A 107,504-nucleotide genomic window follows, 5' to 3' on the forward strand; every position below is an offset into this window, starting at 1 on the left:
CGGACTTACACTACAATCTCTGGCCGTTGGGTGCCATTTCAACCTCTTGAAAGCAAATAAGAATGGCGGTGAAGTGCTAATCTTTGAAAATGTTCGGAAAGCAAATGAAAAACTTTATGTTTAAGAGTTTTTTATAACGCGTTAATAAGAAGTTTTTATTTCAAAGCTTTCTAATTAAGCGATCCAAATGGGTTGCTAAATGCCAAAACTAATGAAGTGTAGTGTACTCATTCTTAAATCAATAGTTTTTTTTATAAGCGCCAATTATATTAATTTTAATGAGACACATTTGTCTTTTTTCATTTTTTTTTATAGAAATTTAATTTAGTTGAAGCATATTAATTGAAAAATAATATATGGCCTCTCTTCCCAAAATTGACTTTAATCGCTATTTATCAACCTTCCACTTTTCCTGAGCCGCGAGAAAATTCTCAGAAACTTGAAAGTTGTCACAATGCACGGGCGAGAATAAGGCAAGGTGCGACATCTAGCTAATAATCTTAGAACTAAGGCGAGTGGCGCGCCGTCACAACGGAAATAACTTCGGCGTCTCTCGCCAGGATGTGTACGGAACCGCGTTTTATTAACTTTGTGCAAAGTGGAAATAAAGCGGTGGCGTCATATTGTAAGCCGCTTCAGGCTACCACCAAACTTATTTGGGTTTCCGTATTATATTGTAGCAGGTTGCATAATTTATTGCCCCATTTTTTTGGCTTTATTTTTTTTGTGACCACACGTCATGTACGATCCGTATGACGGAATTTTGACTTGACTGTACTTTTAGTGAATGACAAACCAAAATAAAGACTGCATTTATGGTAAAGTTATTTTAATTACCTAAATAAAATGTACTCAAATTCTTCAATGTGTTATTGTAACCTTTAATCTTGAAACCAAGTCCTTAGAGGTGCTAACAGAATTATACACTTTGACAAAAAAACTTCACGCGGATTAAATACGAGTGCGAAAGAAAAAATTATAAAATAACATTATAAGCGAGAGTGCCGTGTCTTTAGCTTTATCTTAGCCAATGTTTTCATTAGATAATACGTTACAATAACATTGAAATTACCGAGAGCAGATAACTCCGGATCCTGACCTCTAGCTGAGGTACAATGAAAAAGATAATACCATTAATTCATTTCTTTGGAATTCACTTTATGTTAATTCGAATTAGCTGCTTCAAAGGACCGTTATGTTTTTAAAGGACCTTTTGTGTAACTTCTGTTCTAAAATTAACTTAGGCCTTCAAAAATTATGTCAATGGATCGTATCATAGCCACCGCAAAGTCAAAGTTCAATGGGCACATTAAAAAAACAATTGATGCAATGCGGCTACAACTTTATTTTATAAAAATGTTGGGTGCCATATCGTAATTTTTTTCTCTTTTCATGACAAAAGGATAGCCTTTGATCCCGCGCACAATAAAAGTCACAACAATACACGCCAACTTCATTCAAATATTTAGCAACCTTTCAATATTTTCTCACTCGACCGCGTGTCATGAACCTTTACAAAATAATAATAATTAATTGTTGTTCAAACAAACTATTAGCTATGTAAAGTCTTTTATCACATTAATTAATGCTGTTGGTTACACTATAATTTACATTACTGCATATATTTGGCCTGAGTCACACGTGTGCAGCCGAATAATTATTTGTTGAACTCACGCCACCCACCCTCACCGCGGGTACGCTCACGGCAAAAAGTGCACGCTTTAAATTAAATAAAAATTGCAAATAATAATCGTCAGCACGCAATCTTTTTGATATTGGCAGTACGCTGTTAGCACGGCGCATGCGCTAGACAGTTCAGTGGCGACCAGTTTTAAATTTAGATTCGTGTCGCCGGAATTTCGCTGGCCTATTTAGACATCGCGAACGGCAGATTTTAAGTGAATTCAAAGGTACAATTGTTATTGATGTTCAGTTAAACTGTTCGAGTCAGTGATTTATCTGTGATGGACGCCAGTGATGTGAAGTGAAGTGATCGGTGTCTGGTTCTGTGCAGTGCGCGCGGGGTTATGTGGACAGACTGCTGAGCACACTACACCAAAATGTTTGGGAGGACGATGCTAGTGTTGTTGTTGTTGTGGACACAAGGTATTGTAGTTCAGTGCACATTATTATACTATACTTTAGTTGACATCCCGGTGTGTACTCTTGGCCACTATTAGCGTACACATTCACGACTGTTAGACACATAGGTGTGCATAGTAGAGTTCTACTTCTGTAACTGTGAGTGAGTCATAGGCAATAATACTCTATGACAGAACTCAGTTAACGTGAAGTCTTCTTGGATAAAAGCAAGTGGATAAACTTAGTTATTTACAATAAGAAATAACTTCGTTTAAGTATACTAGTCTGAGTATTGTCCTGTTCAGGCAATCTTCCGTGAGGGTAGCTCAATGAAAAGCGCAGGATATTAATTGAGAATAATGAAAGATGAGCCTGCTTTATTTTTCGAATACTATTTAATATAACAGAACGAAAATAATACCACAGTCACGTGTAACGATAAATTTGGACATGATAAAATATTAATACTAGCCTTTACCTTTATCAGTTTATTTTGTTTTGCAATATTTTATAATTGAATCTCTCTGTGTGCAAACAAATTATATCATGCTACCAACTAATTAAATATAAATTATATTAATATAGTGGTTATTTCTGTCAGACCGTATAATAGGCTAGACAATGTTAACCAGAGGAGACTCGATGTCTACAAAGTTGATGCCGCGATATCGTTGGCCGAAATAACTAATGCCATTAGGCAATTGAGGATTTGTCTATTACCTACCTATAATCACCGTTTGTATGGCTTCGGATGTGCAGTAGTAAGAAATCTCCAAAAGTGATGTTGAACTCAATCGATTCATTGGCACATCAAGATCATTTCATGCCTTACAGAGATCATAGAGCTGCCAGAACAGTAATGACTATGCTGTCATATTACGCTAATGTCCCTTTATCTTACCTTATGGAGATGAAACACAAATAGACAGCTAACCTGCTTCAATTCTAAGCAAAAATCGATCGGGAGAAAGCAAGTAGTTACTAAAAATTTAGAAGTAGGCTTGTTTGACATCTTGTCACGATAAAAACTGGTAAAATGATTTTGATGAAGTTTTGTATGATTGTCTGGATCTAGGAGAAAGATATTGATAAGACAATTGTGCACTTCGCCCTTTTGTGCCCCATTAAGATTATCAAGATTTCATTTTTACGTTCCAGATGCAGTGAGAAGCTTACGTCTGGTGGAGCTCCGAGTGCCGACACACGAGCCAGAAGGAGGGATGGCCCTCCTCGGCTGTCAGTACGATATGGAAGGAGACACCCTGTATTCCGTCAAGTGGTACAAAGATGGCCGCGAGTTCTACCGCTTCGTGCCTAAGAATGACCCCCCTGTATATTACTTTCCAACTCCTGGAGTTAGTGTTGAGGTGAGATATGTAAAATATTATGTTAAAAGATTATGTACCGACCTTTCCTTTGCAATTAGTCTTTGCAAACAAAGCCACCGATTGTTCCAAAATGTTCGTACATTTATAGCATTATTTACATCTTTTTAGTTGCTTGCGTAGGAGTGTATTATGTCTAGCTGTCAGGGCTCCTTTGATGTGCATTGAGAGGTTTATGGTGAACACACAATCAGAGCCAAAAAACGAAGAGAATTTTAGAATTATTTTCATGAATTCTTATGAAACCTCGCATACTCGCCCGCGTCTAATCGATCGAATCGTCAGAATCTGGAATAATCTCAGAAATGACAGACGATTTCGGACGATTTCTTCGGCGTGTTCGATGCGTTCGACTCGGATGATGGTGATGGTAAAATGATGTGGTCAGATTGATAATGTCGCTGATAACTCATAACTATTTTAACTTTCAATATAAGGTCCTGTGTAAGATCGGACGTTTGTTTGACACTGGAGAACATTTGTATTTTTTTTTATTTAATCAACTTTTAACTGCATATTCAAACTAGGTACCTATTGTGTAAACTAAATCATGAATACTAATGCTGAAGGCGATATAATATATAAGTAGTGTAAGCGACATAATGGTTAATTTATTTACCCTTATTGTTGTAGGTATGTAATGTCACCATGATAATGTCTATGTTAACATTTAACAATGCAACTGTCTGTGCAGACACTAGGCGATCACATCAAAATGTCAACACTGTGTACTAATAAATCATATGATTAATTATTATTCATGAATTCTATATTGCGACGATTCACTGTAACATTCAAATGGGTAACCTTTTACTTATTACATTTAAATCTGACGACGCTTTGTGAAAGCTCCGACAGCCTAGTGGTAAACCAAAACATCTTAAGCGTGATTGTGGGTTCGATACCTGTAGGATAGGATATTGTTTGTCTAGGTACAAAAGTATTTAATTACACAGAAAACCCACAATTGATTGAAGAACCTCTATCTTTTTTGAAGCCATTTTCCAACAATTAAGAGACACGTGCGTTTATCATTTGACGTCGCGTCTCGCATCAATTAAAAATTCTAAAAATGTATAACCTATATCTATTCGAATTCATACAATATGCGTGATATAAATATGCCCAATGTCAGCTGTTTACGTAAGTAGAAATGATTTTTATAGAAACAATATCACATGGTAACGATTTAGTACAATGACGTCATTGACTGTAGGTAAGTAGATATACCAGATTACAGAAAATTTTCATCACAATATACAATTTCGGAGACTAAAATTAATTTATTGAAATTAGGCTATTAGACACGCCAGACAATAAGACGCTAGTGTTTCGTACGAACAACAAACGTTGTTGCTACACACATTCAGATCGTCTCATGAGGATAAATATATTCAACACTGATTCGTTAATATCAAAGAATTATTTTCAAGTATTTAATCTCTACAAATAGTTACAAAACTATCTCTCGTCTCAGTCATTTCATCGAACACATTCTGTCGATGAAACTTCGGAATCGGCGGCAAGGAAAAAGCTATCTGTAAGTCTGTGAGTAACTATTCAAAATATCAGCAATACTTGAAAACAACTTTCAACTCGCTAAGTACTTATTTGCTCTTTTCGCGCAATATAGGTACACTTTCTTCAGCGACAGACGCTTCAAATATCTGTTTTGTATGAATATTTTTATATTAGCCATACGTTAATCTAAATGTGATCGTGGAAACTTCAAATGATCTCTTTTAACTTGGTTAATCTTTGAGAAAACGTTTCGTAGTTTTTGTTTTCTATAATTATATCTACAACATTTAGCTTTCAGTTAAACGGTTCACAGGACAAAATGCTTCAAATCACGGAATTATTTTAATTTTATGAGATTCCCGCCAGTTTGAACACCTGTCAAATCACTCATTTCTTTTTCCGTTTTTATGGCATCGCAAGAATGTAACAAACGTTTGTTCTGGCCATTTTGTATCATTAGTCAAAGCGATTACATTACGTCGGCCGGTAATATGATGTTATAAGCGTGCTCTGGGACTCCAGTGTATGGGAAATAGTGGCTTTGTTATACTGTCACACAGAGTGTAAAACTAAACACACTTTTAAAATAGTTGTAGGAACGATGTATTGGAGTGGTGAACAATAAATTAGAAACGAACGCAGCTGTTTTATCCACTATTTTGCCGTAAATAAAATAAAAAAAATAATCTTATCTGACTATAATCTGCTGATGTTCTCGTACATGTTAGATATATTACCATAACATAAAACTATTGACGTTTCTTATTCTTTTTTTTTTTAATCAGGCATCAAATTCTTTGCAGATATCACGTTCTTCAAACACGGTGGTAGCTCTAGTGAACCTGACACAGGAGTCCGCGGGACACTACCGCTGTGAGGTCTCCGGAGAAGCGCCTAAATTCACAACTGTCTTTAGACAGAAATATATCAATATACATTGTAAGTACCTACCTATTTTATGGTGATTAAGGTAATGACTGATGCGAAACCAATCATACATTGCAATCGTTGTTTTCTGGGCGAGGAATCTCGCTGTTTCAAGATGAACAGTTTTTCTTGGTCTATTTATTAGTTATTTCAAGTTTGGCAAAACTTTTCAGTTTCTAATTGATTGTAACCTGAATCTCACTGCAAAATATTTTTGTTACCTATTTATTTTCCTCAGGTTTTTTTGGGTTCAATTATTATTTTTGGAAACATCCCAGAGAAGTGATCACATTTAGGCATTTACGTATTCTTTGCATTAAAAATTTTTGACGGATATTCTTGCTTCATGCTTCATTACGTTTTTTTCAGTACTGCCTAAAGGCCGTCCCCGCGTAACAGGCCTTAAAGAGCAATACAACTTCGATGACATGGTAGTAGCGAACTGCTCGCTTCCTCCTTCGCGACCTAAGGCCCATCTCAAGTGGCTCGTGAACGATAAGCCGGCACCCTCCTCGTATATCCTGGGGCCCTGGTACCGAGTGTCCGCAGAAAGGCCTGATGCAGCTGAAACTATACTGCAGCTAAGCTTCTATGCTACTACTTCTGATTTTATTAATGGTGCCATAAAGTTAAAAGTAAGTTTATAAATTGATATTGGCCTTGCAGTTTAATTTCAAGAACTGTATATTAATGCATTTGTATTGGTTTTAGTGCCAAGCTACGATAGCACCGCTCTACCAGAGAGAAACGGAGTCAACCCATTACATTGCATTACCTTATTCAATTGGCACGGATGCACCCGAGGCAAAAGAAATGAAAGGTAACAATTAAATTAAAATAAATTCGGGAAAATCTAACATATAAAACAATTTACAAACCCCATATCAAGTTTACGTATATACTCGGCCTTGTTTCATGGGCCAAATAGTCTGTTATCGCAAATGGTAATCATGTTGTTGAACAAACAATATTTTTTGTAACTCTTTTACTCCATAGCATAGCACATGAAAGAACATAAAGCGGTAACGAGTATTTCCAAAATTGTTTTACAAGAACAATGTCCTGTTAATATTAGACCTCCAAAACTTAACTGGAAATTAAACTTAGTCAGGCAAAATTGATAATGTCAAACTTTTATTTCAGATGACGCTACAGTGGTGGACGACTCATTAGCATCTTTGCTCATACCAATTATTTTCTTAATATTATTGTAACACCGTGATATTGCAGCCAGCATAGAAGGCCAGAAATGTTCACATTCAAACTTTTATTTTATTTGTTTGACAAATATTTCACGGTTCAAATTTCAAGTGTTTTGTAGCAAAACGTGGCGAATGCACTGTAGACCATTTTAGATACGGTTAATCAATTCTTTGAAAGTTCACAAAACTTGAACATCAGGAAACGTTCGTGTAGGTTAACTGTACATATACTTGTAACTAACTAGAGAACTTGGTCCTACGAAGCAAAGCGTTCGCAATCTTGAATAGTGTCGTTTCGGAACGTAACAATTATACCTACTACCTTCGTGAACTGTGCTGTGCAGGCAATCGTTCTGCTTATGCTTATTACCTAAGCACTTGAAATGTTACATCGTTACAGACAAGTTGTATCGTTAAACCAATTGCAATGTTAAACTAATTTATTGAGCAGCTAAAAGTTTATTGATCTGTACCTAAAGATTAAATAGCCTTTTTAATTAACAATTAACATGCATATTAAGACCTAAATTCAGTACCCAAACCATTAAACGAACAAAACAACACACAGGAAGAATAACACATACTTAAAAATAGCCACATAAGCTTTTTCTCAGTTGATGTATGAAGTGCGGGTGTGTCCTGAGAGACAAATTGCGGGCCCGCAGTTTTTTTATTTCTTTTACTGTAAAGCAAAATGTTTTCGTCCTCTTCGCAACGAAGTATTTTTGTGCTATCTAATACTGGCAACTATTAAAATGTTTCTGATTTCAACTCTGCAGTCGCAAGCAAATTGTATTTCAGGGAAATATATTGTGTGGCCTAAATTAGTTATGTGATTGTCAATTATTTAGTTTTTACTATAGCTGTTTAAAAGCAGTTTATTCTTTAGGTATACCTACTTAATTGAACTGTCGCTAGAAAAATAGTAATCAAAAGATGTAGTAGCTTCGATAGAAAGGAGTGCTGGCTGGTTCAATAGACTTTCATGATGTTATATTTTCATTTTTTTGGTACAATATAAATATTTTTTGGAAGTATCCCAGGTACATTGCTCCCGAGTTTATTTATAACTTTTAATATCTTGATGGTTTAACTGTGCACATTTTTGGCCACCTTTCAAAACGAATGTAACAAATAAAGACGTAAGTTATTTTTCGATGTAGATTTTAATAATGTACTTACGTTTTAAGTACATGTATGTATAAAATATTCGTACTACCTTTACTTAAGCATAATAATTATTATAGGCTTTAACTTGTAATCATGAGAAATCAAGCTAAGCTTGACTGTGTATAGATTAATAACGATTAAGAAATAATTACAACGACCAAAATGTGTAGGTAATATTTTCGTATCCTGCGGGATTAGGGTGAGATTTGATATACTTATATCTAGATGTAGGGCTGTGCTAAATATTTTCTCAAGCACTTTAATATACAATATTATTATGAAGCACTTTAAGCAGGCGACTTAGTGAGTATTGCGTATCAAGTATCCGACATGCGTGTAGATCTCATCCTTTTCTATTGCGGCTTAGTAAACCTTGTTATTTTATTTATGTTTTTTTCGTGATACTCTGATGCATTCGAATGTAATAATTATTATATTGTTTTCTATGCATTTACACTATTATTTTCTTGAATCATTTTTTGTTATTATATTTTGTGAACGCGATACCATACTAATTAGAAGGGTTGTGATAGCGATATGACTGCTTTGCATGAATACCGATTGTACTTTATAAATAAAGGAAATATAGTGAGTTACAAAAACGGAGTCTTTTTTTACATAATTTATTTACAAAGCTATATAAATTCATTTAAGTTCGTAAGTGTGAAACTCACGGAAGCGTTTTGTTTTTACCCGACTGCCAAAGAAGGAGGGTAATGTTTTTTATCATTAAGGTTCGTCGTGCTGCTTTCGTTGTTTTGTCATCAGTACCCAGAGCCTCGAGGGCCACTGGGTCCACCGCTTGGGTAGCCTTCTTCGCCATTGCTACCACCATTCTGAGATCCGGGGCGTCCTCTTCCTCGACTCTGTCCTCCGGGGCCGCCTCTTCCCCCTCCATTCGGTCCGCCACTTGGGTAACCACCGCCGTTACCTCCGTTACTACCAGGGAAACCTCCATTATTGCCTCCAGGGCCACCGCTAGGGTACCCGCCATTACCTCCTGCGGAACCACCGCTGGGGTAACCACCGTTACCTTGCGGTCCTCCACTAGGATAACCATTACCACCGCCGTTCAAATCTTCAATTCCCGAACTGCCTTGCGAGCCTTGGTTTGGCCCACGGGATCCCTGACCGTTTCTGCCATTACCTCCAGGGCGTCCACTTGGATAGCCCATAAAGCCTTGACTACCAGTATCACCCTGTCCGAAGCCACCGGCGTCTTGATAGCGTCCTGAGCCGGGCTGGTCTTGACCAGATCCCGGGAAACCGCCATCGCCGCCTGGGAAGTTCCCACCAGGACCGCCTTGAGGGTAGCCCTGACTACCACCTGGTCCACCGCTGCCGCCTGTTAAATAATATGTCAACTTAAGTATATCAAATTATAATTAAGGTTAATATTGGGAAAATTTTATTTATGATGCTTGAGCAGTGATTTATGATATCGAGAATTCAGATTACTTTGACTTTTAAGAGCACTTTCAAACCATAAAAGGGTTAATTACCTCGCCCAAAACCGTTTCCAGAGCCACCGTTGCCGCCTCCTGATTGAAAAGAAATAAATATCCATTAAACAAACTGAAAACTAATTTAATACAAATTTGAACCAGCAAGTAAATTCCAATTACCAACAGCTTTGTTTAGGTAATGCGGAGATTAGTTCACATTAATTTTACAATGAAATTAGCTAATTTGAAACAACAACAATTTTCCTAATAAATTGGACGGGTTTATTAGAATTGAAGAGTACTTTAGGGTAAAATAGTTTCAGTTGTTCCTGAATGTTTCAAGTAAGTTATTCGTTTTGGCTGATTGGTTTCAGAAATGCAGTTTGGCACAAAGCTATTCACAGGTGTCGCGTCGCCAACCAAGATAATGAACCAACCCTCGTATCGGATCTGAGGCATGTATCCCTGCAGGCCGGCCTCGTACTCGACTACCTGTCGCCTGCCATCAGGCAGCACTACGTTATACTCCCCAGTGGCCAGGTCGCCATCGCGCTGCTCAGAATGACCAAATTTAGTACCTGTCTGAGCGTCGTCCACGTCATAGCTAAACTCGTATTTAGCCGGCTCCTGAAAGACAACATTGAAAAGTCAATAACGTTATTACTAGGAGCGTTATTTGTTTCTCTCTTCCTTACTACACGTGTCAGCTAGTCTCAAATAGCCAGGACCAAAATAAACAAAGTTCGAATTTGAATTATTAGGTAATTACTTTTAAATAAACATTGTGGTTAATGATTTACTTGTTTAAATGAAAAATAGAGTTCTGCAAAACGTACATTAGATTGTCCATCATCGTAGCTCGAACCACGGCCATTGCCCCTCCCACCCGGACCACTGCCAGGACCACCACCAAAGCCAGGTGCACCATACGACGATGATGGCTGGCCACCAGGACCGCCGTTGAATCCAGCTCCAGCTTGAGACTGTGCTTGAGAACCACCGCCAGGAGACAAATAACTCGAATCTGGTGCCGATTGACCATTTCCTGAAGGCTGGAATCCTCCTGTGGGAGGAGGACCATACGAGCTGTCAGGTCGTTGCCCGAAACCTGGACCTCCACCATTTCCTGATCCTGTACCTCCTTGTTGATTGGGAGGACCGTATGACGACTGTGGACGGCCTCTGCCACCTGGACCTCCGGGACCTCCGGGGCCTCCAGGCCCTCCAGGTCCACCAGGACCTCCACGACCTCTTCCGTTACCTCGTCCTGGTGGACCGTATTGTGAATCAGGTGCACTGAAACTGCCTTGTCCTTGAGAGCCAAACCCTTGAGATCCTTGTCCGTTACCTCTTCCCGATGGTGGACCATATTGCGTATCTACAGATGGTCCTGTTTGTCCGTTGGAATAAGAATCCTGAGATCCAGAGGGACCTAATCCACCACCTGGTTGAGATCCCCCTCCGGAGCCTCCGTTACTGCCAGGTGGGCCATATTGAGATGATGGTCGACCACCAGAGCCAGAGGGAGGTAGGTAGCTGTTTACAGGAGGCTCACATTTGCTAGCCGGCCACGCAAGTGCGCTTAGCAAGAAAAATAGGAACTGAAAAATATTGAATCATTGTTAGAGAAGTTAGAGTAGAAGTTAAAGAAGCATTTAATAATCGACAAATGGATTCTACCAGAGAAAACAACATTTTTCATTCTATTGTTAAAAGTATATATAACTTTTAGCAGATTTTTATGCTTTTTCAACTATTTTCCTCATTCTCGGAAAAAAATGAGTAGAAAAAAACTCGATTAAAAAAAAATTTCGCAACAAATCGCACTGAATATACAAGTGAAGGGCACAGAAAATAATGGTGATCCATCCCTTTTAAATCCTTTATAAACAAACACTTACTAAAATCATCACTGGGGTGCTTTCATGAAACCTTAAAGTTAACTGAGCTTGGAAGATGTGTTACTTTACAAAGTTTTAGCTTTTGAATACATTAAATTTGAATAGTCGCTGTTTATATAGGAAAGTTGGCACTGGTGAGCGTGATACCAATACGATGCAACAGCTCACGCGTGAGTCTACGTCTAGCTTCGTGCATCTGCCGAACGGCCGTCACCGACGCGTCATCCGTGGGACTCCCGGATCGGCGCGAGCGCATGCAACGACAAATAATGACTCCGTTACGTGACGAATACATACAATTAATATCAGCAAAACGCTCCCATTTATTTTGAATAAATGTTTGTCTGTCAGTAGCTCTGTCAAAGCAGAATTGATATCTAGAAACTTAATAGGTTTGCATTATTGCAAATATCAACCGCTCATGGAAATAATTTGTCAAGTTCCAAGATAAGTAAGTAGATACCAATCTTTTTAGCTGCAATAAAGCTTGAGAACCAGAAAAATACTTTTTGAGCTCTCGTTTTATACAACATTTTTCGTATATTATATTAGACGGACGAGTGCGTGTGGTCAAGTTAATAAAAACGTCGTATCAGAAAAATCTCACATAATTATAGGTTCAGTAAGACCAACTAGCCCCCACAACAACTGCACGCAAATGAATCTTTCAATGAATGCATGATATTATTTATTATTCATTGTTATACTACGAACAAACTACATACCATCAAGTTTGTTACTTGATGGTATGTAGTACATACTCAGTAAAAATATAATGTTAACATGAAAGTGCATCGTAAATCTTACGTATTTGGCAATAATCGAAATCATGACTATAAATAATTGTAGATCCAGTCACCTAGAGAGGCCTTAGCAATACCCACATTTTTAACATACGAAGGCCATGTGAATGACATCGGGACATCGTCAGACAACTAGGCCTCGTCCCATGTATGTGCAACGAATAATGCAGTTGCACACATGATGAATTAGATAGGTATAAACAACATTTTTCAGTTCTGTCAATCTGCATAGATGATTTACTGTTTTCGATGTCATCCTCTTGACAGAATGATAACAATTAATTAACTACTGCAATTGTTTACTTATTTGTCAATTTCTTCCTGTTCAGTTTGAATGAAGATTCGATTTAGTATCGAAAGTATTATATTTTTAAGTATTGTAAAGGTATATCGTGAGGTACCAAATTGGCAGGTAATTTGCAATGAGTGCGTGAAAGTCGCCTGAATTTCAAAGAAAAACTTTATGTCAACATCCTTATCCTCCGAACCTTTTCTCAACTATGTTGGGGTCGGCTTCCAGTATAACCGGATGTAGCTGAGTACCAGTGTTTTATGGAACGATTGCCCTATCTGACCTCCTCAACTTTATGATTTTGTCAAAAAGAAGTTTATTGATCCAGGCAAAGCCAGGTGTCCTTATGTTTATTACTAATATATGCGGTTGTTTATAAATGGAACATTGTATCCGTGATGTCGGGCCGTGCAGTGATCTGTGTCATCCTCGCTAGTTAGCGAGTCGTGAGTGCGCGCGTTGCGACAGAGGCAAGCCGCCCCTTACCTGCGCCCGCGACGCCGCGACGCGTTGATAACGTGCTGCGAAACTTTACACTTATAATGAGGCTTATGACTTCACGATTTTTGAACTCGTTATTATTGTGTCTCGGATCTCATAACATCATATTTATGATCATTACATATGACTCACGCCTATTGGAAATATATAAAGCTTTTCGTAACTTTGCATTGACTTCAGTGAAGGCTTGGTGTTGGTTGCAGTCTGGTTCAGTTTGACGTTTAAATGATTGTTCATACTGATTTAAATTTTTGATTTCATTGGTTTATCTAGCTCTTTACCTTTGAATAAAGTTCGTTTACTTTCTTAAGATGCAAATAAATCATTATAATGATGTATCTCCTCAATGGCACTTCCTATCCTTTCCATATCACGTGTGTAAGTATGCATCTGTGAATGTGCGTGCAAATAACGAGATTTGAGAGGTTTTGCATAACCCTAATGAGGAAGTTTCTTCTTAAGGGGTTTTCTCCAACTGTCACGTTATTTTACAATTCTACCTCGGCAATTACATATTTTCCATTTGTTTACCGTTTACTAATTGGCACTGTTTTTTCATTACCGTAGACGGTAGTCCAAATCTACAGTTCACCAATATTATAAATGATGTACACAGAATAAGCAACATCCTTTAATAAGCCATCAAAGCGCGATGAACAAATATGGGCATTACCAGCTTGTGGGAACAAGCAAATCACGCTAGATCCGATACAATATTTGCTATCGACCCAAATGTATTAAATTTTATACCAAATATTGCAACATATTACATGGATAACTGTCATATTTTATTATAATGTATTTAGGTTCATTCCGAATTTAATGATGCCATTCCACTATGAAAGGTACAATAGAATTCCCGTGGAACCGTGCACTATAGATTTAATTAGTTTCACGAAATCACAAGAGGCGCTTGGGTTCGTAAGCATTGCCCAATAAACAGCCTAATACGATTCGTGAGTTACACACGGACTTACCGAGAATCGATGATCCTCATTGTTCATGATTATCAGCTATTCCTAATGCATAAATCCTACATCGTTATGGTCGAGGCTGGTACAATTGTGTTGCACTCTGTGTCAATACACGAAAGTGGGTCAGCGAGACAGATTGATGACGTATGCTGGCACATCGCTCCAACCCGACGACCCTTTGTTGTATATGCGTCCCAGCTGTATGTTCACTTAAATAGATTGAATCGTCCTGCCTCTTTAGAATATCTGCTGCAGCGGCAGCAAGTTTGATTTGCTATTAATCTTCTCATTTGTTGATGTCAAAAAGTTAACTGGATCTGTGTATTAATTCCAAAACAAGCAACTTTTTCATCGTTGTGTTTTCAAAATCCAGATTTAGTTCTACTGAAAAATATAAGCGACAGTAAATACGTTCGCTCTTTTCTATTGTTGTTAATCCCTTTTTTCTGTGAAATATTCCACCTCAAAGTTCTTAGCACTTTTATTTATGACCTAAATGTAAAACGTTCTAAGAAGGAACTCTAGTATTTAATTTAGTAAAGTGTCATTGAAACCTAGTCGCCGACTGTGACGGACACTTTTTTCTACGGAATATATTACGGTAGAGTTACTCGTAAATACTGGAAGCTAGGACTTACAATCAATCTCAGTCTAAAAGTTTTGACTTTAGGTCTCAATGTAAACATAGGTAAAGGATTGAAAAATAAACGAATATTTTATTGTTTTTATTCTTGTTTTATTTATGTCAACTTTTACACAAAATATTCGTAGAAATGTTTGTAACAGAATTGTGCGGTATTACTATATCTATTTAATACTGTTTTACCCAGAAGTATGACATCAGCAATTTCATTTTAATGTATTAATATTTTCATAGAATTCTCCCTAACAGTGCACAAAAAAACATTTTTAGATATTTTCATTTGGTTAGAAATCATCATCGCCCGAGCTTTTTCCCAACTTTGTTAAGGTCGGCTTTCAGTCTAACCGGATACACTATCTGAGTACAAGTGTTTTCATTCAGTTTTAAAATAGACATAATAACATGAAAAATAAAACAAAATAATTACTAATACTACCTATAACGTCTTACGGTATTAATATTCATCCTACTGTTACCTCCATCTATCACAGTTAAAAAGGTACTATCTACAACTACAATACTTGCTAAAGTTAACGCCAGGATTTCGTTACTTCATAATTTCACAAATAAATCGGAAAAAACATTTTGTGAAAATTGTTATAAGTAACAGAAAGATCTTTGCAAGACAGAAAAATACGAACTCCTGATGTTAACTGTACCTATAAATTATTTATTTACCATTCTATTTACATTGTGTCAAAATATACATATTATAGTTTTAAATTCTCATAATAATCTACATTACCGTCCAGTTGTAGACAGTTTGGACCACAAATATAAGAAAAGGTCAATAGGTTCCTTTCATTTAATTTTTTATTATTTTTAACCACGCATTTGTGATACTTTATTTTCAGAACATCTATTGAATTTGAAAAATACTTAATAGCATTATGATTTAGCTCGTGTCTTGTAATTTAATGAGTTCTTAGCAAGAGGCAGCAATGCAGATTGCCAATGTTTTTACAGAAGGCACGAGTCAAGAGTACATTTTTCTTTCTTTTTGACAGCTTTTGTTTTTATAAACAGAGCTCAACTTTATCAACAAACAAATATTGATACTCTTTACCAATTAATACTGTCTCCTTAACATTAATAACAATAGGAAGATGAGGATTATATTAAGCTACTTACATATAAAATTACTATTATATTCGTTGGAACCTCTAATCTTATAATACAACAAGATTTGTCTATCTCTTTCTAATCTTACTAATAATCACAAGTGGCACTTATATGGTTTTTAGATCTAGCCAATTTATTTTATCCAGTTAAGAACGCATGACAATATTTTCCATCCCAGCTTGTATATTTTCGATGCCGTCTGAAATTTTTATTTAGGCATTTTTGCCCACTCTAAAAATGATTTTACTTTCATATTGCATAAAACTGTTTTTTTTTACATAATTGTTTTATTAAGTCGCAAGTTTTATATCAGATTTCTTGTCAACCTTTGATCATACCGATCACACATTCTTAACTGCAATAACAACAAATATGTTTATAATCTTAAAACTACAATACTGTTTGCATGTTAACCTTCTCTGGCTTATCCTTGCCTCCTCTGCGGAAGTGTTGCTCGATCTCCGCTAGAGACTTACCTTTAGTTTCAGGCACCATGAACAATACGAAGAAAAACGCCACTGCGCAGAAACAGGAATACAGCCAAAATGTACCCGCTGATCCCAGTACCGCCTGCGGAAGGAAGTTATAAGGTTTTTATAATTTTCAATCTCAAAGTCATATATTTTAATTTCAAATAGGCCTACAAGAGCTCTTTCGAAACTTCAAGCTAGTTACATGGTTCAAAAGAATGAGGCCATAAACACTTAAAAAAAACAATAGTGTTTATAACAGTTTTCTTACCGTGAATACAAGTTATCCCTGAGAAAGTTAAACAGTCTAAGTGCAAAAAAAATGTGCACGTACATTTACAGACACTAGTATACCTCATCCGCTTTCGTGAGACAAAATATCTCTCTCTATATCGGGTGTGTCGTGAACAATCACATTAAATCATACCGTATATACTTTATGATATTCTATGGCGAATTGTAAAAAAAATAACCTAATCCATTCAGTGGTTTAACCACAGGAGTCATTTTTCGTTTTTATAATTTACAACATCATGTGTAAAGCAGAGATAAAGTTAGGAGTATCGTATGTTTTGATCAGTTGACAGCTGTCAGTTTTCAAGGGAGAATTTCAGTTGTTTGTAATGACTGACTTTTATATGGTGTTCTAATTTTTGCACACTTTTATTCCATTTACTTTGTTTGAAAAAAATATTTTTTTATTTTTACGTATTTTTCTTTTATCTTTGTGTTAATCGACATATATTAACCAGTATATTAACGCATTTCATTTAATGTGATTATGAACGACACACCCGATATATAAATGAGATTTGTATGGCATGTGCTGTGTGTTGGAGACTGTATAGTTGCATGCCCGATTGAGCGCTTCTAATTGGTTCCAGATTGTGAATCTTAACCGCACAGAGTTGTAAATCTCAGCTGCTCTTGTTGTGAGGTTGTATGGACACAAATACAACCTAAACAAATATATACGCGATTAAAGATAATGTGTGACAAATTAACATGTATTTAATATCATGCCCAGAACGGATTTATTTGAATGACTATGCTACTTGGTACCTAATAATGCTCGTGGAAATCTAAGGATTGCTTAAATTTTCCCTATCGCAACAGCGTTTATGAAAACTCCAAAAACGATTCTTATATTTATTGAAATGAAAGCGAAAATGTTTAGATACATTTGGCTAACGTATACTGGGTATGATATATAATTTTAATGTCTACTAAACAATGTACTGCCTAAAATTATATTCCCGATGCTATTTCGAATCAGAACTTTAAATACCCAGAAAATTTAATTTCCAATTAATAAACGTAGTACGCATTATTAATACCAAACAACAAGCCGTGTGCATATAATAGTTGAAATATCCGTATTGTATCGAAACTATACATTATATTATGAGCAGCAATTACGATACAATTATTATTACAAACAGATCCTGCTTTCAGTAAGTAATTATATTCACGCTGATAACGAATGCATACAGAATGCTAATTACAGTTACAATGTTATATGTTTCAGGTAATTAAAATTAAAAAATAACGTTTGAAATATGTTCAGCATTTCAATGAACTAACTGTATGTATTTGGTACTTTAAGAATTGAAGAAAATTTTATTACAGCCCCGTAAAACGACTAATAGTTTTCTACGGGACAAGTTACAGATTAAGGTATGCCTTTCAAAAAGACCATTCAAATGAAACCAAATACAGAATTATCTTTAAACAAGTGACAGCCTGTTAGGCTATAAATAGGTACTTTATACCATTGCAGAATTTTTTTCAACGTCACCAGAATATTGAGGATTCGACCAAAGGGGTTGGTCGAATTCTAGTTCACTAAATCCTACTTACATTAAGACTACTATATACTCACATCAAGGGCATGGTACGACTTGATTACGGAGAACATAGACAGCAAGTTGACAGCACTGGCCATGGCCGACAGCTGCGAGCGGTAATGTGCCGGGAATAGTTCTCCTAGTAGCAGGAACGGGAGACCGCCGAACCCGAGGGAGAAACCCAGCATGAATACCACCAGACTGGCTATGGGAAGATACCTGTAAAGAAAAGGCTTTATGAGAATTACGGAGTTTCACTGATTACCGATAAAGTTATTTATCTGATAGTTAATGCTTTCCGCCAGATAAAGGATGCTTATAATTTCTGCACAATATTGCTATCCGAGACCTATGAAACCAAAAGTTTCAGTTAATCTGCTAGTATCAACTATCAGATAACTAACGGTAAACAGTAAAACCGGGCCACAATGTCTTGGGTTTCCGCAAAGTAACGCCCGATTCCACAATTTACCTATATGACGTTCTAAAAAATGACTCGTAAAGAAATATTTGTTCATTATATCCTAAGTAAGTAATTACTCAATTATACTTAGCTATTAATTGGCTATTCGAATGCTACGAAGAAAAGTAGGAACGGTATATTTGAGCCATTTTCCTCAAAATCTGAGATCTCACGTGCGGCCACGGGTGACGCAATAACAAGTGAAATGAGAGTCGCGGTGTCGGCGGGACGCTCGACGCTAATGAATTGACAAACGTGTCCAGTGACCTATCGCGACACTTTCCTTGTAAATGCCTGATAAATTGGACCGTTTGAGTTCCTTTATATCGTTATAGTGGTCATCGGCCTTCTATCACCCTTGAAATGTATGAAAGGAAGTCTTTATCCAGTTTAGCACGTGCATCTTTTTCCACCTTGATCATATAGTCGTTAACATCACGTATTACTTTTACGTAGACTGATAGTTTTATGCAGTTAATTTAAAAAAAAACTCGCTTGCTCAAAAATGTCGATGTTTTTTACAGTGTTCAAATATGACCACAGAAAAAAACTTTTCCAAAAAAATATTCACCATGAACTTTCCTTATGCTCATTCAGTCTCTAAAACATTCTTTAAAAAATATGTTAACTATATGTATATGTATCAGATTTACAGAGAGATAACATTCAGATAAGAAAATATGGAAAGAGACATATTACGCCGACTCCAAATAATTTTGAATAACGCCAAGCCTTTTGAAAAAACTCAAACTTACCCAAGCCACGGAGATTCCTTCAAGTGGAAATAGAAAGCCGCTCCCATGGAAGCCATAGAAGCGCACATGACAGCTGCAGAGATCAGCAGCAGTGGTCTGCGTCCAGTTCGGTCTACCAGTAGTGTACTGACTCCGTTGCTTAGCAGTTGTACCAATCCTATTATAATGGTGGCCGTCATCGCGTCTAATGTGCTGCCTGAAATCGAGGAAGTTTTCTTTAGGTGGTCTGATTTAGAATGATATACGTATATCAGAGACCGAAGTGTGTTTTACAGCAAGGAGGTCTTAGGACTCATTATCATCAGATTCATTTCTTACTTCAAAGACTCTCTTTAAAGTTGGAAAATTGTTAATTTTCTCACACAACATTAAACACAATTTTATCAGTAACCTTCTTCCCCGCGAAAAAGATAACATTGCCCACCAGATCAGGTTAAAACTATAAAACTGTCCAAGCCTTCTCTTACAAAACCACAGCTAAAACTACATCAGTTCAAAAAACTCACCAGCATTCCTGAAGATCTCTACAGTGAAGAATATAACGGCGTCTATGCCGCTGAACTGCTGGAACAGTAGCAAGGCGAACCCAATGATCATGGGCTTCAGGACCACGGGTGAAAACATCACCTTACGCGTGAACAGGCTTGGTGGCCCTGTTGGGGCTTCGGCTTTCCTGTAAAGAATTCAATGAATGTTAGGAATAAGGATATATTAATCAGCTCACCTATTTAGTATCTCGAAATTCTGGTCGAACATTGAACTCTCAATAAATTAGAAAGTTAAACTCTCTGAAATACTGATGTATCGGAGACGGTCAATAGTAACGACACTAAACGAGACGCAAGCGCGCCATCTGGTGGCGTTTCCGGTGAAACAACATTTTGGCGCGCTTGGCAGAGTCGTGGTGGTCGGCGTGGCGTCCGCGGAGCTCAGTCTTCGTTCAGTCGTCGTGTGGCACAACGGGCACACATCTCGAAACTGCCCTACGTCACGTCTAGTGTACCTAGTGTTATTGCCTAGCGTTGTAGAACCGTTTTAGATCCACATTGTAAAGTGTCTTTTGAAATTAAAGTGGTTATTGTAACGTCTATCGTATGGTATGGTTATTCTCTAACCTAACAGACAGACATGTGTTTGCGAGTTTGTTCTGCCACTTCTTCTCCCCAGCCAAAACACATAGGAAGTGGTGAAGGGCGGGCGTTTTGGGGGCTGTCTTTTGTTCTGACTAAGTCATTTGAATAAACGTTTGAGTTTTTTTGAGTTATCTCTTTGTCCGATTACCCTAGCTGATGTCGGGCGATAGTGCCATCCTGATGTCTCTCCGACATCAATAATATTTGCAAGTCCTTCAAAATACATAATAACCACGGAAGACACACGACAAAATACCTTAATCAATATTTTAAACGCATCTGTTTGTCTATAAAACTCATATAAAAATATGCAATAATCACTTATAATACCACAAGAGCTTCAAAATTATCGGGTATTTTCCGATAGGTTCGTTGCAAACAAATGAAGGAGTCAAGTTTTTCAGGTTAAAAAATAACGAGCGCGAAGCGCGAGTGATTTTTCCTGAAAAACTTGACGACTTTATTTGTTTGCAGGGAACCTTGAGGGAAATGCCAGATAATTATGAAGCTCGTGTGGTATTCGGGAGATTATTTTTCCGTCCCAAATGTCGGCCACAACCTGTCAGTTTGACGTAGCAACGACCAGAGAAAATATTCAAAAAATTTTCAGTATAATACCATGTAGGTTGTACCACGTGACGTCGAATGGTGCAATTCTATTGGTCGATATTTGGGTCGGAAAAATAATCATTAGAAATCATGTTTATTAATAAAGACAATCTGATCACGAGCTATAATTAATTAGTAATCAACAATTATTTAAATATAGTATTGTGGTTACCAAGCGATATAAACAGAGATTTCAAAACGGTGCTAGATAAAATTGCAAGGTTTTTCATCAAAAGTCCAGCTGGAGCGAAACCGACTACAAATTCCGATCGTGGCAATCAAAGTCGATTTTTGAAAGCTCTTACATATGCAATCGAAGGGTGGAAAATTGTCGAAACACGATAAATCATTGATGCAATCAAAGTGAATTGCTTATGTACCTAAACCCTGTATGCAGGCATATCATAAAAGCGGCGAAGACTAACAGCCAGTTTCTTCTTCAAACATAAAAGTCAAAGTAATGTCTAAAGTAAAAGTAACGGTCGTTTTTTCAAGGCTAAAGTGACGGCAAAACTAATAGAAAAAGCGAATTTGACCGTTACTTTTACTTTAGACATTACTTTGATTTTTACTTTGGCTTTTACTTTTGTTGAAGAAATTGGCTGTAAGAGGGGGAAAATGGACTTAAGGCTATTTTTAGTGGGGTTTGAATTCTAATCACCATAATACATTTTTTTTAAAGCCCCTCATCGTGACCGATGGTAGTGTGTGATCTGCCTCACAACAAACAATCATTAGGTACCTCTGTATTCTGTTCATACATCGAAGTTATACATATATCGATATGCGTGTTGTCCTAGAGATCACGCCATCGCTAATTATTTTGGAAGTTGTCGCATCATCCTCATCGATAACTATTATGTTATTGGGATTGACCTCATTATGTAGTAGGCCACGTGACCGGTAGCAATTACTAGATGCCCTGCTAACCTCAAGCAAGGTGAAACGGTACGTCTTTTTATGGAGTCTTGAAGTAGCACTTGCTTACTAATTGACTTGTGAAGAAAATTGCCGTCTAAAATCGATGGGTGAATTTGTTTGGATACAGATAGTACCTAGTATGCATATAACAAAGATAAGAATTAAACGATATGAATTACAGTCGTAAAAACAATCTCCTGAACTTATTCTTTCGTAGAACCATTTCGATATCCTTTCCTCACGATCAAGTAAAAAATACTGATACAATAAATGCGAAACGGTAAATAGAGTAGCAATAGAAGCAATACCATATCGTAATGATGGTAAAGAACATAGTAATTAAATACTGCAGCATGCAACATGATGAAGTAAAAAGGAAATCGATACACAAAGTTCACAATAGCACTAGATATAAGGAAACACAACATTTTAATTGCAGCAGTCTAGAGACCTAGAAGAAGTCACATGTCGTTATTTCGTAGACTAAGAGCCAGAAATTAACTTAGTTACTTCCAAAAGTCTCTCTGAACTTTGTCTGAATGCTGTGACATCACTATTCAGTAATGTGTGGGAGTGTTCAAAGTTTCATAATTTGTGTACTTATTCAAAAGTTTTTAGGTGTCTGGTGGTGTTTTGCAATTTGATTTTGGTTTAGAATTGCGGGAAAAGTTTCAATGGGGTATTGGGTTTCCCGGGTAACTGGGTTGGGGTCAGATAGTCAATTGCTCCATGTAATACCCTGGTACTCAGCTACAACAGTTAGACTGGAAGCTGACCCCAACATAGTTGGGAAAAGGCTAGCTTAATAATGATAGTGGGAAAAGTTTCTTACCTAATCTATTGATATCTGACACTTACGCGAATATTAGACATTTAAATAAAACTACTTTTACGGATTTTATCGCGGTTACACCTTAGTCTGCCCGTGACCATGGATGCTGTAAAGGATCCGAAACGTCGGGATTAAATAATATAATATAACCGCGATAAAATCCGTAAAAGTAGTTTTATTTAAATGTCTTACCTAATCTATTGAAAACTATGATAAGTTAGACTATTGATATACCCTATAATAGGTAAGTTTTTAGCAGTATACGACAAATAAGCCCATCTACTACTTACTCTTGATTATCTTCTTTAACAGTGGCAGTAGCTCTTGCCGACAGATGCAACCACTTGATTGATTCCGAAGCATCCAGACCCTTGGACTGCAGCCAGACGGGAGACTCTGGTAGAGGTAGGAGAACCACGAACAATGCCACTGCGGATGAAAATAATTTTTAGAGATAGTAGAATGATTTTAGTCAAGTAATGATATGATGATATTTCGGTGAACTAAGCAACAGAAGTATATTTATGCCGACACCGATGCATACATTTTTGCTCATTCATGTACCCATTATTAGTGAAATAACTAAACTGTTGAATACTCGAGTGTTAGGATGAATAATGATTTGATGTTTTTTTTTCTATATTTTTTTTCTCGACTTTATCACATAATATAACTTCAGTATAAAAAGATAAATTACCACAAAACACAGCAGACAGGAAGGCCAGGTATCTCCAGTACAGCCAGTTGCCGGCCACGTATGATATCAGGATCCCCAAAGACATGGACAGGGTCGGCAGTGATCCTAGCCGACCGCGAATCTCAGGGTCGCAGCATTCACTCACCTTTAATGTAAATGTAACTTATTACAAGACATACTAGAACATCTTTTTATATGATCTATACATATAATAAAATGATAGGAAAGTCAAAACTGTACAATGAATATTTTTTTAAAAGAATACTTGGGGGGTGATCCATAATCGATTTTGAACCCAAATATGTAGTTTTTAGAATTTTTGTCTGTATGTCTGTTTGTCTGTATGTTTGTCCCGGATAAACTCAAAAAGTACTGCATGGATTTAAATCAAATTTTGCATGACTATTACCTGGGGGCCGGTTCAACACATAGGCTATATATTATCACGCTATCACCTACGGGGGATGAGCAATGAACGATTAAAATAGTAATGATATAATATTTGGAAATCTCATAAGTATGTACACAGTACAGCTGCTGGCGTAAAAAATGTTAATTTACGATATTCATCGAAATGTAAGCAAAATATGAAAACCGTTGCAAAACGTGTTTACAAAGAATTTAATAGAATTCAATGAAACATCACAGAGTTACCATGATAATGAATAAAAACTACAAAAACAACAAAGCGAAAATGCAGTTATTTTCACCCTTTCAAGAAAATTAATTAACAAGCAAGAGTATATGAAAATATTTACAAAATATCCAACACACTCCTCAGAGCCAAAGAGCATTCTCTTTTTCATTAATTAATCCATTTGTAGTTTTTGGATACATTGCAACCAAAAAGTCTGAAAGAATGATCATAAAAAAATCAATAATCAGTATTCATGAATTATTTATTTTATGCGACATCTATAAATTATTTGTAAGCGTGACATGAGATAACTTTGAGACACATAATGAATGATCGTCTATATTAAGAAGTCGGTTAAACAGAGTAACATATTGTTTTCCGATGCAACGTGGTGAACCCTACACAACAATGATCCAAACACGAGAGGAGGTCAGATCGAGTCATATGACTGTGGATTAAACACGCACTTATTATATTTGCGCAAATTATATCGTCTAATGAGTTTAATGCGCCGTGAATACAACATTTCCGCTTGTTTTATGGGCTGGTGAATTCGCGTCAATACTTTATTTGTATTCATGTTTATGTTCAATTGATTATTATATCGCTACAGTTTTGACTTACAAATATTTAGTATGAATCTATGTGTGTTTGTCATTCAAGAATTGATTAAATTATATGCATAAGCAAATAGTTTTCATATTTATAAAATAGTGCGTAATTCTATCGAAACGTGGGCATAGATATTAAAGTTATACGAAATAAAAACCACATTACTAAGTAATAGATAGGTACTTACATAAACTTGCGCTGTAGCCAATACGAAGCCAACTCCGACTCCTGTGATAATTCTGCCCACCAGCAGCAGTGGATAATACTTGGCAAAACCCAGGATCAGCCACGCAGCTACCCAGATAGGAGATGTGAGCTGCAGCGTGCGCTTGCGACCCAAACGTTGCATTAAAGTTCCGGATATCATGCTGCCTAGGAAAGCGCCCAGTGGTGGGATGGCTCCTAGAGAATTGAAGGGAAAAAAATGTAATTATACTTTTGTAAAAGCAATAATGATATAGTTTTCATACAACCTTGCATGCACAAAGGAATATAAATAACTATAAATAACCTTTACACAATAACATAAAATGTTTTATCTGCTATTATTGATGATAAGATGACAACCTTTTCATGGAACAAATATTAATTTTCTTTAAACGAGGTGATAATGAATGTTACAATGGTAAAATCCCGGAATCATTCGACATATGTAATCGCCCATAAAGGTTACCATTTCTAGGATTCACCTCTAAAAAAAATAATAATAATAATTGCGATGAAATGAGGAAGTATGTCTACCATGCAAATAGCAAGTCTGCCCACACATCCAGTCCTTGTGCTCAGCTCAAACAACCGCCGCCTACTCACTGTTTAACTTCCGTAACTAACCAAATTGTCTTAGCAGCAAAATGAAATACACGCAAAGGATTTATTTATTGGGCAGACTTGGCATTTTGCTGATGGATGAATTTTCTTCAGCGGTAATGTTATCTAAAATTGTCATATGGTATTGTCATACTCTGGATTCTTGAAGAATTGCATTTTAACATACCTACATTACTTTCCTAGGAATGTTTTCTTTTATCCGGTTATTTTCAAGATATAAAATTCAAGACTTTAACACATTCTAATCTATAAACACTCATCGTGATTTCTAGTCCTTTAATGAAATTGATCACAGAACATCTTACACATTTAATTGGTTTTTGGCGAGCTCCTTAGTCCTTACCTATCCATGATTTCTGTTCACTGGTTTGTATGATATCCGGATCGGTGGCCTCGATGGACGGGATCGCGGAGGCGGAGTAACCCCTCACCAATCCTATGATTAGGAATGACAGCGATGCGCCAAACGTCAGCCATAACTGTAACAAGGATGAATATGAATGTCTCCACTTAGACCTAGGTCGGTCTAAGTTCCTGAATTTTGTATCTAGATATTTCTGTTCCTAACTGACTGTCTCTAAGGAGTAATGTATTCTTATTCATTTTTATCAACTGTCTGGATTTGTCTACATTTTGTGGTTCATGTTGGCTTTCGGCACTAGATGAATTACTGTGTAAGTATTATTACAATAATTTGCCTAGACTTTCATAAGCAATGGTACAAATGAAGTGTTCATTTAGCAAATAATTTATATAGTGAATATAAGTTACCCATCGTAAAAAAATATTTATTTATTTTATGATACAAAATCAAATCCTGCAGGAACAATATAACTGTCCAGTTTTTTTTTGGAATTCGGTTTCTCTGCATGTTAACCGGATGAGCGGTTCGGGCTATAGCCAATGTTCGAGTTGAAATACAAAGGTGCTTCGGATTTTATTACAGTATATATCTATCTGTGATAACCCATTTCTACTACATATTTAAAGAACAGAATGTAAAAAAATATAGCTTAAAAACTTTAACTGGTTCTAAAACTAAGGGGATTAACGTTTTCCCTTTACGTACCTTTGTAAGTATATTTTTTTATTTTTTACTGTGATACAAAAAGCTTTTAAAACCCCCCTACAGGCTTTAGTGCTAGAAACCGTATAAAATACTCCATATAGATAGTGGAATTCCTGAAACGTCAAATTCATGATAATCCTCGAATTCCAGGTACAGTGTTTGGCCTACAAAAAAAAATATTCCTAATCAGATCTCGATCAAATAGATAAATTCCCAAAACTCTCTAGGACTCCACCAATAGAGAATCTTTTCGCTCTTGATCAAACACGAGATATCTAGTACCTCTAGTATTTTTCCTAAATCACACCCAGCATGATCCAACAATTTAGTCTCGGAAGTCCTCTACCTCCATAACGTTCGTGGGAACAAAAACGTAGGTATATTGCATTGGATAGGTACTGTAAGTAATTCTTATGCATCCTCATGAGCCTACGCGATCAGAAACCCAATCATTCCTGAAAGAGGTAACTTAAACACTTCCATAGCGAGGTGTTTTAATTAATTAAAATGAAGTTAGACCCATATCTTGGGCTGGGACTTTTTATTCAATCACACATAGAGTAAACTAACGGAAAACTTATACCTAATTCTCCTTGAGTTGTATATTTTACCAGAAATTGTATTGCTGCCGATTAGCAAGACAAGGAACGATAATAAAATTACGATCTACTGCAGATTGTGTAATGTTTCAACGGTTCATCCCCGCGACGGTCACCAGTCAAAATAATGACCGGCAAATTACATAACTTGTTTAATAAATTGATCCATTTGCCATTCATGTCGCTATTTCAGTATTATATACAATTGGGTGCATCTGTCCGTGGCGTGACCGACGGAAGAGGGATATCACGCCACGTGATCGCGTTTAAAACGATTCACGTGTACTAGCAGCTGTATCATTCGCGTGACAACCTTTCCACATAGATTTAAACTTTATTTTAAATGAACAAGAACCTTTTTTTCGTCTTGTTAATTATTGGCAAAGGATTTTCACAGTTTGATTAGCCTTTGGTTACTGCTGTTTATTTGATAATTCGTCCGTCTTCTCTCTAGCTCATCTATACCAGTTGAACATGACTAATCAAATTTCAAACAAGTTTATAATATTATGAACAATCTCTCGAAATATTTTGATGCGCATTTTGATTAGGTATAATAAGCATGTCCTTAATATTTCCAAGGTTCAACCTTCAATAACAAAAACCGAATCGAAGGAAGCCAATGCGTTTCCAAAATTACGATGTATTAAAATATATCAATCTAATCTTAAATTATTTCTTCAAACACTGAAACCCAAGATCACCGACAACATAAACGATAGTTTTCCGTAAACAACTGTTCACTATGATTTTTCATGTTCAATTTTCAAAAGAAAAAGATTTTTAAGAAAAACGGACAAACAGATGCTTTACGTTTTCGGTGAACTTGATTTCACGACGAGATTATGGCACTCTACTCACAACGGCTTTTACAAGAATAGATAATATATGTATAGAATATAGTAAACCTATAGCTAAACCTTCAAAAGCCATAACAATCGTGAACATTGATTCAAGCACGTAGCAACGCTAGGTTCAAAAGGTGCATCTTAAACTACACAGTGTATTTAGTAATACCATGAGATTTGCAAATACGCCATCATGTAAAATTGAAAATTATGCGTGGGTAATAATAGCTAGTTCGTAACCCCATTGCAATACGCAGGTTATTTAGCCTATTGTGGTCAGTCATAACTTAGGTGCAGCCTTATCGAATGAAACTGAATGCAATATTTTAAATGTAAGTGAATCAATATAAATATCAATTATGAAATTCACATAAATACACACCTCCTTTAGTTATTTATTATCATCCATCCTTAAAACACTTAAGGTGTTTTAGTTAAGATTTTTATTCGATATGATCTGTTTTATTAATTTTAACTTTATTACGCTACACCACTCGTCTATTGCACCCACGTACACAGGGATAATGTAGCCTTCTTATTGAAAGAACTTGTGTAATTTGTCCAGCGGTTCAAGTGTACCCATTACATACAAACTTTACCACTTTGTGATATTAGTGTACTCGTAACTGTTCCTTACGAGGTTAGCTAAATGTTTTACTCACTAAACTCTCATTATTATAATTGGTAATAAAAGACGGGGTTTTTCACAGTCTTAACATTTTATAAATGTCATTGTATTTACATAGGTACTTCAAATAACACACGTTAGTTCATGCATCTATCCAAATACTTCCTAGACAATTTGTTATAGAAAAAACTACAATGAGTGATTACATCATTAAGTTGCGGATGTCAGCGTGATAGACAAGTACATTGAAATAACTAGATGCTCGCGGTTTCACTCACGCACGTCCCAGACTGCCTGCAATTGGGTAAAAGTGGTCTAAGTCCTTTTAGAGGTTCTGGACTAATGCTGTACCCATTTACATCAGTTCGGTAGATTACTTATTATGCAAATTTTATATTATTAGTGTTAAAAGATGTTACTGTTAAAAGATTCGAATGTGCAAAATATCGGATTGCATACATTTGTAAGTTTGGTCGCTCATGTAGGTATGTACATGATTTCTGGAACTTCATGAATAAACTTTCGTATAATGGCTATTACTTGTATGATTAGGTGACCGTGGCATTAAGAGCAGTAAGAAAAAACAAAGATTTGTTTGCCAAATATTTCAAAACCGGTTTTTGCTCGCGAGATGTTCTCTGTTTGCCATTAGAGATCGCGGCACTCAATAAACTAATTAGATTCATACAATACAATACTATGCCGAAAATCGTGATAAAAACAACCGCACCGAAAAAAATGATTGACAGAGTCCATTCAATTAAATCGTTTTTTTTTACCGTTTGAAGCGACTGAATAAAAGTAGGAAATAGGGAATACTTCTTGGCTTCTTGCTTTTGCATTTCAAAAATCTGAATTTATGAAATAATGTCCTCAAATAAGTTTAGTCCCCTTAGTATATTGTAGAGGTAAATATGCCTTAAAGAAACTTAAATGGTTTTATTTTATTCTCAGACACATGAGGATAAATATAAAAATAAGGAAAAAGTGTTACTCAAAAGACCTTTTTGTTCTCATTTTCATCATCATTACGTAAAAAACCTGTTGTTGCACTAAATCATTTGGGATCAATGTCAATGCCACCTTTTGGGCATTTAATTTCTATATAGCTCAGGTTCTTTGCATGAAGAAGTTTATAAACAGCAACAAAACTTTTTAATTCCTTTCAAAACTAAGGAGTAAAAAACGTAAATGTTAGAATCTTTCTTTCTGCCTTGATCACACAACCACTTCGAAACCCTTGTACACGTATACTTCTCGGTCTCGTAAATGCCATGTACCGCAAATGCTCCAAGCTACATAATACAAACAAACATTCACTTAATTCCATACCAGGCAAAACCGCGACACGCAAAAAAGCCACAATCGTACCATTATCAAGCCTCAAACAGTAAAGATCAAGGAATAAATTGTTCTTCCTTTCTAAATAAAACATAGGTATGCCTCTTTTGAATGATGTCGGGTAAAAAGATTTTATTATTTTTTGTTTTTAGGTGAGGATGTGCCTGATTATATAATAGTCGTATTCCAAATGCTGCACATTCATACTCCTAAACAATCATATCATTGCAGTCTTACTAATATTTATCTATCATCTATCGATATTTTTCGTAAGACATAATCTATACTTGCGATCAATACCTGTATTTATAACACCTGATCAAAGTTAGGTACTAGACTACCCGTGATTTGATTTCGATAACAATGTATATTTGACAGTTAGGTAATCGGCAAATCTTTGACTTCCGTTATCGTAGCTATTTTCTTTTATCAATCTCAGATCTTGAGGAAATCACATCAACAAATGTTTTTCTGTAGTAAGGTGTTATTTCCTTGCATTTGCATCAGTTCTGACTTACATAATGCATTTATAAGTGAGAATTAAAATAACTTATCTAAGTTTTCAATTCATCAAATGATTTCATTTGATGTTATCAAATTACGAATTAGTTACTTAGTACCTAACAATTTTTGGCTAGAACTAATATTATTAAGTTCTTGCTTTAATTTTTAAGATTAATAATATTAGTTCTTGCCAAAAATAGTTAGGTACTAAGTAACTAATTCGTAATTTGATAACATCAAATGACACATAATATTTAACTGACCAATTAAATACCTACGAGTAGCCAATGTATTGCTATAAGGGCCAGCTTATTTTACCCACCATGGCAAAGAGGTACATATTTTTTAGTCTATCTATGGTACTACATACTAACACCCCGTTAGTAAAGTTACGGCAACGATGACTTGAAAAATTTGAGTTCGGTGATAAGTTATAAGATAACCAGTCTAGCTATTTAACCCGTAAAAAAATAACCGGTCCAAGAGTTCTTTTTTAAATTTAATAGGTTAAATATGCGATTGGATGTTTTATTTATGTATTTTTTAAGAACAAACGCGTCCATAAAGTAAGTTCAAGGCTTATATTGCGCAATATGCAGCATTTTTTATCCAATAAATACAATCATTTATTGCAGTGTTGTGCAACAGGTTTGAATACCCTGTACTTCGTGGCTATTTTATTAATTAGGATTTTTAAATTTACAAATTAAACGCTGCAGAATAAACTATTTCTTTTTTTACCAATAATAAAGTGCAATAGTGTTGATGAATTTCCAGGTGTTCATCTAAACTTTAGATCCTATGGAACATAGATACTATATAACTATAGATCAGGGTATCTTGGTATCAGGGTTATCTTCCAGTCTTACTAAATGGAACGCTTGCCTTTTCAACATCCACAGCCCAGTTACCACGTAACATGAGACCTACTTATAAGATACTCTTACCAAGGTAAGACTGGTTGTCGAAACAACATCAACTTGATTTGTTGCATTCGAATTGTAGACTGTGTTTATATGTTTCAAAAGGATCACCAATTAAGAGAGGCAACAAAAGCCTACGGGAAGTTGCGAGCATAAATTCTTATTTTAAAATAAAAACTGAAACGAGAATTCGACCTAAACGCGTCACGATAACGAAACCTGTTATTTTTCGAAAAACATCGAAGGTGCATTCTTTATCAAAGTGTCAGGGACTAAAAACTGATGTTTCTACCACACATACCTACAAGTTTTTTATCGGCAGGGATCCAATTCAAATACCTTATAGAATCACGAGAAATTACTTTATAAATATGTATAAACAAATTAAATAATCTCAATAACGATACTTGATTTAAGACAGCAACAAAAAATGTGACGTCAATCTATAAAGGTTCTATTAACATACACACAGACATCCAATTCAAATTCGCACACATCACAGTTAACTGTGAGCCTAATAATTTGTAAGTAGGTACTGATTATTATAGCAAAGACATAATACATAATATACTCCTAAACTAAATTCCTATCCTATATGTAAATATCTCAATCGAAGAAGATACCTATGCCAGACCAATTCATCAAAATCATCGTCGTTGTTTTTCCTTGTACTTTTTTTAAGAAATCCCGCTACTGTATACTGCCTTCGATTGCTGCAAGCTTTGCTCGATACTGCTAACTCACGCAAATCGTAGATAATATTAAGTAACGCAGATAATTTTCAGGTGACCGATAACGTAAGATTCGCGATATTTACAAGTGTGTGAGATTAATCTTAAAATCAGTATTTTGCAATAAACAAGTGAGTATCATCATCAACATCACAGCCTTTTTTATCGTCCCACAGCTTGGCAGGCCACCTCTCATACGGGGAAGGATAGAGCGTTACCACCACGCTTGCTCAATGCGGATTGGTAATTACAGGCTTTATTTCATTGGTAGCAGATTTCATTGATGTCCAGGATATACTTAGAAAGCACATACAAACATAAAAAAAATTGCATTCGTATTTGCCTGACCTGCAATGTAACCCACACACTCATACATGAGAGGTTGGTTACCCACTAAGCCACCACGAATTCGAAACAAGTGAATACTACAGTAACATTGGTGCAGATATTAGCATACGTGAAAGTAGCTATTGCAAATATCCTTTTGTTATCGGTCATACACTTTACGTAATATATGTTGAGCTGTCCACTATGGTTACTCAAACTAGTATGACCGGGTTAGCCGGACCTGTTACAGTCTTTCTTTTTGCATGGGCCATTTGTATGCATTGATTGTTATATTACAATATATTATTGTGACTTCTATAAGCGAATTGACATGAGGTCAGATCTTCTATAGGGATAAGCTTTGTTGTTGATGCCGTGTAGCGACGGCTTAAGAATACATGTGTCGCTACCCCCTTCTTCCAGTGGGTGTCGTAGAAGTCGACTAATGGAGTCAAAAATGCACCGAACACCGTGCGAGAGAAGGAAAACTCGAAAAAAACCCTCTATCAACCCGTCTGGCCAGCGTGATAGCAGTAGGCTAAATTCCTCAATGTGCAGAACGAAAAAGCCACGGCCCCTAGTTCCCGGCAGTCCCGCTATTCCCGGTCACGGTGGCGACCGTGGTTACGGCGGGACAGGGGGTGCGAAGAATCTCCGGGTTACGGGAGGCCACCAAACACAACTTACTCTTGCGACGTACAACGGCCGCACGCTGCGGCTTGACTCGCATCTGGCGCAACTCGAGGTGGAACTTGGGAAGATTAGGTGGCATATATTAGGGTTATGTGAAGTTCGAAGAGAGGGGGAGGACACCATAACCCTCGAATCAGGTCACCTAATGTACTTCCGAGAGGGAGACCAACAATCCCAAGGTGGCGTTGGGTTTCTGGTAAATAAGTCCCTAGCTGATAACGTTGTGGAGGTGTCTAGTGTGTCGAACAGGGTAGCGTACCTTATCATAAAGCTCACCGACAGGTATAGCCTCAAGGTAGTGCAAGTGTACGCACCGACCTCGACACATTCAGACGATGAAGTGGAGGATATGTTTGATGATATATCAAGGGCCCTCCACTTCACTACAAAGACCCATTACACCGTTGTCATGGGGGACTTTAACGCTAAAGTGGGAGTACAGATTTGCGGCGAATCGGCAGTAGGATCCCATGGATTTGGAAGCAGGAATCATAGGGGGCAAATGCTCGTCAACTTCCTCGAACGCGAGGGGCTCTTTTTGATGAACTCCTTTTTCAAAAAGCAGCCCCAAAGGAAGTGGACGTGGCAAAGCCCCGACACTATGACTAAAAATGAGATTGACTTCATCATGACGAACAAGAAGCACATATTCAGAGACGTCTCCGTGATCAATAGGTTTAATACCGGGAGCGATCACCGACTTGTCCGAGGCTCTCTGAATATCAACTTCAAGGCCGAACGTTTCCGTCTGGTGAAGGCCAGGCTCCGACCAACACTGCTCCAAACCATGACAGGATCTGAAACGTTCCAGTCAAATCTGGAGAACCGATTTGCCGCCGTGGAAACCACAACAGACGTTAACCAGAACCATGAATATGTGGTTCGGATCCTCAGGGAGGAAGGTTCGCGATTCTGTAACATGCAGCGTAAGGGCAAGAAATCAAAGCTTTCGGAAGAGACATTAGGGCTTATGAAGAAACGACGTGAAAACCCGCCTGTCACTTCGTCAGCTAAGCGGGCTCTAAACCAAGAGATCAACAAGCACGTACGACGCGACCTCCGGTGCTCCAATACTCTTGCCATTGAAAGAGCAATTGAGCTGAATCGGGGGTCAAAGGTGTTCGTACAATCTCTTGGAAGAAGCCACTTGACGAAGCTGACCACAACAAGTGGAGAAGTCGTTTCTTCGGTGCCGGCAGTCCTTTCGGAAGTGGAAAATTTCTATGGCCGGTTATACGCATCGCATGCATCTCGACCTGATCCCGGAAATGAGGATTCTAGAGCCACATTAACACGCCATTTCACCGAAGACCTGCCAGAAGTCAGCAGTGGCGAAATCGAGATCGCTCTGAGACGGCTCAAAAATGGAAAAGCCCCTGGCGAGGATGGCATTACAACAGAGCTTTTAAAAGCAGGAGGTAAGCCCGTACTGGGGGAGCTCCAGAAGCTTTTTAATGCCGTCCTGTTTGAAGGGAGAACTCCAGAGGCGTGGAGTAGGAGTGTTGTCGTCCTGTTCTTCAAAAAGGGAGACAAAACCCAGCTGAAGAACTATCGACCCATTTCCCTCCTAAGCCACGTATATAAGCTGTTCTCAAGAGTGATCACGAACCGACTTGCGCGAAGACTCGACGAATTCCAACCACCGGAGCAGGCTGGGTTTCGGAGCGGATATGGCACCATAGACCACATCCACACAGTGCGGCAGATTATACAGAAGACCGAAGAGTATAATCAGCCCCTGTGTCTAGCATTTGTGGACTATGAGAAGGCCTTTGACTCGGTTGAAATCTGGTCTGTTCTGGAGTCCCTGCAGCGTTGTCAAGTAGATTGGCGATACATCCAAGTGATGAGATGTCTTTACGAAGCCGCTACAATGTCCGTCCAAGTACAGAATCAGCAAACAAGGCCCATACCGTTGCATCGAGGAGTGAGACAAGGGGATGTTATTTCCCCGAAACTGTTCACTAATGCAATGGAGGATATGTTCAAGACGCTGAACTGGAAAGGACGCGGCATCAACATCAATGGAGAACACATCTCTCACTTGAGATTTGCTGACGATATCGTCATCATGGCGGAAACGCTGCAGGACCTACAACAGATGCTGAACGACCTGGCTGAATCTTCTCTACGCATCGGCCTACGGATGAACTTGGACAAAACCAAGGTCATGTTCAATGAACATGTTCTACCGGAACCGATTGCGATACACGGCGCCGTTCTCGAAGTTGTTCGGAAATATGTATACCTCGGGCAGACATTGCAGTTAGGTAGAAACAACTTTGAGGACGAGGTGAATAGGAGAATTCAGTTGGGTTGGGCTGCATTTGGGAAGCTACGTCGAGTCCTAACATCGTCGATCCCACAGTGCCTAAAGACAAAAGTCTTCAATCAGTGCGTCCTACCTGTCATGACTTACGGAGCCGAAACGTGGACACTGACGGTACGGCTGGTCCACAAGTTCAAAGTCGCTCAGCGGGCTATGGAAAGAGCTATGCTCGGCGTTTCTCTGAGGGATCGCATCAGAAATGAGGTAATCCGTCAGAGAACCAAGGTCATCGACATAGCCTACCGAATCAGCAAGCTGAAGTGGCAGTGGGCTGGCCATATTAGCCGAAGAACCGATAACCGTTGGGGTAAACGAGTTCTAGAGTGGAGACCACGCCTCGGCAAACGTAGTGTAGGACGTCCTCAGGCACGGTGGAGTGATGACTTGCGCAAGACGGCTGGCAGGAGCTGGATGCGAGAAGCCGAAAATAGATCTCAGTGGCGTGCACTTGGAGAGGCCTATGTCCAGCAGTGGACTGCGATAGGCTGATGATGATGATGATTGTTGTTAAATCCCACGTATTTAAATGACAACATATGTGAACGTGCTTTTCATACACCTATGTTTGATTAACCTACCGTGGAAACCCAACGTTATGTTATTATTTGGTTTTTATGGCAAGATTCCACCAAAGATAAAAAAAATATTTCAGATCGAGCCCTCAGTTAGCAGGTGCTCGCGCACAAAAGTTACAAATTCGCGAAATAAAAATGCGCACGGTTTGTTAGTATCTGCTAGATTTAATAGACCAGAAGAAACTTGTGTGAGTCACTGTACCGCACAATCAAGCATACCGGTAGAATCCTGCCTTTACAACTCATTGTTATTTTGTCAATACTAATACAATGCCAGCAAAGGGAAATGAAATGTAATCCTACACCGCGTAACGATCGACTCTGCTTCCAATTAGTTTTACAGTTTCACGGTTCACTGATTAATCGCTAAAAACATTTAAGTAACATTTTTATTCAATTATAATATACAAATAGGTAAAAGTTTTAAGGAACCGTGCAAAATTTACGGCATTTTTAACTCAATCTACTCAGGCTTGATTACTTAAAATTGGGGGGTTTTTAATTCAAATGTTCTAGATTTCAACAACAATATTTTTCTCTGAACATACTTAGCTACCGATATCCTATTGATTCGGAAAACTGAAAGCAAACCATCTAGTTTCATTACTAAACCTGTTTTGACCTTGTGAATGAAAGAAGGAATCGATCTGGCTTGAATTTGTCCTACTTTCCAAAGAAAGTTGCACTTAGCAGCAATGCAAATAAACCAAACCGCTTTTTAAGCAAGTGAACTTTGTTGTGAATAATAAATTATCAAATTAGTTATTTTATTTACTGATGAAAATAAAGTTTGTAAAAAATACTCTTTACTAAACTTACTCAATTTTTCAGGGATTAACAATGCCAATATACACTTTTTTAAAATTAAACTATTCACTAGGTAAGTAACACTTGGTATATAAAATAGACAACAAATCAATCACTCATAATATTCGCTCAACCGTTATGTTTAAATCACAATGCTGTCGAAATGTTTCCGATCTACACACGAGCGGCAATACTAATTGATTTCGTTATCTCAACGCTCATTCAAAAATAAACGACAATTCATAACACTGCACTAAAACTGCACACGGAAATCGACTTACCTGTTTCAATAATGCTGGCGATATTTTAGTCATGCTGAGCCGATACAGCAGCTGCTTAAAAAACTGCTGATTATAACAATACACCTACTATCAAATTATTAGCACTGTTATTGTAAGGGCTCATAAGAACGTATTGTAAATCGTACATGTAGTTCGTAACAACCGACGACCGACTCCTCTTGCCCGTCAAGAATGACTGTACAGATACCAGTCTCCTACCACCTGTTTTGATTACAATCTGCGTAAACGCCTGATCATGTGAGATGATCCTCCATCAGCGGCCTGATAGACTTGGTGCAACAACCTCGACAATTGATTCTAACTAAAAAGAACCGGTTCAAAAAAATGTGACATTATGTATATCAATACAATAAACATAAACAATTGGTAACGCATCATCATCATCATCATCATCAGCCTATCGCAGTCCACTGCTGGACATAGGCCTCTCCAAGTGCACGCGAATTAGTAACGCGAATTAGTTTAATTCCTTACGCGATATTTAAGCTAAAATAATTAATATACCTAGCTAACATATATAAAATAAATATCATCTTCGCAGTGACTCATCAATAAATTATATTTACATTTTTTTACAATAATTTTATTGCATAACTTTCAGAACAAGATATAAATACGGAAATTAGTTAATAATTATGCAAATATTCACCAGCAAGAACAATTGTCACTATTTTATTCACTACGTGGGCTTCCAAACACTACGTGCCTTTGGTCTGGTGAACGCAAGCGCATCTGTTGAGCATGCGAGTTGTGGGCTTCCAAACACTACGTGCCTTTGGTCTGGTGAACGCAAGCGCATCTGTTGAGCATGCGAGTTGTGGGCTTCCAAACACTACGTGCCTTTGCTCTGGTGAACGCAAGCGCATCTGTTGAGCATGCGAGTTTGGATTCAATTACTGATTTTATTAGGCAGTTTGTGGCAACATATTTCTCTCATAGGAAACGGGAGATAATTTTCTGAACATTGTTATTTAATAACCATACATTCTATAATAACAATGCGTTGAAATTGCTCAACAATTGATAACGAGTGGCGCAACGAGGGAGACGCCTATGTCCAGTATTGCAATGCGATAAGCTGTATTGATATTTGATAGCATTCTATCTTTACTTCTAAGAAATATATGAGGCTCTCAAGAATTTTTGCGCTGATTAAAACAAAATTAGCAATAAAAATATCTTTTTGCTCCCCCAACATTTGAAAGTCTAGACGAGATATCATTATTATCCTGCGGGTTGTTCGAAAGAGATACCGCGGCCCTGGTACATAAAAGGCCTATGACGGAACACGACGGTTTTTAGTCAGTAACCGTCTTACCACAAAAACTTTTAAACGTCAGTTTATGCCTTGTCTAAAAAAATTTCAAATTATGACGTTGACATATGGTTCATTTTGGAGCCACATTTTTTTTACACAAGTGTAAAACAGTGGTTAAAGTTTTTGTAGTAAGGCCATAAGAGTCTGACACTCCCTCACCGCTGCTAACCCACAGCGTGAGGGGTCATTTGATGATTTTTGACGTCGTTTAAAAAAAAAAGATATTATTATTATCGTTATGCCCACTACGTTATTGACATTTTTAACCCCCGACGCAAAAACGACGGGGTGTTATAAGTTTGACATGTCTGTGTGTGTGTGTGTGTGTGTGTGTGTGGCATCGTAGCTCCCAAACGGATGATCCGATTGTAATGCGGTTTTTTTTGTTTAAAAGGTATGTCAGTCGGGAGTGTTCTTAGCTATGTTTGGTGGAAATCGGTTCAGGTCTTCAAGATCATCAGCTCGTTTGCTAGATGTGATAGGAATGTTACACGATCAGTTTACTTGCAAGTATATGTGGGATCTGAAATTTGAAACACTAATGTCTTTTGGAACCACTGAGCTGGTCTGCTGTTAGGGCACGAAGGTAGGAGACGTAACCCTGAACTGCCTTTTAGTAAACCCATCGAGTTTGGGCTCGTTGAATTTGTCTTGACAAGTTCTCTTCATGTTTCTGATTGACGAGAACCTGATGCTGGAAATGGGATGTGGCGGATGAAACCCTGAAATGCCGGAATGAAACGGATAAACCGATTTATATTTTTGCTGAAAATCTAGAATGTCCAAATGTTTCTCAATCTGTGCAATTCTCCCAGAGCCAGTTTGTCATGAGGATTGTTAAACAGCTTCCTTTGGCCGAGATCGCATATAGCGACCCCATCTTAAGATAAAATAAATTAAATGAAAGAAGGAAAAATTAAGGAGCTCCTTTAAAAAGCATGAAATAAAATTAAATTACAAATTTAAAAAAACCCCCGACCCAAAAAAGTACGCAATAATTATGACAAAAGGTTAAAAACGCTAAACCCTATAAAAAGCAAAAAATAACTTTTAACACTACGTAAACTAAATTTTGACGTGTCGGGGGACCGCTTTTTACCTTCATAAATACTTACATAAATCAAATGATACCTACCTAATTACAACATTCGTTAAAAAAAAAAAACACGTATCTAAAGTAATGAATTAGAGCGGTCCCCCGACACGAAAAAAATTAGTTTACGTAGTGTTAAAAGTTATTTTTTGCTTTTTATAGGGTTTAGCGTTTTTAACCTTTTGTCATAATTATTGCGTACTTTTTTGGGTCGGGGGTTTTTTTAAATTTATAATTTAATTTTTAAAATAACATTATGATGGTGTACATATTACATGCGTTTAAAATAAAGCTGATTGATAACAAATATTATATGAAAAGCTCGTCAGTCACGTGAGGTGACCTCAGTTTTATTTACATTACTCTTGTGTAATCCGAAGTTACCACAAAATGCGGCAGTGGTGGTCACAAGCGATGAAGCCGGTATTAAAGTAAATACACGTAAAGCTATTATACATAATATAATTCTTAAATCATTTCCTGAGTAACAGCCAGTTTCTTCATCAAAAGTTAAAGCCAAAGTAAAAGTCAAAGTAATGTCTAAAGCAAAAGTAACGGTCAAATTCAATTTTTCTATTAGTTTTTCTGTCACTTTAGCCTTGAAAAAACGAATTTGACCGTTACTTTTACTTTAGACATTACTTTAACTTTTACTTTTGATGAAGAAACTGGCCGTAAGACAACAAAATTAAGATGTTTGAATATGAGTATGTTTATCCAAAATGGAATCAAAACATCAAAAATATGTATCTAGTTATGACGGACAGAAAAAAATGATACAAAATATACCTCATTTAATCGTAAGTATTGTGGTTTCTGTCTAAATAATTATATCTCCGAAAGCGCCTACATTTTGCATATTTATTCTAATGAGTCATTTCAGGCGCCTTGCTTAACATCTGGGCAGAAATATAACAGACTCGAGCGCCATAAGCTGTGTAAATAATGTGTTTAATTTAGGAGAATATATACTCAAATCACGCGTATATTCGATAACCTATAAGATATAGTATTGATCCTTTAATCTCGATCTTAATGGGGAAATACCTCACTTGGCCACTCCGAGCACGTGGTTTTTAGTACGCGGAAAGAAGACTTATCGGTCTTAATTTTTTACACAGTTAACATAGATACCTACTAATAACAAGTTTCTTAGTATGTATAAAGTTTATTACTAGACACCAGATCACAAGACATAATATATTTTTATAGAATCCGAGATTATTGAAAGACGAACGTGTGAAATAATCGCAGTAGGTCTGTGTTTCGACAAAAATAATTAATTGTATTTTATTTTTGTGACAGTGTAGGTTTCCTCACGATGTTTGCCTTCACCGTTAGTCGGTGGCATCTGAGATTAACTTACAAAGACTTTTATAGGTCACCTTACTGTACCCGGCAGAATGATGTTGAAATAGCACACTCGTGCTTAAGAAGAAGGCGTGATCTCCTCATAGTATATTCCTCACTATCTGATAATTTCAAATACAATAGCCCATTTTAGACTTCTTATAAATGCATTTAAAAGGTACTTAGGTTCTATCTATCTATGTGCTCAATATTCTTCCTTCTTGCCACAATAAAGTTGGTTGAGCTGGCATTTAAAAAATTAAAATACCTATATTCATTATTTACCATAACAAGCTCGTGTCACTATCGTCATGGAAACTCCATGTGATCTCCGAACATTGGCCCAAGTCACTATATTTAGGTAAGTAGTTGAACTGCCATTGATCGCAGAGTATTGTAGCGGACACTTCGGCAATTTAATCTTACAAAGAACATCCAGGTCACTAACATAATTCAGTTCAATATACCTGTATTATGCATGTCACATGACAAGAGGTATTACTAACCGATTAGCTACTAATTTTCTTAAAGACTTTATAGTTAATCTTTCAATTCTAGGAATGTGCATTTTCTTCTATCTTCCTAGAACTGTTCGTTAGGTTTTAGGTCTGACAAAGTATAATAGGGATTGCCCATGGGATTTGTCAGTAACAGGTTGTCCGAATTTGTCTCTTCATACGAGCTAAAGGTGACTACCGAGAAAACTAGATCTACTTAAATGTTACAGCGAATATCTCACTTTCTTTGTAACACGTCCTAAGCGAACATTTTCAGCAGTTACTCATATTATTATGCAAGTGTGATTAATTAAATGAAATTATGTGAAAGAGAACTTTTAGGATAAAGCTAAAATAACACCGCTGTTTGATCAAAATAATAGAACACCTCAGCATATCGGTGTGATAATTTGACGTCGGTAAACCACGTCTTACATTGAATGACAGACAATAGGTATCAAGTTTTCATCCCGGGACTGTTTTAATCAAACCCTTTCACGATTGATATCTGACGTCATGACCTCAGACAAAACATCAATTCAAAATGTAGGTAACGTCCAAATCTAAACATCTGTTTGTGTTTTCTTCTAGTAAAATACTGGACTTATTTATTTAAACAGAATAAGGCAAGTCTTCAAATTCTGTGTAAATAGATGAGCATTGTTCTAAAAATACAAATCACGCTTCTTATGGGTAATCTTCATATATTATCTCAGTCATATGGTTTAGAAGATTATTCTCAAGTATCCACTTGCGTTTTGACTGATTATGACATCGATAAAGTTGCTGCAATCGTCTAACATTATGTGAATGAGATGTATGTAAAAATATATTTTAACGCTTAATACACGCACCACATAAAGTTATAGGGATGACTTATAAATATTATAAGGGACAAAATTGAAAATGTACTTTAGAAAGTGCCCAATAGATTATTATTTAGGTACCTAATTATAAAAGCCAAATAATGATTTCGTTGTTTACCGAGCATATTAACATTAGCACTAGGTACAATCGGAATTATTTTTATCTTTTTAAACAATGCATAAATTAGTATTCTTACACCGAATATGCCTAGGATAGATAAGCTGTATCACTAATTGATAAAATATTGGTCCACTTTCAGTACTGTATTTACTTGGTTATCAGAATGTGGTTTTACACTATTTTTATTCTAATCTTTTCAAGCCAATATGTTGTCGGTGAGTTTGAGTTTTTATATTTAATTTCAGGATAATTTTAAAAACTAAAGATTGGGTAAAGCTCGTGTTTAATTAAGAGAAGAGTCTATCTTTAAAATTACTTTGATATTAATCTTTAAAACGAAGACAACACACTACAAGATTTTCGATCCAAATGTCTTATAAGTATGTACTGAAAATCTTGAAAGCACGGCATTGCCACAAAATGGTTTGATCACAGGATCTTGGCACCGGGAGTTTTCCTAAATAATGTAATAAAAACATCAAATACCTCTATTATCTGATAATCATTGTTGTAGGTCAATTTGGATCGTTCAAACAAGACTTTGGATATGTGACTGTGAGAGAAGGTGCTCATATGTTTTACTGGTTGTTTTACACCACTGCTGATGTACCAAATTACACCGATAGGCCCCTAGTCGTATGGCTACAGGGGGGCCCAGGCGGGTCTTCTACGGGCATAGGCAATTTCGAAATATTAGGTCCACTGGACCTATCGTTGCAGGAAAGAAATTATACTTGGGTAAGTGCCGTCATGGGAAAGAGCCCCTTTCACACAATTTAGCAAGTAGGTATATGAAATGAATTATATCCTTCATATTACTTTTGCAGGTCAAAAACTTCAATGTTCTCTTTGTTGACAATCCTGTAGGCACTGGTTTTAGTTATGTCGATGACCTTCAACATCTAACTACTACTAACGATGAAATAGGTAAGTATATAAAATATTTTTTGCTGTTACGTTTTTTATTGTTGTTTATAAAACTAATTAATTGGGAATTTATTTCTACAGCTCTAGACTTTGTGAACCTTATGCGTGGATTCTACAACGATCATCCGGAATTCCGAGGAGTACCACTTTATATTTACGGCCAATCGTACGGAGGAAAAATGGCGATTGATATGGGCATACGTATGCATGAGGTAAGCTTGCCCAACATCCATGTTTGTAAACTATATTCCGTCTCTTACGGAACTCATGTGACATGGGATATCAGTGTTAATTTAGAAGTCACTTGACCAGAAGCATATGATATATTGTGTAAAACAAAAATAAGGTGACAGTGCTAAAAACACAAATTAGGCTTTATGTACCACATTAGGTAACTGTTGTATATTTTAGGCGGAGCAAGCTGGTACGATTGGTTCTAACTTGAGGGGAGTTGCGATGGGCAATGCGTGGATATCCCCAGTAGACGCTACTCTCACATGGGGCCCTCTGCTTCTAGCAGCTGGTCTTGTCGACCAAGACGGGCATGATGAAATTCAGAGTCACGCCAGGGAGGCTGAGCGTCTGTTCAATGAAGGATTATACGAACAATCTACTATGCAATGGGCAGCAACACAACAAGCAGTATTTAGGGGAACCACCAGAGTAGATTTTTATAACATACTCACAAAAATGCCTGTTCCTAATTCTATACCAGATACAAGTGATGGAGCTTATGGTAAGTTCAAATAACGAGCCATTTAAAGGCTTAGATTCAGTTTTCAATACGCTTATCCTAAATGTTTTCAGAATTCTCAAAGAATATGATGATCCGAAATGGTATTTCGGAACTTTCCTCGGAGACAAGACAAGAAGAATACAATCTCAGTGTTTTAATGAACACTTTAGTTAAAGAAGCATTAAATATCCCACAGCATGTGATATGGGGCAGCCAATCTGGTGCAGTCTTCGATTATTTAAGAGGAGACTTTATGAAACCTGTTACCGCTGGCAGTCAGTATTAACAAACAATTAATTTTATTATTATTAGATAACATACTTGGAGCCCTTAGTTCCTTAGTTTATATTAAATATTTATAATGAAAACTCATTGAAATATTTGTTTTATTAAAAAGTTTTAAATAACATTTCAGTTGAGAAGTTGCTGACCGAAACGGATATTATTTTGACGAAATATAATGGAAATCTTGACTTGATTTGCGATACTCCAGGTAAAACATTTTATTACTTCAATACCTACCTAAAAGTTATCCTTCAGGTTTCTTTATTTATATTAAAGAAATTCCTTATTTTATTCAGAGGAATTGGAAAATAAATTGTAGGTAATAATTATTTTTTAAATAATGATATAGTTGTACCTAATACATTTCAGGGCAAATACTTTGGGTAGATCGTCTTCAATGGCCTGGGGCTGAGGGCTACAAGAAAGCACCACGTCTGCCTATTTGGGAAAACGATAAGCTGGAAGGTTACTACAAGTCTTACGGAAACTTTAGATTCTTCTGGATAAATGTCGCTGGTCACAGTGTAGGTTTTAGGAACAAGAGATTTCCCGATCATGTTAGTAGCATAGTCGCTTTGTAGAATTCAAATAATTTGGCAATTATTATTTTTACAGGTACCGAGAGATAATCCAGCTGGAACCAACGCGTTCCTTCGCGACATGACTTCGTTTGGATAAGGAGTAGACAATGTAAATAAATGAATTTCTAACTAAGTTTGTAAAAAATAATATACCTATATACCTATTCTAATAATAAATATCTCCTTTTCTTCCCTCTTTCCAGTAATTAATAAAAATCATGCCTGTATGCAATATAAACGTTGACGTTTATAAGAATTCTTTATAAGGAGGATTACGTAGGTATGTGAAGAACAATAAAGATAATGCTCATTTTAAAATGCTTTTCAATAAAATGAATTTATTACCTACAACTTTAAGACAAGTTAATTCTCATGTAAAGTAATTCTAAAGTAAGTACTAATTTGGTACCTAAATCCCACTGCATACGCTTATCTAAAAAGAGTAAGTTAGTGTTTGTAATTACATCCTGAAATCACAAAAGAAATGTATGCAAATCAGGTGCAGCTTGTCATTTTTATATCTTATCTGAGTAATGCGTCAATGCTTGGACTAAATAGCTCTTTCAAAAGATGAGGAAATAATCAGAAATAATTGATTGAATCTTCTTGATGATGTTAATTTTCAGAGTGGGTATAGGCCATAGGCATGCAAAAATGGCACAATGACACTTTTTAAATAGGTAAATATAATAAGCACTATTTAAAAACTTATATTGTAAAAAGTTTGTATAACTAATGAATTCGGGGTTACGAATAAAACCTCAGATATTTTAATTGATCTTATATATAAAAAATAATTGCTGTTCGTTATTCTTACTAAAACTCGAGAATGGCTGGACTGATTTGACTTTTTTTGATTTTAAAATATTTGTAAAGATTTACGATTTTACATTCCGTTGCAAAACCTCAAAACTTTGTCTTTCTTTATGGACGCAATTTAGATATCTAATATCATCAAATCGTTTGCACAATCGAAATAGATTAATAGGTAAATACGAGTAGGTATGTTGTAAATCGATATTATCTTAGCAAAGCCGGTTTTCCTTATCAACTGATAGGCTTTATTGATTGAAGACCACATTAAAATTCATTTACATATTTAATTTAAGCCTTAAGCAGCTAGACGGATGTTTAAAAATGGTAAAAAAAAGTGTGATAATAGGCTTAAGTGTGGCTGCTACTGTAGTGGTTCTTACAGGAGTAGGAGTCCTTACGTGGTGGTTGGTTACGCGAGATAATGAGGTTGAGGCGGAGCCAGATGTAGACACGACGACCACAACAACGACAACTACGACAACGACAACCACAACTACCACTGAGGCAACCCCAGAACCTGACTTCATTGTTGATCGTGAGTATTTTTTAAAACCTACGTACCCAATACTGACCTCAACTACTTTTTCAAGTTAACGTTACAATATATAAGAGCTGCACCTATATTAAAATTTATTTTTGGTTGGTTGGTTAATAGGTATTTAAAAAAAAAATGAACATTTTGTTACGTGCATAACGAAATGTTATTCGGAAATACTGGTGCGAAACAGCTATATTTTATTTAACCCCTCTGCTCGACAAGGTTTTGACATATGACTTTACCGTTGATTCGGCGGGATATTTGAATCGCGACATGGAACTCAAAAATTTGTACTAACTTTCAACACATAAATTCTAAGTCCGTAATGCCTGATCAGAAGTATTTTAACTATAACTTTAGAGCTCACTTATTTGACAACAACGTGCGAAGGTCAAATGGGGTCAGTTAATTCAGAAATAGATAATAATTACGGTGTTTCTAAGTCTATCGAAAAGTTAGGCATTTCAAATTTGGTGAAAACTTACCAATAAATAATCGCATCACTTTCTCAAACACAACACAAACGTCATATTTATAACATTTTCAATCCGTTGCAATACATTTCGTGCACTTATTTATGATTCATAACTAAAAAATCAGCACATAAAATACACAATAAAAATGAACAATTTACAAGATCAAAGTCAAGTAGAGTTTGGAACAGAGTACATTTTTTTTTTTCAATCAGCGATGTGCATTCGATACCTAAATCGGATGTTTATTATAAATAATCGAATACCAATTTTATATATATTTTTTAATAGAAACTTATTTCAATTTTATTTCTTAATTTTAAATTATAGGTTCAATTTGTTTTTGTTGTGAAGAAAAAATATTAAAGTTTTATGAAAGTTTTTAGCATAGGTAAAATTTTTATACTGGGTGTCCCATAAGTCCTTTGAATTTTAAATTTCGAATAAAATTCAGATGGCGCGCCGGAATGGCGCGCGGGGTGCGGGGATAGCATCAACGGTCTTTCAGGAAAGTTTTATCGGAGCAGACCGTGGTTTTTGTGTGCGTGAGTCACAACAATGATTCGGCCACCATTGCGCGGCGTAAAGGACATTGGGCGAGATGTTTGAATGTTGGTCTACTCCCCCTCTAGTAATGAGTCATACATCATTTGAAAGGTCTTTTTAAGCGTTACATTTTGTACTTACATACTACTTACCAATTCTTAGTACTTTAGATGTTAGAACATGTTTAAGGTTTTTTATCGATAGTTAGTTTCAAGTCCTTAGATTCCTTCTCTAGTAATTAATTATATATCACTGGAAAGGCCTTTTTAAATCGAACATTTCGTACTTAAATACCTCTAACAAATTGTCAGTACCTAAGAAGCTACAGTAGATTTTAGACATAGTTATTATTTCACTAAACATGGTCCAACTCCCTAAATACTAACAAATGACAATCGCCGCCGTACAAGAAAATACTTTATATAACATAAGCTTTCTATTGATGTATTACTTAATGCTAGAGGAGAGGTAGATCAAAACGCTCATTGTCCTTTGGTGGCGAAAAAAAATTCCTTCATTCCTCTAGGCATCGACTTAATATTTTTTATCCTTATGATCCCGCAGGACTTCTGAGGATCTGAGGCGGATGACGGGGAGTAGCGACCCCGCGCTTCTTTATAGCTTGTCGGTCAAAAATAATCTTTCTTGTTCTACTATAGTTCGGCCATTCAGAGAATGCGTTCCTGACACGTCGCGATTGAACTGACGACGTAACTACATTCATTGATTATTGATATAATAATGTTGTTTTAATGCTCCTCAATTGTTAAAACGGTAAACAACCAGCAAAAATATTTTTATCGTAACTGCAACGCCATTGCAAAGTTACGTCGTCAGTTCAATCGCGACGTGTCAGGAACGCATTCTCTGAATGGCCGAACTATAGTCAATGCAATTTATTTGATACCCGTATTGACAGATTTGTGAAAAGAAAAATAAGTCAGCGGCGGCCATCTTTCTTCCATCTTGGACCAGCTTTCGATGAACAGCGAGTAGCAGTTCCGACTACCTATTTGCCCTTTCAAACAATAAAATCGTCATAAAATTTTGCGATAACTACACCTAACTACAGCTCTCGTCAAATAGCTTTGCCGCTCAGTTAAAAAGTCGGAAGTAACGAACCGCCATTAAGTTTGGCAGGACTACAGGAATTCTGTACATAAAACACCCGAAAAAATAAATAAGTCTTCAAAATTTGCGGTCTTCAGAAATCCTAAAAACCGAAAAAAAAATATTCCGGCTACAACGTATTTTCTACCACTGATTTTCTAGCATTTTTTCAATATAAATAAAGTCATTTTACTTTTCCTAATTTATTTTCAGATTATAGTATACAAAAGTGCAATTTAGTAATATTATAATATCAAATAATATAAAATTATTAAATCGATTCTTTATTTTAACGAATCGGATCATTCGATGCAAAACTTCTATCACCGTCGCCATCTTGTCCATGCGTCTTCAAATTTAAAAAAACAACAAATGTAAACAAACATGGCGAGTTCGATCAGAATTCCCGGTAATTACGATTGGATTTTCAAAAGGTATATTACTAAAGGGATGCTAAATATGAAAGGTTTGAATGCGTCAAAATAGTTTAAATTTATTTAGTTATTTTATTTAGTACTCACAAATACGGTTTGATTGGAAAGAAAATAAATATGAGCGTAAATAATTAGGAAAGTGTATGACTCATTCGCAGACCCCGATTGGGGTCTAAACCGAGCTTACGGTAACATTGATGTTCAGACCCCAATCGGGGTCCGCTACGGATTTGACGGTTAAGTTAGGTACTTGTAAACAGTATTATAATACCAATTAGGTATCCAACTCAATACAAAAACTAAATACCTATGTACCTTCGTCGCGAAATAACACCATAATAAAGCCTAGGTGGGTGTAAAAAGTTATAATTCCCTGTCCCATTGTTATGTTTACAATTATATTGTTCCAATGTTGATTACCGTCATCCGCATCATTATCATCAGATATCAAATTATCCAGCTATTTATTTTCTACACACATCTTTATTTTAATCACTTAGGTACGTCTAATGGGTGCCGTTTTTATTTCGAATTGTATAATAAGAAATAACATTTTATTTTTTTCAGAATTGGAAGGTGACGGGGGCTTTGGTGATGCTCAATACACCGCAGCTTTTACTAAGATACGGGATGTAGGAAACATATTCTGGTGGTTCTATCCAACTACTGCAGCCGGAGTTGGCACCGAGAAGCCCTTAATCCTATGGCTGGACGGTGTGACAGGCATCCCTCCAAGCTTACTGGCCAATTTAGGAATGATTGGCCCTTATGACATCAATTCTAATAAAAGAGAAAACTCTTGGGTAATAAATGTTCCTTACAAATAATTTACGATATCAGTAGTAAACAAAGCAAGTCATCATTTAGAAATAAAGTCTTGATCACCACCAGGTGAATCGACTTGCATAACTTATTTATCACGACCGTTTTCCCCGAGGATCATGCAGTAAAATAAAGATTTTGTAATTTGTAGACCTCCTAACACATTTAAGGCTTAGGCCTAAGGCTCTACTCTATTTATCAATAACCTTAATACATTCCACAAAATACTACTAAAAATTAACTATCTACTTAATTCGAACCAATTTTTTTTTTCAAATCACATTTTACTTTACCAAACGTTGTTAATTATTTCAGGTCGATCGATATAATTTGCTATTCATTGATGCACCTTTGGGTACGGGTTTCAGTATTCCTTTAAACAATGATCAAATACCGAACAACGTTGATGAAAACGGTAAGAATCAAAGCACTACCGCTGTCTCATGATAGTAAGTTAAATAGGTACTTTAACTAACGAAGGAAAAAAAAAAATATATATTTTATCCTTTCATTTTCAGCTGAACACTTAGCAATAACTTTAGAATCTTTCTATACCGTGCATGAGGCCTACAGAAATGCTCCCTTGTACATTCTCGGTCAAGCACATGGAGCACAATTAGCTTTGGCACTTGCAATTAAACTACATCAAGTAAGTTTTCTTTCTGCAATTCAATTTTTATCTTTGAAATGTTAAAGTCCGAGTTCACCGACAACATTAAACAACACTAACTTCAGCTTTCTTAAAACTGTTGACTTTAATTTTTTACCTTCAATTTTGAAAATAAACAGTTGTTTTAAGAAAACCTATCGTTTTTGTTGTCTGTGACAATTGTGTCATGCCTTTCAGTCATCAATGCCTTTGAGTGTTGCAGAGTGAAGCTGCTTCAAACCTTCGTGGTGTAGTATTAGGCAATGGTATAATTTCGCCAGCCCTAGCTATGACGAAACTTGGCTTTTACCTCGAAGAACTCGGTTACATTGATGGCAATGGCCGCGCGGCTATAGAAAGTTTATCTCAAGAGACGACGGCAGCGGTGAACCTTGGAAATTTGGGAAATGCATTTGATAACTTCATTTCTTTGGGCCAATTTGTTAACGATAATGCTGGTGCCATAGCTGTTAACCTTGGTCACATCGTTGAGAAGTTAACTAGACAGTCTTCAGTTACGGGTAATTTAGTTAAGATATTATTGAGTTTTAAATTATGTCCACATTACAGGGCTATGCTTCGTTAACTTTAATAAACGCTCCGGTTATATATGTATTAAATTATTACCTTGATTTAAAACTAAGGTCACTAAAATATGATGAAAATCTCTTCATAAAAAACTAATCGATAAATCATAATTCTTTCCAGATTACTTCGGCCAGCGTCAATACTTGAGAAGCGTATTAAAAAACATAGACTTTGATATAATGGATAACGTGGTAGGTCCCGCTTTGGGTATTCCTGCTACAGTAAAATACGACTCAGGACGGGAATACGTGATTGATGCGTTTAGGAGCACTTTCATGACCCCAGCTACGGACAAAGGTATTTTGCAGTTTTATTTAGGTTGTAGTTGTAGGCAATAACTGTTCCCTGTAACTCATATACGAATGATAGATTTTTAGAACGGAATAACAGAGCTGAAAAAAGTCGTAATCAAGTTTATCCGCGATACATGTGTTTTACCCATCAGGAACCATGTTTCTTTGATGTGCTATCTACGACATTTCTTTAAAGAGTAAAAAAACTACAAAAGTAAGAAGACAGGAACTACACGTCCTCATTTTGCGCAATTTAAATCGAAATTTATTTTATATGCGAAAGCTTATATAAGTATGTATGGATGCAGCGTATGAGTGTACGTGTGTATGAATCTTGATGAAATTAAACTTGGCAGTAGGTACCTACCCAATATAGCTAGGTAATATCAGAGTATGGATATAATATCACTGGACTGTTTTTTATCGATAAACGAGAAGTAGAAACCGTAAACCGGGGCGTAAGCTAGTAGATAGAGATACGAACATAATAAATAATTCTTATTAACTTTTACTCACCTTCAACGTAGACTTATTTCCTTATCCAGAAATTATCTTGTGTTATTGCAGTTGAATACATTCTTCAAAACACGGAACTCACCGTTTCTATCTACAATGGCAATTTGGACGCTGTATCGAACACACCAGGTATATAACTATTACGTCTATTATCAAACTTTAATTACATAATAACAAACTAGTACTTGACTAGGAAATGAACAAATTAGAAATGAATTAGTTTTTTTTATTGCCGCTATTTTTCAAAAAGGGAATGTGGTTGGCATTGATCATAGATTAAGATTTGTTTTAGTAAGAGCTTTTTCGACCAGCTTTATTTAATTAAAAAAGCGGTTGAATGTTTTAATTAATTTGATGGAGAATTCTTTTAGGCTGCAGTATTACCTACTTCCAATCTAACAGCCCTTTCACACGGCAATCCAGTTTTGCGGGACCGGCATTTTACTGTATCCTGCAAAACTGAACTACGTGTGAACACAGCGTCCGTTTTTGCAGGATAAATGCTGGTCCCGCAAAACTGGACGAACGATCCAGTTTCAAGTGACAAAACCGAATTGCACAAATCGACGGGAACAGCATTTTGCAGGATCCTGCATGCGGTTTGTGAACACTATAATATCTTTTGCGATCAAACGGGATCCTGCAAAAAATTGTATCCTGCAAAAAACTGGACTGCCATGTGAAAGGGCCGTAAGGGTACCCATTTAATACCACCCTCAAAAAAAGAAGGATGTTCTCTTCTCAACTTATTTTATTATTTCCAGGTCAATTGGAATGGGTTGACAATCTTCAATGGCCCGGACAAGCTGAGTTCAAAGCTGGACCCAGACGCACTTTGGTAGTTAATAGATTGGTTGAAGGTTACTTCCGGAATTCAACCAGACTTCAATTCTACTGGGTTAATGCTGCTGGACAGTCAGTAAGTAGCTCTCGTTTTAGTAATTATCTCTAATTATTTTCGTCTTTCTCTCTCTATCTAACGTTTGTGCAAAGGTAAATTAAATAGGTACTTAATTATGTCAATTTTGAAGTCTTTTTTGTTATTTTGCAGGCTCCACTGGACAACCCTGCTGCTATGAGCATTATGCTGCCGAGAATTTTACGAGTTTAGCTTTGTTAATAAATTAATATTTATTCATTATACCAATTCATTATTCTTTGTGTTTGATCTTTTTCTCATTATTCTCATCATAATCATCTGGAAAAATAAAGCACCTAAGCAAACGTGTATTAGATAGGTACACGTAAAACCTTATTCATTTAAATACGTGTTTAAGTTGAAATCATAGGTACAAATAGGTAGAAAAATAAACAGCATCCAAACTGTAGGTGGTGACCAACCTAATTTAGGAGTAACAAATGAACAATGATCCAGAACCAAAATAATATTACTCGTCCTGGCGGGGGCACTACTGTGCCCTCAGATTCTATACGACGGAGATTACTCAGGATGCGATTGAAGAAGTTTTTCAAACCAAGCCAAACGAAAGATTTGGGTTGCAGATAAAAATTAATTAAATAGTTAAATTATCGTTGAGTATATTCTGAGTTTTGAAAGTGATTTTTTTTTAGAGCAACCCTAAGACCATAAACAAGAGATTAAATGAATGAAAAATACAACAACCATAGTCAATTTACTGTCACTAGTGTAAGACTGTCAAAGTGTCAAGTGTCAGGGTCAACTAAATTGTTTAGCATTTGCTTGCCTAGCTAAGCTATCTAGCAAATTATTAGAAAATATATTACTTTAATGTGAATTTATCCATATCTTTCAGCAAATTACTTGAGCAGTTCCGTTCTTGTGTATAATATTTACTTTAGTAGACTTGTATAGCGAGAGCTGTTACTACAAGAGTAATATTTGGACGTGACGCCCAAGCTTTATTTTTTGTGCCAAAAGTAGACAAATTGTATAACAGTGATTAAGATAATTAATTAAGCAAAATGGCTGATATACTTGATATATTAGAGCTTGAGCAGCCTACCGCTGAGATCAGTAGAGATAGTATAATCCATGGAGACAAAGTGAAAAAGAAGTATGTGACGGCAAAGGCTGTGAAGAGGCCTGAGGGAATGCACAGAGAAGTGTTTGCATTACTTTATAATGACAACAAGGACCTGCCACCTCTATTACCTACTGATACAGGTGAGATCTTCTATCTTTTCAAAACATGCCTAACAAAATGTACAACCAAAAAATTATTTCTTACTACAATCATTAGTCCATCCAACAACAACAAAGCATACAAATTTAAATATCTTAGCACTCATAGACCTGTATGCTTCAAGGATTTATATTGTACAGGAACAATAATTAATCCAACATATTTTCATGCTTTGTTTATTTTATCAGGAAAAGCATACAAGCAAACAAAAGCTAAGCTTGGTATGAGAAAGGTGAGGAAGTGGGTTTGGGCACCGTTTACGAATCCAGCTCGCACTGATAATGCAGTTTTCCACCACTGGAAGCGAGCATCTGATGAAGCTAAGGAGTATCCATTTGCACAGTTTAATAAGGTAACTTATGCGCTTTTTAAATATATTTGTAACATATGATGACGAAAATTATGTTAGACTTATAAAAACAAATGTTTGCTATTATTGTAGAGGGTAAAAATGATAATTAAATATTTGAAAGATCTACACAGATAATCGTTAAACCTTTACTTCAAGCTGTCTGTAAATGTCTATGCAAAAATCATTTACAATTTTAAAATATGTTTCCAGCAAGTATCAATACCGTCTTACACAGAATCAGAGTACAATCAATATTTAAAATCAGAAGACTGGAGTCAGGCTGAAACTGATCATCTTATGGACTTGTGCCAAAGATTTGATCTGCGCTTCATCGTCATACATGACCGATGGGACAGGGCAGCTTTCAGAGACCGTAGTGTGGAAGACCTGAAAGAACGGTACTACGGAATCTGTACCACATTGAGCAAAGTATGTTGTCTCTTTATACTAATAACAACTTGTTGCTCTTATTTTCTGATTCAATTATAAAAATGTTAAATCTTGCAGGTAAAAACAAACCTTTGGTCTAATACTGTAACAATGGTGAATGGAGAGAAAAGGATTTATCACTATGATGCTGAACATGAGAGGAAGAGGAAGGAACAGCTCAGGAGACTGTTTGATAGAACACAAGATCAGGTAAATATTATGATGCTTAAAACAAGTCTCCTAATGCAAACTTTGCCAACAAAATTTAAATGTCAATCATAAAATCTTAATATTCCAACATATTTTAATGCTATGTTCTGTGCATTATCAATTAAAAGTCAGAAAAGTGTATAAAACACACTCACATTAAGACTTCTCCATTTGTGTAATAATCGCTTTAAAGAGATGATTAAAAAGGAACCATGAACACAAGCCCAGACACTACTTTAATGTCCATTCACTATGACTTCAATGCTTTTCAGATTGATGAAGAACAAATGCTCTTAACTGAGTTGAAGAAGATTGAAGCCAGAAAGCGTGAGAGAGAAAGAAAGACTCAAGATTTACAGAAGTTGATATCTAGAGCTGATAGTGGGAATGTCCCGCCTGTAACTCAAGTGAACAATAACAATGAGGGTACCAGTACACCTTCTAATACTGCGTCCAGTATTGCCAGGCGTCATGACAGGAAATTACATAAGAAGAAACTGACTGCTCAGCAAAGACCTGTGAGGACAGTGGAAAGTGTTGTAAGTATTATGAAAATATATTATGTTGGCTGGATGGCAGTCTTAGGCCAAGCGCAGACCTAGAGGAGCATCAATGAGGATTTTTATAAGACACTAGCTAGATAGACAATCAACTTCCATAATGAAATAGTGTCAATGTATGCTCCAATCAGACAAAATGATTGCGCATCCTCGAACATAAGGTTGCGTCCACATCTGGCGAATGTGCCGCGAATGCGCAGCTCGCGAGCCGTTTGCGACCTGCCCGCGAGCTGCGCGCGTGCAGTCACTGCAATAGCTTGGTGCGCCTCTTTAGCGCAACTCATGCAAGGCTCGTATAGGCGCGATCTGCGCGCACTCAGTTCTCGCCCTTACAGTTCCGTATACTGGCTCAGTACTATCGAAGATGTCAGACGTCGCGCGCCGCCTGCGCGCCGCTCGCGTGCGGCGCTTAGGTCGCGCGCGAACTGCGCGCGGGCGGCGCAGAAGCGGCGCACGAACAAAAATGCACGCGCGCAGCTCGCGGGCAGCGAGCAAACGGCTCGCGAGCTGCACATTCGCGGCACATTCGCCAGATGTGGACGCACCCTAAGAACAATGCCCCGCCCCAGCTTTTATTTTTAATAAAGTAGAAGGTGATTTCTAGTACCTTCTTTACGCTCGTCTCGGTCGGCGTCGTCCATGCACTGTTTTGTGTACTACATTCTACTTTTGCAGACTGTGGAATGGTCGGGTATCAAGTTCCCTGAAGCGCGTGGTACTGGCGTTTGGTTGCGTTCACAGCGCATGAAGCTGCCCCCTGGTGTTGGCCAGAGAAAGACTAAAGCTATCGAGCAGGAACTCAGACTTATGAATATTGGTGAGTTACTTCGCTATCCGCATACCTAGCACTATTTTAAATATCAAAAGAAATCCTGAAATTGAAATTGAAAATTTATGTGCTTAAAATCAAACCTAGAATCCACTGTTCTATTATATTTTACAGATATTGCTCCAACACCTACTGAGGCTATTTGCAAGCATTTCAATGAGCTGCGGTCCGATCTCGCTCTTGCTCTGGACTTGAAGAATGCACTAGCTTCATGTGAATTTGAATTGCAAGCTCTGAGACATCAGTATGAAGCTCTCAACCCAGGAAAGGTAAGGTTTTGCCTCAAATATTTTATTAATTTATCTTAATAATATTAATAATCTGCCCCGCAGGGCATCTGAGGCGGATGACGGGGAGTAGCGACCCCGCGGGGCTATATATCCGAGTGCTCCAGGGAGAGTATACTGTCCCCCATCTCCGGCTTGCCGGAGTGAAGCATGACGGGGGATAGGTCTCCCGCCTCTTGGCTTGCCTTCATCGGCCGGTCAGAGTGGAGTCGCTAGAGCAGGGTTAGCAGCCCGCTCGGAGGGTAGGTGCCTCGTGGTAAGTGGCGAGTGGGCCGGTGAAGCTGGACCCACAGGGAGCGCGTGATCTGCGTTTAAAGTCCGCCGAGGTATCCTCACCCTTCAGCCGCTCATGTACCTGTTGCCCTCTTGTTGCTATTCAGTGACTGATTCCCGAGGGCCCAGTAAGTGAGTTGGCGAGTCTCCACCTGCCATTTTTACGTGCAAACATTGTTATCGGCAGGTGCCATAGTTCCCATAGTCTTCCCATTCCTAGCCCACTAACATCCCATCACAATAGCCCAAGTAGTTTTCCTCCATAGTTAGCAATAGTTTAGCACAGAACCGGGGATTGTCCTTGGGTACATTTCTATAGTGTATACGGGGATAATCGTCGGTTTTGTGTCGCCATTTCATTAAAGTTGTCTCAAAAGGGCTTCAGCGTGTTGGCTTCGGCCCCACGTTCGCCTTCCAAAAATCCGGGACTCTGTAGTCCCGTGGTCGGTCAGAGACATACAAAATTAATAATCTGATTCTTATAAAGCCTTGGAGTTCACTTTCATGCTCATCACCCTGGCTGGAGTGAAACTATTACTCAATACTCTTTCTCTTGTTACACAGTTCTTAAACTTTGAAAGGACTGCATTTCTGCATCTTCCAAGGAAAATAGGCTTTGTAAATGTGAAAGTTTGTTTGTAAATTGTAATGGTATATGAATATACATTACTCTTTCACACAAAGATTAGAAAATTGCAGAAGCTAGGTTGTATATGTAATAATATTTAACACATGAATCTTTGTTTCAGACACTAACAATTCCAGCATCTATATGCAACATAGTGGCTGAAAATGAAACTAAACCAGTCGGTGAAATAATTGACGTAGTTGGGTCACCTAGTGCAATGAACACAACCATCTAGTATTATATTCTTAGTTCCAAGGATGGACCTATACTCTGTTTGAGTAGACTTAACTAAAGGTAACAACCTTGATAAAACTTTATAAATAAATACATTTTAAAATAAACTACAGCAAAATAATGTTAAATATGAATTGAATAAGTAGCGGGTACTATTCTATTCACATTGATATTTAGTACCAAAATTTCATTAAATATAATTTTTAATTAAGTAATATCAAAATTGTTTATCTTTAGTTAAGTGTCTACCCAATTGCATGTATCAAGTAATGCTTCTATTTAGTATGTAAATATAAATTTCTTACAATGACATAATTTTAATCTGAAGTACATACACATTTAGCTACAATTACAAACCACATTTAGCTGATTTTTACGTGTAGGACATCTTACCAAAGGTGGTGTTTAGTAGCCACTATTCAATAAATTAAAGTGTACCTCTCAAAATGTATCAAAATCTTGTGTAATAGGATAGGTTTGAACAAGTAGATATGTATTTGTATCTGTATACTAAAAATAAAACTATGATTTTTTTAAAACAAAATGTTTATTTTAATTTTATATTACATAATTATTATCTTAATTCTAAATAGCTCCTTTGGGAGCTCCATATGCATCTGGCATTCTTTCAATAGTGTATTTATGTTCAGCAACGTACATAATCGGCACACCTGGTATTTTTCTTATTCTTCTTTTCAAATCTTTGTCATTTGTAGCCACTATATAACATTTGTGTTGTGTCACCCTTTGAACAATACAGTCATCAGCATAAGTTCCTTTATGTAAACAAGTGATCCTTTCGAACCTTGGGTCTTTAATTATTCTTAATGCTACACGATATTTTCGGCCTAGTTTCTCTAACTCGGCTAATACACAGTCAGTTATGTATGGGATACATTTGGCATATAGACAATCCATCATGCTCTGTACTATGTCTAATTTGTTTTTTATAGAGAAATTAATGAAGTTAGTATCAATGAGTATATGGTAAGGCGGTCCTAGCTGAGTGTTGTACTGGAAGAACAACGCTGAGCTCGCTTGTGGTGCTTCGCGTATTTTCAACTCGTGTGGATCTATTTTTTTCTTCTTTGGCTCAACTCGTTCCGTAGGTTTTATTCTGTTATCACTGAGACTTATAAGTTTCTTCATTTTAGCAAACTTACGTTCAACAATTTTTCTGGTTTTTCGTTGTTTACCCTAAAATGTGGTTTTTAAATAGATTGTATTGTATTTACAAAAATGGAACTGCAGTCACAAGATAACACTTACCATTTTCAGATACTGATATTAATATTTTTTCGTTTACGTTAAATAAATTAAAAACTCAAAATACTGTACAGTAAACAAAATAACCTCCAACAACACGACAACATGAGATTGAGGTTATGGTTTTTGACAGAACTTTTTTTTTGGGAATTTAATGACCTGGCCTGGTAACTATATAAGACCTTTAAGTCAATGACAGATCTTTATTTATATTTACGTACGTATTATTACTTCCATGCTTCCATGATATCATCACAGCATAGATAAAGGCAAAATTTCAAGATACATACAAACCTACCTACGCTACGCTACGACAAGCGACACTAGACAGAGAAAACTTTTTAGTTTTCTCTGTCTACGTACGACACAAACAATGCATAGAATACAAAAGCAAACTCAAAATTCTTTGGAATAAAGTATGAAAACATATTTTAATATATATATATAATATGTTAATACTTTAGTATGGATGGTCATCATTAGATGATTTATAGCAACCTCATCGAATTTAGTAGTTCTAGTAGATTAATAGACAATAGTAGCCAGGAATGTAGCCAGTAGACATGGGTAGTTCACGAACGATTGAAGGAAATGGACTACTTCACTTCCGAAATTAAACGTATCATTCCTTCACTACTCCTTCGAATGTGTCTCTACTTCATTTAGTTCACTAGTTCAGGATCCTTCTACATATTTCGATTTTTAAATACGCCAACCTAAACTAAAATATATCTAAATTACTTTAAAGCTACATAATTTTCTGTTTATCAATATTTTCACGGTTGATAGTCCTAAGCCTGTATAAAGTATGAAGGAAAATCGAGATATCGAGATAAAAAATCAAGTGATTCATTCGTCGATACTTATCCCTCACACTACAGATTGACTCGTTTTGATTTACTGAACTAAATGAGTAGATTAGGATTATGATTCCTAAGAGCCATCTAAGAGCTGGGTGACTCATTGACTCGTTCAGATTTGGTGAACTAAATGAAGTACTGAAGTAAATGAGTGGACTACTTCGTTGAGCGAAAAGAACTACTTCATTCATTTCTTTTCAATGACACATTTCGCGCATGTCTAGTAGCCAGGTCAAATAATTTTCTGCCAAACAATGAATTTTGACATATTTCATTCATGACATTTTGTTCTTCTGACTGACATTTTCATACTGCTGTCTGCAGTTCAGATTGGGGAGCAATTTGCGATTTCCTAAAAACATGGCCGTACCCGACTCACACTTATCAGCCATAGAACTGCTCCACAAAGGGGAGGATGGCCGGGAGGTGCCAGCACTAAATAAAGTCTGGCCCGAGGTTTTAGGAGCTACTTTCGGAGTATGTATGGGAGTATTCCTCAACCACCAAACTAGACGTCCTGCTTTCAGTGGTAAGTTCTAAATTACATAACAATAACAATAAAATTTTACATCGTGTTAGTTATTTTAAAACTTAAATAAATCTTGAATGGAAAGCGACTTACTATAATAATCAGAATAATAATACTGAATCGAAAAATCTTTACTTATCTTACGATAGAATATATTTTTGTTTGTTTGGGGTTATAAAATTTGTAAACATGGACTATTTAGAATTTATTACAGTGACTCCTACTGTATTGACTAATATGTGTATCTTTTTTCAGGAATCCAGAAACATATACTTTTGACGGCTGGATTCATAGGTCTATTCACTTTTGCCCAAAAAACACGTAATTCTTACTTAGCTGAGAAGGATGCTGTTTACAAACATTACATTTCCTTGCACCCTGAAGACTTCCCAGAACCGCGTAAGTTTGCTATAGTAATTTAACTGTACTTTTAAATAATTATATGGTTTTTTTTTTGTTCTACAGACGTGCTTTATAAATTGAAGACATGATTTTGAACACTTTTTGATATTACTTTTCCTTCTTTCTTCCAGCACGCAAGAAGATTGCTGATATCATAGAACCATGGGTCCCTGTTCGTTAAATATTATATATTTTGTTTATTTAGACGATAATTAGATTATGTGAATGAAAAGAAAAACCTTTCATTGAATAAATAATTATTTATTGCTGAATAACTTGTTCAATAGTTTCAGTTGTACAATATGGCTTGGGAAACGTGTCAAGGTTAATAAATAGCTTTTATTTAGTTCCGTGTTGATGTTTTAACTATTCTGTCCTTATTCCTAGCTATTCCTTCAGAGATTATACTGATATAATAGGAGAGCTCTTATTGGGTTAAACCATAACCTTTGGACTGAACATATTCATGGTCCTTGTGGCGATGCAGATAGTGTTGTGCTAAAGCAGTGACATAGTCAAATCCCTCTCCACAAATAGCACAGTTATGGGCTTCAAATACTTTATTAGGATACTGGTGAAACATCTCTTTTACACCTTTCTGTTCAAAGGGCAGTATAGACTGATTGCTTTCAGGAATCACTGGCAGGCTTTGCTGAGGTTTCTCATTAATCAAATGAGGTATTAAATGACTGACATCCTTCATTGGCATTGGGGGATCTTTGCCAACATCTATGCCTATAATGTCTATGTTTCCACTATTGTTATAGCCTTCATTTGCACACTGAACTTTAGGATTCTGTGGAACTATTTGATGCTTTTTAAGTTTGTGCAGTTTCTGAAAAGAAAACAAATAATGATATTAAATAACATCTTGACACTAGAAGCTTATAAAATTATAAGATCTTTTGATAGAATATTTTGAATTCTTCGGCAGCAATATTATGTATGGGAATCTGCAATGACAATGTAGAGTAGGTACTAGACATAAGACCACTTACGAGATCCCTGGAGTGTACATAAGCTGCTCCACATAAATCACATTTGAAGTTTTTGATACCTCTGTGCTTACTCATGTGACGAGTTAGCTCACTTGAAGTAATGAATGTCTTGTTACATATTGAACATACCTGAAACAGGAAAGAAGTATAGAAGGTAATTGTTACAAATAGGTGGATATATTCTTTATTACGTACACAACAATTATAAAAAATACAAAATATTAAAATCTTTGGTGACACAATGGACTGTCTTATCACTCAAAGCTGTCTCTTACAGCTGAAAAAGGAGAAATGATTATTGAGTTCTTTTAAATGTATGTTATTATTTAATTTATTAAATACTTACATGATCCCTTTGCCCAGTATGGATTTTCAAGTGTGCGTGTAGATTACCTTGCGCTGAGAACCTTTTACTGTAATTTTTAAGACAAGACATTAATACAATTCATTTATTTACATAAATATATATGTGGTTGAGTTGAGAATCACCTTCCTTTTTAGCAGTCAGTTAAAAAATTTAATAAACTAATTACAGTATTATTTCAGTTAAATTACATCAACAGAATGTTACAATTATACAGTAGTCTATCTAAACATGTTATTAAACTTACCATAATTATATTATTACCTGCATACTTCACATTGGAATGGCTTTTCTCCAGTATGAATTCTGAGATGTATGGTAAGATTATGTTTCTGAGTGAATCTCCGAGGGCAGTACATGCACACAAAAGGTTTGTCTCCAGTATGAGTTCTAAAAAGTTGGTAAGTGGCCATGAGAAAATGGAAAACAAGGTTTATTTCTAGTTAAATTAATAACAATAATATCAATACATGACTATCAGTAGATTTCTGAAGTATGCTGGTATTAGTTGGTACAATAATATTTAATTTTGCCTTCAATTTAGCCCTAGAACTTTAACTACATTTAGTGAACTTAGTGGCTCTCAATAAAGGTATGATTACCATAAGAATTCTTTCCCTTAAGATGGACTAAGCTTAATTTATGGCTCAAAAGAATAATAACACTTATTAGTAAGTAAAGCTTACAACTTTCTTTTTCTTTGTGTGTATGGCAATTCTTGTTGATTATGTGGTGAATACCTCTTTTTCAGTAGTAAATACTTACCTAACATGCATTTCCAATTGTGCCTGACATCTGAACTGCTTGTTGCACTGATAACAAGTGTGATCTTGTTTAGGCTTAGGCTTTGGACCTCGTTTCAATTTCTCTGATTCAGATTTCTTTTTATAGTTTGTATGTCTTTTTGGTTCAGGCTGCTTACATTTGCTAAAACATACTGATAAGTTAATGTGGGAGGCCTATGTCCTGTAGAGGACTATAAATATTAAGTTAGGCTTTTAACAATGTTCAACAGATTTTTTGTTGTTGCTTCATACTTCATGTGATTCTATTGACACAAGCATAGTTGTTTCCTTAAAAGTACTGTTCTCATCTCAGAGGTGGTACTTGTTACTTACCATTTTTTTATTATAGTTGCATGTGTGGGCACCTGAAAATGAAAGTGATTAGATATTACTTCTGATAACAATGATTGATTTAACTTCATCGAAAGGTACAATTTGGCAAAACATTTTTAAGAAAATATGAATTAAAATGAGAACATAATTAAATTAATTTAACAATACTCACAAAAGGATCTGTAGCTACACAGGCATCATTGTATCTGTAAAAAATATTGAATAGTGATTCCTTCCTTATTAATTCTTCACAAAATATAAACACACTTCTTGCTTTTAAATAAATGTTCTTTACAATCATTTTTTTTTGTATAGTGTTGTTGTAACTAGGAAATTAAACTTACTTGCTAGGTATTCTTAATCCTAAGTATTGTCTCAGTCTTATATCTGCGCTTTCACAAGTTTGTTTGAAGTGGTAAGCTATCCCCAGCTTATAAATACAATTGCTGCACATTTGTTCTGGTAAACCGTCATCTTTACTAATCTGCAAGTTATTTAGAACATTACCGATTCATTATTGACTAGATTTCATTTAGAAAATTGTAGTTCAGCCGTTAAAAGCTTTGTTACCCCATTTATTTACCTTTATATTGCAGCAGTATTCAACCATATCACATAATGAAATGTTATAGTTTTTTGTGAAAACAGATGAGAGTACGCCTTCTTCTAAACATATTCGGCAAATCTTATTCATATTATTGTTTCAGTAAATCCAGAAGCCTCCGCTTCGCTTTTTCGCGGTTTGCGGATCGTTTTCAGAAGTGTTTTTAAGATCGCCAATAGACAAATAACAAAACAAACGTCAAAATCGTCAAACCAAGGACCTTGTCTTTGGCAAATAGACCGATTTCCCAAACCCTGCAATGCAGGTGTGGGATTGAATACTGAATGAAACATTCACTCATTCGGTCCATATTTCTGTTTCAAAACTTGTAAGTTCTGCACAGAGTACTTTTTATATTATGAAATAGAGGTCCAACTCGACTATCAAACTAAGTAAGACAAGTGGCGCCTTCTGAACGCAGGTTTAAGAAACTATTTGTCAATATATATACATATAGCTACATAAAGCAGTGGTTACTGGGTCTAGGTAGATTTTTGTTTCTTTTTGTTTAATATTTATAAGATGTTTTTCAATAAATAAAACACTGATAACCTTTAATATAATTTATTTTTTTCTTTTAAAACATTTCATGTATAATTTTTTCGCTTTTAGCTTATAGGAATCCGTATCATCATCACACTCTCTCCTATTTATTAATATTTTATTAATATCTTTACAGTAATTGTAAATAAAGAATCTGCAGGATATATTGATTAAAAAGTCTATTAATTTTTCTTTATGAATTTCACATTTTATGAAATCGAATTTCAAATGTATAAATATTAATGTTTTGATGAAATCTTTTAAATATTTTTTTTCCAAACATTTTTTAATTATTGTGTAATTTATATCCTGCAGATTCGAAACACAATTTAAGAGAGAGTCGCTGGGACTGCAAAGCCATTTTTTATTAGCATACTCTCTATATTTTAAATAATCGTGTTCCTGATCGGACATTAAATTTTTTTTACATTCACTACAACCCTTGAAGACTTTCTTCTTAGCGGTTTTAATAAAATAACCGCTAACATATTGTAGCCCCCCAATTATACGGGGGTCGCTTTTGTCTTCAAGGGCTGTAAATTCAATGTCCGGAATCTCAGAGAGCTCACAATTTATTTGTTCTTTGCAGGCCCCGCTTGTGATGAGAACTTCATGCAAAGCGTGGCAATTATCTGCCTCACAATTTGTCCCTGGGGCATGGACACTAGATAGGCTGTTTATTAAAAGGCTGCTAAATGCTGCTTCAAATCCATCTGGAGTAGGGTTTACGTTGCGGCATCCTTGACTCCTTATCGATCCAAAAAAATTTTCTATTGGATCCTGATTCAGATGCCGCAACCAAACCGATGTCACTCCGTACTTCGCAGCAATTTTTTTTAAAAGCAGTTCTATTCCTTCTAGTGTCCATACCCAGTTACTTAAGGTGGGAACATACTCCACATTCGAGGTTTTTACATTCACAAATTTCATATTTTTTAAAAATATTTTTGCCTCCATCCATGTTTTGTGATGTATTGAGTTCGGCGTCGCAGGTCCCAGCAGTGGTTTACTGTGCTTCCTTTTCCCGAAGCTTCCGTTAATGGAGTCAAAAAGTTTGTCAAAAAACAAGATGACGTCCGCTGTATTTTGCGCATCTTGAGAGATTATTCCTTTTTCTGCAAAAAAATAAGAAAAAAAATATTAATAAATATTCCTCACACGTTCTTACAACGCAATCTAGTCCCAAACAAAGCATTGCTTGCTTGTAATTTGGGTACAGCAGACAACCAATAAATGAACTTATATAAATATAAATATTTTATAAATAACATAACATAGTGTACATATGTAGAAACACCCACACACATAAATGTTTGACTTATGCGGGAATCGAACCCGCGACCTCCTGTGGCAGGCAGATACACTGGCTACTATGGCATCTAGTCATCAATAAGAAACTTGTTATTATTAAATCTGAACTGGGAGCAGTTTTTAATTTGTGAAAACTTTTACTATACAATCTTCCGCCCGCGGTTCTACCGCATCCCGTGAAAGCTACTTCGCGCACCCAGATTAAAAGTCACTTTTAGTCTTCCTCAATAAATGAGCTATCTAACGGTGAAAGATTATTTCAAATTAGACCTGATCGACCTTGGTGATTGGATTGGTTCTTCAGATTAGCATGGTTAAGAAAACATACAAACAAAAAAATCTTCAGCTTTATAATATATAAGTATCGATAAAATAATGCAATGTGAAAACATTATGTAATAAAGTTTATTTACCTGCTAGGTAGCCCATATTTGATGCTACAGTTTGGCTGAATAGTTGCGTAGCAAATTTAACTTTCATCCGTGGAATTTTACTGGGAATGCAGTGGGAGTCTGTTAATTTTGGCACCAGTCTTATGCCTTTGTAGCCTGGGTTTTCTTGGTGCAGTGCAGTTATGTGTTCCCACTTTGCCATTAGCATTTTGTTGTCTTTTTTATATAGTAGATTTTTCGTTATTAAATTATTTCTTATACATTTCATTAAGTGAGGTGGGTCATACAAGGGAATGATTTCCTGTTTATTTATTAAAATAATATTTCCCTCAGGTTCTTCTGATTTTCTTAACAGAATACCTCTTGTTTCTTGTAACAAGAATTTAATGCAGTTAACATTATTTGTTCCTTGGTCGCACACTGTTGCTACCACATTAAGACCAGCATTTTGTAGTTCTGTGATGACAGCCTTTAATTGTTTTGCCAGTTCTGGTCCCTTTGTGGCAGACTGAGAAAATGTGTATGCAACGGGTTGCTTATAATTTTTTATAAGTCCTCTTATCATAAATACCTGCGCATGATCTGCATACTCAGGCAGTGTCTCTTGCCCATTGGTTACAAACCCACTCACTCTGTCCTTCCTTTCATTGTATGCCACATTCGGTTTTAGTGACATTTCGTCAAAAAGAACCACACATAATTTGTGCTCTGGTTTCATTTTAAGTGTGGCTTTTTTTATTTGTGCCATCAAATTTTTATTGATACCAGCATTTATATCTGCCATATTAATTAATTTTATTAAAATTTGGCGTGATGGCAGGATAAAGATTTTCCTCAGGAATCTGTATCCTTTTGGGCTTTGCTTGAGGATAGTCAAAGCTACAATTTTTTCCTCTAATGTGAAACGCCGGCCTTTTTTTTCCTTTTTGTGCTCCCTGAACTGCAGCAAAGTTAAAATTTTTGATGTGCTAGACATTTTGTCTAGAGTTTCTAAAAATTGAGGGTTTGTAGTAATATTTTGCAGGGCCTTGATCTTGATTGCCTGCTTTTTAACCTTGCTACGGCATTTGCTGAGTTTCACACCAACTTGCAGCATTTTCTGATACAGAGCACGCTCAGTTTTCGTAACAGCAACCTGTTTTACCGCCTTCTTACTAACACATTTAACTTTGCGATGCACTGAAAAAATAATAAGAATCATATGAATAAAAATTGCAGAATTTAAGAGTACATATGAGTGAGATAGCATCAAAGCTAGTTGTGTGTGAAAGTATCCCATGATTGAAATATGTATTAAATCTATAAATCAGTACCTAGTTAATAAACCATGATAGTGAGTGTAACAAGCAAACTCAGCTTTGAAGTTATTAAGTTTGATTACAATTGTGTTGCTTACCAAGATCTTTCACCACCTCAACATTTTCTTCTTCACTATGAGGCTGTCTATCACTGTGTACAGACTGAGATTCTGAAGTGACAGGATCTGAAAGGTCATTAACATATTTGGTAAGAAATGTGTGCCTATTATATACAAACCAATTAAGCTGATGATCATTACCATCATCATGAATGTAGCAGTTCATATTGAGTAACCATTATTTGAATCATATTGAATTAATTAAAGCCAGCCCACTACTAGACAAAGTTACTTTTTCTTTTATATAGTTTATAATATCAACTAGCGACCCGCCCCGGCTTCGCACGGGATAACAGTATTTCCCCAGTATTTAATGTATGTTATTATACATAAAAACCTTCCTCTTGAATCACTCTACCTATTACAAAAAACCGCATCAAAATCCGTTGCGTAGTTTTAAAGATTTGAGCGTTCATAGGGACATACAACATGACACATGACAGAAAAAGCGACTTTGTTTTATACTATGTAGTGATAAGGATGTTAACATTTTAGGACTTATGCATATGACATATAAATGTAATTTAACAAACTGTATTTCATCAATCACTCTTGTCTTAAGGGATAGGTTTATAGAGAGGCTAGTTTACTTTAATTGTTTGCAAAATTATAACTCAGGAACAACAAAAATAATTCAATTTAAGATGATTTTAAGGTAAATTAGCACATTTATCGAGAGAGGCTACATTTTATCCGGGCGCATGAAGGAGTTCCAGGACAGAATATGTGTAAAATAATTGCTGATTAAATGCTTGTATGTAGGATCACTCACCAAGATTCTCTTTCATTTGTACATCTTCAATTGAACCTTGTGAGTGTATATGTAGATGCGCAGGTTCTGTAAATAATAATATTCAGTGATTAGTATATGTTATTATTACATCATTTATTGCTAGTGTCTATCTATCAATTACACTATATGCTGTCCACATGGGTGCCGCATATTATGCACAAATATGTTGACATTATTGAAAAGAAACAAGTATTAAACAAAACAAAGTAATACAAAAGTAAATTATTTCAGACATGGTAATGGTTTTTTGTATGCCTAAGTGAGAGTAGTAGAAATCATAATTGACATGTACCTTGAAAACTAGACGTTATGGATACCACATATTATGTTTGGAACATTTGATCTATGATTCATTACCTATTCATTCAGTCAAGAGGGTACCAAAATTGTGTAATGCAGTGCTATTTAAGTATTACAACAAATTAAAAATAGCAAAGGATTTTTGGTAAATGTGACATTCAAGTTACTCAATTTCAGCCTAATTTGTAGGAATAAATGATCTTTGAAATAACTTCACTCAAAAATGGCTGGACCGATTTGGTTGAAATTTGGTATGTAGATAGGTGATACCCTGGATTAAGACATAGGCCACTTTTTATCAATACACCATGCGGACGAAGCCGCAAGTGGAAGCTAGTACATACGTAATGTAAATGTATGTATGTATGTATAAAAATGAATTGCTTGTTTATATGTATATGATAAAATATACCTTTTGATGTAGACGGTCCTGAAATCTGAAGAGGTCTTAGTGCTCTTTTTTCAATGCTGAATTTCGAGCAAGATAATCCTGTAAACAACGATAAAATAATATGAATTATAAATATAGTAAATTTTGAAATGTAATATAGAAACTCTTGTATGACATACTGCGTACATACAGAAATTGTGGCTCCAAAGAAATCTCTATTCAGATGTTTTAGACTTACTGCAGCTTTTCATTTTGTGATTTGGAAAGTTTACTTTAAACTCAAATAACATGACTGTTTATTTCTTTCTAACATCAACTCTAGAAATTTGAGACTTAGGTACTCTTTAAGGTAAACAGGTACCTTAATTTGGGTATTTTACTAAAACTAACCTGGCATGTTTTTTGTAGGTACAGCTCCTTTGGCAAGTCGGTTATTCCGGCACCAATATTTTGGTTCGAAATGATCATTACAGACGCGGCGGTATTTGAAAATATGGTTATTTTCAAGTTGCAAAATGTCACCACCAATATGAAAGACCCATGTATTAAATAGCTGCCTATCCTTATCTGGATTAGGGAATTTATGTAAATACCCCGTAGTGTCTGAAAAAAAGGGTAACAAGTTAGAATTCAGTGGAGTCGTGACAAAATGACGACTATTTGTTTTAAGGATGTTGATAAATGCTTACCTAAGCCATTTGTACATCCGGGAACACAACACTTTCTATTAGACATGATAAATATTAATTATCACAAAACGGGTCAACGAGTCCTATCTCAAGCACAAAATTCACAAGATTTCGATCACCTCAAGCACAAAATCGACACGGCCGAAGGAGCAGAGGCTCAACTTAACGGACTTAGTAGAGATGGGTAACTCAGGAGTGATAGATAAAAAAGATATGTATCTTTCCGTTCTTATCACTCGCTCTTTGTATCAGTTCAAATCCGAATGTATCAGTGTATCTTTAACAACTCATTCAATCCGTCGTCCGTTTGTATCTGTGTTGCACTCGCACACACAGCATTGAGCGGCTGGCGTCACGGTTTCTCATCGGAAAGTCCAGACATCTCTTTCGCACTTCCCTACTTAGAATGTTCTGTCTCACTTTCTCGATACCGAGAATAAGTGTTTGACCATTATTTTTATTTATTTATTCGATTTACACAGCTTTAACAGCCAATTACATAAATCGTAAACTTAAATTTAAAATGAAAAATAGAAACTTAAAAATAAACTTTAAAATATTATAAACTGATATACGAATCTATCTATCCTAAACGAATCTATCACTCTTAGTTCGTACTGTAGCCTTATTCGCTAACTCTACTGACAGCTCGCAGATATCATCAATTGGTAAAGTGTACATCAGTAAATTGTCAAACAGCTATTTTCTTATTCGCTAACGCCAGTTACCAAATGAGATGACGTCATCAGCATCGACACAGGCTGATATCCACCATGACTCATTTTGACAGCGGTTTCTGTATCGATAAACGTTATATTGCGATTCCGTAAGCCCAGTGGACATCAAATTGATAGCCAATGTCATTTTTTGAAATACACTACAAATAGCAGTGTTTTATGCCTCATCACTGGGATGTCTATACTATATTGTTGCATCAGACATATTAGATTTCTCTAATTTTGCGATTCCAATAGAAATACAAACCCTGAGTCGTTTCCTTTATTTTTTGATAGTGTTATTTTTATTTGTATTATTTTAATTTGTTTTATCTTTCTTTGTGTGGAATAAAAATTTCGCGTGTATTTTTGCTGGCATTTGTGGAATAAGAGACAAAACGAAGTTTATCCAGAATCCAGAAACGTCGTATGCGAGATTGCAATAATTCTCTGGATTTACGGGAGAAGGAATTAATGGCAAATTTCCGTATCAACAAATCAAGGTTTCAGCGAGTTTCGGCAGAGTTACGTCCGTTTCTGCAACGTGCTCAACAAAACACTGCTGTTGCAATTGAGCTAAAAGTAAGAATTTATAACGTAAAAAGTTAAATAAATACCAATATTACATAATTTGCAGCATGTCTTAACCTTCATTTAGTAAGTGAGGTAACCGATGCTCTCAATGTATGGGACGACCTACTCAAGTACGTAAAGTTACCTTCCTGTAGTGTACCAATTTTTGTTTTGCATGCAAAACATAGGAATCTACGTATCAAAATATTGTTTACGTTGTAAAATTTATAATAACTACAATACTCACAATATTCTCAGTTAAAATATTGTTCAACCACACGGAATTTTAGACACCAAGTTCACACACAATAGAAAGCAAATACTGAATTTTACCGCCACAGATTGTTTTTAAACATATAACACGCTGAAAATAAAGCGTTCTCTCAAACGTAGTAATGTAATGCTAATAGGGTATTTCCTACTTAGCAGTATAATAGTCGATAAAAAAATAGAGTTGTCAAGTTGTCATCGTAGTTTTGGCGTCAGCAACCGTGTAACGATATCCACCGATATCCACTTCATGCGATACAGAATACCAATGTTTTGAACTTATAGGTTGACATCAAAGTTCCGATGACAACTGAGGTCAGTTGACATCTGAGAATTCGAAAGTTAGCGAATAAGCCAGCTGATTTAGTGATACATTGGATTGAATTGAACGAAGCGAGTCACTCTGAGCAACAGTCCAATGTCACTCGCGGATTCGAAAGGATATAGAGATACAAAAGAGTGATACATATCCCAGTGATCAAAAGATATATATCAATCTTTTCTTTTCAATGATATGTTTTTCCCATGTCTAGGACTTAGGTGGATAAAGCACTAATAGGGATAAAAATCTGGAAAAACAAACAAGACACCGAAAAGCACTTCAGCGCAAACCGGCAGCCAAATTTGTTTGATTGACAATTTTTGCATAATGTTGCATGTAGAAAATGGATTTAATGTTGCCAGTAGAAAATAAATTCTTGAATTTTATTTTATTTCTGGCTAATTGATAATAAACATTAAATTTTAGTAATTGCTTCAATATGCAACTCAAAATTTTTATTATTTATTTTTTTATTTTAGCTGAAAAAAAAGATAGGGTAAGAGTAGAACCAATAAAAGATGTGATAGCGCCCTCTTACACACCTAAGCATAACTACTACGCAATCGCGCATCATCGTCATTACAAATAACGCCATCTATATTTCAGTTTCTTTAATATCTTACATTATAATACTACCAAATTAAAATGACACTTCCATGTAAGGACCTCAATGTATTTACTGTCTCACTTCATTTTGCAGACCTATAATGATACGTTTTCTCGTTTGCCACTATTAAGATTGTCACCCCTGAAGTTCTGCGTGCTGTGCTGCTGATGCCGCTGCCGCTGCGGAGAACCTCAAGCGGCGGAAATATCGTCTTGTCGGAAACTATATTTTCGAACCGTTTGGGTTTGAAACCCTCGGGTCGTGGGGTCCGAATGCCCATTTAAAGATCTTTCTAGGCGGCTGGTTGACGCTTCTCGTGACTAAAAGGCTGGCTATTACCTCGGATAGAGGATCAGCATGGCGATCCAACGAGGTAATGCTGCCAGCCTCTTGGGTACGTTCCCAGTCGACAGCGACGCGGATGAATTTTTTTACGCTTTTTAGATTTATGTAGTTTTCTTTTTTGTTTTACTAGGATAGTTTTTATATGTAGGTATTGTAAATAAGTTAATATCTAAGCAAATAAAGTTTCAAAATAATAGTTTAGGTAACTTTTTCGTTTTGAGTAAACAATGAAGAAAGGCAGAATTAAAAATAATGCATTGTTTGTATAGTCAAACTTTAATATAAGAAATAAAAATTGCAATAAAATGTAATAACAAAAAATATAGAATGTAAAAAAATCATTAATAACACCGAAATTAAAATACAATCATTGATTAGCTACGCTTATTTTTGTATTATAAAGCAAGTTATACAAAACAAGAGCCATAGTAGTGTAAAAAACAATAGGCAGTCTAAACAATCATAGTGGATAATAATGTTAATGGTAATGATTAATACATTTAAATATTTACATTTACCTAATTAGTTCACTTACGATAATTTCTACTGCACTTACAAACTTTAATTTAAGTTATGTTCGTCTGAGAATAAATTACGTTAAAACGAAGATTGTTTTTACAAAGGCACAGATGGTAGATCGCTAAATATAGTACAATATTCAATAGACTTTTAATATCAGCATGGAAGGAAGATTAATTATTATTTAATTATATGAAAATAAAATTGCATATTTATAGTATAGCACAGCCACTTAAACGTTAGCAACAGAAGTAATAAGATCAACGTAAATATCAATGCCTTTCAAAAATATGTCAGCACTAAGATATTCATCATGGTCGTGCAAAAGAACGGGCGTATTGTTCATCGGTGAGAATCCCAGCGCTGGTATTCCGACATCACGCACGTACCTGCTGTCAGTACCACCGGGGAAAATTCTGCAATCCAGCTTTAATTTCCTGGAAAAAAATACAATTAATCGAAATTATAATAGTTATCGAATAGTTGCTTTGACTGCTTGTCACTCCTATATAGAAAAAAGGTTAAAAAAGGCTTCAATAAAAGGGATTATAGATTATAATAGGAGTATGATCCGGGAGCATGAACTTGTTCCCTTAGGGCGCAGATGAGGTACCGTAAGATTACTAACTATTGATTTAAAGGTGAGAACTCTGAAATAAACAACGTAAGGAGCTTACAATTTATCAGCAGCAGATTTAAACGCTACCCAGAATGGATTGGACGCGTCCAGCTTTGTCACTTCTACATACGGATTCTTTTGTTCAAACTCGAAAGTTACTCCGTCACCTGCTTCTTTGCACCATTTATTGATCTAAAATATAAAACAAGATGAAGAGAGAGTAATAGAAATCCGTAGCGTAGGGTCGGTAGGTTAACACAATATTTTTATAAGAAAGTAGGACAAAAAAGCAATTCCACTGTTCTGTAATGACTGTTTTTTTACAAATACCAATACTGCAAAACAAATAAATCTACTTATCACAGAAAAGAGAACTAATTAAGTAGGGAATAAATTAAATTCAATAAGATTGATCAAATTATATCTTACCATTGCCTCGAATTCCACGTGGTTAACAGTTACTGACAAACGAATGTCAAATACGGCAGTCAATTTTTCGGGAACAACATTTGATTGCACTCCACCCTGAAAATTAATTTCGTTATAGACACAAACAAAAATACAAGTTGGTACATTTAAAACAAAAATAGTGGTCAGAGAAGTAAGTTCCACAAAAAGTAGAGTCTTAGTTTTAAATGATGATAGTAGGTGAATCATTCCTTAAGTGCTCGCCCTGCACTTATATAATAAAAATAACGACTAGGTACCTACATAGTACACGTAGCTTACTATCTACATTAATTTCGCACTCTCAACTTACCATACATATCATATTTGATGGAAAGCTTGAAAATAAAATAAGGCTTATATATTACAAAACAAATAAGAGGAAAATATTATAAATTATATGAAAAAAAAGAACAATAATTTGGACGTTTAACATAGTCAAAAAATATTATATTCACTCGGTAAAAACTAATTCCACAACATCTAGGTACACTTAAGATATTTTTGTCGCAGACTTACGTATACTTGGGTCAAATTTATAGTTGTGACGTCACCGATTGTCAGCTTAGGATTGCTCTCTAATATACGCTTTTGTTCTGCTCTCATGTCCATGAACTTGTCAATTATAAACCTCAACTGAAAAATTAAACAAATATTTTAACTCCGCTTTTAGATCTATATCATATCTACCTACTATGATTTTATGGTATTTGCTTGTCTGGTGTTTATTTCTACCAATTATGATTAGAATGTTGTCAGAGTCAACTAGATGCAAGAAGATAAGCACAATATTCATTATATAACTGACAACCAACAACATTGGTTACAACAGAAGGGCCTGTTGCATAGTTCGCGTAGTGAAAGTTAACTTTAATTTAGAAATCAAATGGACCGATTAGTGGTTCTTATGGCACTACCATTCCTCTTTTTAAAAACATCGGAGTTGATATTGCAACCACCTTCTAATACAAAAAGTACAGAAGGTGACATCGATAAGTACCTTTTCTCCAGCAGTGTTTGGAAGCAGCAAGGATCCGTGGCCAGGCTGGCCGGTACAGTGTACATGAATTTCTGAAAGGATGAACATTGAAATGAAAACTCAAATAAATTATACAACTGTGTATGTATTTAAATGGTTTACTTACGCCAAATGCTCCTTTCGCCATTGAATAAAACAAAGTCCTGATTTGGACTTGCCATTCCTTCATCTAACGCAAATGCCACATTAAGGTCCTTAAAATCTTTGGTGTGGACAAACTTTTCCATACCATCATGACCTCCAATTTCTTCATCTGAAAGATGAATAAACATTTTGATAAGTTTCTGATTCTTTCAGGTCAGAAATAATGCTGTGTTATTTCATAAGCTGTCAATTAATTATTTGAAATGTGAATATTACCAGGTACAAAACAAACATGTAGAGTTCTCTTTAATTGCACCCCAGCGGCCTTCATTTTCCGTATAGCTTCAAGGTATTGGATACCAACACATTTCATGTCTTGCGAGCCGCGAGCAAAGATCTTTCCATCGTTATCTATGTGTCCGCTAAACGGAGGATGTGTCCAACTGTTCTGTAATTTTTGGAATTCTGGTTACATATTATGTATGACTAAATTAAGCACTATCCGAAATATATGCCCTGAATCTACATTAGCCAGTACATTTTTATAAAACCAACCAACGAGAGTTGGCTTAATGGCCTCGACCTGGAGTCCCACTTTGCAACCGTCATTATGTACCGTTTATTAGTAACTAGCGGTTCCTATTGATACAGTTTGCATGGCATCACCTTCACCTATAATAACAGTGGCTAATCCGAAAATCGATCCCGAGACTCCATGTCCACTACCGATCCGATGGGTAGGTGAAGATCTAACTAATCAGGTTGTTCGGAACTTAAAAAGCTTAACATGTGACGAAGGAACTTATTACTGATGCAACCATTACAATATCTGGCAATGAAACTATAAATATGCCAATAATACGACAATCTTAAATTGAACTCCAGACTGTAAAAATTACTTCTGATTTATGTAATTGAAAACCTAGACGCGTCTGTAGCTAATAGGAAACATCTGGCGAACAATCAATGTTTGAACAATCGTCACCTTCTTGGTACCTACTTATGTTATATACGGAGATTTTCATCTGTCGTCTATTTATCGGAAGATATTTATCTAGACACGATAAGTAATCTAAAGTATTTATTCTTACTGTTTAATCATTCGTCAAAGAACTTACTTCGAATACAGGCACGACGTCCATGTGAGAATTCAGCAAGATCGAACCAAGCGATTCATCTTTTCCAGGCCAAGTTATAATCACTATAGGCTTGCGTGGCACGATTTCATATACTTTCACGGCAAGGCTAAGTCCATTAGCTTGTTTTTTTAGGAATGCTACACAATCGTCTGAAATATTAACAAAGCCTTAGTCGTAGGGACTGTTTTGTTATCTTTATCAACGCATGCTTGAGTATATACCAAAAGTTATTAGGTATGTCCTGAAATATCTCAAGATTTCCATAGAATTGATCATTATTTTTTCAGTGAAGATTACCAAGGATACCAATGTAACTTTCAAACCCTATGTCCACATATTATAAGTAAGTAAGTTACGACAGTTCCCCACCGGCAGTCATCCATTTCGCATTTGGGTAGTTAGACCGAGGTTTCATATTATCCAATTCTACCGCTAGGGTAGAGTCAATTGAGACGTCCAGATACGTCAATGATACAATCTGACGTATCCTGATTAGGTACCTAAGTATAAGTTCTGTTTGCGCAGTGGATGAGTTGACAGAGTAGTTGACTGAGTACTTAGTACAGTTGTCTCGATTTCTTGCGATGCGATTTTATGTAAGTATTGTCACGGATCTCAATCAATCTAAATAGCACATTTCTTCGAAATAGCTACAGTGGTTAGAGAGAATTGCGAGAGTCTGTATGCTGCACTTTACAAATAGACTCTCTCAAATCTGATGAAAAACACATCAAATATTTATCAAACTTATCATTTACGAAGCTTTGCTCTATCAAATCATTATAGACATAACTGCTTATCTGATATGGTGGCAGAAAATACCGACTAGACACTCGAAGTAAAAACAATCCAATTTAAATTTACACGCTATTCTTTTGAATATTTCAGAGAAAACCATCAAATGTCGAGTGCCTGAAGGTTATAGGCGCATAGTAGATACTGTTGAATGTACAGCAAACGGCGTAGATATTGTAAATAAATAAAAGGTAGAGCCAACAAAAAAAATAGTACCTCTTCAATCACTCAAATGCAAAAACCACGTAACATAATCAAGTAAAAAATGTAAAAGTAAAATAAAGAAAACAAATAACAATTATACATGTTTTTGTTTATTAATTATTGCATTGTTGTACTTACCATAGTTGATGTTTGGCTGCACACTTGGTATTTTTAAATATTCGACGAAATTAGCTACGGCGGGATTATTTTTGTAGTTATCGGCCATGGTATGAACGTTTCGCAGCAAACACTGCAGTGGTAATGATCGCTTACATCGGACGGTGAGCGTAGCCGTGTTCCGTATGATAACAGGCTTCTAGCAAATAGTAAATTGAACCTACAAATAGCAAATATCACATTAGTGCCCTAATGAATTACTATCAATTAAGTACGGATGGTCTGTACCTAATTTGTTAATATGAACAAAGGGTGTAATCATGTTTCGTTTTTGAAATTAGGGAAAAAATTTGTTCATTCAATAAAAGAAGAAATACCTACTTAAAACTACACATTTTAAGCAAAAATTTAAGGCATAAATATCTATGGGGGACTGTAGCCTGAAAATAAAGCTATTTTGATTTTAATAATTCGAGAAAACCAACTCAAAATTAAAAGCATTTTGGAATATCGCGTAGTCGGGTTTAAATTGCATCGTTTCGCATAATTATAACCCTCTAGCGTAGCAACAACTTTCGCTCTTTCGATTTCCCGCCTAAATATAAACATGACCTTGAACTCGATCATTCATTCAATCAATTTTAACGCGGCAGTCATCAGGTTATGTTTGTTATTCATATTGAGAACGAATGATGTTCCTTCGATACATTTTTTACGGGTTTATTACGATGTACATATAGATAGATGGTATGTAGAGCGGTAGGCTAGGTAGAGTCATAATACCCTAACAAAAATTAGAAATAGACATCCCCCCGCAATAAATACCATAATACAATACTAGATGGAATGTGACAGAGTGTTGTTCACACGAACCCAAATATTGTGATTCAGTGCCTATAACATTTAGATAGCAGAATTTTATTAATGACTTTCAGGTGTTTTTGAGGAATGGTAAAACCTATTGGTATATTAAATTCTTATTATGTAAATCAATTCTTACATATGATTTTTAATGTTCGCTTTAGGTCATACAAAACCTTTTCCCATTCATCAGTGCCAGTTCAAACTGTAGAGTAACAAGTTTAATGCTTAAATGTAAATATGTACGTGTTAGGTTAAAGGTTTTGCGTGACTGTACTTAGGTATTTACCACAATTTTTATCACATATTTTAGAAATTGACGTGAATTATATCCGTGAACTATTAACTAAATCAACTGAACATTTTGTAATTTATGCTACACTCGGTGAATTGAGTGATAATAATCTTATTTATGTGCTGTTTTTATCACACACATTCAGCTGACACAGCATAATAACCACAGAGAGGCGTTGTAGGGTTACGGATCTTCAGATCAGCTGATGTGTCAATGTCACAGCAATCGATTGATTAAGGTTATGATGATTCTTCGGAAATATATTTTCTTTGATACATGCCACTGCCATAATAATTATTTTCATATTTCCTTGATTCTACATATCTTTTTGCATATTTTTGTACGGTTGACCTTGATTCTGAAAACTATGTTTTAGTCGATTCACGACTACATCACTAAGAATTGTCTGTGGTCAAGCTAGATTGGTGAATGAATGAACAATGAACGGTCAAAAAAAATGTTCACCTATTTTACGTCACGATATTGCGTCAACAAAAGAAAAATAAAGTCTTGAAGTGAAAGATACGTTACCGGAGTTTTAAAACTTTTGAAGCTTTTAATTTCAAAGTTCAATCTAGATGGTTGTTGTATAATCCACGTTTTGAAGATGGATGATCGGTATTACGAAGTTACTGCTGAACTGGATCCTAGAGAGATATTAAGGTATCTCAATAATTTGGGCATTCACAATATAAGTGGCGAGGTCCTCAAGTATTTTATTACAGGTTTGTAGTTTAATATACCTTACAATATTTATATTGCACGTCCGTAAATAACTTAAAAATCCATAAACTACGGCGTTAAGCACAATGGATCGCGATCATGTGGTAATTTATGATTGAATTGATTGTTTTCGAGGCTTGTCATTGTAAACAATTGAACTTTGAAACTCACTCATAAAAGTGATTATAACAATATATAATATTTTCAGATTTAAAGAAGCTAATAAAACATGATCTTCAACAACAACAACAAAAAAACTTAAGTAGCCAAGATAAGTATGAAATACCAGGACCTGAGCGGCTTCACAGTGCCAGTACGTTTTGCTCGCGTCTCAGATCAAAGGGGCAAGATACTACCTCTATGAAGTGTACAAGAGAATGTCCAAATACCCAAAGGAAAGTGACTCATGTCAGGAATGTTCATTCCGCACCCAACTTGGGGCCACAGAAAACTGATGAAAAGCCTCTTCGAAGGGCTTGTTCTTGTGTGAGAGTTGAAAAAAAGCCAGAAGTAGTAAAAGAAAGAAGTACACCTTGTTCTACCAGTAATAATTGTAAGTATTATTTGGGACTTTAGACAAAATTAGGTTTTGTAAGAATTAATGTAAATAACTTGAAATATTAGCTATCCTACTATTTAAATAAAAAATAAAAGAACTGTTTATGTATCCTACTTAGGATTTGCAAAATTTAAGGTAAACACAAAATTCAAATGTTAATGCATTCAGATATTCTTTCTCATAACTCATAACTACTGTACCCTTATTCTTTTTGTAACAAACCTCATAAACTATTTCTGAAATTAACCATAATTATCACCCTCTCACCAATAAATGCTTAACTTAAAAGCTACTACTACTAATTTATTCTTTAACAAGATTTTTTTTATTATTTCAGTAATAAAAGTTCCTATACAACCAACAAAGAAAAAGTGTGACCCGGTCACATTGTACCACTATTATACCACTCTATGGAACAAATACAAATCCAATGTCCCTGGTGAGAATGATTGGTCTGACATCAGGTGGAGCATCAGACAGAAAATGGCTGGAAATGTTGCTAAACAGACTTCAGTTAATAAGGTGAGCAATCTTCCGTATGTAGCTTGGTCAAATAAGCATTGATACCTAATAACAAATAACTGCTGTCATTGAATATCCTTGGCAGTCAGTAAAGGTAGTCTGACAATAGTCTTACCAAGGGGTATTGGGTTGCCCCTTGTATAACACTGGTAATCAGCTGCATCCGGTTATACTGGAAGCCAACCCCAACATAGTTAGAAAAGTCTATGCAGATGATGATGACTCAATATCAAATAATAAAGATAATATTTATGAAATACTTATCATTTCCTTTATTTTTACAGGTTCCCGTATCTCAAAGAGACAAGGAACGGGGCAAAACAAAATCCTGACATCCTGAAATAAGGAATCTCTATTATTTTGCTTTTGCCAATCAACTTTGTTTTTAATTTGTATAGATATAAATAAATAAAATAAGTATTTTTTCACATCTATTTTTTATTTTAACTACTAGATTAGTTTACATTTTTATACATTATCTGTATTTAAATCAACAAACAAATTCAATTGTCTTTATGAATTGTTTGGTACACAGATTGTGAAAGTTAAATAAGAAAACTCTTGCAATACATGTAAAATTCCACCAAACAAAAGATGCTCATGTGGAATCTCACCTTTATAAATGCTTGTACTTATGTAGTTATTTCTTCCTTTTCTAAGTTTAAGTCATAATTTAATTTTTCTTGTGGTAAAAGAAGTAGGTATCAAACAGGAACATACTAAAAACTATATACTTTGTGTTTTTAAAACTTCTATTATAGTTATTAGCAAAGCAAGTTCAAAATACTTCTACACTTGATTTAACTTGAATTCTTGTTGCTCTTTTCTTGTATCAGTATGCAGCCAATGTAATATTCTTGACTCGATTTTCTCAGCAGCAGATAATGTTAGTACCAAGGTGTCGTGTTTCAGCATGGAGTAAACATTAAGACCATACACGGGCATAATGTTCACATGACCTAGAGTGTCTACGGCAGCTGTTATGTTCCTTGGTGCGTAGTCAGTACTGGAAAATAGAAAAAAAGTATTTTAGAAATTGTAGTATGTTTTATTATATCAGACATCAGATTGGAGGATATAATAGTTATGTTAAGAGTTAAATAGTTAGAGCAAAAGATTTAAAAATGAATGTGTTCCAAAAATGCAATGCATTACTTTATGAGACATTTATAATAATTAAATGAGAGAAAGAGTTGTCATATGATTTCAAAACTTACTCATCAACAAGCAACACTGAGGGTCCCCAGTTCCTCTTTTCTATCAGTTCAGTTAAATATTCAGGTTCATCTGTAGGCAGCTCCAAATCCTTCACAATGTGCAGGTCATCTTGTGCAAGTTTAGCTGATAACGTTGTTGTCAGCCCATGTATGCGGACGTGGAAGGGAAGCATGAAGAAGTGAGATTTGCCGGAGCGCGGCCCGTGAGCGACGCCACCTCCTCGCCACAACGGGGAACGAATGGATCCGTGGCGAGCGCGGCCCAAACCTTTCTGCGGCCACGGTTTCCTACCTCCACCTCGTACTTCAGCCCTAGTCTTGGTATGTGCCCATGACACGAACCTTATCTTCCTCTGCCAGACAACATTTTGATGTATTATATCAACCCGCGGAGGTGCTGCGTAAACTGACGGATGCAACTCAAATAAACCCAATTTTTGCTCCTCTATTGTGTCTAAATTTTCAATCCATACTTCACGAGGTTTGATGTACTGAGGCTGGAAGGTCCAGTCCTTTTTGGTGATAATCAAATTACTGTTCGAATTTGTGGGAGCGACGGCACTAACGCTTGAAGAAAACACCCTAATTTGTGGAGTCACGGCAATGTGCAGCTTTTTGATAGCACTTATTAACGCAGAAGTCATGTTTACGCAATACTTTAATACAGTATTACATAGAAATACATGCAAATGTAATTTTAATATAACCTATTACAGAATCAAAACATCTGTATTGAGTTGTATTGTCAGTTTTTTAGGTTAGATAGTAGATTTATCAAATTCGACTTGACATTTAGTTTGATGACAGTTTTGACACTCAAGTTCTCTTTGGACTCTGGTTGTTTGGCCTTTCCTTAGGGCCATTCCTTATGCACACCACGTTTTCTAAACGCGCCGTCGACGCGCGTTTTGGGAACGCGCGTCGACGGCGCGTTTTTATCCTACGGAGCAGTTTGTTGTCGTTTGTTTCGATACAGACGCGCCGGTGCCGCGCGTTTGCATCGCGTCTGCATCGCTACATACGCGCGTCTGTATTTATACAGGTGTGCAAAGGTCTACAGGCTGCGTCTGACTTGCGTGCGTACCGCGTCTGTATCGCTACAAACGCGCGTCGACGGCGCGTTTAAAAAACGTGGTGTGCATAGGCCTTTAAACTAAAGATTTAAGTTGTAATGTAATAAAAATAGTAGGCAAGCAATGAAGGTAGGTATAACCTTATTATCTTAGATACAAGCAGTATAATCATATCTACGTTTTTATGCAAAAAGATACAATATACTATTTGTTGACAATAGAACATTGGAAAATTGCCTGAAACATTCATGTTAAAAGAAAAGCTGTTGCTTTTGCTTTGAATATTATAGTGAGGTTCCTTTATTTAAAACGTAAGGTATAGACACAGTCTTTTTGTATATTGTCGAACAAATACCTACTTACTTCAAATTGACCACTTCGCTCGGATCGGAGCACTTAACAAAATTCTAGTAAATGATGTTCATTTTTGATAATTTAAGGGGGCCTGGCGAGGTTCCGTGGGCGTCCGTCCATTTCACCCACGCTTAGATACACCATTTACTGCTCATTCATGTAAGTACCAAACTGATTCTTTATGTAGATCCCATAGTTCTAATTCTGATACATCAAGATATAGGTAGGTACCTATTGTGTGAGTGCTTAACCGTTCGTGAATTTGAGTTCACTGTACTTAATCACCGATTATGAAAAACTCAATAAAGCATCCTTAAAATAACGTGAAATTAAATCTTTCATCAATTACGACTGAACTCACCCCGTTACCAAATATTACTTAGCTACATAAGCAATGGCACAAATTGGAAGTGCAGATTTGTGGCAATTTTCTGTCGGCGGGGTATTAATTACGCTACAGAGCTGCCGAGAGCAAGGAGCTCGTTCGGATCACTATATAGAACCATTACACAGCCCAATCTCAATTTCAATTTCATCTCGCCGATTTGGCTCTGAATTAGAGGCGATTTATTTTCATTCGTAACATTCTCTCGCGCCGTCGTGGAAGGTAAATGTTAAGGCTTGCACAGATTTATTACCTTTCATGTGAAACTTGACAGCTTCATTGTTACAATAGACAGGGGTATTACTCTTTCAAACTAGAGTTGTAATCTCGCTGCGCTTCGTCTTTGAATTTTTAACGGTCCCTAAAGTCGTGTCGAAAAAACCTGCGCTCGATACACCCGCTCTGTATGAACGAAGCTTAGCCATTAACTCGTTTCGACGGTCGGGGCTCTGGGAGTTTCTGGCATACAGTTTCAGTTAATAGGACATTACTACTTTAGTACTGTAAATATTAGTAGTCTGCAAAAGTGCTGACGTAGGTAGGTGTGCCAACTGCAAGTCAAAACTCAAATGCATAATGTATTCAGTGTAGTTTTGCAATATGGTTGGTTTATGCAAGAAGCTGTCCCTAGACGCGTATATTTCCGGAATTCGTTCGAATCACTCACTGCCAAACGTCTCCGTGTGAATGATGACAGGTTATCCGCTCGTCCAGTTCGCTTGGGCCCGAATATCCGTCGCTACGAGAATAACTCGATACATCGGTAATCAGATCGATGCTGCGGTGACAATGTAACAACATAGGAGTTACCTATATGTTTTATGGCGTAGGTAAATTAAACATTCAGATAAAATAATTATCGTCCTTTGTTACATTATATATCGATTAAAAACCCAAGAAATAATTCAATCTTTCATTATAGCAAAATTTTGAAATAATATCGGCTACGTAAAAACAGCACGAGCTCATACCAGGAAGTAAATATTCTATGAATAAAAACGCGGTTTTCTTTAATTACGCCCAAATCTTGCCTGCCTACTCTGAAGTTTAATTAAAGGCCTGAAGGCATTCTGTTAAATTCATTGTTCTCCCTTGTTTTAGCCATACTTATTGTGTTTTGTTTCCATCGAGTGTGTTGATTTTCACTGATCAGTGATCAGGAAGCATCGATCAATTTGGCGGCAATTGTTCTTCAAAACACTAGCATACACCAGTGGTTTTACCCAAGTCCCGTAAGAGATACTTCGGGCACTCGAATAATAGTTACTTTCTCCATAAATGTGGAATATGGCTATCTAAATCTGGAATATGTCTTTAAATCGGTCAAGTAGGTTGTAACTGAGATTACCGCGTCAAACTCTTCAGCTTTATAATATTAGTTTAGATAAAAAATTACCTCTTTGACATACCCACTCTTTAACTGTAGAAATAATTACGTTCACGCAACTCTCCTAGGCTGTAGTTATCCAAACAAGGAGTAATTTTACACTACACTTGACCCTCCTTAAATGACACTTTGCAAAGTTATAAAAACTTTATTCAGGAAAAAATAGTGTCAACCTTTGTAAGAACCAGCCTGATAGACAGACATTGGTAGATAAACATCGTAAATAGGTACACAACCAATTATTACAAATGCGTATTAAAATATAACGATACAGAAAAGGCAACAAGAGCCTTTAAAAAAACTGATATGTAACATAACAAATCCACGAGCGCTAATGGCTAGAAGAAAAAAAATACTGCAGTATATTTTTAAATCAATAGATACGCTGAAAAAGTTTCATGAAACCAGTGTTTTGCGAGTCAATACGTCATACTCCGATGTACCTCCATCCGCTGGGAAACCTAACAATTTCCAATCTTTCGCTAGCGCCTATCGATATCAAAAAGAGAGAAATAAAATTCTGTTTCATCCGTTTTCTTTTCCAATCTGATTTTATCTGATATTCAAATGGTTTTTATTTGCATTTTAATACATAGTGGATGGGCTTTATCGTTGTTTTCAAAAAATGTCTAAAGTGACTTTGGACTATCTAGATCGGTTTCTTTCTGTTGGATTTTTGTAGCACCTTTAATGTCATTTCTATCACCTGATGATTATCTATCAATTCGAACGATTGCTCAATGTATCTTAGAAATAAAGTAAAGGAATCGTGGTGGGAATTTCGCAGTAAATACTTCTTTATGTAGGTGTTAAGTCGAAAACATGCTTTGCATAGCTTAGTATTATTTTTCTTTATCGCAACGCAGCTCAGAGATAAGTAGCTAACATTTTTTACCTTATTTTCTTCCTCGCAGAACAGAAGCGCAAAAGAAATCGTTAAGCCGCTTACTTTTTGTTTTTAAGTAAGGCATCCATACTTTTTGGTGATTAGTTACAATGTTCTAATGAAACAAAATCCAATAAAACACAAAATTAATCTTTTCTGTTTTAAAAGGATCGTATAGGAATCGAAATTGTAAAACCTGAGAATAGTTTTCGGAGCTTAACTGGTTGTTTTGCCATCTACTATCATTAACTTCAAGTCGTTCCGAATCTAAATTGTCTTGTCTTATGTAATCTTGGGTTATCGTAAAGGGACGTACAACATGAGTATAAGTATGGAACAATTCCCATTGTCTTATACCCCGAAAGGGGTTCAGATAAACTTCAGGGACAACAACCAATGAACTTGCGCGAGACTTATTTTTCGATCAACCACCGGAAAGATAGAGTATTATACTTACTATACATAATAAATGTGAGGTGAGGAAGAAAATGCATGTATGTTGTAAGGTAACCATATATCTATGAATAAAATATCGGATACCTCCGATAGATGAATTAAGGTTGACTGGTGGAAAATATGTTCGGCACTTTTATTTGTTGATACAAGACGTTGAGGAATAGAGGACATTAAAGTTGTTCATTTTAATTAGTGTTATTTGCTCTACAAGAATTGTTCAGTAATTGTGACTAGGGTAGCAATGTAGCATTAATCTATCAAGACCAGTGAGCACGACCACAAGCCTTCCTCGTGCGTTTTCCCATTCATCTTTGTACTTTCTGAGAAAATAGTCAAATTCAACGGTTTATATAAAGATAAATTACTGATACGCTTAAGGTATTTAAACGTACAAGAACATACAAGACTTTTTTTTTTTTAACGACGTCTAAAATCATCAAATGACCCCTCCCGGGGGTTGGGATGGGTTAGCAGCGGAGAGGGAGTGTTCCATCATAGGCCTTTTGTGTACCAGGGCCGCGGTATCTCTTTCGAACAACCCGCAGAGAACATACAAGACTAAGCTAAACAGGGGGACATAATATCAATAGACAGATTGCAAGTGTTTCGTGAATTTCCCCGACCTTTTAGACTATATAAGTATTTATATCTAGTCTCTTTCGATTTCTTAATCAACTGTGCAAGAGAGCCATGAGCTGAAGCTGAACAGTACATGGAAAATCTTACATCAAAACAAGGAGATATCAAGAAAGTAATCCTAATGTTTCTTTAAGTCACCATTATTCAGAGGCAAACCCAACCCCAAATGTGTATTGTTCCTAATTTAAACATTATTTCCCGTCCAAAATATCATTAAAATTCCACAAACACAACACAACATTAAACTTAAAGGAACCGCATCAACATGCAGCAACAAAAACACAATTTCCACAGCAAAAAGAAAGAAAGGGCCACAGTGAGCCGCACTGGAGAGTTCGTTGAAAGGGCCTTGCGTCTCCCCAGGCCCAAGTCCCGCCATGTTGCTTATTTACGACTCACGGCGACTCATGACTATGTTTTGTTTATGTGAAAACTTTTCCAGATGCATTGTACTCTCCCAATAGGGATAAAGCTACGATTTCGGGGGAATATGGAAATATTTGACGCGGCGACACGTTGAAATGTACGGCTGTTTTATTTGTTTTCTAAAGTTTTGGAAGGTGGGTTTGACTTGTTGCTTTTGTTTTATAAAGTGCTTGCTTGGGAAATAACAATGACTTCTTAAATATTATGTCGATTTTTTTTAAGTTCTGTACTTAATTGGGGGTCTCAATCAAACCCAACCGCGCTTAATCCATAAGGAAAATCCGGACCTGATACCATTAGACACCCAGATATGTATTGCATATCTAGTTAGAAGCCGTCATTGATATCAAATTCATGTATTTTGAGCCCGAAATGTGCCAGATTCTGCACTGGTGTGCAATCAATATAGTGTAAAGATCATTTGTCAGTGTTCGGACGAATGTAACATCATTTTTAACAGTCGGCTGACGAAACATTTAATTCGTTTCAGTGGATTAAACTAAACCATTTTGATACATGGAGATTGATAGACAGTACGTTTTACAAAGCTCAGAATTAGATCTATTTTTTTACTCTTTGTCAGAGCAAAACTACATATTTGTTTTTCAATAAAAATGGTTTCAGGTTTTCAGGAGCACGTTTCTGTTACTTTAATATACCTACTATGATTAGCCATGTAAGTAGCATTAAATATAAATGTATTACTTACGATCATTTGATAAAATAGTCCTTTTATGCATTTTATTGAAGTCTAAAAGCTCTTATGAAAGTTATTTTCCATGCACATTTCCTATTCCTTTATCTGAGTAAAATGTAATTATTAGTATGCGCTGTTTAATTCAAGGGTTTATAAAATCTTTGTGTCCCCAAGCGAAATGAACAATGGATACATTCTGTAGTCGGCACTCTTCTGAGGGAAACAAAATATAAAAGTAGTTTTAATTATCACTATTTCTATGTTTTCCCCATTTTTATCCCTTATTTTGTCCCTCTGCTTGTGCCACATTTTTAAACCTTAAAAATACCTACTTACTATAAATGCCAAAGTTAAGGGCTTATTACACTTGACTAAATTAAGTCGTCTAAATGATTCAGTCACTAAATTCAGTCAAATGTAATCGCATTTAGGAAGGTGGGTTTCATTAAATCATTTAGAAACCTAATTAGAAAAACCCAGTTAGACGACTGAATTTAGTCAAATGTAATAAGCCTCTCTTGCCTGTTTGTCAGTTGCGCTGTCACGATAAAACTGCTGGGCTGGACCGATTTAAATGAAAGGTACATAGGTGGTTGAAACCATAGGGAACAAGTACACAAAAAATTTATTACATTTTTCTCAAAGCAGGTCTAATGTAATACTTCCTCTTTTTCATAAAATATTCCAATGCAAAATATGTAATATACTTATTTACCGTTTGCATTCTCAGTAACGTCTAGTTTGAGATAAAAATGTTATTGTAGCATAAACCCACGCAAGTTTAAAAGGTCAGTTTATAGAACTATGCACTCCGTTCGTTGTAAAATGAAATTCGACGAAGAAGGTATCATTTTTATTCCATTCTTACTTTGACTTCAATGGTGCGGACAAACGTTGAAATTAATTTTATTTTTGTTATATGTATTTGTTTGTAAGTATGTGTTTTTGTTTTGCTCGGGTGAACCTTATAAGAAGGAAAAGTGTTAAATAATTAGGTATACTTTTGGTGCCTAACTTTTAAATACTTATCCGTTACTTAACGTACCTACCTAGGTACATAAATTACCTATAGCTTTTAGAAAAATCTGTGTCTGTTAGTAAAGGTAAGTACTTAATTTATTAACCGACTTCCCAAAAAGGAGGAGGTTCTCAATTCGTCGGGATCTTTTTTATTTATTTATTTTTTTATTTTTATTTTTTATGTATGTTCACCGATTACTCAGAGACGCCTCGACCGATTTGCAAAATTTTTTTTTTGTTTGATAGGGTTTACCTCCCAGGTGGTCCCATAGTCACCAGGTCAGGATCTGATGATGGAAACCCTGAGAAATCGAGGGCAACTTTCGAAAATCGTAGGCATACGTAGGGTAAAAACTTGACACTAAGGCGCATGTCTGATAACACTATGCAATGGTGAAGGCTTGGAGCTGACCTGATGATGAAGACCAGAGAAGGTCGAGGGAACTTGAACAATGAATGTGTAAAAAACTACCTCGTGTTTGGGCTTATTTTGTTCGTATTGACGAGACCTTTGCAACAGTGAAGGTTTGAAGCTGACCTGATGATGGAGACCAGCGAAGGTCAAGGGAACTCGACAATTGAATATGTAAACTACCTCGTGCTTGGGCTTATATTGTTCGTATTGATGAGAACTTTCCACTGCGGATATGACATGCGGATAGTGACAACTATGCTTGTCACTGAAAAGCTAAAAATAAAAAACTTTTTACAAAAAAATAAAACCGACTCCCAAAAACACTGTAAAGCAAAAAAAAACTATTCTTAGGTGCATCGGCCTAGAAGTCGGTGGCGTTATAAACTTAGTTACATCCATTAGACACCGACTTCTAGGCCGATGCACCTAAGAATAGTTTTTTTTTGCTTTTCAGTGTTTTTGGGAGTCGGTTTTTTTATTTTAACAGATCTTTATTACCTTTATCTGGTATGTACATTAAAAAAGAATCACAATGATGACAATTTAAATTCCAAGCGGTTTTTTCACCCTGCAAATGCATATTAAAATGTAAAAGGGTGTAAATTGGATCAAACTCGGGTCATTTTGCGTTGAAATATTTTATTCGTAAATTACATTTAGGTGAAGCAATTTTAATTCAATCTTCGTGCCATTTTGGGGGTACGAAAGGGGAGGAAATTAGGGAATACTTACAATGTTATTGATGTATATCTTAGCGAGTGTGAAATCAATTACGACCCGGTTCCGATGGTAATATTTCATGAAAATCTTAATTAAGTTCGTGTTACGTCACTATACATCTTCCGTGTATATCGTAAGTGGGTGTCATATGTTATATTATTACACTTGGCTGTAATATAATTTTGTAACATTATCAACAAAGGAACGGGGCGGAATTGACTCGTACACTTCTGTCATATGGAAGGGTGTGTTAATATTCGAGAATATTTTGACTTTTGGATGACGACACAATTAATAATGTTGTTATGTGATTTATCAGTTACATCCTGTTGCCCGCGATTCCACCCGCCTTCCCGCGCCACTATTTCTCGCACCGGGATTCAGTAGCTTTGGCGTGAAAGCGCGACGTACAAAGTTACTTTCACATTTATAATATTAGTAAGGAGTTGATACAAATCTTACACGTGCGTAAAGGGTTGAAGGTGTAAGGTGAACTCTTCGCGAAATAATTTTCCCCTTTTTCCATATTGACACAACATCTGCGCTTCGTCGACGTCTTTATCCCTAATATTTAAGGCTTTTCAAAACAGTATATAAGTACTGTTATCGACATACATGTAAAAAGGTGGGCTGGTCATACCATCATTTGGCAAATAACCTCTTGAAAGACACATCATACAGACAGGTCAACGACCTCAAACAGTCATGACATTACATTTCTAGAAACGATTCAAGAAACAACAGCTGCTCACCAAATATGTTGTCTGTTTAAGTTGTGCTGACTCCCAAAGAAAGTTTGATAAGCACTCAGTAATCCGACTTAACGTGTCTAAGAAACAACTTAGTCGGAGTTTTGATAAATTGTACAATTCAGTTATAAACACTGTTTGTGACCCCTGCGGTGTGTGTCTTAATCTACGTGTTTAAGTCTATTTGTTACCAAAGAAGATTTGTTTGTTTATATTAAAAATGAAAGTTCTTTCACCAGATTTTCGACAGCCTTGGAAGAGTCGGTAGCGTTCCAAGAAGTGCCGATTTATAATTTTAGGTAGTTCCCTGCATAAAAGAAAGATTAAGACTATGACAAGCAGAATTTTCAGGAGCTATATTTAGAATTTATTTATTAGGGGTTCATAAATTCTTAGAACTTAGCTAGTCTCAAATAAAACGCTCAGTTTTTATTACTCTTCAAAAGCGAGACGCTTTAATAAAGGGGTAGTTAGATATTGCCCACTAAGAGATCGTTTGGCCTTTTGACTTTTAATTAAGTATGAAAGAAATAAGACTGATATTTATTTCATCATACTTTGATACCCTGCGATATTGAAGAATTAATAACAAGTAAGTACTCTCCCGTCTGAATAGGCCTTAAAAGAGGTAAATGTTCGCCTTTACCAAGAACTTGCGTATACTTATGTTACAATCAGTCATTATGCGATAATGACAAGACAATTTTTTTGTATAACAAATCATCAATAGGTTATGGAAGCTCTTACATTTTACCCTTCTTTCTTAGAAGTAGCATTCACTTAGAACATGATACTACTTCTACTACGTCACAGGACGTCCACTGCTGAAAATTTGTCATCCCCCATAAAGCAAAGGTCCAGTTAGAACCAGCTTACACCTATCTTTATCATAACAACATTTTTTTTAAATTGTTTCTAATCATAAAACCGCAACATTCTAATACATAGTAAATATGTCCATGTACCTGTACTCATTCAGGTGTCATGAGCGTCACTTGACCCAGCTGGCTTCAATAGGCTGAATGCGATAGGTAGACGAGTACTGCCGTTAATCTGTGCTCGCCTTTTGTTGGCTCACGGGTTAGTTTAGCGTAAGTATGCGTTACTGTTTAGTGTGGAGAACTGTTATCTAGTTTGGGGGGTGCTAATCAATGTTGCGTTCATGTAAGGCTCCATTTGTGTCTCATTTTTGCCAGTCATCTCAATGTGGCTGAAAAAGTGTTTCCAAGTCCATCTTGGTTATGAATGACTGAGTGGGTGCCAATGAAGGAAAGTATTTTTGTATTTTGAAATCGCCAATTTGCTTTGAGTTCATGGTGACTTTAAGAACCAGTAAACCAATAAGCGTTAATCATAATCACCGCTCTTTCCTTTTCTCTACGAGAAAAGTCCCATGCCTCCCAGCATAATCATACTTAAAGCCAGCCTCCAACAAACAAAAACATCCCCCCTTTCATTTCACATCATCAAACGAAAGAACGTATTGAATTTCAAGTCAAAAGTTGAAGCATTCTTCGTAAAGCAATATCGTTTCACAGAACAAGTAAACACATAGAATACGTTCAGCCTTGCCGCAGTGAACGACATAGTTATAAAAGTCCTACTAAAAGAAATGGGTCGCCACACTAGGCAAATTCAGTTTCTATCTTTCTGTCGGCTTGCGAGTCGCAGTTTTCAAATCGCATTGCTTTAGCTTCGAGATTAGGTTTGAAATGAATAATGTTTCGTCAATTTGGTATCCTGAATAAAGCTTTCGGTATTCTTTCCTGGACCGTATTAGCTTTATTTTGCAACTGCCACTAACACTTGTCTTGCCAATCAATTCTGGTTAGTCAATTTTTTCAAAGAACATTTTAAGCCGCACCTAACCAGCATTGATTAGAGTTCCCCTATTTTTTATTCTTTTTAAGAGGAATTTTGGACATCCTTTTTAATAATAGCCATGTTCTGTCGTTATGAAAAACAGCTCACAATATTATGACATAATATTTCGGAGACATCATCAATTTATCAAATACCAGTCCATCTCCAAGTAATAACCTAAAAAGAATGAGGCGTTCAATAAAACATCACACACAGCGATGAAGAGGAGCATTCCGGAGATGCCTGCAATATTCCGAGACGTCCCGATCACAATTTATGAACATTTCTGATCAAATACCAAAGCAGAGGCGGTAGACTTTTCTCAATCAATAATGCATTAAGTTTAGATATAGGCTGGCTTATGTACGCAGGACTGTCGTGAATGCGACCTATTTTGGAATCGAATGACATCTCAGATAATTTAAACGCAGGACTCGACTTGCGGTTTTCCTGATTCGTTGACTGTTGACGATGATGTCGGTTTTGGATCTAATAGTGTTTCGTGGTTTGAGAATGTTTACATTGATGGTAGTAGGTTTGCCCTCGTCACGTGGACCTTGAGCGTACATAAAACAGCGAAAAAAGGTGGCTTCTGCGTACATATAGGCAAGGGGACCGTAGCAATTGCTACTATACTATTCTATGGTAAAGCCGGCTGAGAAAACTTCTATGTGACATACTTCCATCTTCATTTTAGTTTAATAAAGTCGCAGCGTCACGTTATTTTCCTGTTTTATTCCATTCAAAGCACACGTGAAGAGAAGACATCTCCCCACACACAGCTTTAGGCATTTGGAATTCACTGCAGGTAGCACAATGTTGCTATTTTAAGCCGTATTCAGTTGAGGCTCGACTCCGTACAGACTGCATTCATTAATTATCAAGTTCTTTTAGATAGGCTGTTTTATTTATGACTGGCTCTCATTTTTTGTAACTATCAGAATGTAGTATTTTTATAGAAACTTGTGGGAGTCTATTTTTGATGTCGATGCTATGTTTTGATTGAAATATTATTAGGGTGTATTTTTTAGATGACAGACACCGACCACCTTCCAACCTATAGGTAATAATACAATAAAGAAAAAACTTTTGTTTTATTTTTGTATACAAAGGCAAAGAAACTACTTAACTGATTAGAAAAATTCTTTCACTGTTGCAAAACTAGACTGTTCTCGAATAACATGGCTTATATTTTGTCCGGGTACGAGAAAAAGTTCCCTGGGACAACAGCTAAATTTTAAATTCCATACGCTTAGCATTCTATCACGTTCCTTTTGCTTAGGTAGCTGGTTAGTCCAATTTCCAAATTCAAATATTGCATCATAAAGAATGAAAACAAAACACAACAGCACTCAATTAATTGATATACCTACAACCTCTACGCTAACATTTACCTACCTATAATTTAGAATTTTTGTAACTGTTCCGGCATGATTGCTCCCGAGTGTACGATTTGTGTTTTGTATGGTTACCTTCGTTGTCACAAATGCGGAAACACGTAATACAACTGCAGAGAAAACAGTCATCATATCATTCTTGATAAAGGAAAATGTGAAATTTTCTCTCTTCCGATAACTCTATGACAAGTTTATTTTCGAAAAGCAATCCAAATTTGTTTAACAAAACTAATATACAGATTAATCTTTTTTATTCCTACACCTAAGAATCTGGAGACATCACTTTGAATAACATCGTGACTAGTATAATAAAATAACAAGAATTTCAAATACCTCTCAGTTACATCTCAAGGAATAATTAAAATAAAACTGACATTAACAGATCGTGCTCTCTAACTATTACAAATAGAACCATTCCAAATGTCACCAGCTCCTAGCCTAAGCTATTTGTTTAGCGAAACTCGTGGAGGTAGGAAATAGGTCATTGTGATGCACGTACCTATGCGTTATTTATAGCTTCGACTCCGATGCACTTAGCATGTTTACAAACGGAACTTTATGTTCAAAAACCGAGAATTATTACACGAATGTTTTTCAAGCAAGCTTTTTGTGATCACACATTTACAATTTATGAGAAACAGTGAGATTTTATTTGCGTGGACATAAATATGTAAAGCACTTTCCTCATATTTTCCCTAGGATTTTTTTTTGTATGAAAATATAATAAAGTAAACAGTGCCTTTGTTGTAACAACAGAAATAATGTCGCGCTTGCATTCATGTTTTTCTCAACTAATTAACTAGCTTGAACACAGATAATGTAATTTAATATATCTGGAACCCGAGCGGGTGGGTAAAAATTTTCGTACATCCCTCTTGGCCGCCCATCCTTTGTTCTGGCCCATAGACAAATAAATCACAATAGGACCAGCTTATACTCATTTTCCCATGAATACAGACGTAATAAATGAAAACGGCTAAGGGTACGCCGGCCGCCATTTTCTATTTCTATGACAAAGGACATGTGAGGGAAATTGCTTGTACCGTGAACCTTAATAATGCTTCGGATTTATAAAGAAGAAGACTAAGTATTTAATGCTATTGTTGTGTTTGATTTGGTTTGTTTGGTTCATGTGTGAACCTATGGCGTTGCGTTACTGGCGTTCTGAGAACCTATATTATTATAACTACTAGGTGATCGCGAAAGGAAAAGGAATCGGAGACGTTAAAAGAAACACCGTTTTAGTTGGAAATGACATCAACTTTGCCATTACTATCGTAGTTGTTTTCAATCCCACAAAGAAAACGCCCATGCAGAATTCCCATGGTATTTCTTATTTCTCACTCATTCTGAACTTTCAGTGCGTTACTTATATTACCTATATTCATTCAATCAATTGAATTAAGTACGTGATAGCTACATAACAAGTCCATTAATGGGCTTCCATAAGTGAAGTCTGAAATCCATAAGTGGATTTATTTCTACGTCAATTACAAGGTGTGTGACATCGTATAATCATCATATAATCGTATATCGGTTCGAGTCAATGGTTAGAATGGACATTTTTTTCATATTTTTCATGTAAAGATGAACGTCGTTATCTGGTCATATAAAAAACATACTTGTGCTACCGTACTCCCAAGACGGCCTTTACGGTATTCAGAAGAAGGGATCAACAATTTCTGGGGACAACAAGTTTGTATAATATTCCTCATAAAATAAACCTTTTATAAAAGTGACTGTTTTAATAAAAAAATCTTTGTTATTTACTCTTCCTTTGATCCTCATAATGAGATCGGAACAAAAATTTCAGAGGGATTTTGTAAAATTGTAATTCTGCACGAATTTTAACATGAATGCAGATATGTGTAGTTCATTCAGGAAATTATTTATTAATTAAATGTTTATATTGTTCTTCTTCTAATCTTTGGAGGAGGCCTTTACCTTTTATTATAATTAGACGATTTAAAATTATTTAGGTTACATAGTTATAAATAAATAAGTAATATACACATAAGTAATAACATAGTAAGTTAATCTATACATATAATAAAATGATAGGAAAGTCAAAACTGTACATTGAATATTTTTTTAAAAGAATACTTGGGGGGTGATCTATTATCGATTCTGAACCCAAATATATAGTTTTTAGAATTTTTGTCTGTTTGTCTGTTTGTCTGTATGTCTGTTTGTCTGTTTGTCTGTATGTTTGGTCTCACTGAACTCGAAAAGTACTGCATAGATTTAAATCAAATTTTGCATGAATATTACCTGGGGGCCAGTTCAACATATAGGATATATATTATCACGCTATCACCTACGGGGGATGAACAATGAACTATAATTTCTGTTAACGTTTCTGCAACAGCGGGCGCAATAATGACACATATTTGAATGTTGAACTTTGTAAGTTTATCGGCCTATTATCAATCTTTACATAGAAAATAACGCTTTTATAAGTAACTTGAGCAAAAAACTGAATTTAAAGAAATGATATCCTAAAATTATAGATGAAGAAAATCATGCAGAAACAGATGTGCCATAAAACTGGTAGTAGGTAAAATATCAATCAAAATCAAAATCAAAAGTCATTTATTCAAAGTAGGCTGAAAATCAGCACTTTTTGAACGTCAAATCTACAAAAGACAGCCCCCAAAACGCCCGCCCTTCACCACTTCCTATGTGTTTTTGCTGGGAAGAAGAAGTGGTGGAACAAACTCCCCAGCAAACAGACAATGAAAACAGACTTCACTTTGTCATGGTATGTTCTTACTTTCAAGAAAAAAATATATGACGACGTGTGTATTTCGCTACTATAAAAACACTACAAGAAATATCAGCGCATCGTCAGGGACATTTTTATAATTCTTTCACCATTAGAAAGTTACATTATCTGCGAGTAACATAGGGTATATTTTATCCCGGTGCGGGCAGTAGTTCCCATGGGAAGCGGCACCCACGTCATGAAGAAATTATGAACTTCCCCACATTCTTAAAAACTCTACATATGTTGTTCTGACATAATATAAGCTATACCTCTCATAAACATGAATATCCATTCATTTCATCCAATAACAAACATGCATCACACTGAAAGTGCATTGCGAGTCTAAGATTTTATTATTATAAAAAAAAACATTGTAATTAATATTCAAACATCCTTAAAAATAAGTTCCTGGTTTTAATACACTTTTTGAGTAATGAAGAATGTAGGCAAAATACGACCGAAACACATTGTGTCACTTCTAAAATTAACATCAATGGTTATAACTACCTGTCACAATACGTCAACAAGATGTCAACAGAAGACAAGAGTTCGTTCGTTCTGAAAACGTACAAATTACGCGTCGCAGGCCAGAGACATACTTGCTTTCAACTTCTGATAACAAATCATCGAGCAAAGAAGTATATCACAAATACACCGTTCACAATTACGAACAGTCACAGTCACACGTTTATTATCATTGATATTATTCAGTTACAAAGACAGAATTACTATCAAACGTGTTTTCGCTAAATGTTCTATTAGTTTTTGCAAACATACATTCCCAACTCTGATCTCATGGAGGTGGCGCCCGGGTGTCACCACTGTGCGGACTGTGCGACCTATCGCACCCGGCCCCGGTTTAAACCATGATCTGGAGCGAGAAGAAATGGGATGACAAAGAATGAGGCGGCGGAGCGACTGAAAATTCCCAACTCTCATCCCAGCCACTGCGGTAAGACACCACGAAAGCCGGATGTCGAGAGAAGACTCCCGGCCACCGTAGGCGTGAGCGATTAGTTTTGAGTGGGTCATCGACCTTCCGGCTTCTGGGAGACCCGTTATTTCACGCGCCCCTCAAGGAGATTCAGCAAACCCCTGTGAGGCCCACTAGGGCCAAAGCCTGACACTCCCTCACGCTGCTCAAACTGATGGCTGAGAATTACGTAACTTTCCAGGATGCCATGCAACGTGTTGCAAATGCCCAGGCCTTTGGGAGCTTGGTAATCCTTTTCTCCACCTTAACTTGAGTTTTGTGGTGCATGAACAAATTAGAATAGTAATGAATTAGGTCATCTTCATCACGTATTTACCAACTCTTAATGTTCATCATGCACACCCGCTTCTCTAACTTTATTGAAGGATCACTAACATTGTTTCAGTTAGTTTAACTACGCTACTATAGCCCGTTGTCAAACCTTTTAATATCAATTCTGTAGAAGTGTGAATATCGAATGTGTAATATATCGAATTTCAGTTTGTGCATTGCACAAAAACCAACGTTATGATTTTCGAGAAGTCAAAAGAGTCGGCCTGCTAAGAATTATATTCATCGTTGGTTAATTGAATACATTTTCAGAAACCACAATAACAGTAGGAACCAAAGCGAATGATCGCTTCATAGAGCTCTGATTTTCTCGAGGCGATCAAGTCAGTTCTGGTCTGTTCGCTCATCAGATCTTTGAAAGCGGTTCGATGATAATATACCTACTGTTGTCCTGTTTACCTACGTGTGACACATAATATGGTATTTAAACGTCCTCCGCAAGAGAGCGAACGTTTGTGCTATTTATAAAGACGAAATTTTACCGTTGTGCAGTAGTGACGCGCAGTATACACAGCACTTATGTTTCTTCTGATCTGCTGGCTCTACCAAGAAATGACAAATTGCGAGCGTACATTTTGAAAATCTTGGAAGAACTGCAGGCTTCAAGTGCCAACACACGAATTGGACTTACTCTCTCGGACGTATACTTTGCGTGATCGTGAACGAATGCAAACATTTCGGTGGAATTCCAACATAACATAGTGAGTGAGTGCACAGAAAATCCCCGAAATACAAGTAGTGAAACTATGCGCTTGCCTGATGACTCAGTCATCATCCACCCAGCTATTCCTCAATTGTGTGGGTGTTGGCTTCCAGTCAAACCGAATCTTTTTGAGTACCAATGTTTACATGGAGTGCCTATCTGATCTCTTCAACCCAGTGAACTAGACACCGCGTTATCCATGGTAAGTAAAACTGTTTGACAGACTTTCTGGCTCCTGATTTGTCGCAGCTGCTGCAGAAAATGTACAAATGACAACTTTGTCAGACCTTTGTTTTCTGTGAGAATTACGTAATAATTTTCCAAATCGGTTGACTAGATCCAGAGATTTCCACAACGTCACAAACTTTACTTCATTTGTTTAGATAAATAGTCACAAATCGTCGACACCACCTTGATTGATCAACCCGTGCTGCTGCTAAGTGGTAATCCTAATTATACTGTTATGTAAAAGAATACACCTACGCTATGGCATAAGTAGTATTTTGACAATTCCAAATTGCCCACGCAGACGAAGTCGCGGGCAACAGCTAGTTAGAAATAAAGTAGATAAATAGAGTACTGTAATCAGAATTTAGTAAAGAAATAAAAGGCTTTTTTATTTATTTTTCACTCCCTCTTGTTCTCCTTTATATACTCCTTTATATACTCCCTTATGTACTCCCTTATTTTCTCCGTTATTTTCTCCCTTATGTACTCCCTTATTTACGCCCTTATGTACTCCCTTATATACTCCCTTATGTACTCCCGTATGTACTCCCTTATGTTCACCCTTATTTACTCCCTTATGTACTCCCCTTATATACTCCCTTATGTTCTCCCTTATTTACTCCCTTATGTACTCCCCTTATATACTCCCTTATGTACTCCATTATGTACTCCCTTATATAATCACTTATATACTCCCTTATGTACTCCATTATGTACTCCCTTATATACTCCCTTATGTACTCCATTATGTACTCCCTTATATAATCACTTATATACTCCCTTATATACTCCCTTATGTACTCCATTATGTACTCCCTTATATAATCACTTATATACTCCCTTATGTACTCCATTATGTACTCCCTTATGTACTCCCTTATTTTCTCCCTTATATACTCCCTTATGTACTCCATTATGTACTCCCTTATATACTCCCTTATGTACTCCCGTATGTACTCACTTATGTACTCCCTTATGTACTCCCTTATTTACTCCCTTATGTACTCCCTTATATACTCCCTTATATACTCCCTTATGTACTCCATTGTGTACTCCCTTATGTACTCCCTTATATACTCCCTTATGTACTCCATTATGTACTCCCTTATATAATCACTTATACAAGGTGTTGATTTGCATTCGTGCCATAGTTCAGGAGGAGGACATACAATACGTAAATAATCGATTGGAATTACAGTAGATGGGAAATAACTAATATGCACTGCTTTTTTTGTCATTGTAATGTCATGGTATTTCCGAAGTAATCCAATTTTATGAATGAAATTTATGAGTGATCGTTGCGTATGCTTTGTGTTTGCGTTTGTGTGAGGGTGCAGCACGGTTTTAACGCCAGTAACATACGCGCCAAGTTTAAATAAGGCTAGATGACATTTACGGAATTCCGAAAAAAAATTAAAGAAAAAAAATTACGTACCAATTTTTTTATTGATTTGGGTCGAGAATCATTAGCATAATTACCTCCTTGAATATGGCACGGATGCAAATCAACAGCTTGTATACTCCCTTATATACTCCCTTATGTACTCCATTGTGTACTCCCTTATGTACTCCCTTATATACTCCCTTATAAACTCACTTATATACTCCCTTATTTATCCCCTCATGTACTCCCTCATATACTCCCTTATGTACTCCCTTATGTTCTCCCTTATATACTCCCTTATGTACTCCCTTATGTTCTCCCTTATATACTCCCTTATGTACTCCATTATGTACTCCCTTATATAATCACTTATATACTCCCTTATATACTCCCTTATGTACTCCATTGTGTACTCCCTTATGTACTCCCTTATATACTCCCTTATGTACTCCCGTATGTACTCCCTTATGTACTCCCTTATGTACTCCCTTATATACTCCCTTATGTACTCCATCATATACTCCCTTATGTTCTCCCTTATATACTCCCTTATGTACTCCATTATGTACTCCCTTATATAATCACTTATATACTCCCTTTTATACTCCCTTATGTACTCCATTGTGTACTCCCTTATGTACTTCCTTATATACTCCCTTATAAACTCACTTATATACTCCCTTATTTATCCCCTCATGTACTCCCTCATATACTCCCTTATGTACTCCCTTATGTTCTCCCTTATATACTCCCTTATGTACTCCCTTATGTTCTCCCTTATATACTCCCTTATGTACTCCATTATGTACTCCCTTATATAATCACTTATATACTCCCTTATATACTCCCTTATGTACTCCATTGTGTACTCCCTTATGTACTCCCTTATATACTCCCTTATGTACTCCCGTATGTACTCCCTTATGTACTCCATCATATACTCCCTTATGTACTCCCTTATATACTCCCTTATGTACTCCATCATATACTCCCTTATGTACTCCCTTATGTACTACCTTATTTACTCCCTTATTTACTCCCTTATGTACTCCCTTATTTACTCCCTTATGTTCTCCTTTATATACTCACTTATATACTCCCTTACATACTCCCTTATGTACTCCCTCATATACTCCCTTATGTACTCCTTTATGTTCTCCCTTATGTACTCCCTTATGTACTCCCTTATATACTCCCTTATGTACTCCCGTATGTACTCCCTTATGTTCTCCCTTATTTACTCCCTTATGTACTCCCCTTATATACTCCCTTATGTTCTCCCTTATTTACTCCCTTATGTACTCCCCTTATATACTCCCTTATGTACTCCATTATGTACTCCCTTATATAATCACTTATATACTCCCTTATATACTCCCTTATGTACTCCATTATGTACTCCCTTATATAATCACTTATATACTCCCTTATGTACTCCATTATGTACTCCCTTATGTACTCCCTTATTTTCTCCCTTATATACTCCCTTATGTACTCCATTATGTACTCCCTTATATACTCCCTTATGTACTCCTGTATGTACTCCCTTATGTACTCCCTTATTTACTCCCTTATGTACTCCCTTATATACTCCATCATATACTCCCTTATGTACTCCCTTATGTACTCCCTTATTTATCCCCTCATGTACTCCCTCATATACTCCCTTATGTACTCCCTTATGTTCTCCCTTATATACTCCCTTATGTACTCCCTTATATACTCCCTTATGTACTCCATTATGTACTCCCTTATATAATCACTTATATACTCCCTTATATACTCCCTTATGTACTCCATTGTGTACTCCCTTATGTACTCCCTTATATACTCCCTTATAAACTCACTTATATACTCCCTTAGGTACTCCCTTATTTTCTCCTTTATTTTCTCCCTTATGTACTCCCTTATTTACTCCCTTATGTACTCCCTTATATACTCCCTTATGTACTCCCGTATGTACTCCCTTATGTACTCCCTTATATACTCCCTTATGTACTCCCGTATGTACTCCCTTATGTACTCCCTTATATACTCCCTTATGTACTCCATCATATACTCCCTTATGTACTCCCTTATGTACTACCTTATTTACTCCCTTATTTACTCCCTTATGTACTCCCTTATTTACTCCCTTATGTACTCCTTTATATACTCACTTATATACTCCCTTACATACTCCCTTATGTACTCCCTCATATACTCCCTTATGTACTCCCATATGTTCTCCCTTATGTACTCCCTTATGTACTCCCTTATGTTCTCCCTTATTTACTCCCTTATGTACTCTCTCATTGTATCCCTTATGTACTCCCTCATGTACTTGTTGTGTTGTTCTTCCTTATGTACATATTCATGTTTTCCTCTATGTATTCCCTAAAGACTAACGTATTAAGGCATAGGTACCTAAGTACGTGGTAAATTGTTTAGCCGCACTTACGATGTCATTAGTTGCCGTTTGCAAAATATCGTTTATTTACGTCAGGAAAGCCTCAAGAAAGCTGTTAAGTCCGTACTCAAAAGTAAACAATTTATATTGTCTTCGGTTTCCAGACAGTACAATATATTTTTTTCTTTGAAGTTCATTTACAAGCCGCAAGAACTTCCGAAAAAGTTTCTTTACCTCATTAATTCGACTTCGTATGAATTTTGGCAAAAGTTGTCGAGTTTCGTAGTTGGTAGAATATTTTCTATTGAAAACCTGGTGAGAAATACTTAAAGTTAAATTACTTAAGGTTTCCCTTTAACTTATTCGTGTCAACCTTTTTCGAGAACGTTCCATTATAAATGATTTTTTTTTCTGTTATTATAAAAGTTGTTTTGTAGGTTAGTCATATCTCAAAGTTGTTTCTGTAAAACATTATTGAAATGGTTTATTCGGTTACCAAAAATAAATAATATTTTAATCGTACATTTTAACCTAGTTTTCACTTAATAAGACCTAATTAGAAATGTTATACATACATTACATAGTCATACTTATCTTATCCAACAGGTATCTGTGGAGATCTAAGGGGGAGGCCTATGTTCAGCAGTGGACGTCCTATGGCTGAGATGATGATTATGATGATGATGACTTAATTATCTACTTAGGTGATTTTTCATGGCATATGTGTGATTTGTAAAAATATATATTTATAACAAAATCGTCCACTAAGAAATATCTGCTAACAATGCCCACACGTTTAACGGATAAAGGAAACTAGGCCAGATTCTATTTTAGCAAACATTTGAACAAGCAATCAGGTATCGTGTCAAGCTATTCTATTTACTTCAAAGCTTTTGCTAAGCCTTTGATAGCATAAATACTGAGAATTGCTTCTGTCAACAGAATATATAAAATGTTTTATGATATTTTTTGCACCGTCATACGTGGGTTTTTCTCTGAAGTAACACAGACAGGTGTTCCTATAGACCTATAGACTCGTATTTTGTACGTTATGTTCAAGTCCTATTCAATAAACGGGGTGAGCCAGATACTGTTACTAGGTGGCTTTGTTGAAAGGTTTTATGGTTTTTGAGCTTAGTGCTTATAAACTTTGAAGTACGTTGATGTCTTCCTAGCCGAAAGTCGGACTCCGCCATAGTTCTCCAATGCACGGGTTTATCAATCACCAACTTCCAGGCTCCGGGTTGCTTTTGTGAAAGTTTCTAAAACCTACAAAGCTATTTCGGCTCCTCCCGGCAATCGAACCCGAGAAAGCGTGTACAGCAGCCGCGGTATTCGACAGCTAGGTCAACGATTACAACCCTATCGAAATACCACATCTAACCCACTATTTATCCGATACACGTGGCTCTGTTATAACTACGACCTCTTCTATTACATATTTACTTGAATTATATAAAGCAGCGTAAATAATACTCGTACACAAATTCAACGTAACATTTTAGGCAGAATATTCTGCTAATAATTATCATGTGTTCACATATAATCTGAGCAGATTCGGTGGCGGTTTACCACAGACACAGTTGATCAATAAATTCCTCCGACCATATCGTTTACTTCGCGTTTCTTGCGTTCCCTCTTGAACCTCTAAATTCCTCCTTCTATTAATTTAGCGCTAGAACCACGGAGTGAGGAAAGATGAGCGGAGATGCCATAAGGTCGGTAGGTCAGGCGTCTTCTTGTAGATCAAATATTTACAGTGATCATGATCAAAACTATAAATTACAAGTGGATTTTTTTGGATTTTTGGAGACATCTGTTAACGTAATCAGGTATAACAAAAAAATGAGCGGGTTCGAATGAAGGCGTAAAAGGGTAGAGACGGTACCGTTTCTCGTCCCCAGCTATCTCGCATTTTTGCGCGCTACCTTCTTAGGAGATTTTCCGTTATGGCACCTCCGCTCGTCATTTTGTTCTCCATGGTTGGAACGTTATCATTACATATTCCTGCCTCGATTTCCTAAATACATTTCAGTGATTTCGTAATGAATTTTAGGATACAAATTAAAATGTTACTGTGTCATATTTTTGCTCAAACGTACCTATAAATATTATTTTTGTTTGTCGTTATAATTGATATTTGAATTAATTATTTTTGTGTTCATAGAATCGGCTTTGTATTGGTCATTAATTATTAACGGGTCATTTGAAACGGGTCTGTTTTTAATGTCATCAGTATCGCATATCATGATTATAATATTCATGAAATTGAATGCGTAGGTATGCAGAGTACCGATTGTATATACTTTTGTATCTAGCTAAAACAATTTCTTGGAAAAAGGCGATTCGTTGGATTTTGTTCTAGCGCATTTATGCCAGAAGTTGTTGATACCTTTTTTTTTTTCCGACGTCAAAAATCATCAAATGACCCCTCCCGCTGTGGGTTAGCAGCGGTGAGGGAGTGTCAGACTCTTACTGACTAAAAACCGTCGTGTTCCGTCATAGGCCTTTTATGTACCAGGGCCGCGGTATCTCTTTCGAACAACCCGCAGCCCCGGCAGAAGTTGTTGATACCTTAAATATTCCTGTGCTGCAAAATTGTCCATTCATATTTCACCTGTTTTAGTTACTAATAGTTACAATACTGAGTTCGCTAAAAGCTTACTTCGAATATTCTTTCACGCGAGCAAATATATTAACATTATTGAAGTTATTGCGACAAGTTATTATTAAAGAAATACAACTGCAAAAATATCCTATAATAGTTTCCGTTTTTCAGCAAGTTTTTACGAAGAAAGTTTAATATAGTAACTTGTGAACTCAATTCCGAGCGCTATTTTTTCGCAAAAAACTAAGAATACCTACTGCAGCGGTATGAGAAATATAATGTTTATGTTGTAGGGGAAAATAATCTTATACAGATTTTTTTATAAATATAAATTCTACCTTTATTTTAAGTTGGATTATCAATACCCACCTTTGTTCCTTTGTGTATCAAAGCCGCGGCAATTGCTTAGCATACCAAGCCGAGACTGATTGACGTGATTTCACAATTATAACAACACATATACCTACTTTTTCACACACATTTGGTTACCAAGTAGGTATGGTAGTAAACAAACACTGAAACGAATAGTGGACATTCTTCTACAATTTACGCTTTCAGACTTCCTTCTCTTCTCCGGAATCCTTATGTTTAAATAATATTAGGTACTACCGACGCATTCTTCTACAATTTACTCTCTCTTCCTAAATTCTTAAGTTAAAATTAATATTACAAGATTCCGAGTATACTATCTGCATAACTTCTAAGTATGTGACTCCGGAGTCGCGGTAACATATCTGCGACAAATTCCTTGACCCACTTGCTCGGGTGACGGTTTACTTCGTGATCGTGAAGTAATGCGAAGTCACCATCGTAAACAAGTTTGCAAGCTTCATAAACATGGAGCCAGCGGCTTTAATCTGTCACTTCGTTGTTTCAGAATGAACAAACACAATTTTGATAATTATCGCGTTTAATCTCGTCCTGGGGCTAAGAAATTATGTTTTTTGTTGAATGACAGGCGAGATTAAGCATTAAGGTAAACGCGGGTGAAGTCGTCATGCCCCAATAGTCGTCAATTAATCTAAAAACCTTTTATATTTTTTTCTACTGAACTTAAAATGGGCCGGTTTATATGGCAACATATTGTTGGTAACATATTGCACAATTGAAATGGCAACACAAAGTTTTAACAGTCATGGCGTCGGAGATATTTTAGTCGAAACGTGTGTGCCCTAACAAAATCGTTTTTTTGTGAAGTTCAGCTATCAAAAGTGAAACTCAGCACGTGGTTTTGTGTTTTGATATACATAACTCCAGTGGGGTCTGCGGTAAGTTTATTTGTTTAATGAGTTAGTTAAGTTTATTTGCTAACGATGTAATATGCAATTTGGAATACTTTTAACGTAGAAGATATATATTTTTAATGTGACATCTATTGGTACTTTAAAACTCCCATTTGACCCAAAACTCGTCATTTTAGAAGAAATTATGACGACTACTGGGACATGCTCAAAAGTTGCACCTAAACTCGTCATAATGAGGATATTTTGTGTTTTACAGTACAAAATGCTAATAAATAGCTAATATCGGGACGTTTATAAAATTGTTAACTCTTTACAACAAACATTTTCAAGGTTTAGACTACATTTGTTGATAAAACTGCGTTTCTTTTAAGCTTTTTCTTATATTATAACTTTTACTCTGCTGGTTCTAGATGCACGTGCACAGTCATGTTATTCGATTCAATTATTTTGTTTCTTAATAGTTATA

General features: G+C 36.1%; 12 protein-coding genes across 16 annotated transcripts; 6 read left to right on the forward strand and 6 right to left on the reverse strand.

The window, feature by feature from the left end:
* Nucleotides 1-1,664: 1,664 nt before the first annotated feature.
* Nucleotides 1,665-8,889, forward strand: LOC124630038. The gene is made up of 6 exons (XM_047163746.1): nt 1,665-2,106; nt 3,241-3,449; nt 5,792-5,927; nt 6,285-6,550; nt 6,627-6,735; nt 7,059-8,889. Exons 1-6 carry the CDS (start codon nt 2,061-2,063, stop codon nt 7,127-7,129), a joined length of 837 nt encoding a protein of 278 aa, XP_047019702.1. The 5' UTR covers nt 1,665-2,060; the 3' UTR covers nt 7,130-8,889.
* Nucleotides 8,890-8,894: 5 nt separating this feature from the next.
* On the reverse strand, nt 8,895-12,030 carry LOC124630037 (pro-resilin-like). 2 transcript variants are annotated; one of them, XM_047163743.1, is made up of 5 exons: nt 11,634-12,030; nt 10,569-11,333; nt 10,170-10,359; nt 9,790-9,828; nt 8,895-9,632 (listed from the first exon to the last, which is right to left on the reverse strand). In XM_047163743.1, the coding sequence occupies exons 1-5, from the start codon at nt 11,640-11,642 to the stop codon at nt 9,052-9,054; spliced, it is 1,584 nt and encodes a 527-aa protein (XP_047019699.1). In that variant the 5' UTR covers nt 11,643-12,030; the 3' UTR covers nt 8,895-9,051. The 2 variants fall into 2 exon arrangements, with proteins under 2 accessions (XP_047019699.1, XP_047019701.1); XM_047163745.1 differs by having other exon boundaries at nt 10,311-10,359; nt 11,634-12,029.
* A 2,887-nt stretch (nt 12,031-14,917) lies between these two features.
* LOC124629979 (facilitated trehalose transporter Tret1-2 homolog) lies at nt 14,918-37,623 on the reverse strand. The gene is made up of 9 exons (XM_047163664.1): nt 37,428-37,623; nt 26,116-26,251; nt 25,132-25,346; nt 23,696-23,840; nt 23,289-23,427; nt 20,010-20,176; nt 19,504-19,699; nt 18,321-18,504; nt 14,918-16,538 (listed from the first exon to the last, which is right to left on the reverse strand). Exons 1-9 carry the CDS (start codon nt 37,458-37,460, stop codon nt 16,359-16,361), a joined length of 1,395 nt encoding a protein of 464 aa, XP_047019620.1. The 5' UTR covers nt 37,461-37,623; the 3' UTR covers nt 14,918-16,358.
* A 5,156-nt stretch (nt 37,624-42,779) lies between these two features.
* LOC124630045 (retinoid-inducible serine carboxypeptidase-like) lies at nt 42,780-45,540 on the forward strand. 4 transcript variants are annotated; one of them, XM_047163754.1, is made up of 10 exons: nt 42,780-42,908; nt 43,208-43,431; nt 43,521-43,620; nt 43,702-43,832; nt 44,032-44,356; nt 44,428-44,631; nt 44,772-44,849; nt 45,011-45,165; nt 45,257-45,331; nt 45,426-45,540. In XM_047163754.1, the coding sequence occupies exons 1-9, from the start codon at nt 42,857-42,859 to the stop codon at nt 45,317-45,319; spliced, it is 1,332 nt and encodes a 443-aa protein (XP_047019710.1). In that variant the 5' UTR covers nt 42,780-42,856; the 3' UTR covers nt 45,320-45,331; nt 45,426-45,540. The 4 variants fall into 4 exon arrangements, 3 of the variants coding, with proteins under 3 accessions (XP_047019710.1, XP_047019709.1, XP_047019711.1); XR_006984370.1 differs by lacking the exon at nt 45,011-45,165; XM_047163753.1 differs by having other exon boundaries at nt 45,257-45,540.
* A 756-nt stretch (nt 45,541-46,296) lies between these two features.
* Nucleotides 46,297-53,163, forward strand: LOC124630067 (retinoid-inducible serine carboxypeptidase-like). Its single transcript, XM_047163786.1, has 9 exons — nt 46,297-46,573; nt 49,707-49,942; nt 50,277-50,376; nt 50,480-50,610; nt 50,834-51,131; nt 51,319-51,495; nt 52,059-52,136; nt 52,772-52,926; nt 53,059-53,163. The coding sequence occupies exons 1-9, from the start codon at nt 46,360-46,362 to the stop codon at nt 53,116-53,118; spliced, it is 1,449 nt and encodes a 482-aa protein (XP_047019742.1). The 5' UTR covers nt 46,297-46,359; the 3' UTR covers nt 53,119-53,163.
* A 510-nt stretch (nt 53,164-53,673) lies between these two features.
* On the forward strand, nt 53,674-58,518 carry LOC124629513 (DNA methyltransferase 1-associated protein 1). Its single transcript, XM_047162911.1, has 8 exons — nt 53,674-54,153; nt 54,361-54,524; nt 54,735-54,953; nt 55,032-55,163; nt 55,436-55,702; nt 56,399-56,540; nt 56,667-56,821; nt 57,862-58,518. Exons 1-8 carry the CDS (start codon nt 53,952-53,954, stop codon nt 57,973-57,975), a joined length of 1,395 nt encoding a protein of 464 aa, XP_047018867.1. The 5' UTR covers nt 53,674-53,951; the 3' UTR covers nt 57,976-58,518.
* Nucleotides 58,503-59,402, reverse strand: LOC124629516 (rRNA-processing protein FCF1 homolog). The gene is made up of 2 exons (XM_047162913.1): nt 59,244-59,402; nt 58,503-59,171 (listed from the first exon to the last, which is right to left on the reverse strand). Exons 1-2 carry the CDS (start codon nt 59,244-59,246, stop codon nt 58,560-58,562), a joined length of 615 nt encoding a protein of 204 aa, XP_047018869.1. The 5' UTR covers nt 59,247-59,402; the 3' UTR covers nt 58,503-58,559.
* A 981-nt stretch (nt 59,403-60,383) lies between these two features.
* Nucleotides 60,384-61,381, forward strand: LOC124629517 (NADH dehydrogenase [ubiquinone] 1 subunit C2). Its single transcript, XM_047162914.1, has 3 exons — nt 60,384-60,629; nt 60,885-61,028; nt 61,163-61,381. The coding sequence occupies exons 1-3, from the start codon at nt 60,461-60,463 to the stop codon at nt 61,210-61,212; spliced, it is 363 nt and encodes a 120-aa protein (XP_047018870.1). The 5' UTR covers nt 60,384-60,460; the 3' UTR covers nt 61,213-61,381.
* Nucleotides 61,277-64,340, reverse strand: LOC124629515 (zinc finger protein 486). The gene is made up of 9 exons (XM_047162912.1): nt 64,095-64,340; nt 63,856-63,995; nt 63,684-63,717; nt 63,512-63,543; nt 63,159-63,320; nt 62,658-62,783; nt 62,376-62,442; nt 62,030-62,158; nt 61,277-61,866 (listed from the first exon to the last, which is right to left on the reverse strand). The coding sequence occupies exons 1-9, from the start codon at nt 64,203-64,205 to the stop codon at nt 61,459-61,461; spliced, it is 1,209 nt and encodes a 402-aa protein (XP_047018868.1). The 5' UTR covers nt 64,206-64,340; the 3' UTR covers nt 61,277-61,458.
* Nucleotides 64,341-73,154: 8,814 nt separating this feature from the next.
* On the reverse strand, nt 73,155-79,064 carry LOC124629751 (aminoacylase-1-like). Its single transcript, XM_047163283.1, has 10 exons — nt 78,898-79,064; nt 77,769-77,967; nt 76,611-76,780; nt 75,769-75,940; nt 75,515-75,661; nt 75,370-75,440; nt 74,889-75,005; nt 74,352-74,447; nt 73,981-74,114; nt 73,155-73,740 (listed from the first exon to the last, which is right to left on the reverse strand). The coding sequence occupies exons 2-10, from the start codon at nt 77,854-77,856 to the stop codon at nt 73,536-73,538; spliced, it is 1,200 nt and encodes a 399-aa protein (XP_047019239.1). The 5' UTR covers nt 77,857-77,967; nt 78,898-79,064; the 3' UTR covers nt 73,155-73,535.
* A 307-nt stretch (nt 79,065-79,371) lies between these two features.
* Nucleotides 79,372-81,135, forward strand: LOC124629753. The gene is made up of 4 exons (XM_047163285.1): nt 79,372-79,628; nt 79,835-80,179; nt 80,523-80,707; nt 80,992-81,135. Exons 1-4 carry the CDS (start codon nt 79,511-79,513, stop codon nt 81,037-81,039), a joined length of 696 nt encoding a protein of 231 aa, XP_047019241.1. The 5' UTR covers nt 79,372-79,510; the 3' UTR covers nt 81,040-81,135.
* Nucleotides 81,136-81,445: 310 nt separating this feature from the next.
* LOC124629752 (39S ribosomal protein L4, mitochondrial) lies at nt 81,446-82,691 on the reverse strand. The gene is made up of 2 exons (XM_047163284.1): nt 81,925-82,691; nt 81,446-81,713 (listed from the first exon to the last, which is right to left on the reverse strand). Exons 1-2 carry the CDS (start codon nt 82,566-82,568, stop codon nt 81,497-81,499), a joined length of 861 nt encoding a protein of 286 aa, XP_047019240.1. The 5' UTR covers nt 82,569-82,691; the 3' UTR covers nt 81,446-81,496.
* Nucleotides 82,692-107,504: the final 24,813 nt, after the last annotated feature.

Source organism: Helicoverpa zea, chromosome 4 (genome assembly GCF_022581195.2).
Source record: "Helicoverpa zea isolate HzStark_Cry1AcR chromosome 4, ilHelZeax1.1, whole genome shotgun sequence".
Taxonomy (NCBI): Eukaryota; Metazoa; Arthropoda; class Insecta; order Lepidoptera; family Noctuidae; genus Helicoverpa; species Helicoverpa zea.

What these genes read in the sequence shown, in the direction of transcription:
- LOC124630038 (XM_047163746.1), top strand. Translation starts at nt 2,061, where the DNA reads ATGTTTGGGAGGACGATGCTAGTGTTGTTGTTGTTGTGGACACAAG. An exon ending in GTTGTTGTTGTGGACACAAG is followed by an intron (nt 2,107 to 3,240) that starts GTATTGTAGTTC and finishes TTTACGTTCCAG; the next exon opens with ATGCAGTGAGAAGCTTACGT. An exon ending in CGAGGCAAAAGAAATGAAAG is followed by an intron (nt 6,736 to 7,058) that starts GTAACAATTAAA and finishes CTTTTATTTCAG; the next exon opens with ATGACGCTACAGTGGTGGAC.
- LOC124630037 (XM_047163743.1), bottom strand. An exon ending in ACGATGATGGACAATCTAAT is followed by an intron (nt 10,360 to 10,568) that starts GTACGTTTTGCA and finishes GTTGTCTTTCAG; the next exon opens with GAGCCGGCTAAATACGAGTT. An exon ending in TGGAAACGGTTTTGGGCGAG is followed by an intron (nt 9,633 to 9,789) that starts GTAATTAACCCT and finishes ATTATTTAACAG; the next exon opens with GCGGCAGCGGTGGACCAGGT.
- LOC124629979 (XM_047163664.1), bottom strand. Translation starts at nt 37,460, where the DNA reads ATGACTAAAATATCGCCAGCATTATTGAAACAG. An exon ending in CGCCAGCATTATTGAAACAG is followed by an intron (nt 26,252 to 37,427) that starts GTAAGTCGATTT and finishes TCCTTGTTACAG; the next exon opens with TTATGGCTGACGTTTGGCGC. An exon ending in TGAACAGAAATCATGGATAG is followed by an intron (nt 25,347 to 26,115) that starts GTAAGGACTAAG and finishes TCAATTCTCTAG; the next exon opens with GAGCCATCCCACCACTGGGC.
- LOC124630045 (XM_047163753.1), top strand. Translation starts at nt 42,857, where the DNA reads ATGTGGTTTTACACTATTTTTATTCTAATCTTTTCAAGCCAATATGTT. An exon ending in GAAACCTGTTACCGCTGGCA is followed by an intron (nt 44,632 to 44,771) that starts GTCAGTATTAAC and finishes ATAACATTTCAG; the next exon opens with TTGAGAAGTTGCTGACCGAA. An exon ending in TAAATGTCGCTGGTCACAGT is followed by an intron (nt 45,166 to 45,256) that starts GTAGGTTTTAGG and finishes TTATTTTTACAG; the next exon opens with GTACCGAGAGATAATCCAGC.
- LOC124630067 (XM_047163786.1), top strand. Translation starts at nt 46,360, where the DNA reads ATGGTAAAAAAAAGTGTGATAATAGGCTTAAGTGTGGCTGCTACTGTA. An exon ending in TTGCAATTAAACTACATCAA is followed by an intron (nt 50,611 to 50,833) that starts GTAAGTTTTCTT and finishes TGAGTGTTGCAG; the next exon opens with AGTGAAGCTGCTTCAAACCT. An exon ending in GACCCCAGCTACGGACAAAG is followed by an intron (nt 51,496 to 52,058) that starts GTATTTTGCAGT and finishes GTGTTATTGCAG; the next exon opens with TTGAATACATTCTTCAAAAC.
- LOC124629513 (XM_047162911.1), top strand. Translation starts at nt 53,952, where the DNA reads ATGGCTGATATACTTGATATATTAGAGCTTGAGCAGCCTACCGCTGAG. An exon ending in TTGATAGAACACAAGATCAG is followed by an intron (nt 55,164 to 55,435) that starts GTAAATATTATG and finishes AATGCTTTTCAG; the next exon opens with ATTGATGAAGAACAAATGCT. An exon ending in ACTCAGACTTATGAATATTG is followed by an intron (nt 56,541 to 56,666) that starts GTGAGTTACTTC and finishes TATATTTTACAG; the next exon opens with ATATTGCTCCAACACCTACT.
- LOC124629517 (XM_047162914.1), top strand. Translation starts at nt 60,461, where the DNA reads ATGGCCGTACCCGACTCACACTTATCAGCCATAGAACTGCTCCACAAA. An exon ending in TAGACGTCCTGCTTTCAGTG is followed by an intron (nt 60,630 to 60,884) that starts GTAAGTTCTAAA and finishes ATCTTTTTTCAG; the next exon opens with GAATCCAGAAACATATACTT. An exon ending in TGAAGACTTCCCAGAACCGC is followed by an intron (nt 61,029 to 61,162) that starts GTAAGTTTGCTA and finishes TCTTTCTTCCAG; the next exon opens with CACGCAAGAAGATTGCTGAT.
- LOC124629515 (XM_047162912.1), bottom strand. Translation starts at nt 64,205, where the DNA reads ATGAATAAGATTTGCCGAATATGTTTAGAAGAAGGCGTACTCTCATCT. An exon ending in GGATTAAGAATACCTAGCAA is followed by an intron (nt 63,718 to 63,855) that starts GTAAGTTTAATT and finishes TATTTTTTACAG; the next exon opens with ATACAATGATGCCTGTGTAG. An exon ending in GCAACTATAATAAAAAAATG is followed by an intron (nt 63,321 to 63,511) that starts GTAAGTAACAAG and finishes AGTATGTTTTAG; the next exon opens with CAAATGTAAGCAGCCTGAAC.
- LOC124629751 (XM_047163283.1), bottom strand. Translation starts at nt 77,856, where the DNA reads ATGGCCGATAACTACAAAAATAATCCCGCCGTAGCTAATTTCGTCGAA. An exon ending in TGGCGAAAGGAGCATTTGGC is followed by an intron (nt 75,441 to 75,514) that starts GTAAGTAAACCA and finishes TCATCCTTTCAG; the next exon opens with AAATTCATGTACACTGTACC. An exon ending in TAAATTTGACCCAAGTATAC is followed by an intron (nt 74,448 to 74,888) that starts GTAAGTCTGCGA and finishes ATTAATTTTCAG; the next exon opens with GGTGGAGTGCAATCAAATGT.
- LOC124629753 (XM_047163285.1), top strand. Translation starts at nt 79,511, where the DNA reads ATGGATGATCGGTATTACGAAGTTACTGCTGAACTGGATCCTAGAGAG. An exon ending in CCTCAAGTATTTTATTACAG is followed by an intron (nt 79,629 to 79,834) that starts GTTTGTAGTTTA and finishes TAATATTTTCAG; the next exon opens with ATTTAAAGAAGCTAATAAAA. An exon ending in TTGTTCTACCAGTAATAATT is followed by an intron (nt 80,180 to 80,522) that starts GTAAGTATTATT and finishes TTATTATTTCAG; the next exon opens with TAATAAAAGTTCCTATACAA.
- LOC124629752 (XM_047163284.1), bottom strand. Translation starts at nt 82,568, where the DNA reads ATGACTTCTGCGTTAATAAGTGCTATCAAAAAGCTGCACATTGCCGTG. An exon ending in TCAGTGTTGCTTGTTGATGA is followed by an intron (nt 81,714 to 81,924) that starts GTAAGTTTTGAA and finishes TCTATTTTCCAG; the next exon opens with TACTGACTACGCACCAAGGA.